A 144,179-nucleotide genomic window follows, 5' to 3' on the forward strand; every position below is an offset into this window, starting at 1 on the left:
TAGTTATCAGATGTGTCAGCATAAATGAGGTAGACAGTAACACATATAATTTGGCAATATACTGTACTGAAAGTCTAGAAATACTTCCCAAACATAGTTATCAGAAAGACAACACGGTGTTTTTGATGATCTTTGGTCCTACTCTGCGTTAGTGTGTACCGTGTTAACCTGTACCAAATGGACGCGGGTCCTGGATGCAGAGTCCTGAGCATTTAGTTAAAATTAGATTTTGTTTAATGCCGCTCTTTGTGAGGCTTTCAAGCAGGGAGTTCTGGACAGAAGCCACTATTTCATAATACAGACACTTCTAGTTGTGAAATATTCCTTCAAGTCAGTGCTAGACCATCTTTGTGCTGAATTAATGGCTCATTTCAGCAAAGTCTTCCTCTACTTAACTCAAGCACATTGTCTCCATATCACATTTGACAGGGTTGTTTGTTTTCCCTCCTCCTCTTGTTAATACCAATATGACTTTTATCCATGGTGCTCTGGACACATGCAGGATGTAAGGCCACTGTCATTTCCTGAGGACAGAGCCGTACTGATAAACAGCAGTGATTTGCTCAGCGTTTGACAGTTTGCTTATTTCGTTTTTCCTCCTAGGACTCCTCATCAGTTAATTTCAACATGGCAGCCTCAGAAGCCCGAGTCTTTGGGGAAATGTCATTTTTAATTAATTCCCAGGTCTTTTAAGATAAGCAGCTAGTCGTTAATTTCACCCAGGGCGTAACGTTGTCAGGGGCCCAGAAGCATGACGTATGTCTGTCAAGATTAATTACTATGCAAAAACAGCTCTCTTTTTTCTTCTTGCCTTTCCCCTTGTATACAGGAGTGCCTAACTGACCAGCTAACAAAAAGTGCTGTCTGAATGGGCAAAGTAACAGTCCCTGGATGATACTGTGTGTGATTCATGTGGCATGTTGAAAATATTTTTATAATGTCAGTCAGATATTTTCAGGGAACTCTGAATATCCAGTGGAAAATCTCAAAAATGATTACCACGTTTGAAAATTGTACAACATTAAATTATCGCTATGATCTGTTTAAATATGTATAATTTATTTATTTGATTTGATTATTTTTGCCATTACTGGATAGAGACAGCAAAAACACACAGGAAGACTGGGAGAGAGAGAGGGGGACGACACGGGCTGCAGGTTGTACTCGAACGCTGCTTTCCGACCATGTGCATGTGGCCCGAACTTGCTGCTGAACTAAACTAGCACCGCTTCTTTATATTTTTAATAATAATAGTAAAAACTTTAGTTTTAGCATTAGCAGTAATTTATATATTGCCTTTTCAGAAACCCAAGAGCATAAAAAAACCAAAGTATATAAACAAACAAAAAGTCTAGAGGTTCAAGATTTTGTTAATGGTGAGATTATATTGTAATATTAAATATACTATATACATAATATTGTTTTACAAAACATTATACAGAAATGTGCAGTGTGATTGGAATGCGAGCACCTAATAGCTTAGCTATGTATGAGCACTAACACAGGTTTGGAACAGCCGCTGAGCAGGAAAATGCTACGAATAAATTGAAAGAGCCACAACCCAGGTTTGAGTTGTCTTTCTCATTATAACCATGGCAATATCAAACCTCCTCTTTATTAAATCACACATCTTTTTTGTTATTATTGAAGTCTAAGGCGATCATAAAAAATGATTCAAAGCATGTGTGATAACAACATGGCCAACTGTCCATGCCTAGCTGGTGAACATTAGTAACTACCTAACTTGCTTCTGTGCTGACTTACTTCAAGATTGAAGATTCTTTATTTGTCACATGTCATACTAGTACAACACACCGTGAAGTGTGTCCTGAACTGCTCCTCGACTGTGTGAAACTTTATAAACGATAAGTAAATTGAGCAACGTTAATCACAGGGGAGCAAAGGTCATTCCTGGGGATGTCAGGGAAACAATCCTCCAGTTACACTGAAGGCAGAAAATCCACTTAGATGGTGTTGGGATTAAATATAACCATATAGAATAGAATAGAATAGAATAGAATAGAATTCAACTTTATTGTCATTGCACATGCACAGGTACAGGGCAACGAAATGCAGTTTGCATCCATCCAGAAGTGCTTTAGTGATATAGATATATTACAATATATATTAGCAATAATATAGATATGTGAGTATATTACAGAAATGGGTCTATTATGGTATGTTATAATGTACACGGTATGAAGTATGTTGTGAATATTCTATAACTATAAGTATGTACAGGCTGTAGTGAGTACAAGCTATGTACAGGATATGAACAGGATATAAATATGAAAAACTATACAGAATATGAAATAAATAACTTTACAGAATCTGGGATATACAGCTATACAGAAATGGGAACTATGCAAGTTGTAAACAGTTGTAGGATTAAAGATTATCGAATGTACAGAATGATTATTTACACAGAGCTATACAGTAGTGCAGTTAAGATAAGTGAGGGTGTAGATAGTTTCTACAGAGGCTATATAAAGTGCTAGTGGTTGTGAGTGGTGGTTCAGTCCATGTTATTATTGTGTGTTTGAGGGTACAGTTGTCCATTGTGTGTATGTTCAGTCCATGAGTTTAACGTGGGTCAGATGTCAGGAGGCAGAGTTCAGGAGTCTGACAGCTGTGGGGAAGAAGCTGTTCCGGTACCTGGTGGTCTTAGTCCGGAGGCTCCTGTGGCGCCTCCCAGAGGGCAGGAGGGTGAAGAGTCCATGCGATGGGTGACTGGGGTCTTTGATGATTTTCCCAGCCCTTTTCAGACACCGCTTCCTGTAGATGTCTTTTATGGCAGGAAGTGGTGCTCCGGCGATGCGCTGGGCAGTTTTCACGACCCTCTGCAACGCCTTCCGGTCGGAGGCAGAGCAGTTCCCGTACCAGACTGTTATACAGTTGGTCAGGATGCTCTCGATGGTGCAGCGATAGAAGTTCACCAGGATGTCTGAGGACAGGTGGTTCTTCCTCAGAGTCCTCAAGAAGAAGAGGCGCTGGTGAGCCTTCTTGACCAGCTTGGAGCAGTTGGTCGTCCAGGTGAGATCCTCGGAGATGTGGACTCCCAGGAACTTGAAGCTGCTCACACGCTCCACAGCCGTCCCCTTAATGTGGATGGGTGGATGTGGGTCAGCATTCCTCCTGTAGTCCACGATGAGCTCCTTGGTCTTCTCGGTGTTAAGCAGCAGGTTGTTTCTGTCGCACCACTCAGCCAGACGATCCACCTCCTCCCTATAGGCGGCCTCATCGTTGTCACTGATGAGGCCAATCACCGTGGTGTCATCTGCAAACTTAATGATGGTGTTGGAACCATCAGCAGGTCTGCAGTCGTGGGTGAAGAGGGAGTAGAGGAAAGGGCTCATCACACAACCTTGTGGTACACCGGTGTTCATTGTGATGGTAGATGAGCAGCGGTTATCCAGCCGGACATGTTGGGGGCGGTTGGTCAGGAAGTCCAGTAACCATTTGCAGATGAGGGAACTGATGCCCAGGTCTGTCAGTTTCCTGATGAGTTGTGAGGGGTGGATTGTATTGAATGCTGAACTGAAGTCTATAAACAGCATTCTGGTGTAGGTGTTGTTGTTGTCCAGGTGTGAGAGGACAGAGTGCATTGCGATGGAGACTGCATCCTCTGTGCTCCTGTTCTGGCGGTATGCGAATTGGTGGGGGGCCAGGGTGGGGGGGAGACAGGATTTGAAGTGTGCTAGGACCAGTCGCTCTAAGCACTTAGTGATGATGGGGGTGAGTGCTACTGGGCGGTAATCATTGAGGCAAGATGGGTTGGAGTTTTTGGGTATCGGGACGATGGAGGTGGATTTGAAGCAGGCCGGTACCACAGCGTGGGCCAAGGACAGATTGAATATGTCTGTGAGCACTCCTGCAAGCTCCCCAGAACACGCTCTGAGAACACGCCCGGGGATGCCATCAGGGCCTGCAGCCTTGTGGACATTGATCCTGCTCAGCACCGCTCCTACATCGGTGGGGGAGAGAGTCAGAGGTTGGTGGTCTGGCGTCATGTCTGCTTTGGTTGTGGTTGTGGGGTTCCCTCGCTCAAAACGAGCATAAAAGTTGTTGAGCTCGTTGAGGAAGGAGACATCAGAGGATGCGGGGGAGGGTTTGGTGGTCCTGTAGTCTGTGATGGTCTGGAGTCCTTGCCACATGCGTCGGGGGTTGGAGTTGGAGAAGTGTTCTTCTACCTTCTTTTTGTAATGGTGTTTGGCTTTTTTGATGCCCTTCTTTAGATTAGCCCTGGCTGTGCTGTAGGCGTGTGCATCTCCTGACCTAAAGGCGGTGTTGCGGGCCTTCAGGAGGAGACGAACATCCCGGTTCATCCAAGGCTTCTGGTTGGGGTACATGGTGATCCGTTTCTGGGTGGTGACACTGTCTGTGGTTTTGGAGATGTAATCCAGTACAGATGAGGCGTACTGGTCCAGGTCTGTGTGGGTGAACATATTCCAGTCTGTGTTTTTAAATCTGTCCTGGAGCACTGCGTCTGTCCCCTCTGGCCACACTTTAATTGTCCTCACAGCAGGTTTCACACGTTGGATGAGTGGTGAATACCGAGGTGTGAGGAACAGGGAGAGATGGTCCGATTGTCCAATGTGGGGGAGGGGTGTGGCTTTGTAGGCTCCAGCCAGGTTGGAATACACATGGTCTAAAGTCTTGTCTCCTCTGGTGTGGCAGGAGACATGTTGGTGGAATCTGGGGAGGACTGTCTTTAAGTTGGTGTGGTTGAACTCGCCAGCAACAATAAAAGCAGCCTCGGGGTGTTTATTCTGGTGTTTGTTAATGGCTGCAGAAAGTTCTTTCATGGCCAACCTAGCATTAGCGTCGGGGGGGTATATACACGGCAGTGAGTATGATAGAAGTGAGTTCTCTGGGGAGATAATAAGGTCTGCATTTGACCATTAAAAACTCCGCATTAGGTGAGCAGTGACTCTCAGTAGTAGTGGAGTTCATGCACCAAGCATTGTTAATATAAATGCACTAAATGGATTAAGTGGACATGGCCCTGAAAATAGAGGCATTAGACTACGTGTGCTTGGGGAGTAGAAAGCTGCAGACTCTCACTCACGCTTGCCTGGGGAAAAGTAGATAAGAGGGGAACATCTCTAGTGGAAAGTTACTGAGACACTGTCGTTTAGACTAGAGTGAGAGAGCTTCTGTAGTAAAACTGTCAGGGGAACATCAGCATTTTGAGATCCGCGGCCACGTGTCATGCAGGACCCATCTCCCTCCTAGAAGTAATAGAGTGTGAAATGGTCTACTGAGCAGTGTTTTGTCTTCCATCGGATGCCTCGGAGGAATCAAAAGAACTTGGTGAAGTGTTGATATTTAACAAGGAAGAGAAGAGTGAGATCCCTCACAGTGAATGTTGAAGATTTCCTTTGATTTCCAGGGATGTTCTCCCTGCGGTGGAGGATGAACAGGTAGGTGGAGGTGAGTGGTCCAGGTGAAATGGGAGGGAAACCAGCTGGATTATCTTGGCAGGGCTGCAGTGAGTTAAACAGGTCAACACGATTTGGCCTGTTGCCGCTTGAGAGAGGCAGACTATCTGGCAAAACCTCGATAGATCAGCTGGGCCTCACATACTGGCATTAATGATGATGATCAGCAGCAGATGTGTCAGGCTGAGGATCCGGAACAGAGAGCTCTGCCCAATAGGGAGGATTCTGCAGGAAGCTTGCTCAGGAGAAGGAGAAACTGGACCAACCTGCTCCCTCACGACAGTTATTTGTTTTTCTAAAACTAATGGTGTAATGGATTAGTAGAGCTAATCAAGTGATAGATGCAAATTTAACAATTTCTTTTCTTTATTTATTGAGTAAGCCCAAATATACTTAAATCTAAATTGAGACTGAAGAAAGCAACCTCCACCCATAAGCCTATTGTATGGATTTTGTAATTTAGATTTTCACACCTGGATTTGAAATTGGATTATTATAGATATGCATTAATTTAAATATTTGGGTCATCAAAGAGTATTGGAGAATATGTAGATGTCAATGAATGTTAGTGGTTTTCCAATTATCTCCTTCGATGATGCGGAGGGAGGGAGATGATCATGGAGGGAGAGTGCTTTCAACATTAAATTCAATTCAAATCAATTTGATTTTTAAGCTACCAATTGACAACAACAGACATTAAATTTGGGCCTTTTATTTGATGCATCACAAATTTACAGAGGGGTGTATATGAAGGTAAATATGTTGCAAAATGAAAGGGCTTGTAGAATAAAAAGTGAGAATACACCTGGGACAGGACAGATGTGAGACCTTGGATCGTCCTTACTGAATTGTGCATAAACTTTATTAAAATGTTCCATGGTGATAAAACTGAAACTGTTCGATATTATAAACACTTAGGATGCTGGCTGGATGTTATTTTCACACACTCACAACTTGTAAGATCATTGTACAGTCCACAATTTTATCTGCACCTGTTTAGTCATAGTTGTTGTGATGTTTATATGAATCTATATCCAAGCCAGTTCATTCTGTGCATCACAGTGCACGATTGTGTCTTATATGAAAACCCTGCAAAAGTGCACAAAACACAACGGAAATAGGAAAAAGAACAACAAATAGGAAAAAACACAACGGAAGTGTTTCTGGGGAGACAATAACCCGACGGACCAGTTGCGGTCCGTCGGGTTTGAGGAGTTTGAGAAACTAATCTTAAGCATAAAATAAAATTTACTATCAGTAACTTCATAGCACCCGCCCAGCAGTATATAAACTCCGTCATGCTAGCTAGTACGCAGTACCAGTTATTCTAAGCGACTGTAAAAAGTCAGCACAATGAAAACAAACTACAACTAAACTTGGTTTATATCTGACACAGACAGCAGGTCATAACTTCTTACCTGAAGTTCAGTTCCTCTGCCACTATGACCGGCGGCCGCCTCGGTCTCTCCTCCTCTTGCCTCCCCTTTCCCTTATCCACCTGCTGGCCTCCACCACTTGCTGATGTTGCTAAATCTGTGGAAGCTATGCCATAGCTACCGCCAAACAATTCAGTTATTTTTACACATTTGGCAGCGTCTGCCTGAAGGGCTTGTTTCTTTTTGGCCCTAATCTTTTCTGCACCTCCTTTCCTTTTTTTGTTCTCCATTTTCTTTAGTTCGTCTATAAGATTGCTAAACAAGGGGGAGGGTGCATCCGACCTCCTCGGCTGTAATTGGTCCAGCCCAGAGTCGATCATGACCAAATGGCCAATCCAACACCTTTCATTATTTATACCCTTCCAAAAAAAAAAAAAAAAAAAAAAATCGATCGGCCCATAAAAACAAAAAATCGCTAGCGGCCCACCGGGCAAATGCCCGGTATGCCCGATGGCCAGTCCAGCTATGAGCACCACTGTAAGTGGCAATGCAGAAACTTTTAAGCCGTCGGAGTATTCATCTCTCTTTAATTCGCATGACATCGAGCTGTATATATAAAAAAAAGGTTAAATATTACCGACCCCTATAATGTTGTTCTTTTTCCTATTTCCGTTGTGTTTTCTAGTGATGGGTCGTTCGCGAACGAAATGGCTCTTAGAGCCGGGTCTTGGACGTGAACGACGCGAGCCGGCTCCTTATCGCGAGCCGTCACGTGGGTTTTTTTTTTTTCTTTCTCTCCCCCTCTCTCTCTCTCTCTCGCACTTTTTTTCCGCTTCACTTCGCACCTGAGCCTTGTGCTTTATGCTGGGCAGAGGGGGGAGGGGCGGTAGTTACACTCAGTAGCACAGGAACAGAGCCAGAGGGAGAGAGAGAGAAAGAGAGCCAGGGACAACAACGTCACATTAGAAAGGTATAGTAAGTAATTATCCACAACTATTTTCGGTTGCAGATGATAAAGGATTCAGAAAGTTTATTCATGCAGGCCCATATGACAGAGAATATGCATGTTCTTTTTGTTTTCATATTATAATTTATATTTGATTGTGTTGTGGTTTGCAGTGTTTTGTGTTGTTTTCACTTTAAATTTGTAAAAGGAAAAAGCTGAAAATTTAAATAGTTAAAAGTTGAAATGTGAATAGTTGATTTTTGTATTATATGATTTATTTATTACATTTTATGTTGAGTGAAAAAATAAAAGTATATTTACAGTGGCCCCTACAGACAAAGCACATACAAACTTCAAATCACGTACAAACTCTGAAGCACATACAAACTCCAAAACACGTAAAAACTCCAAAACACGTACAAAAAACTCAGAAGCACATAAAAACTCAAAACACGTACAAAAGATAACAGAAGTGCTCCAGGATGCTGGGCGCAGTGTTGAGCTTTTGTTACCTAGTGGCTACACAAGCCAGCAAGTACCAACGACCAGATTTGGTGTGTGGTAGTAACAGGTAAATGAACTTTTTTTTTTTAATTATTTGAATATATATGACTGCCTGTGTATAAATACACAAACAATACACACATGCTTTCAATTGTGTAATTTAAGTGATCTAGTAGCTCTGATTTGGAAGTTCAGTTCATGCTAGAAATGTGTTTTGGAGTTTGTACGTGTTTTGTCTCTAGGGGCCACCGCATATATTTATATATAAACATATACAAATAAAACCACTTTTTTTTACGTTAGTAATTCCTTTTGTGCATAATTTTATATTATTGTTAATAATAAATTAATTAAAGCAACAAAACAACTTGAAGAGCCGGTTCGGAGCCGAAAGAGCTGGCTCTTTTTAGTGAGCCGAACCGAAAGAGCCGGATCTCTAAAAAGAGCCGGAAATCCCATCACTAGTGTTTTCTGTGCTTTTGCAGCGTTTTTCTTATTGCTGGTGTTTTCTGAAGTTGCAGTCCGTTTGGCCTCTCAGGGCCACCGTAGTTGACCCTCCCTAGCAAATCTAAAAGAGCAGTGCTGTATGATTTTTATTGACAAGGATCAGCTGCAAAGACTGTGTCAGGGTGCTGCTTGGCAAGCAGGACTCAATCGCAGGACTCTGTTCAGTGAATTTATTAACAAGGTGATGTGTACGGGCAGAACGTTGTGCCATCAGAAACTGAATTTGAATAAGGTAAATTCAAATTTGAATTGCTCAGATTGAATCTGAATTGTAACTTGAATAAATGCTTTTAAAAACTGAATTTGAATTAGCCTAATTTGAAATTCAATAAATAGTTTTGAAAATGATCATCACTAAATTGAAATTGAATTTTATATTTTGAAAATGAAATCATTTCCTTTGAAACTGTATTGGATCCTTTAAAAATGTAGCTCTCAAGTTGGGATGCTGTGTAAGAGATAAATCTAAATTACAATGGTTTGGATATTCATTTGCATGTTTCCCTACTGTAGTGATCTCTCCAAGCATACAGGGCTCTGAGAGTGTACAAGATGAGAACCCGAATTCTACAGTCGATCATATTTGTCAAAGCTGAACCCAGGGCTAACTATGCTAATTAGTGTTTTTTGCTACAATAAGCATAAAAGTTACTGTACGGCTATCATTTGTTAACATGACTACTAACTTACTACATAACTACTACGCCTTCCTGGAAAGCATCATGACCTTCTCCATCACCTGCTGGTTCCACTCCCTCAGCCTTCAGAACAGGAACAGACTGCAGCACACTGCATCAGTGTGCTCTAAAATCATTGGACTGCCTGTCAGAACTCTGGCACAGGTTTTTCAGCCAACAGGCCCTTAGACAAGCAGCCAAAATCATCAACGACCCCTCTCACATTCTTCACCCAGCATTTCACCCCTCTGGGCGACGCCTCCACTGCATTTCCTGCAGGACTGACAGGAGGAGAGCCACCTTTGTCCCCAAAGCCACCCTGCTTTTTAACTCCAGCCGATAAGAACATTTCCCATTCCCATGAACATAAACTACACTCTTCTTACACCACTGACACTTTATTCACCTTCAGTCACTTTAATTTTTAAAACTGTGTAATAAAACTGTATATACTGTATATACTGTATATTCTGTGCATTTATTATTTCACTCCTATTGCTTGTTCTTACTGTACTTATCTTCAACGTATGCTGCTCGGTTGTTTGTTAATTGCCCCTTGGGGATAAATAAAGTCTTCTGAATCTGGATCTGAATCTGAATGACACTTGTTCTTATACATGTAATACATTTATTACCAACCTGAGAGTTTATCCACTGGTCACTTCTGAGGTCTTAATCCAGCTCAAGACGCTGTAGATTCCCGTCAGTAACACTTTTGGTTCGCTGGTAAAACGTAGTTCTATTAATCTGCGCTCGATTACTCTGGAACCGGAACCAGATGTAGTCCCAAAAAACTGAATTTTGGAACTGAAATTGAATTGTAGAACTGAAACTGAATGGTGAGAAGGAAAATTCTCTTCATTCAATCCAGAATGAAATTTAAAAATCTTCTAATCACGTACCAGGTCTTGAATAAAAGGGCCTCATCTTATAGCTTACTGCTACATCCGTAAACTCATTGATGTCGACTGCGCATGCTCTGAACATGTCCCAGTTGACGTCGTTGAGCGCATCCTGTAGCGTAGCTTCTGATTGGGCCGACCAGCGTTTCACCTCTCTCGTAGTTACTTCATCCCTTTGAATGTGTTGTTTATACTCCGGGATGAGGAAAATGGCGTTGTGGTCAGATTTCCCAAAGGCCGGGTGTGAAACAGCCTTGTAGCCCTGCTTGTATGGCGTGTAGCAATGGTCCAGTATCCTATCTCCCATCGTCGGATACGTCCAAGGTTCGCTTTATTAAAGTCTCCCACTATAATGAGGGCTGAGCCTGGATCTCTATTTTGAAAGGCACTAAGCACATCATGTAATTCGGAAAGAGCCACACCTGTGTCCGCTTGGGGTGCGATGTAGACCCCTGTAGCGATTACCGAGGTGAACTCACGGGGCAGGTAGAAAGGGCGACACTTAAAGCTCAGGTATTCCAGATGTGGCGAGCAGCCGGTGGAGAGAGTAGAAATGCTCCTGGGGTCACACCACTTTCTGTTTACCATGAAACACACTCCTCCACCTTTTGTTTTGTTCGACTCTGCCGTTCTGTCCGCACGGAGCATAAAGAATGAATCCGACAGAGTTACGGCATGGTGGGGGTCAGCCATGTCTCCGTGAAGCACAGAATGTTGCAGTCCCTCATGTCACGTTGGAAGGTGACTCTTGCCCTCAGATTGTCTAGTTTGTTCTCCAACAATTGTACATTAGCCAGCAGGATACTGGGCAGTGGTACGCGGTGCGCCTGCTGTCTCAGTATGTTCCAAACGCCAGTGTGTTTCCCCTGGCATTTCTTTGTTCTGTGCCTTGGGTGAGCATCTGTCCATTGTTGTTGGTCGCGCTGCGTAGTATCTCGGTTGGCCAGGATGGGTCGGGTTTAAAAGTGTCCAAGATTACATGTGCAAACTTGTTATGTTGAGAAGTGATCTGCTGTCATAAACTATAAAACTAGAAGTTTCTGGAATTTATAACAAGGTAATAAACAAGTAAATAGCTAAAACGGTGCATAGTCTGTGCGGAGCAGTCAGGAAGGCGTCTTCATGCAGGTTCTGTGGAACCAGCTTCTAGTTTGGATTCAGGAGACAGACACTATCTCTACTTTCAAGATTAGGCTTCAAACTTTCCTTTTTGTTATACCATATAGTTAGGACTAGTGACCCTGAATCCTCCATTAGTTAAACTGCAATACATCTATGCTGCTGGGGGAGTGTTTTTTCTTCAGATATTTTTATTTCCATGTATAAAAACAAAGCTGAGACTTGTAAGACTTCATCAGAGGTGTAAGCATTTGCCCTTGTGTCAAAATAACTGGGGATAAAACACAGAAAATCATGAAGGAGATTTTCCTGGCCTTGCATTTTATAGCAGATAACGCAGTAGATCAAAAACTGAAGAAAACCATGAATCAACATACAAACATTACCTGATGCTGCTGTAGTGAAGCAGAGCAAAGTTACAGAGATTTGAGATGGGAAACAGTTCTTGAAGTAAACTGAGAGCAGACTCAAGGGACAGGAAGATGATGATTTTAATAAAGCTTTATCAAAAACAGTGATATGAGACTGGAGACGTGAGGAACATAGCAAGAATCTCTGGCATGGAGGCAATGAAACAGACGTTTATGAGAGGTTGACTGAAAGTGAATATAATAATTCAATAATTCAATAGTTAAGGGCGTATTTGGAAGTGGAAGATGGAGGAAGAGGTGGAAGAGGCTTCGGGAATGTAGCCAAGTGAGTGTCTGGTAGAATAGCTGAGTGCATGGAGGAGGGGTTCCGATCATATATTTCTAGTGATCAGGAGGTGACGGTGAGTAGGAGGGCAGACAGCTGCGAGCGGTGAGTGGTTGTGTTTCCAAGGAAGGCAGAGCAGGTGAATAGATTCAAGTGAAAGGGAACTGAAGGCACAAAGACATGATGGTAAATATGAGGAAAAACCATGAACAAGAGACATGAAGCTCTAGTTATCACCATGAGGTAGCTGATGAACTGGCAGAGAGCAAAAGGCTGAGCTAGTCTCAAATGTTGCTCTGCTAATTGCCATTGATGGATCACAGGTTGAAGAGCAGGTAAGGAACCAGTGAGATCACTAACAAAACTCATACAGATACTGAGAACAGAATGGAGCAATCATCAGCCACCTCCCCTACATGTATGACTCAAGGTGTATGTCAGGATTGACATCGATTCACTGTTCCACACCACTAGGATCTACAGCAATGACATTGGAATGTCATTTGGACGGGAAAAGTCTAGTCAGATGGTAACAAAGAGTGGGACAGTAGTCAGAACTGAGGAGACTGTACTACCAGAAAACAATATTGCAGACTTTGAGGAAAGCCAAAAGTACCTTGAAATTCCACAGGCAAATGGGAACCATGAAGAGGCTGGTAGGAAAGCTGCAACCACCAAATACCTGCAGAGAATAAGGTATGTCCCGAAGAGTCGGCTGAATGGGAAGAACAAGATGCGGGCAATCTATACCCACACCCTGCCGGTCGTCTGATACTCTACTGCGATAATAAGCTATCCAAAGGAGGAGATAGAAGCCATTGACATCAAGACAAATAAGCTCCTTACCACATATGGAGGGTTTCACCCCAAATCCAGCACCCTGAGACTGTATGCTAAGCGGAAAGAAGGAGGCTGTCACGGCGAGGCAGATGCTGATGAGGATGCTGGAGCCGGACCAGGCGATGCTGATGAGGATGCTGGAGCAGAAGCCGGACCAGGCGATGCCGAAGCTGGAGCCGGGCCAGGCGAAGCAGCTGATGAGGAGGCTGAAGCGGAGGCCGGACCAGGCGATGCCGAAGCTGGAGCCGGGCCAGGCGAAGCAGCTGATGAGGAGGCTGAAGCAGAGGCCGGACCAGGCGATGCTGAAGCTGGAGCCGGGCCAGGCGAAGCAGCTGATGAGGAGGCTGAAGCAGAGGCCGGACCAGGCGATGCCGAAGCAGAGGCCGGACCAGGCGATGCCGAGGCAGAGGCCGGACCAGGCGATGCCGAGGCAGAGGCCGGACCAGGCGAAGCAGCTGATGAGGAAGCTGGAGCCGGGCCAGGCGAAGCAGCTGATGAGGAAGCTGGAGCCGGGCCAGGCGAAACAGCTGATGAGGAAGCTGGAGCCGGGCCAGACGAGGATGCAGCAGTGGCTGCAGCTGGTGATGAGACTGCAGCTGGTGATGAGACTGCAGCTGGTGGCTGGACGGGCTCCTCGGGCCCCCCAGCAAAAACAGTCTCAGAACCAGTGGGCACTGGAGCCCCTGGCACACACAGAACAGAACCAGCAGGTGTGGAGACCTCTGGCAGGAACGCAACAGGACCAGCAGGCACACGGGCCTCTGGCAGGGACAGAACAGGACCAGCAGGCACACGGGCCTCTGGCAAACACATAGCGGCCTGCAGCTGCGCAGAGCATTGACCCTGCTCAGGCAGCGACAGCCGGGTGCAGTCCTCAGCTGGCTTCTTAAACTCCAGGGGTCCAGAGTCTGATGGGGGCTGAAACCCAGCCTCTGGGGAGGCCCTGGAGTGCATCTCAGTCTCAGAACTGGCCAGCCTTTGAGGAATGTTGACATTATCATTAGGTTTGACGCTCTGCTTAGAACAAACGGATGAAACACAGTTCCTTTTAGATTGATTTGACTGGGCTTGTTGTACCGGAGTAGTAAGTGACACAGGGTGCAGGGTTAGTGGCTGCTGAACAGGAGGCTGAACTGAGGGTGACTGAAACAATGGTTGGGATGACGGCGGTGGTGGAATTGGAGACTGAGCTTGAGGCCGGGCGCCTAACTGAGCTTGAGGCCGGGCGGCTAACTGAGCTTGAGGCCGGGCGGCTAACGGAGCTTGAGGCCGGGCGGCTAACGGAGCTTGAGGCCGGGCGGCTAACTGAGCATCCAGTTGCAGTTCAAAAGAATAAACAGTCCTGGTATTATCAGAGCTGGTGTTGATTGTCTCTGGGATATATGACACGGTTTTAGCAGACCCTGGGTTAGCTGACATGGGTTTAACAGGTTCAGAAGAACAACAGCCCTTTGCTTTCGCTGAAGTCTTAAAAATGCCAACCTGGGAGAGATCGGTTATCACGAAGGTAGGTAAGCTTTGTGAATTAGCTCCCACTGACACACCCCGAACAACCCCAGAAGAAAAAGTCTTACAGTTCAGATTGGAGCCATTATCCTTTTTACTCACCACAGTCGGCCGCTCTGATATCCTGGGGTCCGACTGTGGCGAGGGGCGTCGACGGCGTGAGTGCCGTTTCCCATTTGAAGGCTGGACCGACGGGCCGGGCAGGACACTCTCCGTCGGGTCAGGGAGTGAAGCATGAGTTGCAGAGTGGGTGGTAGCAGGGGGGAGAAGATGAAGCTCGTTCAGAACGAAATTCTGTGTGAGCGGGTGAAGTGAGCTGAGCAACCAGGGGAGACCAGAAACTAAGCGCTGTAGCCGAACAGCTATGCCTTGGCGGAATTCTCTCCCCTCATGCTCGAGCCATAGGTTAATTAATCTGTCCACCGAGTAGATAATGTCCTCCCGGAGCTCCTCGGGCGGGTTGACTGCTGCTGGGTCCATAGTGGCCGGTTCGTACTGTCACGGCTGCCGAGGCGAGCCGTGTGAAATAAATGAGGATCCAAGCGCAGGCAGTCGTAGAGGAGTGAAGGTGATTTATTGAACACAAAAGAATGTGAACAAACAGCAAACGGGGCTCGAACTAAACTAAACTGGGAAACGACTAAACTACAGAGCACAAACCTGAATGGAAAAACGAGCAGAGGGGGATGACGAGGAACAGCAGGGAGAAGACACGGTGGATACACAGACTGACACTGAGTAACACAGACGAACCGGCAACAGGCAGGAGAACACACAGGGCTTAAATACACACACCAGTAATCAGGGGATGAGAGACAGGAGGGCAACACAGCTGGGAGGAATCTGAGCTGACGGGACAGGGGAAACGTAAACTGAGCACACTCACATATGACACAGACCTTCACAATAAAACAGGAAACTCAGACACATGGAACCAGACAAGACATTGAACTAAACAGACAGATTCACAAACAGATGGGGAGACACCATAGACAGACAGATACAGATGCGGACTCAGAGGCAGACTGAATATAACACATAGAACTTAAACAATCATCATCAAGAAAATGATAAGAACTAAAAGCGCTGGGTCACCGACCCAGGACCATGACAGAGGCCAAGGACTAGTGAGCATCAAAACCACTATCTAGGATGATGGTTTATTCTCCTGCTTTCTATTTTTCTGGTATACCTCTTTAAGAAACTGGCCAAGGCTGAGTCTTTGCTGGGCAGTTTCCAAGGCCTCAGATATGGACAGCTGGGACAGGAGAGGAAAGCCTGTTTAGAAGGATGGAGTGAGAGATCATGACGAAGGATGATCTCAAATCCAAAAGGATGAGATTACCAGAGTCAGCTCCGAGTAAAATATCATTAGTGACTTTAAGTAAAGCCATTTCTGTACTGTGACATGAGCAAAAGTTGGAAATCTCTAGTAGATGTGAATGAAGTTTAGGTGTGACTATTTTTTCAAGTATTTTAAAATAGAAGGGTAGATTAGAAATTGGATGGAGGTTGTTAAAGTTGTTAGGATCCAAGGAAGGGTTTTTTCAGTATAGGAGTGACTGAAGCGATCTCGAATAAGGAAGGAACGACACTGGTGGTGAGTCAATACTGAATGATAACAGAGATGAGTGGGAGTAAGGAAGAGATGCAAGTCCTGTGGGGATATGATCAATATGACATGTATTGGGCTTTGATTTACATATGAACTCAGAAATATCTTATATATGAGGCAGGAAAGGTGGAGGCTCAAAATGGATAAAAGTTTCTGAGGAGGGGGTGGACACAACATTCAAACTTAGTTGCTGTTGAATGTTATTAATCTTCAACGTGAAGAAGAGCATCAAGGAGTTACAGGTTTCAGAAGAATAGAAGTGTGGTGGCAATGCACTGGGGGACTGAAGAATTTTGTTGAGAAGCGAAAACAAAGTCCTGGAGTTACCCTCAGAACTGATAATACGGAGTAGAAGCTTTGTTTGGCCTGGATGATGGAGTCTTTATACTGGAGTACATGATATTTATAGATTTCTGCACCAACAGTTAAACCAGATTTCTTATATCTACGCTCTAGTTGCCAGTTTTGGCCTTCAGTGCTCAGAGGTCAGAGGTAAACCATGGAGGAAAACGAGCAAAGGAAACAGAGTGAGTTTTTACAGGAGCCAGAGACTCAAGGACATTGAGTAAATAATTATTGTAATATAACAACAAATCATCAGGAGTAGAAGGCACTCTAGGGAGCTAAAGGTATCAGTATTCACTAGGAGGACTTTCAAGTGCTGGCAAAAAATGATCGCGAGACCACCCCCGTGACCTGAGCAGCGAGGTCTCTAAAAGTAAATAAACCCCGGAGGGGTAGTTGGGAAAAGTCATCAGGTTGTTGCCAGGTTTCGGTTAAACAGAAAAAGTCAAACTTACAGTCAGATAGGACATCTTGAATGAGAGGTCCCTTATTTGTCAGTGAACGGATACTTAGAAGACTTAGAAGTTGAGTGCAGTATTTTCTTTTTTGTTAATCACGATAGACGCCCTGGTCAGGTGGACAAGAGACTGGTGGTTGTCAATACGATAAGGGTGTCTGTGAGGGTGATGAGTAGCAGACCAAAAAGATTTAATACCATTGGAGTTGTGGAAAATCCTGTGGGACCCACGATGGATGTATCTCCGGTGAGGCTGGAAAGTGATGTCCGGGTGGTAGTGACAGCTGGCCGCGAAGGCGCAGGAGCTCAGCAGCTGTATAGCAGAGCAGTCAAGCTGTAGGATGGTGTGCCCATCTCTGGTAACAAGTGCCCCGTTTAGGGCAGCTATTGTTAACTGGTGGGACTGACAGAATTTGACCTATAAGGTGACTCAGATTTTTAATGTCAGGATTAGCAGGCAAGACACCTGGACGATTTCGAGGTAGTAAGTACTGGGCGAGAAACTCACCCACATTGGCTCCAGAACCTTGCATTATGCACTGGGTAAGACTCATAGGATCAGGGATTAGAACATTTTGATCAGCTGAAATCAACTTCCTGTATAGGGTTTTATGTGGGTCTTGCTGGAGATCAACAATATAGGTCAAAATGCTCCTTAGGGTGGTCCAGAATGACCAAACCTAGATCCTGTGGGACTTCCAGATACAGACAAACAAACTGGTGAAAGATAACCAAGTGGACAAAGTAGCAGTGGACAAGCAGAGAAAGGCAGTCATAGTGATAGATGTAGCTATTCCAAGTGATAACAACATCAGGCAGAAGGAACTTAAGAAGTTGGAGAAGTACCAAGGGCTGAGAGAAGAACTCAAGAAGATGTGGAGGGTGAAGGTACCAGTCGCCCCAGTGTCAATCGGAGCACTCGGTGCAGTGACACCCAAGCTAGGCGAGTGGCCTAAATCCCATGAACAACATTTGAGATCTCTGTCCAGAAGAGCGCAATCTTAGGAACAGCTAAGATACTGTGCAGGACCCTCAGACTCCCAGGCTTCTGGTAGAGGACCTGAGGATAAAAGACAGGCTGCGGGGGTGAGAGGGGATTTTTTTTCATACAAAGGTAGGTTTAGAACAAATATAAGAACACATTATTAGTGTGTACAAATAAGACCAAGCACAAATAAGTGCTCGGTCTGCCACCATCAGCTGGCCTACTGTGCCAAGCATGTAGGCTTGCTGTCCCCTCTGGCAGTAGACTGACAATGAACCTTAGCAGTCATGGTATTCTCATCAACTATCACTCCTTCATTCATTCATGACTCACATCACTTGCAAGACACTGAAGCACATTTTGTTATGCTAACATTACAATATTTTCTTGTTTTGAAAGGACCATGAACACGATCGATGGTGGAGAGCATCAGGAGAATCCAGAATAGTGCTGACCAGACTTTCTTACTTAGACTTAGATCATCCCGCGCCGATCGGTGCATTGGGCGACAAGAGAATGCCATCGAACTTGGTCCATCGCAGCGGTTGCTGCTTCATCCCATGACAGTTCGACTGAGCATAAATCTTCAAGGAACGTAATCCCCCACATTATTTTGGGTCTTTCTCACCGTCTCTTTCCATTTCTCGGGTTCCACAGGACCATGACGCAGGTGGGTCTCGGGTTCAGTAGCAGAAGGATGTGACCGGCAAATCTAAACCGATGCTTGGTGACTTGGACATGGAGCGGCTCTACTCCTCTACATGGTGATATACTTCCTCGTTGGTAAGGCAATCCTGATATGTAATCTTGAGCATATTGGGCTGTTGGAAGACATTGAGATGGCGGTTGATCTTTGCAGTCGATTTCCAAGTCTCCGCTGTGTACAGTGCCGTCGGTATAACAATGGTCTTCAGGAGCCGCAACTTGGTTGGTAAGGGCAGTGCGGTGGTCGTCCATATAGGTCATAGTCGTTGAAAGGCAAATTGATTGAATTGAACTGAAAAGCTGCCCATGCTTTCCCAATTCATTACTTGACGTCATGCTCCATGTCCCCGTCACTGCTAAGAGTGCAACCCAGGTACACAAACCTGTCCATCTCTTCCAGCTGCTGCTGCTGATTCACAGTGACCGCTATGTTTGATGGTGCAGCGTAACCAACTCGCATAATCTTCAACTTCTCACTGCTAGTGGCACTAGTGGCGCTAGTGCCGACCAGCACAAGAATATATTGACCCACATCTTAGACGATGTGGAGGAGAAAGAGCCAAGCTGGCTGGAGTGACAAGCAGGCAGGCTGTTAGACTAATGTTAGCTCAACAGTTAAGCTAGTACAGCTCACTGGGAAGTAGATCTCAGAGTGTATTTAGCTGGATTAGCAGATGTTAAGGTCAAACCTTATACAAATCAGCAGTTCTGAAGATTGGATCACAGTTGAAAATTCCAGCAGAGATGCTAGAGGGGGGAGGACTGCAGTCCAACCTGTTGAATTGAATTGAATTGAATTGAATTGAATTGAATGAATGCTTTATTGGCCATATGCAGGTTGCCCCGCAGAGGAATAGGACCCCCCCCCCCCCCGACTTACACACACAACAAAGACATCACATGGGAATACAGTCGGAGATTGGCAGCGTTACAGAGAAAACACTGAAAAATTACACAACAATGGGAAAAGTACAAGAGGAAAAAAAGAGACCTCTTCTCACGCTGGGCACCTATGGGAGGACAGCATGAGAACAGGAAACAAAGAAAACTCCTCTGCACAGAGAGCACATTAATGTCCACATCACAACATTAGAGCACATGACAAGCCACAGGGGTTGGATAGGGGGGTGGGGGGTAATCCGAAGGAACACAGCAGTCGTCCTACACAGCGCTACCATTTCAGCGCGGCACGCAGACCCGCCGTCTTCCCCCACAGGAAACAAGCATCGAAGGCGTTTGGAAAGGGAGGGGGATGAATGCGTGCTTATCAATGTAAGTGTATGTGTGTGCGTGTCCAGAGTCCAGCTGAGACAGTGTCCTTCGCCCTATCAGGCTAAGTAAACAGTCTGCCAGCCAACCCAGGTGGCCTTGCATGGGATGGGAAGAATAGTCATCACACAGTCGTTATCAGGGAGTTGTTTTGGTGGGCTCCAGCCTTGGGCCTGAGCAGCTGGCACCGTGGTGTCCATATGTTGAATATTGTTGATTTCTCCTTTATGCGAGCAGCTCTGAATTTAGCACTCTGACGCTGGTCTCTCAATCTCCCGTTGGAGAGCCGCGAGCCTCCCCATGATGGTATCAAACTTCTGGTCCGTGGTGTTGTCATTCTTTTGATTCTGAGACCTCACAACTGCAGTGAGCCGTTCTGCGATGTGATCCAACTTTCGCTCAAGGGTCTCATTTTGAGCAGGCCCCTCTCTGATGTATCCCATCATACGCTCAATGGTGTTATTTTGAGTCTTCACGGCAGCTGTAAGCGTCTCCAAGGTGTTAACCATGCTGCGTTCGGTGTGAGAGGTCGCGCCTTGTCCCATCGCTTCAATTCCAGCGGGGAGCCTTGGGGGGGTTTGAACAGCTGGTTCCGCTCTCTTATTTCTCCGATAAACCAGGGCCAAGCCAGCTCCGATCAGCAAGAACCCTGTTATCATGGTTCCGAATAGGTAGATATCTTCAGCGTCCTCGATCGACAGTCCCGCCAGGCACAAGATCCTCCAGGTCTGCCACCCGTCCATCGTGTATCCGGCAGGGAAAGTCCCTCCAGGGCACTCGGGCTCTCCCGAGCCCAGACTTCTCATTGAGAAAAGGGTGTCAATAGCATTCAGAGACCAGTTGATCAAATCCATAATTCTCTTCTAGATTTTAGAGAACGACAGTGAGAGAGTGTTCCAGGGAAAGTAATGCACACGAGACAAGACAAGGACACAAGAGGCTAAGCAGGGAAGATAAGGGGAAGGAGGAGAGGAGAAAAAGTGCGACCGCCTTCGCCAAGAGAAGAGAAATTAACCTGTGAATTTCTGGCTTTTCATCTGCTCATTTTTGCCATGTTAGGTAGTTAATTAAGAAGGATTTTGGTTTGCATCATATTTCCACTGAATCCCCAACTGATTTCCTGTTGGGTGATTATCATTAACTCAGAACAAGGGAATAAGTGCATCTTTGAATTCAGTTGTGGTCATCCATTCTCCAACCTTTCCTCACAACAGATAAGATCAAAATCAGCTTTTGCTCAGAGTGGGTTAGTTATAATTATAAGTATTGTTTAATTGATTTGATTATTGTTTTAATATTTGATCTTGCTTTTGCTCTTGCTAAATTGGTTTAATAAAATTTCCTGCAATTGAAGTACAAATTGTGGACATTCACTGTGTAACCTTTTGTGAAACAATAAAGGCAGAAGTCTGAATATTATTTTTTTATTAGTGCAAATAGCTCTTACATGTGTCCCTAGCAATAATATTAAAAATGATCTTTCCTTGGAGCCTGCTGTCCAGACTTCTAAAATCATCCTGGAAATAACAAGCAGTGTTGGTCAAGTTACTTGAAAAAAGTAATCAGTAACTAATTACTGATTACTTCCCCAAAAACGTAATCCCTTTACTTTAGTGATTACTTATTTTCAAAAGTAATTAGTTACTTAGTTACTTTTAAAAACACGATTTACAACCTGAATAGGTGATAAAGCGATAGATCTTTCAGCCCAGTTCTACTTTCTGCCTAATCCATCATATAAAATGTAATCAAATGAAAAAGTCTCTTTTTAAAACTTGTTTTATTAGTTTTAATCTTTTAACTTTATGCATCAAGCAAAAATTTAATTATATGCAACATTCTCTGACTGGAAGAAATTTGTTTAACATTTAAACCTATTTTCTGCACATTCCAGCACATAAAATAAAATATTTTTTTGTGTTTACACTCACTCTTTCAAATAGATGCAAGTGAAACACAGCAGAAAATAAATAAAGTCAAAGACTCAGCGGTCCTGTTGCTCTATTTTCACCTGTATAGCAGGTGGAGGTTTGCCCTGGTGCAGGTGTGCCGCAGCGGTCAGTGGAAGAATCCGTGAGTTTGTCTGTGAGTTTCCCATTACGTGATAGCATATTTGGTGCTTGCTCGGAAGTTTAGGGTTTTTTCGCTGTAAAAAGAAGTTTTCTTCCCACACAGTGAACAGCGGACGCTAATGTTTTTGTCACTTTTTATGGAATCAAACTCAAAGTAAGGTCAGTACTTCCACGCTTTAAACGCTGCACGCTCATACTCTCTCCCACAATCGATATATGATCCATTGTTGATCTGCACACAGCTGTTGCCACGAACGTCGCACTCGCTTATGTCATTGTCGTGAGACACTCACAAAAAAATCATGGTTTTAGTAACGCAGTAATGCAGCGTTCCTACGGGAAAGTAACAGGTAATCTAATTACCTTTTTTGCAATAGTAATCCCTTACTTTACTTGTTACTGAAAAAAGTAACCGGATTACAGTAACGCGTTACTGCCCATCTCTGGTGATGACACAGCCACTCCATCTCAAGTCACTGCTGTGCAGACTCTAGCTCCAGAAGTGCAACAACAGCACCACCTGGAGGAAGCTGGATATAAGTCCAGAATCAGCTGCAAGCAGAAGATCATTGGTGATTTTTACTAGGGCTGTTTCTGTACTGTGACATGAACGAAAGCCGGACTGAAACTGTTCGTACAAGTTATTTCCAGTAAGATGATGATGAACCTGTGCAGCCACTATCTTTTCAAGAATTTTTGCTAGGAAAGGGAGATTTGAAATTGGCCTGAAATTATTTAGATTGGAGGGATCTGAACCATTCTTTTTCAGTATTGGGTTTATTATTGCAGTTCTAAGAGAAGAAGGAACAGAACCAGATATAAGAGAGGAGTGTACGATATTAGCAATCAGTGGGGCAAGAGACGGGAATGAGAGTTTAACAAGATTTGTCGGCAGTGGATCAAGTTTGCACGATGATGACTTTAAGTTAGTAATTATGGAAGATGGCTGAGTTATTGTGGGAAGTTCAAAATTGGATAGAGAGAATGACAGCTGAGAAGGACAAAAAATGCAGGCAAGTGTTGGTAAAGATTCTCAATCTTGGTGTAAAAAAAGTCCATGATTTGTTGCAAACTGCAGCAGAGTGTGTATGTATGGCAAAGGTATCTGGGCGTTTAACAATATTATGCAATGTATAAAACAAAGTGCGAGTGTTTCCTTCAGCAGATTCAATAACAGAGGTGTAGTAAGCAGATTTAGCATGATGAATAGCTTCTTTATAATGTTGTATATGACTGAGATACATATCCTTGTGAATAGTAATAATAATAATAATGGATTGCATTTATATAGCACTTTTCTAGGCACCCAAAGCGCTTTACAATTCCACTATTTATTCACTCTCACATTCACACACTGGTAGAGGCTACAGTTGTAGCCACAGCTGCCCTGGGGCAGACTGACAGAAGCAAGGCTGCCATATCGCGCCATCAGCCCCTCTGGCCAACACCAGTAGGCGGTAGGGTACAGTGTCTTGCCCAAAGACACAATGACCAGGACAGAGAGAGCTGGGGGATCGAACCGGCAACCTTCCGGTTACTGAGCCATGGTCGCCCCAAAGTAAGTCCTGTTTTCCTGGAGAGATGTTCCAGGCGGCATCCAGTAGCTTTAAGGTGGCGAAGTTCAGATGAGTACCATGGCGCAGAGCGAGATAAAGAAACAGTTTGAGTTTTTTGGGGAGCTAAGGTATCTAAGAGGTTGATAAGTTCATTGTTATAGTGAGATACCAAGTCGTCTATGGAAGCTGAGGCATCAATGGAAGGTAAGTTATTAATGCCATGGGAAAGAGCTGATAGATCAATGCCCCTAATATTTCTAAAAGTAATTGAGCGGTTTTGTTTATTTTTGTATACTGGGAGACTAGCATTGAATAAAACTAATTTATGGTCTGAAAAAGGCATGTCCAATACAGCACAATTTTTAGGGGTGACACCAATACAGCAAAAAAGATCCAAAATGTGTCCTTTGGAGTGTGTGGGAACGTCCATATATTGGTGTAAGCCAAAATTGTCCAGACAGGATTTAAAATCTCTTGTGGCTGAATTTGATGTGTTGTCCATGTGGATGTTAAAATCGCCCAGCAGTAGTATATTTGGAGATAAGAGTAGGATTTCAGCGAGAAAGTTAGAAAAATCAGTTAAAAAGTCAGAGTTGATTTTAGGTCATCGCCGGTTCGATATGAGGGGAAGGAGAGGGGGTAGACAGGCTTTGACAAGGATAGTGGGGATAGGATCAAGCTGGCAGGTAGAAGGCTTTGATTTGCTGATGAGATCAACAATATCAGTTAGAGACGGAAGTTGAAAAACAGAAAGGAAATGAGAAGGGGGGGAATTAAGACGGAGGAACTACATTGAGCATTAGGGAGCAAGTCTGGGTGTATTTTATGAATTTTTTCAGTGAAGAATAGCATTAAAGAGTTGCAGAAGTTAGATGAACAGAGATGAGCGGGCAGAAAATCAGGTGGCCTGTAAAAGGGGTTGAATAATGAGAACAGGGTCTTGGTGGAGTCCTCACTTGAACAGATAATGGTAGAGTAATAGGCAGATTTGGTTTGATTGATACATTCCTGATAAAACAAAACATGATTATTACATTTCCTTATGAATAGTAAGGCTGGTTTTGTCATGGCCTGGGTCTAGGGACCCAGGGCTCAGGCATTTTCAGTGTATGTTTATGTTTTCCGTGTGTTGTATTGGTTTGCTCTCCGTCTCTCCATGTGTCTCTGTGTGAGCTTCCGGAGGTGTGGGTTCGCTGAGGAGACTGCGAACCCGGAAGTGGTCTACTCGAGAGACGGCCGCACCTGCCGCTCGTCGTCCTCTGCCAGCTGCAGCAGATTACGCACGTCTAGGAACGGCATTTAGGACTGCAGCTGAGCTGAGGCCGACGCTGGATCCTTGAGTCAGAACTCGTCAGTACTGCCGTGAGCTTTTACGTAACCTCCGAGGAAACAGATCCCCTGCTAACCCTCTGCCTTTTGTGTTACCAGGAATCGGGAGCGGAGTACGCCTCTAAAGTCACGGTGTGGGAATTGGAGTTTTTTGGAGTCGCCACCTTTCACTTCTCACGGACATCTGCACTGTGTGGGATTCAGGGAGAATCACCACGGGACCACAGTGCTGGGATTTTGTATATAGTTGTGTGTTTTTCACCTCCTGTAAATAAATCCACTGTCCTTCATTTAGAGTCTCGCGTTTGGGCCCTGCTTTCACTGTCACTCCACGGTCTGCCATCGCAGCCCGTGACAGGTTTTCTATTTTGTAGAGCAAGAGAATTCAAAATACTACTGAGACTATGCCTACGGTTAGGGCGACCGCACCTCAGGGGGTTGGGAAGCGCATCTGTAACCGGAAGGTTGCCGGTTCGATCCCCGGGCTCTCTGTCCTGGTTGTTGTGTCCTTGGGCAAGACACTTTACCCTACCGCCTACTGGTGATGGCCAGAGGGGCCGATGGCGCGATATGGCAGCCTCGCTTCTGTCAGTCTGCCCTAGGGCATCTGTGGTTACAACCGTAGCTGCCTCCACCAGTGTGTGAATGCGAGAGTAGCATTGTAAAGCACTTTGGGTGCCTTGAAGAGCGCTATATAAATCCAATCCATTATTATAATATAATACTAGATCATCTTGAATAGATTGTTTAGAGACAAGCAGCTAGAGAGAGTAGAAGACAGGATATCAAGATTTATATTCTTGATCTTCCGGAAATAAATAATACGAGGATTGTTAATTATGGAGAAAGTCATGAGAACATTAAAGGAGAGAAATAGATGATCCGAGATTGGCAGCTCGTCAGCTGTGCAGTTGGAGGGGGTAAGTCCAGAACAACGGTCTGTTATGAGATCCTGGATGAGATGTCCTTTGTTCGTAACTGTAATCTGATTACTTTTTTCAAGTAACGAGTAAAGTAAGGGATTACTATTGCAAAAACGGCAATTAGATTACCTGTTACTTTCCCGTAGGAATGCTGCATTACTGCGTTACTAAAACCGTGATTTTTTGCGAGAATGTCTCACGACAGTGACGTAAGCGAGTGCGCCGTTAGTGACAACAGCTGTGTGCAGATCAACAATGGAGCACATATTGATTGTGGGAGAGAGTATGAGCGTGCAGCGTTTAAAGCGTGGAAGTACTGACCTTACTTTGAGTTTGATTCCATAAAAAGTGACAAAAACATTAGCGTCCATCGTGCGTGGGAAGAAAACTTCTTTTTACAGCGAAAAAAAACCCTAAACTTCCAAGCAAGCACCGAGTGTGCAACAACGTAATGGGAAACTCACAGAGAAACTTGCGGATTCTTCCACTGACCGCGGCACACCTGCACCAGGGTAAACCTCCGCCTACCCCACTCCTGCTTTACAGGTGAAAATAGAGCAACAGGACCGCTGAGTCTTTGACTTTATTTATTTTCTGCTGTGTTTCACTTGCATCTATTTGAAAGAGTGAGTGTAAACACAAAAAATATTTTATTTTATGTGCTGGAATGTGTAGAAAATAGGTTTAAATGTTAAACTAATTTATTCAAGTCAGAGAATGTTGCAGATAATTACATTTTTGCTTGATGCATAAAGTTAAAAGATTAAAACTAATAAAACAAGTTTTAAAAAGAGACTTTTCCATTTGATTACATTTTGTATGATGGATTATGTAGAAAAAGTAGAATTGGGCTGAAAGATCTATCACTTTATCACCTCTTCAGGTTGTAAATCGTGTTTTTAAAAAGTAACTAAGTAACTAAGTAATTAATTACTTTTGAAAATAAGTAATCAGAAAAGTAACGGGATTACTTTTTTGGGGAAGTAATCAGTAATTAGTTACTGATTACTTTTTTCAAGTAACTTGACCAGCACTGTTCGTAAGCGAACGGATTCTAAGCAGGCCAAAGTTGACGAAAGTACTGTCAGACTGGATGAGAGTGTTAGCCGACCTAGGCAGGTTAGCCAAAATATTGTGGTCAACAGACCTGCCGGGGTTCCGTTGACAGCAACCATAGGTGGACTACTGGCTTGGAATTATGCTGATGGAAATACCGACAGGAGCCCCGATGTATGTACTTTCAGCGATGGAGGAAGGCAATGTCCGTGTGGAGATGAAGAACAGCCAGCGGTGGAGCAGCCAGGGAGAAGCGGAGCAGGAGGAGCTCATCAGCTGTATACTGATGGGGCCCAGTGCCGAGTCGGTAGATCGATGACATAAAGATCCAGACCCACACAGACTGTGCATAAATCCTGAGAGGCCACATCACGGACTAGAACAACTTGACAGAAACAGAGACACCGGTGGGCCGCAGAGACAGGAACAGGACAGGAATCCGGTAGCGACAGAGTTAGCGACAGAGTTAGCGACAGAGTTAGCGGTGAGTAGCGGCAGCAAGTTGCGCCAGCGTTCGCTCAACCGGAAGTATGTATTTATACTGAGATTCAGTATAAATATGTTATCTGTACATTGTTGTATGTATATGCATTTTTTTTATCTGTTAAATTTACCAACATCAAGAAGTCACAAGGACAGGGAGACCATGCCGTGGCACATGTTTAAACAAGGAAAGTTTATTGATATTCATCCATCCAGTCTCTTCCACTTATCATTATCAGCACTGTGAGGAATTAAACAAATAGACACAACATTTTTTAGCCAAAAAAAAAAAAACATATTCAAAGCACCACAATGGTAGCCCAATATCAGAAAGAATTGTGAACTCTTTAAAGTGGGGAGTCAAGCGTCTCTTCATATTTTTGGCCACCAGATGCCACCAAAGAGGACTGTGTTGAAAAGCTTCTGTCATGGACTGGGTCTTTTGACCCAGCATTTTGAGTTTGCTGCCTTTTAAAGGCATGAAACTAATTATGTTCTTGTTTAAAATACAAACAAGAACACAATAAGACAAAAAAGGTCATCTGTTGTATTTAACACCATGTTTCCATGTTACTTGTGTCCAGATTTTTTAATGTCTAATTCTAGACATTATGATTATGCTCAGGATTTTCTATGAGTCTGCTGTGGTCAGTGCTATCCTTTGTGCTGTTGCATGCTGGGGCAGCAGGTTGAGGGTTGCAGATGCCAACAGACTCAATAAACTGATCCGCAAGGCCAGGAATGTTGTGGGGATGGAACTGGACTCCCTTAGGGTGGTGTCTGAGAGGCGGATGTTGTCCAAGATTGTCATAACCTGACGGTTTGCCCAGGGAAAGGACTCAAAAGCAAACTCACTGGTGAACAGCTCAGAAAAACTTTATTTAACCCGAGGAGCCACAACAAGAGCGGAAGGCTGGGATAGAAAATTGTGAGGGGCAAGATGTCAACAGGTGCGGGAAATAAAGAGGGGAACCAACAGGGACGGAGGAACCGTGGAGGGTCTGCAAGGAGACGGAGGAACAATAATTAACACGAGGGCAGGAATTATTGACTGGAGGGAATAGCTGAAGAGAGCAACTGTCCTTAATAGGCCCGATACAGAGAGCTCTAAGGAGGGGCGGTCAGGGGGAGTTGAGGCAGGCCGGGGGCAGGCAACCAGGCTGGAGAAGCAGCCGAGGATCACCAGAACAGGTAGGTGAAAACACTCCAAGCGGTACAAGCCACGCCAACCTCTGTTTATAATTAATTGATTTGTATATATTAATGCTTATTTCTTAAATTTTGTAAACATCGTACATTAATATTATTTAATTAGTCTGTCACTGTTACTGTCTGGGAGAAGCTGTAGCCCCAATTCCTTAGGGATTAATAAAGTATTCTGATTGTGGTAGTTTACCCAGTTTAGGTTAGTCTTTAGTTTCATATAGGTTCGCTTTGCCCTTTGTTTTGTGCTTTTCCCACCAGCTATATTAAACTGCTCACTTTTTGTTAAAATCAAGTTACGTTCCATGCTTTGTTTTCTCAACGTTTGGCTCCTCTGTGATCTGCCAGGGTAGATCATAACAGTAATGAATGCTTTTTTGATACAAGTTTCAGTGCTTTAGAAAGCTTCATTTGGCCGTGACTACCAAATATGATCTAAAATATGCATTTATGCTGAAAATGCTGTCATATGAAAAATTCTTGGCTAGGATTAATGATGATATGGAGGGTTTTGACAAATCTTGGGGATGTGTTTTTGGCTGAGATTGATTGATTTTATTTTGGCAGTGCAGTTATGTTATGTTTGTTGTGTTGTATGTTTGTTTAGGCACTCAATAACGGAATTTGATTTGATTTCATTGTCCCTTTTTTGTGCGTGTTCGTATTTATATTTAGTAACTATGCAAATGTGAATTAACCATGGGATTGGAAGCTATCGTTTTTGTTTTGTTAAATCTTAAAAACAAATAAAGACTTCAATTAAAAAAAAAATGCATTTAAACATAGCTAGAAAGTCAGTGGTTAACCTGAAACAATTAGAGGCGATTTGGACATTTCATAGGTTTTGTGTTAAAATAGTGAGCTAAAACATCACTTTAATGTTGAGAGAAAACACTGGCTTCTGGGTAACAAAAAGTAGCTATTATTAATGATAAATGATGTTGCAGTTCTGCTAAAGTTGGCAAGCAAGTAGCAATAGCAATTAGTTCTAATGAAAAACACATAACCCATAGCTAACAAACAACAAGCACGTTCTCATCTATTATGTCAAGCCAGCAGGTCAGGTTAAAGTTAACTGTTGGTATTTACATCTTGGACTTAATTGCCAGCTCAAGATGTCTCTCCAGAGCCAGGGCAATTATAAAGGACCACCTCCATCCTAACCGCCATCTCTTCAACATCCTGCCCAAAGGCTCAGAATCAGAATCAGAATTAGAAAGGGTTTTATTGCCAAATGTTGAGCAGGTTTACAACATTAGGAAATTGCTGTGGTGCTTCAGTGCAAACATGCTGTCATAAATTGCGCTTAAATAGACATGAAAAAAATAAAAGTAAGAATAAGAATTAAAAGTGCTACGTAGAAAGATATATGCATGAGATATACATGAGATATATACATGAGAATAAGAATTAAAAGTGCTACGTAGAAAGATATATACATGAGTGCAGGTGGTGATCAGTGCCAACACATGGAATCATGCCGTGAACACAGCGTAGGGTCATGAGTTAGTGGTGGGGACAGTCGTACGTTTATTGTTCATGTGTCCAACAGCAGAGGGGAAGAAACTGTTCTTATGGCGAGAGGTTCTGGTGCGAATGGACCGGAGCCTCCTGCCTGAGGGGAGCAGGTCAAACAGACTGTGTCCAGGGTGAGAAGGGTCAGCTGAGATCCGAGCTGCACGCCGCAGTGTCCTGGAGGTGTACAGGTCCTGCAGAGATGGGAGTCTACAGCCAATCACCTTCTCAGCAGAGCGCACAACACGCTGCAATCTCTGTTTGTCCCTGATAGTGGCTCCAGCGTACCACACGGTGATGGAGGAGGTGAGGATGGACTCGATGATTGCGGTGTAGAATTGCATCATCGTCCGTGTTGGCAGGTTGAATTTCTTCAGCTGCCTCAGGAAGTACATCCTCTGCTGGGCTTTCTTGATGACGGAGGTGATGGTGGGCTCCCACTTCAGGTCCTGAGTGATGGTGGTACCCAGGAAGCGGAATGAGTCCACAGAGGTGATGGGGGTGTCAGTCAGGATGATGGGGGGGAGTGGGGCTGTGTGCTTCCTGAAGTCCACAATAATCTCCACTGTCTTCTGGGCATTCAGCACCAGGTTGTTGTGGCTGCACCAAGACACCAGACGTTCAACCTCCCTCCTGTAGGCAGACTCATCCCCGTCCGAGATGAGCCCAATAACGGTGGTGTCATCTGCAAACTTGATTAGCTTGACAGACTGGTGGGTGGAGGTGCAGCAGTTGGTATACAGGGAGAAGAGCAGAGGAGAAAGAACACAGCCCTGAGGGGAGCCGGTGCTGATGGTCCGAGAGTCCGAGACATTCTTTCCCAGCCTCACATGCTGCTTCCTGTCCGTCAGGAAGTCAGTGATCCACCGGCAGATGGGATCAGGCACATTCATCTGGGAAAGCATGCCTCGGAGATGGTCTGGAAGGATAGTGTTGAAGGCAGAGCTGAAGTCCACAAACAGGATCCTGGCGTAGGTTCCTGGGGAGTCCAGATGCTGCAGGATCCATCAGGTGCAAAACCAACAGACTAAAGAACAGCTTCTTCCCGTGGGCTGTCAGAACTTTTAATGCAAACTAAGAGTGTGTAAAGACTTCCCCAACACATCCACCCTGACACTGCTGTTGATCATCTATGTGCAATATCTCAGTCTTTCCATGTTCCATGTTCTGTGCAATATTTTTGGCTCATGTGCAATTATTTTGGTCCCAGTCTGTTTCAATGTTTCCTACACATACACCATGTACTGTATATAGTTCCACTCACATATGTATACATATACACTGCTTTTTATTTTATTCTATTCATTTATTTATTTTTTTCCGCCTTCGTTGTATATTGGTTTCTCTTCTTCTTACTTTAGCAGCTTTGTGGTCCAGCTACCCAATTTCGCTGTGCAAGAAACTGCACAATGACAATAAAAAGCTCTAAGTCTCTAAGTCTCTAAATATGCTCAAACACAACTTTGACGTAAGAAACTGTCCAGTTTATTCAGAATGATTCAATAAACTATACACACTTTTATCCTGTACACTTTTTCCATGTCCAGTTTTCTGTATTTTCATTTTGAGCACCACTCCTAGTATTCTTTAAGAGGCATTTACCGTATTTTCACGACCATAAGGCGCACTTAAAAGTCTTAGATTTTCTTCAAAAAGTACGGCGCGCCCTATAGCGCGGTGCGCCCTATGTGTTGTAAGGAGGACGTAGTAGAAAACACCATGAGAACGTTAAAGGGTGAAGTGTGGGCATTGATCGTATATACCGGGACAATCGCACATACCTGTATAAAAGAACAGGTATGTGCATTATGTGGAACATCGTTGTTTTAACAACCCTGAAAATGGCAAAGAGACACGCTTACGAAGCACAGTTTAAACTGAAGGCCATCAGCTACGCGGAGGAACATGGAAATCGAGCAGCGGCGAGAGAATTTAAGATTAATGAATCGATGGTTCGCAAATGGAGGAAGCTGGAAAACAAGCTCCGGCAGGTCAAGAAAACGCAGCTGAGTTTCCGCGGACATAAGGCGAGGTGGCCCGAGTTGGAGGAAAGACTCGAGCGGTGGATCATCGAGCAAAGAGCGAGCGGGAGAACCGTTTCGACGGTCACCATTCGGCTAAAAGCAGTTTCACTAGCTGAAGAGATGAACATTGAACATTTCCAAGGAGGTCCGTCTTGGTGCTTTCGTTTTATGAAACGGTGCCATTTTCCCATCCGGACCAGGACTACGGTAGCGCAGCAACTTCCAGCGGATTATAAGGAAAAGCTGGCCATCTTCCGCTCCTACTGCAGCAAACACATCAGCGACAAAAACATCCAGCCCAGCCACATCACAAACATGGACGAGGTCCCGCTCACTTTTGACATCCCGGTGAGTCACACTGTGGAGAAGAAGGGGACCAGCACGGTAGCGATACGCACAACGGGGTATGAAAAGTCTTCTTTTACTGTTGTGCTTGGCTGTCATGCTAATGGACAGAAACTGCCGCCTATGGTGATTTTTAAGCGAAAGACTTTGCCTAAAGAGAAGTTTCCAGCTGAAATCATCATTAAGGCAAATGAAAAGGGCTGGATGGATGAGGAAATGATGAAAGACTGGCTGAGGGAGGTGTATGTAAGGAGACCAGGTGGTTTTTTCCACGCATCACCATCGCTGTTGATCTGTGACTCTATGCGTGCCCATCCCACAGCCGATGTGAAAAAACTTGTGAAGCAAATGAACTGTGAGCTTGCTGTCATTCCGGGAGGCCTGACAAAGGAACTCCAACCGCTGGACATCGGTGTGAACCGCCCGTTCAAAGTAAGGCTGCGAGCGGCCTGGGAGCGATGGATGACCGGTGGAGACCACAGTTTCACTAAGAGTGGAAGGCAGCGTCGGGCGAGTTACGCCACAATTTGCCAATGGATTGTAGATGCTTGGGCTAACATGTCTGCTGGTACTGTTGTTCGAGCTTTCGCAAAAGCCGGCATCGTTTCTGAGGAGCCGCACGGCACGGAAAGTGACTCTGACGGTGAAGACAGTGAACCTGGCATGTTTGATGGAGATTTAGCGCAGCTGTTCAATTCAGACACAGAGGATGAGGACTTCGATGGGTTTGATGATAAAAATGTGAGTACCAAACTTTGTCTTGCTCCTGCTTTATTTTTAAATACGCACACTTGTATGCTTGTGTGTTGTTGATGATGACGATTACCGGCAATAGAAATGTGAGTAAGGTACCGAATTCAGGTTTGCTCCCGCTTTATTTTTAAATACGCATACGGTACTTGTATGCGCCCTATGGTCCAGTGCGCCTTATGTGTGTGTTAAATACAGTAAGGGCACACATAACTGAGACTGCGCCTTTTAGCACAGTGCGCCTTATGGTCGTGAAAATACGGTATGCAACTTTAGGGTAATCAAAACATTGAGATGTTATGATGGCACTGTTTCAATCTTGCCCAACCTCTATGTAGATTAACCAGAGGTTAGTTTTCCAACCCTCAGAAGTACTGCAAAGTCTGCAGATTCTTAGGATTTCAAATCTTCTCATGTGAAGAGGTTTATCTGACAAGGGCTTAAATGTAACAGATTTTAATTTATATGTTCAAGTACTAAAACCACAGTGTGTTGAACACAGAAAGTCATGTTCCTGCTCCCCCCTCCCCCTGTGGTTGTGGCCCTTAGAAACTACACAGACTGGCCTGCAACCCAACAAAACGTCCAATTTTGCAGCCTTTTTAAATGTCACAATGTTGCATGAACAAGCAGTTTATAATTCATTAGTTATTTGTGGTTGATATTATGTATCTTCCGGATCTAACATCTCTGGATAATCCAGTAATATAATGCACAAGGTAATTTAGAAGTGCGAATAATATCCTGCCTTTTAAAGGTTAATCCCAAACCCCTGTGTTTGTCAACGTAAAAATAATAATAATGATAATAATAATAATAATAATAATAATAATAATAATAATATGTCATTAGAACGTATGTTGCTAACTAAAAACGGTCCATTGGAGTGAACGGAGCGAGTCAGTATTGAGGACCCCTGCAGCGAAGCGGCGCGTTCACAGTTTCGGCACTTCTCGGGTGTTTGCGTCACCGACTCAGGCCACAGCGCCTCCATTTTGATTTCACTTGCATGGTAGCTTGTGTGCAGTGTCGGCAAAAACGGGAAAAAAACAGGAGCAAACACGGAGGCGCCGAGATTATTACAGAAATGGACGGGTAATATTAAATCAGTGAAGCTAACTACACGGCATTTCACACATATTACGGCAGCAGAGGTGTAACTATGTGAAAACGTCATTTTATGAGAGAGCTATGGGGGAAATGGGAATGTTGTGTTAGCGGGTTTCCATAGCGCCGCATTTTTCTTTGCTATTTAGGAACGGCTTAATGTTAGCATGCTTTTCTAACTTAGCACCGAGTCGCTGTTTTTCATGAACTGTTCTAGTTGTTATTTATAAGCCTCTCATATAAAGCGACGCTTTCAGGGAAAAATGCTTCTTTTTTTCCCAAGTTGTACTTGACAGTAGCTTGCTACCGGCTCGGCTAATAAAGTTTAGCAAACCGTTATGCTAACTACATGCTACACTACCACTGCTCCTTTGTGTAGCACCTGACTGCTTTTAAATAACCAGTGTATGTAAAAGGTAAAGAGAGTGAAACGTGCCCTTACTTTAAATCAGTATTCCTAACTTCCGGTTAAAAACATCCTATTTTGTGGAGTTTTACGGTTAAAGCATAGAAACAGTTAAGCTATACCTCCTGTTGATATCAAAGTTAAACTTGACGTATCACGTTGAGTTACTAGTATTACAAGTGTACTACAGTGTGTCATTTATAGTATCTGTTCATTGGGGTCGAAGCGAGAATAACGTGAACGTTAATTAAAGATGTTATGAATCATAAGTGAGCTCGTGGGGAGGCGGGTGGATGGAAAGGCAGTAGGTCATGTAGGCGTAGAATACACGTTTGGCAAAGCTATTTACATATCAGCACAGAAAAGGAAATAGACTGCATGTATAAGCGGCTGTAATAACATTCATAAAGGGTCCATGTATTCAGTCAGTGCACAGTGTGGAGTTAAGAAGCAGCTCTGGTTCTGTGTGTTATGGACTGGAGTGTCATGAGAATACGCTGATATCTACTCATATCTAATGCTGTTTTGTATGTTTCTGTTTTATGTTGTTCTGCTGTTTTAAATCCCTTAATTGTGAACACAAAATTATTTCTTTCAGCATCAGTGATGTTGCAGTTGGTGTGAAGGTGAGGTTCTTTACATGTGTACATACTTAAACATGCAGAACGCTTTTCCCTTCCCGCTGTCACCAAAGCGCTTGCTCATAGGGGGTCATATGATTGTTGGGTTTCTCTCTGTGTGTATCACTGTAGGGTCTATCTTACAATATAAAGCACTTTGAGGCGACTGCTGTTGTGATTTGGTGCTGTGTAAATAAACTGAACTGAAAACAAGTAACGCAGTACTTTACTTAATCCTCCTGGGAGTAATTAACAGGTAGAAACAGAGACTCCTGTTCTCTACAAGAACCGGCTCTCGGTTCCAATCCCTAGATGGGGGTATATAGAACTTGGAGACCACCAAAAATAAAGCAGGTGGTCTTTTGTTTGTTTTTGTCTGTGTGTGTGCTGCATTAGCGTAGCTCCAAGGTGTAGTGGTTAATAAGTTTGCTTGACAAGTGAAAGGTTGTTGGTTCAAACTCAGGCAGGGCATCTGGTGTTAAACTGCCAAATCAAACAGGTGACGCTACTTGCTGTGGCGACCCCTTATGGCAAGGAAGAAGCTGCATTAGTAATGACTGTTGTATGTATACTGTTTCCTAAGAGCATGCTGTTTGAGCTTAATAATACATTTTCTTAGGAATAGAACTTTTATCCTGCAGTATTGAACTAACCACTAATCATCCACCACCTGTAGATGATGTTTAATTCAGGGAACGATGGAGTCCATTCATAAACATCAATAAGTGTTAATGTTCTTTTCTATTTAAATTCTGAATAATCATGTCTGAAGCTCTAATGTGTTGCAAGAAAGCAAAATATGTGTGTGACTTATTTGTTATCGGTTAACAGATGGATTTATGTGCTTTGACTATTAAACAAGTTCCACTTGAAAACATCCGTGTTTTAATCTGACATGTGCCTCCCAGTTATTGTGTCAGTGTGTTTATTCAGACTGAGGATAAGAATGGGTGAACCTGAAACCTTATATTCCTTATATTGCTCCAGTAAATATGCATGTGGAAAAGTTACTCCACATTTCACACTTGTTTGCTCGTGAATGCGTTTAGCTGCTCCGGGCAGCTAATCTTATTTGTTGAGTGCCAGGTACATTAAGGTGTGTAAAGGCTGAACTGCCAGATTGTTCTGATAGTGTGCTCCTGGGAAATGGGTTTATCTCATCAGTATTTCAGTGTTTGAGGCAAAGACCAGAGGGCTTCCAGCTGTTAGAAGACCCATTACTCCTACCCTGTTGGCTGTGACACATTGTGTGCTCACCATTTTGGCCTTACTCGGGCTACTTTTCCCCTTTGAATTTATCTGTACCATGTTTCTGTAGCTGAGCCTGCAAGTGACAGAAGAACAAACAGTTCAAATTCGGCGACACCTCCACAAAGAGGTGGGATATGAAACTATTAGAAAGTTGTGTGTGAGATGGGTCCCTAGCCATGTTGGTTGCCATCCCATCAGTCAGGGTTTAAGAGCAGAGGGTGCCTGGCAGTGCCAGCAGGCCTTCAGAGACCTTGTATAGCTCAGGGTGAGATGACACATCCCTACATCTTACTTTTAGCAATTTAAACTGACACAGGCAGAGGAGCGAAACCATTAGTGTGATGTTTTGTCTTCAAGGGCCTGTCAGGAAAGTCTTTTTCTCAGCAGTGCCTGATGCTGTGTTTTTTTCCTTCCACAGAGAGGATCGGATGAGCTGAGTATGTACAACAATTCCAACTCTGGCATGAGCAGTAACAGTGGTGAGTTCGTTCCAACCGCCCATGAACTCTGAGGGGATTGATGGAGTTTGCATGCAGCCAGTCGATACAGCAGATCTAAGGATTAGGTGAAGTAGGCTGCATGAGTTTAGGTGGAGAGAGCTGTTTGGTGGGTAACATCACGCTCCTTAGTAGGAGGGCACCTACACACCATAGCCAGTGGCTGGAACAGACATGGAGGATATCCCTCCTCTCTGTTTAAATGTTATCATTCCATGCATGAAGGTTTTTCTGATGTTCTTCCACTTCCCACACTGCCCCTGTTGAGTTCGTGACACGGCCTAAGCATATCTGCTAGCTTCCTTGTGCAGTTGAACTTCCCGGTATGCCAGCTTTCGATACTCTGATGGAGTTTCCTTGTTTCACAAGGATCTATCTGGACACAAGCTCAACTGTTCTTTTCCTCGCTGTACACAGCCACACTTTCAGTCTCTGGAACAGCTCCAGTCCTGTCTTGGAACATTTGAACTGGGAAAAGTTATTGAACAGGCTTACTGAAATGTATTTAATGCTATTTAATACTCAAGATGGCTCCTGTATGGAGAAACTAGTTACACGAGTGATTTTGGCCCAGTCTTCCACACGGACAGTCTTAAACTGAAGGATCTGTTGGCCCCTTCTAGGAACTCTGAGCTTTAGCTTCCACAGATTTTCAGTTGGGTCTCCTTTGAAACAGTTGTACCTGCTGATTCCTGTCGCTCTCCACACTTCCTCCTTGGTTCTTGAACAACTCGTCGGATAATCCTTTTCACTCACTGCACAAAAAATTAGCGCATTGTAATCGTCACAGTGCCGTGTGGATCCTAGCATACTTGCTGATGCAGGAAATGTTCTGTTTGTTTGTTTTTTTAAGTTTGCCTCATTGTGTCTAATTCTCGACATTTGTTGACGGTAGCAGAAAATCACGAGCTTTACCTTTAAGATCCCAGTGTGTCATTGTAGTGCACCTTTCAGTTAATCAGCATTTCTCCTGAAATCTTAGATGGGGCTCCCAATGGCAGTGATAGTAAGAAGCTAAGGGTGGAGGAGGCCCTGCCGTCTCGTGTGATCCACATTAGGAAGCTGCCAAACGAGGCCTCAGAGACTGAGGTCATTGCCCTCGGCCTCCCCTTTGGCAAAGTAACCAATATTCTCACACTGAAGGGAAAGAATCAGGTAAGTGAATCAGGCTGTTTAGCATTTGTATAATTTCATCCAAAACAGTTGTTAGGCTCAATTTGAAAGCACAGATAAATTCACGCAGGACAAGCAATTCTTAGACAACAGCATGTAAATGCATCTGACAATTGTTCCAGACGCAGTCGAACTGCAACATGTTGAATTTCATTATTAAAATAACCAAGTAAGAGTGAGTCAACAAATTCAGCTTTTTCTTCCTTTCTTCTTTTGCCTTCTCTTCTAACGTTCAGGCGTTCTTGGAGATGGGGACAGAGGAGGCAGCTGTCACTATGGTTAACTACTACTCCAAAGTAACTCCCCTTATCCGTAACATCCAAGTGTTTATTCAGTACTCCAATCACAAAGAACTGAAAACTGATGCTGCTAATCAGGTTAGTGGAAACTAACAGACTGATGTGTTAGTTGTTGCACAGCTTCATGTTTTTAAAACATGCTTTCAACTCGTGTGCCTCATCACTGCTTGATTGCAAATGCATGCTGTTATTTGGCTGCATTAAATGCTTGGAAATATCTGGAATCATTACAAAAGAAACAGCCGTAGAAGGTGCCTGTTTGATATTTGCCATCTACATTAATAGCTGTGTGGTGTGCTTGTGTTTGGGTGTAGCGGACCCAGGCCGTGCTGCAAGCAGTGTCAGCAGCCCAGTCACCAGGGTCCGAGGTACAGGAGGTCCTGGCTGCAGTTTCCAGTCCTGTGCTGCGCATCATTATTGATAACATGTTCTACCCTGTAACACTGGACGTACTGCAACAGGTAGGCAGCAGTTAACAAAGAGTATTTGCTGCTTGTGGCTGAACAAGAAACCTCCAGTTTCTTTGTCTTGACAGATTTTCTCCAAGTTTGGCACAGTCATGAAGATAATCACGTTCACCAAGAACAATCAGTTCCAGGCTCTTCTGCAGTTCAGCGATCCTGTCAGTGCACAGCAGGCCAAACTGGTATGGTCATGTTTTCATGTCTAATAGGATTGTCCCAGTATTAGATTTTCAAATTCGATATGAGTCTTCGGAAAATACTCTATCATTTTTGACACCCCCCCAATCCTGCAACTATATAAGTAAAGGTGATGAAGTCTTATCTTGAAAAACTTCCAGTTAATTTTCATCCAATTTTCCCATTTATAATTTCTATTTAACAAAATAAGTGTTTAAGTTTCAGATTGTTTTATTTTATCATATAAAAACCTGAGCGCTTACTGTCAAAAAGATTGTAAGTTACTGTAAAAGTAGAAAAGTTACTTTTTACTGTGTTGTCCACATCTGCTTTCAGCTTCCCTCAGTCTGCAGTTTTTCAGGCCGTCACCTCTGGTCCTCAAGCCTGAAAGCTCAGGCTGCCCTGCCTGCATTAGTTACCGTATTTTCACGACCATAAGGCGCACTGTGCTAAAAGGCGCAGTCTCAGTTATGTGTGCCCTTACTGTATTTAACACACACATAAGGCGCACTGGACCATAGGGCGCATACAAGTACCGTATGCGTATTTAAAAATAAAGCGGGAGCAAACCTGAATTCGGTACCTTACTCACATTTCTATTGCCGATAATCGTCATCATCAACAACACACAAGCATACAAGTGTGCGTATTTAAAAATAAAGCAGGAGCAAAACTGAGTTTGGTACTCACATTTTTATTACCAATAATCGTCATCATCAACAACACACAAGCATACAAGTGTGCGTATTTAAAAATAAAGCAGGAGCAAAACTGAGTTTGGTACTCACATTTTTATCATCAAACCCATCGAAGTCCTCATCCTCTGTGTCTGAATTGAACAGCTGCGCTAAATCTCCATCAAACATGCCAGGTTCACTGTCTTCACCGTCAGAGTCACTTTCCGTGCCGTGCGGCTCCTCGGAAACGATGCCGGCTTTTGCGAAAGCTCGAACAACAGTGCCAGCAGACATGTTAGCCCAAGCATCTACAATCCATTGGCAAATTGTGGCGTAACTCGCCCGGCGCTGCCTTCCACTCTTAGTGAAACTGTGGTCTCCACCGGTCATCCATCGCTCCCAGGCCGCTCGCAGCCTTACTTTGAACGGGCGGTTCACACCGATGTCCAGCGGTTGGAGTTCCTTTGTCAGGCCTCCCGGAATGACAGCAAGCTCACAGTTCATTTGCTTCACAAGTTTTTTCACATCGGCTGTGGGATGGGCACGCATAGAGTCACAGATCAACAGCGATGGTGATGCGTGGAAAAAACCACCTGGTCTCCTTACATACACCTCCCTCAGCCAGTCTTTCATCATTTCCTCATCCATCCAGCCCTTTTCATTTGCCTTAATGATGATTCCTGCTGGAAACTTCTCTTTAGGCAAAGTCTTTCGCTTAAAAATCACCATAGGCAGCAGTTTCTGTCCATTAGCATGGCAGCCAAGCACAACAGTGAAAGAAGACTTTTCATACCCCGTTGTGCGTATCGCTACCGTGCTGGTCCCCTTCTTCTCCACAGTGTGACTCACCGGGATGTCGAAAGTGAGCGGGACCTCGTCCATGTTAGTGATGTGGCTGGGCTGGATGTGTTTGTCGGCGATGTGTTTGCTGCAGTAGGAGCGGAAGATGGCCAGCTTTTCCTTATAATCCGCTGGAAGTTGCTGCGCTACCGTAGTCCCGGTCCTGATGGAAAAATGGCACCGTTTCATAAAAAGTGAAAGTGAAACTGCTTTTAGCCGAATGGTGACCGTCGAAACGCTTCTCCCGCTCGCTCTTTGCTCGATGATCCACCGCTCGAGTCTTTCCTCCAACTCGAGCCACCTCGCCTTATGTCCGCGGAAACTCAGCTGCGTTTTCTTGACCTGCCGGAGCTTGTTTTCCAGCTTCCTCCATTTGCGAACCATCGATTCGTTAATCTTAAATTCTCTCGCCGCTGCTCGATTTCCATGTTCCTCCGCGTAGCTGATGGCCTTCAGTTTAAACTGTGCTTCGTAAGCGTGTCTCTTTGCCATTTTCAGGGTTGTTAAAAGAACGATGTCCTGCATAATGCACATACCTGTTCTTTTATACAGGTATGTGCGATTGTCCCGGTATATACGATCAACGCCCACACTTCACCCTTTAACGTTCTCATGGTGTTCTCTACTACGTCCTCCTTACAACACATAGGGCGCGCCGCACTTTTTGAAGAAAATCTAAGACTTTTAAGTGCGCCTTATGGTCGTGAAAATACGGTATCCATGCTCTGGACTCTGCAGAGTTCATCTAATAATCAGGCCCCATCTTATCTTAATGTCCCTTTTCCACAGCATGTCTTTATCCATCTTTATCTTCCTTCTCTCACCCCAACCAATCACAGCAGATGGCCCCGCCCCTCCCTGAGCCTGGTTCTGCTGGAGGTTTCTTCCTGTTAAAAGGGAGTTTTTCCTTCCCACTGTCGCCAAAGTGCTTGCTCACAGGGGGTCATATGATTGTTGGGTTTTTCTCTGTATCTATTATTGTAGGGTCTACTGTACAATATAAAGCGCCTTGAGGCGACTGTTGTTGTGATTATATAAATAAAATTGAATTGAATCTACAGTTCCCCCACAGCCAGCACGATCATGGATTTGTAATCTGTTCTGTCATGGCTCAGTATTCAGTCTGCTGTTCATCTTTTATCTAACCCCAGTCCAGTAGCAGCTACGTTAATCATAAAATGTGGCTAATAGTTAAATGGTCAATGTGCCAGACTCGGCGAAGCGGCGTCGTGCTGCTACCGTCAATAATAACAAATGGTGTAACGACCTTTTCACTTCTTGAGCACAGATGTCATTTTTCTCCTCCTAGGCACTGGATGGCCAGAACATCTACAATTCCTGTTGCACACTCCGTATTGACTTCTCCAAGCTGGTCAACCTGAATGTGAAGTACAACAATGATAAGAGTCGCGACTACACCCGACCTGAGCTGCCAGCTGGTGATGGCCAGCCCAGTTTTGACCCCACAGTTGCCGTTGCTTTCAGCAAAGACTCCAGTTCTCTCCTCGGTAAGATCCCAGGTAGATCCCACTTTTATCTTTCCTCTTTTGAACTTGACGTTGTTTGTTCTCACTCTGCATTCTACATTAGGTTGGTGTGACGGGAATTCACACGTGCATCTTCAAAGGAGATGTTTTCATCAAACTTACATTTGTAAATATTACTTTTTCCCCTCCTTTTTTTAAAAAAATGGTAAATTATCAGATCAAATAAGTTCAGATTGATAACCACATGAACTAATTAAACTAACAACTAAAAAAACAACTTTCTCTTTTACACATAATTAACATAATCTGGTCCTTAGCAGCAGGCTAATGAGCTAAATACAGTCTAGATAAGGACCGGCTCTTATTCAGTGCTTTTCTGCTAGAAATGCTTTATAGACTGATGAACGACAGTACGTGACATTTATTTAACATAAAATATACGTAGAAGCTGGCCTGTCAAAAACTAAGCACACCCTTACTGCTTCCGTAGGAATTAAGTGGTTAAGTAGCAGCTAGGTACTGTAATACACTTGGATGCACTTGATCGCAATTGATCATAAGATCACCTCTTTAAGAGTAAGCTGTTTCTTTGTTTGTTTTTCCTTTGCTGGTCAGTAGGATTCAGGTTTTTTGAATACAGTGGCAAGAAGAAAAGATATAAGGAAGGATCTTAAAGTGCCCGTTGTTCCTGCTGCAGATATCTCTACATCCTTTCAAAAGTGGATTCAAGCACCAGAAATATTTGTGTCTCTGGAACCATTAATTTGATAAATCCTATTAGCCACTTACATTTTTAAATTGCTCACTCACTTCCCAGTCATACTTTGGAATTAGTCCCAGTATGTTTCACAAAATTAAATGAACATGGTTGACACTGAGGTGTCCCTCTTCTCATACTGACTTTGTCATTTTCTCTGTGGAGGTTGAGCAGAGCAAGGGTGTGTCTAATACACAAAATAAAAAGCTCCTCTGTTTAATTTAAACCCCCAAATCTGTGTAATTGCAGAAATGTGTCTGGTCTCAAATATTGCACATGCACATTTCTGTGCAGGTAAGACCACAGATTCAGGTTTGCATCCACACGGTGTCTGCTTCTGACAGTTTCTGCAGTAGGTAAAAGCTTGGTTTTGCACCAGTCACATTTCTTGGACCGTCACCACCACAACATGAGACTTGGTACCACTGACTGACTGGGTTCCCTTATTTAGCCTTAAACCAATTGATGAAGTTTCTTCGTGTGTACGTGAGTTAGTGCCCTTTCTTAAATCTTGCCGTATAGTCTAATGTACATAGCTTATCATACCATCTACATATTGTCTCTACAGCTGGAGCTAGCAGCAGCAGCCTCCTGTGACTCTGAGGCCTGGTTACTAGTTGTTGCTGGTATTACTGTTCATGGTGCGGCAGCCCTGACAGCCAACATGTCAGTTAATTTGACACATTTTGCTGAATCCATTCTTAGTTTCTTTTTATTGTTTTCTCTCACCATTTTAGCTCCACCTCAATTTTTCCATAATAAACTTCTTGTACCAGCTGTGTGAGGTCACAATGAAGGTAAGGGAGGGGCTGATTGCATTAAGAGATTTGATTGGGTAAATGGTAAATGGCCTTTATTTATATAGCGCCTTTCTAGTCCCTAAGGACCCCAAAGCGCTTTACACAACCAGTCATCCACCCATTCACACACACATTCACACACTGGTGATGGCAGCTACATTGTAGCCACAGCCACCCTGGGGCGCACTGACAGAGGCGAGGCTGCCGGACACTGGCGCCACCGGGCCCTCTGACCACCACCAGTAGGCAACGTGTGAAGTGTCTTGCCCAAGGACACAAAGGGTAGTACAGTGTCAGTAATGAAAATGAAAGAATGGGCTGCTGTCAGTGTTCGTACAGCTGGTGCGACAGCTCTTCAGGCTGGTCCATTGGCCCGTTATGCCAGATTACCAGTCCAATTCTAAATTGCCCACAGTGTGAATGGTTGTTTGGTTCTCTGTGTTAGCTGTGTGACAGACTGGTGACCTGTGTAAGGTGTACCCTTCCTTTCGCCCTATGGTAACTGGGATAGACTCCTCCTCCTCTGCGGTCATGATGAGGATAAGCAAAAGAGAATAAATGGCGTAGTGGAGTTTTCACCTAGGAGGTAATCCTGAGAGTTGTTGACCCACCCTGTCATCATGGGAGTCATTAAGGTGTCATGGGTCAAGTTGTGAGTGTGTGTTGAATTACCGTAAAGGAAACTCAAAATAGAACGTTAACCACCGTAGGTAATGTTTATAAGTTGTTCCATCTATTCAATATAACCTCTGTCTTGTGTCAGGGTCTAATGTAGAACAACAGTCTGTGTTCTGCCCTCAGTTTGATTGGCTCCAAAGCTGAACTGTGTCCCTGGTTATTGAAATCACAGCTTCTAAACACCACTGGTAAGAGCTGGTTGGGTGAAACAAAAACTACTATTCCTACAACTACATGTCCACATTCTTATTTTGAGATTATTTTAAGAGGGTAACACCATTCACCTCGCATGTGATAGATACCCAGGAGGAAGAGAAACACAACCCTGTGTGTCTGGGCTGCATTACTGCGGTTGTTACAGTTACTGTGATCATTTTTGGAAAACAATGATAAAGTGCATCCAGTGTATCAAACAGCAGAAAACGTCTTTGTGTATGGTACAAAAAAACTGTTTTGTGTGGTCAGACATGCAGGGTTTGATGCTAAGTGCCAATTTTGATACTTGTATCCACTGAGAGGGTTGTACTGTGTTCTTGCCATGATGTATTGTCACCATCATCAACATCGTTAATGATTTTCTGCTTCCCGTCAGGAGCCCTGAACCCTCTGAGTGCGGCTGCAGCTGCTGCTGCTGCAGCGGGGAGGGTGGCCCTCGCTGGGCAGACAGGCTCCAGTGGGGTCCTGCTGGTTAGCAACCTCAATGAAGAGGTTAGTAATACTGACACCAGTAACACCAGTAAAATGGAAAGTCTACAATTAAAACTCCACCGCTCCTACACACCACCTCCATTCATCTGTTCCTGTTTTTTCTGTTGCTCGCTGTGGGTCAGTTTTTCTATTTCCAGATTTGTTTTCTTGTGCTTGTCATTAAAGATGTGTATAAAAAAACTCATGTTTGACACTTGAATCTGTTAATCTTGATAATTTAGTTTGCTTTTGTGTGAGACACACACAGACTGAACACAGTTTGGTTTTCATGAACTTTGTAGTCTTAGAACTCCAGGAAAAACAAGGCTTCCTTTATGTAAGCTGTAGTTTCCCAAAGGTTCATTTGATTGTATAATATTTGTTCGCATTCAGATAGCCTGTTGCCTGTATGTGTTACCTCCTAACCAGTGTGTGTAGACACCATTTTCATTGTAATCACTGAGCTGTGTGGAGCAGTTGATGTTCTACATCTGGGCTCCTGTTGTAGGTCTAGTTTTATAAAATACTTTTCCTATGAACATTTCTTTACTGTAATTTTGTGTTGTTCTTAAAAGCAAGAACTTATTCTCCCCCCCTGTTTTTCCTTTTTTGGTGCACTTGGTGACTGCGGGATTTGACGTTTATTTCATAGGCACCCGAACCCTCTCCCCTCTTTCCTGTTCTGATAATCAAGCCTTCCCTTCTCTTGTCAAACTGCATCTAACTCTGCTAACTGTCTGTCTTCTCTTTTTCTCTCTAAGCTCTCCTCACCTCTCCTCAGCTCATATTAAAGCTCATATGAAATCATTCTGTGGTCTCCTAACTGTGTCTAAGCCCTGGGAACAAACACCTGCTGCTTGCTCTTTTATCCCTTTTCTTCTGTTTTTGGTTTGTGTGTTTAAACTGATTTGGCATCTGACTTGTCTGCTCTGCTCATCTCTGTGAACGGTTGTGTTATTCTGCCTTTGGACAGTATCTACACCACTTAAAGCCCTGATGTTAAGATACTGTGCTCATGCTTTCTTTTAGCTTTGTGGATTTGTGTGAATGCCATGTTATACTGAAGTGGCCTTCACATCAACTCTTGCATGCAAGATTTTGTTGCCTTTTATACTGCATGCTATCTAATCTCCTTGTGAACTCGTGTCACACCATTGCTGAAAGACATTCAGTTTTCTCACAGCTGCTGCATGTTCTATTTGTCCCATTGTTGTGAATGAGTTTGAATATTAATAAGTTATTATGATTTGAGATGAATGTACCTTTATCCCACGCTTGTCTAGGATGAAAGCCAGTTTTGTTTTTTTTAAACTTTGCTCTATTTTCTCCAAAGACAACATTGATCCAAGCCATTATCTCTGACCAAACTACTTGCATTATTCCAGTGTACTGACCTGTATTTTATTTTTTTGTCCCTCCCCCATTCCTCATTTTTTAAATTTCCTTACCCAAATTTGCATTTGCCTCCCTGATTTCTCTCTCTCTCGCTCTCTCCCTCTCTCTCTCTCTCGCTCTCTCCCCCTCTCTCTCTCTCTCCACCCTGCTCCACCTTCACTCCGTGTGCTGGTGGGGATTTTATAAATTTATAACCTTCAATCACCCTTTCTTCCTCCCATATTAACCAACCCTTCTTCCCCTCCATGACCCCTCATCCACCGCTTGCTCCCCTCCTCCATGACCCACCACCTCCATCACTCTCCGGGGAAAAACAAAAACCACCATTCCTCCTACCTACCTCCGTTCTGGATCGATCTGTCCATCTCTACCTCCGCTCCGCTCCGACTCTTCTACCTCTCTACCTGTCTCACGCTGCTTGTTGCTCTTCTCTCCCTCTAAAGATGGTTACGCCCCAAAGTCTGTTTACCCTCTTCGGTATGTTATCGTTAGCTCTCTCTCTCTTCTTTCTTTAGCTCTACTTTTCTTTCTTGTATCTACTCTTTCTATTCTACTTTCATTCTGACTTTTTGTTGTTGTTGTTACTATTATTATTATTGTTATTATTACTATTATTATTATCATAGTTATTATTAATATTGTCATTGTTAGCATTACAAGCTTCTCTATATTTGTTTGCTGATTGTAGATTTGGTCATTTTGAATCCTCATTGACCGCCTGTTAATTGGTTTGGGTGATGTCATGTCATTACTTTGCCCTAAAATTTACTACTTAGTAAGAAGTTAATGCATGTCTAAGCCATTGGTTTTTGCATGCTGTTTTTATTTTTAGCTATCTCACATAGCTTGATAACGTTTCTGCTTAGAGGGTGCTTCTTCTTTATCCTTTATCTGTTTTTTCACACACTTTCATACACCTCACACTCTACAGTCTAAAATAAACCTGTTTCTCTATGCTGTCGTCTCTGCTGTACCTTGTTTTTGTCTCCTGTGAAACCTTGAGATTTTTCTAACTGCCTGCTTTTTTTCATCCCAACCTCTTCTCCTATTGCCGGCTTCTGGGTCTGTCACAGGAGTGTATGGTGATGTCCAGAGGGTGAAAATTCTTTACAACAAGAAGGACAGTGCTCTCATACAGATGTCTGAGTCCAATCAGGCCCAGCTAGGTAAGTGGATATCTCTGTTATATGGATGTCTGACTGGTCTGTAGTGCAAGTCCCGTAGTATGCTGTGTAATAAATATTTTGGTCCTGTGTTGATCATTACACTTTTCTTAAATATAATGCAGCACAGTCATTACTTGCCAGAGAAAGTAATTCTGTACACAACTTGTTCTGTTACTTTTTTACTCAGTAAAATGAGCTGAAACGCAGGCTTGTATAATTGGCAGCTAACAATATAAACATTAGAATACAGTCCCACACACCAGCACAAATGCATATCGTGAGGACACACAGTGTGTGTGTGTCCTCACGATATGCATTTGTGCTTTTAGTTTTTACATAAGAACACAAAGCAAAGATGGCAACCAGTGATTTCACTGTAGAAACACACATACAGGTAGAAATAGACTGTTCATCGCTGCCTTTGTTACACATGGTTCGGGGTCAGCATGCACTCAGCTTTTTCATTGGCTACCTCTGTGTCTGCATGTTTTCTGCAGATACTTTAAAAGAGATGAAGTTAGCAGTGTAACATTATTTGTCCTAGATGCAGTTTGCAATTTACCAGCAAACTGTTATCCATTTATGCAAAAATAAAATAAAAAAAATAAAGAGTCCTTCTGTTTGTCATCATACAGGACACTTAAGCCCCTTTTCAATTAGTACCTATTCAGGTTGGCTTGTCACAGTTTTCAGGGTTTGCCATTAGGTCATAGTACCAGGTAACAGGTCCTTTTTTTTAGCACCTACTTGGCCATGGTTCCAAATGATCCCAAAATGTGACGTCAACAGACTGCATGCCACCAGTTGGCTAGTCAGTGGCGTCACGAGAGTGTCTCATTCATGAAAATCAAAACCGCCGTTTTTAAAACCTGGCAACAAGGGAAATGGTTAGAAAAAACAACGCCATGGTCCACAGACCGAGCAGCAGGCATATCGTCGCCTCGATGTCCACTTTGTAGCGTTCGCGTCACATACTAATTACGTCATGGGACGCTCAGCTGTGTTGCTATGACGATGAACACGCGCAGTTCTTCCATTTCTAAGGCTTCCTGTTGCCAACAAATCTGTGAGAAGGCGAGGTAAGGAAGACAGAGGCCCTGCAGGACTACAGCCGGGGACATGCTCTGTGATCCACATGGGGTTGACATCAACTGCATCACTGACTACATACATTTCTGTGAAGATACCTAAAGCGCCTTGAGGCGACTGTTGTTGGGATTTGGCGCTGTATAAATAAAATTGAATTGAATTGAATCCCAGCCAGGACTGTATGCTGTTTCTCCAACAATAAGCCCTGGATCAACATTGACAAGAAGGCCCTACTGAATGAGTTTAATGTGGGGCTAATAAGGTGTAGATGCATATAGACCAAACTCCATCTGAATAACACCAAAGAGGTGTGGAGAGAGATGCAGCCAATGCCCTTAATCAGATAAATTGGCAGTAGCCTGGACACAGCATGAACAATGAACTGACTCTCTATCTTAACAGGGTCAGTACTGGGCCCCCTGCTGCCCCTCCACACTCAGCACCAATCGTAATACCTCCTCAGCCATTAACCCTTTAGAGCCGATCGGAGCGGACACGCTCTGTTTTGCGTAACTATTTTTAAATCCGGGTAGCACTGCAACCAAGTAAGCTAGCGCAATAATTTTTTTTGCATATGAAACCGGAGGAGTTGTACTTACATCTTATTCCATCAGCTTGTCCTAGGTCACGGTTTCCTTCCACATAAAGCTTTGCAAAAACTGCATAAAAAGCGCTTGCAGGAACAAAAACATAATATTCCAGAAACACGCTTTCCCGATCCAATCAGCTGTTCATAACACTGCCTATGTTGGAATAGATGTCAGCGCGAACTTTTGCATTTCCGCCATTACCTGCCCGAAACCGGAAGTGACGTCATTTTCGCGGAAATGTAGTCTTTTTTTTACCATCAGGGCCTCAGGGCCTATACTGGCGTTTTTAAAAGTTATCTTTGACTTTATGACTTTCTGTGTTGTTTCTGGGATGCTTAGGACTCATATTGCACTGCTGGAAATAGTTTATTTTGATGCATATGCTGCTTTTTTGCAAATTTGCAGTATAATATTTATTTTCGTTTTTCCTGCAGTGTATAAAAATTGGTGTATTTCAAAAATAAAACTATGAAGACACTCAAAATAAATTTCCTGTGGTGGGAAACTATTTTGTGCAACTTTTTTGTATTTACAGTTTTGAGGGATGAGCCTCTTAAATTTCTCTAACTACAAATATATGTTAAAAAAGCAAAAACGATTTTCAATTATTTTGTAGTTTATTGCACTTTTTTGCAATTTATGTAATTACTATGCACTTAATGAATACATATTATTAAAATCTGGGCTATAATGGTTGTATTGATGTATAGCAACTTGAAATGCTCCCAAAAATGGCTCCACAGCATGTAAAAATATAATATAAGCTCTGGCGGACTTGGTTCTATGGTAGGTCTTAAAGGGTTAAACAATCCTCCATTACACATCCCCTCCTCCATGCAAAGATTGGGTGTTCGGAACCAACCCCACTCCCACTGTCATCTAAAATTCCCTCTTCATATCGGACTGTGATGGTAGGGATGGGTATCGTTTAGGTTTTATCCGATACCGGTGCCAAACTGGTACTTTTGAAATGGTGCCGGTGCTTAAACGGTGCTTGAACCGGTGCTTGAACCGGTGCTTAAAGAATGGAGAACACAAACTTTGTCCATAAACCTCTTATGTTTTTATTTTTAGCAGTCTTTTTTTCTGCAAAATGATAACCAAGTTAGCCTTTTCTGTTGATACAACATACCTCCTTTGGTTGGAACCGGTGCTCAAACAATGGAAAACACAAACTTTGTCCTAAAACCTCTCATGTTTAGCTGTTTTTTTTTTTTTTTTGTTTTTTTTTTTGTAAAAGGATAACAATGTTAGCCTTTTCTGCAGCTATCACCTTAAAGCACTTGTTGCAGGCTGCTGAGTTTGCATCTCTTGCTGTGTACAGCCAGACTTTTGACCGCTTTGACCATTTTTAATCTGTAGCTCTGCTCTAAAAGAACATACGTACCGCCTACTATCCTTGGAAAGGTAAAATGATTGGCTAGAATCCAAAGTGTATGACATCTCAAGAAAAAAAGCTCCGAAATGTGTGCTGCTTTTTGGTCTGGTTACTACCGGTTATGTCAGAACCGGTGCCATGATGGCACCGGATACCGTTACCCATCCCTAGTGATTGGTGTCCAGCTAAGAGCGTAAGTGTAGGGACTACACCAAAGCAAAGCTACAGACCCTGGTCGCATCAGGTCTGAATGACTTCAGATCAGTTACCTTGACGTTAACATGTCATCAAGGTGCTGGAGAGACTGGTTCTTGCCCGACTTAGCTTCCAGGTGAAACATGCTCTCAACGCTCTTTGGTTCACTTACCAGCCTCTTGTGGGGGTGGATGATGCTGTTATCTGCCTGTTGCAATATGCTCGCTTTCACATGCGTGGAACTGGTAGCATTGTGAGAATCATATTACTTGTCTTTCCAAGGAAAAACGATTCAAGTGAGAAGCTGCTCGGGGTGGGTATCACCACTTCTCCTGTCTCCTGGATTGCCGACTACGTCTTTAAGGTTGGGCAGGAGTGGTGAGGAACTATGTGGAGAAGTCTGGAAGAAGAGCAAGAATCTTTTATTGTCATTATATGTTCACACATAACGAAGATTTGTTTTGGTACCTCGGCACATATCAGACACAAGTTTTGTTTGTTTGTTTGTTTGTTTTGGTGATTTTTTTTGTGTGTGTTTGTTTTTAAAAAATACGTGTTTACAGAAACATATTCCAATTATAGTTATATAACCGATATGGACAATGTGTAGACTCTCAGCTTCCGTTTGAGGGTATCCACATTCAAATTGGGTGAAGGGTTTAAGAGTTTTTGCTCCTTAACACGTGCCAAAAGTAATTAGCTAATTGACTCAAAGTCGATTCCATGGCCAGGTGTGGGCAATTCCTTCATTATGTCATTGTCAGTTTAGCAAATAAAAGGCATGGACTTGATTTGAGGTGCACTATAAAACAGTTGAATGGACACTATCTGTATGTGCATGTGTGCAGGAAGTCACAAATAGAATTTAGATGTATTTCACAGATCTGGGGAAAAAGCTCTCTCTCAGTCTGGTGGTGCGTGTTTCTATGTTTCTATACTGCTTACCAGATGGAAGCATTTTAAACAGTCAATTGCCAGGGTGGGTGGGGTCTGCAGTGATACGTCATTGCCGGAGATGGCAGTAGGATCAATAAAGTAATCCGCAAAGCTGAAAGCATCATAAATCAGAACTTGGAGGCATTTGAGTCATTGAGAGACGGGACTGTGCTCCACCATGGATAACCCATCGCTAGGGCTGCTCGATTATGGCAAAAATGACGATTATTTTCACTGAAATTGAGATCTCGATTATTTGACGATATTTATTTAACCCTTTAAGACCTACCATAGAACCAAGTCTGCCAGAGCTTATATTATTATTATTTTTACATGCTGTAGTGCCATTTGTGGGAGCATTTCAAGTTGGTATACAACTGTTATAGCCCATATTTTAATAATATGTATGCATTAAGTCCATAGTAACTACATTAATTGCCAAAAAAGTGCAATAAACTACAAAAAAATTGAAAATCGTTTTGTTGTTTTTACATATATTTCTACTTGGAGAAATTTAAGAGGTTTATCCCTCAAAACTTTAAATACAAAAAAGTTGCACAAAATAGTTTACAACAACAGGAAATTTATTTTGAGTTTCTTCATAGTTTTATTTTGGAGATACAGCAATTTTTATATACTGCAGGAAAAACAAAAAAAACAATCCTATGATGCAAATTTGCAAAGAAAACAGCACGTGCATCAAAATAAACTATTTCCAGCAGTGCAATTCGAGTTCTAGGCATCCCAGAAACTATTCAGAAAAGTCAAACATGACTTATAAAAACACCAGTATGGGCTTTTAAGGCCTACAAGTAAAAAAACTACATTTTCCGAGTCACTTCCGGTTTCGGGCAGGAAATGGCGGACATGTGATAGTTCACGCTGACGTCTGGTTCAATGTGGGAAGTGTTATGAACACCTGATCGGATTGGCAAAGCGTATTTCTGGAATATTATGTTTTTGTTCCTGCAAGCGCTTTTTATGCAATTTTTGCAAAACTTTATGTGGAAGGAAACCGTGACCGAGGACAAGCTGATGGCATAAGATGCAAGTACAACTCCTCCGGTTTCATATGCAAAAAACAAATTATTGCGCTAGCTTACACGGTTCAGGTTCTACAGGGATTTAAAAATAGTTACACAAAACAGAGCGTGCTGCTCTGACCGGCTTTAAAGGGGTTAACAATAACAATACAATGTATTGAATAATGACTTTAAAAAATAATATAAAATAGTGTGGAAATACTGATAATAGTGCAAATGTTTGCAGTATAAGAAATAAATGAAAAATGTAAACATCTATGTTTAGTGAACTTTGCAGTGTTGCTCTGTGGTGCAGCTACGACACCGTAGCAAAGTTTACACACTGTCTACTTGATCCACGTCTGACTGAACCCATAATGTTTCCACACCACTGAAGTTTTTTTTTCCTCTCTTTTCAACCAACGGCAGTCACTCTCCTCTCCAAGTAACTTCTGCTTAGCTTTCCGAGCTTCCCTCGGGTCCTCTTAATCAGCGGTCCTCAACCCCCGGGCCTCGGACCGGTACCGGTCCGTGAGTCGTTTGGTACCGGGCCGCCAGAGTTGAGGCTCAGGTGTATGGTTTTCAGGGTTTTTATCGGTTTTCAGCGTTATTTTGTTATCATTTTTATCGTTAACTCGGTTTTCCTGGGTCTTTTCATGTGTGTTATGAATAAATCTTCTTTTTTTCGGTACCGGTACTAGTTTTATTTTGTTGTATTTATCTGCGACACCTTAAAGGCCGGTCCATGAAAATATTGTCGGGCATGAACCGGTCCGTGGCGCAAAAAAGGTTGGAGACCGCTGCTCTTAATTGTTGTGACACGTGTTCGAAATTCAGAGAGGTGCGCTGGATTTGCCACACGGAGCAGCGCGAGAGTAAAGCATGAGGGAGGTGCTACTAATCGGCTCAGTCATTTTTAATGATCGTTGAAAGCCCAGATCGTAATCGAGATTAAAATTCGATTAATAGAGCAGCCCTACCCATCGCACCTGCTCCACTCCACACTTCTAAGGCAGATTTATAGTCTACATTTTATTTATTAAATGCAACTTACACTTCTCTCTTACACAACGCCAGTCTTACGTTTACTGTTTTTAACCAACTTTTACTTTACTTTTTAAACCATTTTTACTTTTCATTGTTTTTTGTCACTGTTGTATAGTGCAGGAATTATATCTCATAATATAAGGCCCTTATTGGACACCTGTGACACTTATTTTAACTGTGTTGTTTATTGTTGTGTATTGTAGACTCTACTATTTTTACTTTATCATGCTGTTGTAACACAAAAAATTCCCTTATGGGCTCAATAAAGTATCCATCTATTTATTTAACATAACAAAATCCTTTTAGTGCTTTGTTCGAGATCGAATGCATTCCCCTCTCGCCCCTTTAGGCGGTCTTTATCCTCCAAGCTCTGGTCCTCTACCAGAGGCCTGGGAGCTTGAAGGTCCTGTGCAGTATCTTACCTGTTCCTAGGACTGCACTCTTCTGGACAGAGATCTCTGATGTTGTTCCTGGGATCTGCTGGAGACACTCGCCTAGCTTGGAAGTCACTGCAATAAGTGCTTCGATTACCACTGGGGCCACTGCTACCTTCACCCTCCACATCTTCTCGAGCTCTTCTCTGAGCACTTGGTAATTTTCCAGCTTGGTTAGCCACCACCATTTTGTCCGTCTGTATCTGGAAGTCCCACAGGATCTTAGCTCGGTCATTCTCCACCACCCTTGGTGGCGTCTCCCATTTTGACCTTGGGACTTCCAGGCCATACATGGCACAGATGTTCCTGTATACTACGCCGGCCACTTGGTTATGGCGTTAAATGTATGCCCTGCCTGCTAGCATCTTGCACCCTGCGCTTCTGTGCTGGATTGTCTCTGGGGCATCTTTGCACAGCCTGCACCTGGGGTCTTGCCTGGTGTGATAGACCCCAGCCTCTATGGATCTTGTGCTCAGAGCTTGTTCCTGTGCTGCTATGATTAGTGCCTCTGTGCTGTTTATTCATAAGGTTAGTTAGTAGAGTTGCCAACCGTCCTGTAAAAAACGGAATAGTCCCGTATTCAGAGAAAATATTACGTTTTGTATTGAGCTAAAAAGGAACACAGTTTGTCCCGTACTTCAGCTAGAATAGAAAAAGACACAAAGCTGGAGTTATTCTTTGTTTACGCTGCATAACTGCCTCTTCTTCTCTCATTCTCCCCCCTCTCTCTCCTGTTGTTACTTCAATCATGAAACTGATCAATGATCAGCTGATCGGCTTTTCTCTCTTGTTTATTTATCACCCACTTTGCGCCAGAAAGAGGAAACCGGCGGATGTCGCGTTAAACAACAGCAGCATGTTTAAGCTTGATCAGCTGTTGTTAGAATTTAATATTACTTTCTAGTATCAGCTGATGTTTGCTGGAGCCACAGCTGTAAAGCTGCTGGTCATGATGTCGGTTTGGATATGTGGTGAGAGGGAAACATGAAGATGAAACCAGGAGATGTCCTTACTGAATCATCAGAGCTGAACAGGTGATGGAGAAACAGGTTTACCTTTTAGGTGACATGAATGAGTTGAAGTTATGAACTGTTTCTGAGAGACAAATAACACCAGGATCCTTTTCTAAGTAGCTGACAGCTGGTAACTGTGCAGGGGCGGGTCTAGCAAAGTTTTGCCAGGGGGCCAGGTAGGGCATTAACAGGGAAAGGGGGGCACAAAGAAATACTTTTTGTTCTTATTCTCATTTAAAATGTCTAGCTTTTATTAAATAATTATCTGAATCTTTACAACCAAAGTTTTTATCAGATGTAAAATGTATAAAAATCATACATATACCAACAAGACTGTACATCACTGTCACAACAGCGTTTGTTTTCATTCAAAGGCTTTATGGCTTTAATACCTGGTGGGTCGGTCTCTAGTCAAAATGCCCAGGCTGATTTTTTTTTTGTCCCAGTCCAGCCCTGGGCACGACACGCAGTGAGTTAATCTGAGCAGGTGCATTAAAAAATGAATGGCTGGGCCAGCGGTGCACATCGCAAATTTCAAGCGATGTTGAAATTTCCACATTCCAACACTTCAGAAGCTTCAGCAGTTGTCCGCTCAGCGCTGCATCGGCACCATGGAAATATACGGATACATCCGTAGACTCGAGACAGAATTCACAGGTGTATGGACCAATGTTTTCTTTTCTGATCAAACCAGAAAGCTTTAATGAACAGCTGGATTTGTCTTCCCTTAACTGCCTGGACACAGAGGACATCGAAATGCAGCTGATTGAACTGAAAAGCTCGACTCTATGGGGGTCTTTGCAGAACTACGAACGCAGCTGGAATCCATAGCTGTGCGTTATCATGGAGCTTGCATTTTCAATTCAATTCAATTCACTTTTATTTATATAGCGCCAAATCACAACAAAAGTCGCCTCAAGGCGCTTCATAGATAAAGAGAAAAACCCAACAATCATATGACCCCCTATGAGCAAGCACTTTGGCGACAGTGAGAAGGAAAAACTCCCTTTTAACAGGAAGAAAACTCCGGCAGGCTCAGGGAGGGGCGGGGCCATCTGCTGCGACCGGTTTGGGTGAGAGAAGGAAAACAGGATGAAAGACATGCTGTGGAAGAGAGACAGTGGTTAATATCAGATATGATTCAATGCAGAGAGGTCTGTTAATACATAGTGAGTAAGAGAGGTGACTGGAAAGGAAAAACTCAATGCATCATGGGAATCCCCGGCAGCCTACGTCTATTGCAGCATGACTAAGGGAGGATTCAGGGTTACCTGATCCAGCCCTAACTATATGCTTTAGCAAAAAGGAAAGTTTTAAGCCTAATCTTAAAAGTAGAGATAGTGTCTGTCTCCTGAATCCAAACTGGAAGCTGGTTCCACAGAAGAGGGGCCTGAAAACTGAAGGCTCTGCCTCCCATTCTACTTTTAAATACTCTAGGAACAACAAGTAGGCCTGCAGTGTGAGAGCGAAGTTCTCTAATAGGGTGATATGGTACTACAAGGTCATTAAGATAAGATGGGGCCTGATTATTTAAGACCTTGTATGTGAGGAGCTAACATAGCTGTGTCGCTAGCGATCACGTAGCACATCATTATATACCAGCTAGCCCAACTTCAGTAACCCTACAAACGTCACTGCTGTTTATTTTCCTGTCTTTATTTATGTTGGAAGCGATAGCAGAGCTGTACGTTTGAATTTTTTCAGAAATCTCTCAGTCAGAACATGCTATATCATGTTTAGGTAACTAGCGAAACTAGCGAGCTAACTTCCGCTAGCTTCCTGCTAACTTCTAACTCTGTTAAATGTAATACATTTTGTTTTCATGGATGCCTGGAAGTTAAATTTCATAGTTACACCTGGTAAAGCAGCAATGCTGATCGTTTTATTAAAGATGAAAGAATTTAGACAGTTTTAAACTCTCAGTGATGCTGCAGTGTTCGTTTGACCTGAAGAATACGGAGTTTAGGACCCAGATTACTTCCAGATTTAAGAGCATCTTAGTCCAACAAATACGACAATCCGGTTGTTCAGTGATGACGTGACGAATCCTACTTCCGGGCCTAAAGTAGTCTGCGTTTAATATGGCTTTTGTGTTGTTAACATGTTTAATGTTTTGTATTTTCTTATATTTGATCTCAAAAAGCTCCTAAAACAGCCAGTGATCACTGTTGACCTCCCTCGGCTTTTATTACCGCTAATCATTTATTTAAGCTCAGTTTTTAAAATCTTAGGATGTAACTACAGCCCAGCCCATGCAGCAGTATATGAATGACTAACCTCGTATTGTGGATGGATTATCTCAGTTGTTCTCCTGGCTGAAGTTTGGTCCTTTTACAGCATCCTGCCATGCGATTACATTTGTTCCTGACCACCGAGAACACTCACGTTAACTTTTATCGAGTGGAAAAAAAGTTAGCTTGTTTATATTATGCTAACATAGCTGTGTCGCTAGCGGTCACGTAGCACATCATTATATACCAGCTAGCTCAACTTCAGTAACCCTACAAACGTCACTGCTGTTTAGTTTTCTGTCTTCATTTACGCTGGAAGTGATAGCAGAGCTGTACGTTTTAATTTGTTTCCAAAACCCCGCAGTCAGGACATGCTATATTGTATTTAGATAAAAGCTAGCGAGCTAACTCCCTGCTAACTTCTAACTCCGTTAAATGTCATAAATTCCGTTTTCATGGATGCCTGGATGTTAAACTCAATTGTTACACCTGGTAGAGCAGAACGCTGATCATTTTATTAAAGATGAAAGAATTTAGACAGTTTTTCAACTCTCAGTAATGCCATAGTGATCGTTTGATATATGGACCTGCAGCGAAGTTTAGGTCCAGACACGGCTAGTGACGTCAGACTGAACAATCGGATAACGACGGCCGCTTGCTTGTTCTGCAAAAAAATGTGCTTTGTCGTGTATCTGACGGACAAACACCAAACCAGTTCCACATCACTGAAGTTGTACCATTTTTACAAACCAATTCTGGTTCATCTGTTTCACTCAACGATCGGCCATGTGCGTATGAAAACAAAGGCACTGCGCATGCGCGTTTTACTCATATTCTATCGCGATATTTCATTTTCCTATCGTTGCCTAACATTATACCGGTATTACCGTGAATGGTATAATATGGCCCAGCCCTAATTGGAACACTGAGGTACTAGTTGATTTGCCATCAATGTGGATGCTGGGTATCGACGATTCCATAGTTCCGCCATCCTGTTCCTATAACCCCTTCCGCTGGGGTTACTTACGTAGTAGCATTCCAACAGTGCCCTATTTTTTTCTTTTTTTTCTCTTGCCCACTGATGCCGTTCCAGTAGCCCACTTCCAATCATGGTGCCCTGGTTCCTCAACACCTGACCGTGTGGTCCTTGTCCGGGCGACATCCGAGCTGGTATGATGGCTTCATATTTATCTCTCTCGCTCATCCCCCACATTCAGACACTCGTACATCATACATGCCAGACGTGTTGCTATAAAATAGTCACTTGAATAAACTAAAATACAAAATGAAATACAAAATATTGATAAAAATAATAACAATAACTGTGTGAGAATGATAGATAATTAAAACCTTAAACTAAAACACTACCATGACTGTTGATCGAGATATGTGCATTACATATCTCGATGATCATCTCTTTCGTTTTGGCTACGTTTAGCACCAGATTGTTCTCTCTACACCAGCCCACAAGGTGTTCAACTTCTCTCCTGTACACTTATTCATCGTTTCCGGAAATCAGTCCTACCACTGTGGTGTCATCTGCAAACATAATAAGTAGGTTCCCCTCATATCTGGATACACAGTCGTGTGTTATCAGTGCAAACAACAGTAGTTTGAGAACACAGTGGGGTTTGGAGATGGTTTTTCCCAACACGGACAGACTCAGGTCTGTAAGTCAGAAAGTCCAGGATCCACAGTTTGTGTTCAGGACAAGTAAGAGGAGTTTCTCAGTTAGTTTCTGTGAAGTAATGATGTTAAATGCTGAGCTAAAATCAATGCATAGGTGTCTTTGCGGTCCAGATGGATGATAACGGAATGTAATATTGCATACTTTGTGGAGCAGTTGGAATGATAAGCAAACTAGAGCGAATGTCGCAGGAAGGCTAGCTATGATGTAAATGGACTGGTTCTTATATAGCGCTTTTCTACTCTTCTGAGCACTCAAAGCGCTTTATCCACCCATGGATATTTGGCATGCAGACTAGGGGAAGCAAGGAATTGAACCACCAACCTTCCGATCGGTAGATGACCTGCTCTACCGCCTAAGCTACAGCCACCCCGATGTGTAGCTTGATAAACTGTTCAAAACACTTCATCACAATTGGCGTCAATGCAATGGGATGGTAGTCATTTAGACAGCATATGGTTTTTTTTCCTGGATGTTTCATCTGTAGCTCATTGATGGCGTCGTGTACCCCTCCAAGTGACTCATTAGCAGTGGCCTCGGTATTAGCGCTGGGCGTTATGTAAACAGCAGCTGTGATAACAATGGTAAATTCTCTCAGCAGGTAGAATGGCTGGCATTTCACAATGAGAAACTCTGCCACATTAGTCACACAACACTGCACTCAGCTGCCATTAACACATGAATTTTAATATAAATTAATATAGATGCACAGACCTCCACCTCGACTCTTACCGGAGCTAGGTGCGTCTCTTATATTATATTACATTATATAGGGAGTGCAGAATTATTAGGCAAGTTGTATTTTTGAGGAATAATTTTATTATTGAACAACAACCATGTTCTCAATGAACCCAAAAAACTCATTAATATCAAAGCTGAATGTTTTTGGAAGTAGTTTTTAGTTTGTTTTTAGTTTTAGGTATTTTAGGGGGATATCTGTGTGTGCAGGTGACTATTACTGTGCATAATTATTAGGCAACTTAACAAAAAACAAATATATACCCATTTCAATTATTTATTTTTACCAGTTAAACCAATATAACATCTCCACATTCACAAATATACATTTCTGACATTCAAAAACAAATCAGCGACCAATATAGCCACCTTTCTTTGCAAGGACACTCAAAAGCCTGCCATCCATGGATTCTGTCAGTGTTTTGATCTGTTCACCATCAACATTGCATGCAGCAGCAACCACAGCCTCCCAGACACTGTTCAGAGAGGTGTACTGTTTTCCCTCCTTGTAAATCTCACATTTGATGATGGACCACAGGTTCTCAATGGGGTTCAGATCAGGTGAACAAGGAGGCCATGTCATTAGTTTTTCTTCTTTTATACCCTTTCTTGCCAGCCACGCTGTGGAGTACTTGGACGCGTGTGATGGAGCATTGTTCTGCATGAAAATCATGTTTTTCTTGAAGGATGCAGACTTCTTCCTGTACCACTGCTTGAAGAAGGTGTCTTCCAGAAACTGGCAGTAGGACTGGGAGTTGAGCTTGACTCCATCCTCAACCCGAAAAGGCCCCACAAGCTCATCTTTGATGATACCAGCCCAAACCAGTACTCCACCTCCACCTTGCTGGCGTCTGAGTCGGACTGGAGCTCTCTGCCCTTTACCAATCCAGCCATGGGCCCATCCATCTGGCCCATCAAGACTCACTCTCATTTCATCAGTCCATAAAACCTTAGAAAAACCAGTCTTGAGATATTTCTTGGCCCAGTCTTGACGTTTCAGCTTGCGTGTCTTGTTCAGTGGTGGTCGTCTTTCAGCCTTTCTTACCTTGGCCATGTCTCTGAGTATTGCACACCTTGTGCTTTTGGGCACTCCAGTGATGTTGCAGCTCTGAAATATGGCCAAACTGGTGGCAAGTGGCATCTTGGCAGCTGCATGCTTGACTTTTCTCAGTTCATGGGCAGTTATTTTGCGCCTTGGTTTTTCCACACGCTTCTTGCGACCCTGTTGACTATTTTGAATGAAACGCTTGATTGTTCGATGATCACGCTTCAGAAGCTTTGCAATTTTGAGACTGCTGCATCCCTCTGCAAGATATCTCACTATTTTTGACTTTTCTGAGCCTGTCAAGTCCTTCTTTTGACCCATTTTGCCAAAGGAAAGGACGTTGCCTAATAATTATGCACACCTGATATAGGGTGTTGATGTCATTAGACCACACCCCTTCTCATTACAGAGATGCACATCACCTAATATGCTTAATTGGTAGTAGGCTTTCGAGCCTATACAGCTTGGAGTAAGACAACATGCATGAAGAGGATGATGTGGACAAAATACTCATTTGCCTAATAATTCTGCACTCCCTGTATATATGTAATATATACATTAGGTGAATGTACAGTAGTAGCAGAAAGCAGGCGAATTCTGTACATTAATAAGAATAGACAATCTATTTTACAGAATAGACAATATAAACATATTTAAATTAAAGGAATTTGAAATGTACATTGTGCCTGGGTTTAGAGTGTCTGGAAGAGTCCTGTCTAAGTCAATTATAGATGATGTGAGAGGGCGGGTGTGTGTGTTTAGGGCACGGATGGCTTGGGGATAGAAGCTCCTCTTGAGTCTCTCTGTCCTTGCCCGGAAGATGCGGAACCTTCTACCAGATTGCAGAAGTTGGAACAGTTTGTTGCCAGGAAGGGACGGGTCCTTCAGTATCTGCGCTGCTCTAGTCCGGCATCTCCTGGTGTAGGTGTCCTGGAGCGGGGGGAGAGCAATCCTGCAGCAGCGTTCTGCTGTACGGATCACTCTCTGGAGAGCTTTTTGATCTTTCACACAGCTGTTCCCAAACCACGATGTGATGTTCTGTGTGAGGATGCTCTCCACAGCGCCTGTATAGAAAATCCTGAGGATCTTTGGAGAGACTCTGAACTTTCTGAAAAAATTCAAACATACAGCTCTGCTATCACTTCCAACATAAATGAAGACAGAAAACTAAACAGCAGTGCCGTTTGTAGGGTTACTGAAGTTGGGCTAGCTTGTATATCATGTGCTACGTGATCGCTAGCGACACAGCTATGTTAGCGTAACATAAACAGTGAAGCTGGAGGATTAACGCTAACTTTTCCACTCAATAAAAGTTAGTTGATTAAGAGGTTAGTCATTAATATACTGCAACAACATGGGAATAGAGCAGCTGTGATAGAATATAGCATTAATGAATCAATGGTACAGAAGTGGAGGAAGCAGGAAGAATGAGTTGAATAAAGTTTGATTTATCTGACTGTTTTGTTTCGCTTAATGTGCCTTATAATCCCGTGCACCTTATAGTCCGAAAAATACGTATTTGACGTTTTTATTTGGCACACTGCAGTTTAATGTTGCAAAGCACCTCTTTTTAACTTCAGTGGATATTATACATGGTTATGCTGAGGATGTGTCAGCCCATTTCTACTGGAAATGCCCTTTGGTTAAACTTTCAGCAAGGAATTTGCATTTGCACTGTTACATTTTTATATAGCTTTAATGCACATAAAAAACAGCTGCTTGTTTAAGTGAAAATGAATGAATGGTTTTTTTGCGCTAGTAAAGTTGTGGAGTTGTATTTTGTATTTTGTCTCGCATCAATTATATCGTCAGTTATATCGTTATCGCAAATTTTCAAATACATATCGTGATAAATATTTTTGGCCATATCACCCTGCTCTTGTTGCAAGCAAGCATTGTAGTTCAAACAACGTACTTTGCCCTGATTTTTAGTAAGGTCTCTTGGCTGCAAGTTTTACAGCCTGAATGTTGGATTTGCAAAACAAACAAAGCGTCCACTCTCACCTGTCCCTAGACGAGCCGCTGCGTCCATGCGCACCGCCATCTTACATTACATCTGAGTGGATGTGTTGAAAGATTTCACTGTGTTAAAATGGCATAGGAATGTAAAAACTTTGGGATCTGTTGATACATAGCATTCATCCTACTGATATTTCTTTTACCCCCACTAAAGCTATGAGCCACCTGAATGGACAAAAGATGTACGGGAAGATCATCCGGGTGACACTGTCCAAGCACCAGACGGTGGCATTGCCTCGGGACGGCCTGGATGATCAAGGTCTGACCAAGGATTTTGCCAACTCCCCACTTCATCGTTTCAAGAAACCAGGTTCCAAGAACTTCCAGAACATCTTTCCACCCTCTGCCACTCTTCACCTTTCCAATATCCCGTAAGTACTGGTATGGTCAGTTGGCATCACACAGAGGACATGCCACCGAAGGATTTCTGAAATACTCCTACTAACTAGCACAGCTGTTAATGCAAGAGATTAACTGTGTTCTTGGTGTGGTGGCTAATGAACAGATCTCATTGTTAACCGTTTATATTAAAACTGCTAAATGATTAGACTTGGAGAAAAGAGCTGATGCTAAAATCATGTATGATTAGAGTCTGTGTCTTTCACTTTGGCAGACAAGATGTGACAGAAGATGACCTGCGGCTGCTCTTCTCCAACACTGGAGGCACTGTGAAAGCATTCAAATTTTTCCAGTATGTACAGCTGTCCTACCTACTGGACAAGTCCAGGCTAACATTTGTTAAAGATTCCCGTAAAGCTCCATCCTGCCACTTCCATCCATCTAGTTAATCTGTGGTATTTGTCTCTGCTTCGTGTTTTCAAGAGATCGCAAGATGGCTCTGATCCAGATGTCAACAGTGGAGGAAGCCATCCAGGCACTGATCGACCTTCACAACTATAACATGGGAGGCAACCAGCACCTGAGAGTCTCGTTCTCCAAGTCCACCATTTAAGAATGTGACCCACAGGCTCCGGACACTACGACTGTGATGGTTGAACTATTTCAAGCTCCTAGATTGTCTGAACACCAGGGGGACCACATAGATTGAATCAGTTATCTTGATTGTATCGTTCCTTGATATCCTTTTATTTTCTTTAAAAAGAACAACATTGGATCTCCCCAGCTCTTTCTGAAGTGTCTCCATATTTTTTTGTCAAGCAGAACCTTGAAATGGTTGGTTGTCCCCCTGTACGTTAGTTGGATGTAAATCGGTGAATCATTTTTAAATGAAAGGATACAGTACTCGTGTGCCTTACTCAACTATCTTTTCCTACAGTTGGATATGTTAATTTATCAAACTCCTACCGAGGCACATTAGTATCAATGAGTTGATGAGAATGCAAGATGTTTTCTATTCATCTAGACAGAACAGTCTAGAAGCTGTGCCTCTGACTAGGCATAGCCGTGTTTCTTCTCCAATTTTAGATGACATTTTCCTTTTTAGTTTAGCAGCAGGAGAGCTGAATATTCCTGAGGTAAAATGTTTTTGGTAGCCTATGACAGGCAGTTTAACTGGAACGCCTTTATTCCAAAGGGATGTTCAGTGGAAGATTGTTCTAGCACAATCCATGCATAAGAAACTATGACAATGTAGTAAAGTATTTTGTTATGTGATTTTGAAGCCTTCCTTGCTTTTCTTTTCTATAGCAGTGAGGTTTAATAGTTGGTGACAGTGTTCTTTAAAGCATGCATGATGATAGGATCTCACATAAGTGTTGCATGCTGTGGAAGCAGTAAAAAGATGAGTCCACTGTGATTGCATTGTCATGTGACACTGTACTTGAGAGGGCTACTCAGTTGGACCAAAGTTTCTGTGCCTTTAGTGTTAAATCATATAAACAAAAAAGAGCATTTTAATTGTTGTGTATATGGGGAAGATGTCCACGATTCAAAGTGTTCACTGAATTCTTTTATTTTTAAATCACAAACCTGATTTCATAGGCATTTGTTCTGAACTAATCCTGGTGTATATACATTTTTTTTTTTTTTTTTTATCGTCAAAGCTATGTTTTTGTTTTTTTAATGTAGTTCAGAATGTAAGGATTTGGACTCAAGCTGGTGCAATTAAAGGATAAATTGTTTTCTAACAACGGAGGTTCAACTTGGTTTTCTGTTTTTTGAGTTTCCCCTCTCACGGTGTCTCTTATGTGTTCCGCATTACCTCTGTAGCATGTCTAATAAAACTCTTCTGTAGCTCTGCATTCACTTCCTCTGTCTCACTCCTCTATTTTATGTCTGCTCACTTCGGAAACCACCTTCAGTCCTAGGTGGGAGAAGACCAAAATCAAGTTGGAGACACTTGAAAGCAAGCTCTAATAAACCAGATTGAACCCTGTGAAGTTTCTAGATTATAGGACACTTTCTCGATATGTTTCCCACTCTGCCAGCTTACTCAATCTGTTCCTTTAATATCTTGCTCTTCTCTCCTCTGGTATTTCCCCATTTTCTGATTAGCCTAAGGACCACTGCTGTCCTGACCATCTGTTTGGGAGAGCTTGACACAACCACAGGCATCAGTAACAGGCACTTTTTAGTCTTTGCACACAGCTTTAGCCTGTAGAAATGTGAGGGGTTTTGATTTAGCCAGCACTTGGGTCTACAATAGAAATAAAACTCAGCTGACAGGGAACATATAAACCACACAGAAGGCCTGCAGCTAAACTGGGGAACTTATCTGTGCACTGACAGATCCCATTACATTGTATAGAATGGCATGAAATGTAATGGACACAGCATTTAAATGTGCAGAAAGTGAATTTCAATCTGTAAATAAAGCACTATTAATCTACTTTCTATTAACCGGAAGGTTTCGTTCGTGGTTCGTTCCCCGGCTGCTCTAGTCTACATGCCAAATATTCTATGGCTTCAAGTTGCTCTCCGATGCAGCTGGATGGATAGAAAGCACTAATCTAGAAAAGACAAAACACTTGGCTTTGCTCATGCAGTCCATTTACTATTTACTCCCTGAGCTAGAAATGACTGAAACACTGGAAGAAGTGCTAGTACTCACACTACACCACAGTTTTCTTATTAATTTAAAGAAATCAGTGCATCTAGTGGCATAGTTCTAGTGATTAACAAAAGTGGAAAAATGTGATTGTAAGTCTGTGATTGTGAGGGACACTAAGTTTGAACAGTGTGGTATCTTAGACTGGAATAGAATAGCCCTTTATTATCATCGTACATGTACAACAAAGTTGTGGGTGCTTCACACAAACTCTGTCAGATTAAAATCTGAACAGGATAAATATATAAAATTTAGGGATATATACAAAATGAGAAAGGCATGTATTAGAGAATAAAATTGTTGCAAAGTGCTTGGAAGTAGTGTAAAGAAAAGACTACTGTGGAAACTACATGAATGATATAGAGCTAGTTTCTTTCAAAGGTTGGGTGTAAGGCATGGTGCTTGTACCTGTGGATGTGTTTTACAGTCCAGCCTTCTGGAGTGCCGAGTGGGTAAAGAGAGGAAGGCATTCAATGTCCTGACAGTCTGGTGGAGCCTGAAACGATGTGTGGGGGGTGGGGGTGGATCCCGCTCTAATAAATGGAACCACTAATAGTGGAAACTACTGGAAAATTACTGTCATCACTACCAGCACCAACTAAACTCACAGTTTGAACAAGAGCATCTTCCACCACTGAAGACGGCACTTAAAGGAATACAGGATGATGAACAGGTAACGTTTCTGCTGGACTGGAAAGAACAAAGCTTATGATGCTAATGTTCTACATGTGGTAAGTGTCCATGTGCTCATTGATCCTGGTCCCTCCTGTTTAGGTCTAGAGGTAACTTAAAAAGGAGCCAAAATCAGGCAGTGCTCCTGAAAACAAACACAAATGGCCTCCCACTGGTGCTTTTTGTGTCCTGTCTCCTCCTCCGTGCTAGAGTCAACCCACTACTTCCATTTACTGATCACAATCATTTTCATAAGGTGACAGTGCTACCTGTAATATTAATATTCCCTTTTTTCCCTTTAAAAGCTAACTTGCTTCTGTCATATTCATCAGACTCTACTGATGAAAAAGTGAAAAGTAAAATAAGCCCACATACACCCACGGTGTTGTCTTTTACTTGTGTTTTTTGTATTTATTTCTGATTTTTTATTATTTATTAAATAAAGGAAAAGTAAGAAAAATGTATTTATAAAGGGCAATAAGCAGCTGCAAAACGGTAAGATAAAAAAGGAATATTAGTGAAAGTGAAGTAATTGTGTAGTTTAAAAGCCTAGTTAAACAAAACTGCTGCTTTCTACGAGTCCAGATGGTCTGCTAACCAAAGCTGTACTGGGAGACTGTGCGGAAGTCTTGGTGCCACAGACTTAACTAGTACACACCATACAACACCTCACCTAGTGTTGGGTCTCTCTGCAGTAGACTATCACTTCCTGTTCCTGTTACAAGTGACAGTGGTTTTATCTGCGTAACCCATGTAATTAAAAAGCCTTTAGATAATAATTAATTAGTGAAGGTTACAAATAATCTTCTTATGGCCTCTGACGGTGGACCCATCTCCCTGCTTGTCCTGCCAGTGCAGTTCTCCACAATATTGACTGTAATATTATCTTACCGCTATTACAGCATGTTGTAGGTAGTAAACATACTGCATTGTATCAATAGACTGCAGTTTGTTCCTGTAAATGGGGACTCCATTACAAAGAATGACTCCTAGCATGTATAACCTGACAATAATGAACTTGTGTATGTAAAGAACAGTGGAACGTTTAAAAGGATGAAAATAATAAAGTTGCTGTCGCTGTGTTGATGTAAACAGGCTTCGTTCCATCAGGGACCGGGTACATGCACATGACTTTGTGATGATGGACGCCCCTGTCAGGCATTGTTTGAAGAAGATTGCACTCCACAGTCCAGTCCTGGGACTGTGCAGATGGCCTGATCCATCATCATGCAGACATTTGCAGCTCACTATTAGTGCCATGGGTTTTTATTTTGTGAGCGTTCAGTGGAAGTGCCTGTGTCCTGGATTGGGCTCTGAAAACAAAGATGACATGATGTATCAATGCAAACCAGAGGAGCTAATCAATATCTAGTCTATGCAATGCATCACTAGGGCTGGACACTGTGATCCTGCTCTCTGTCACCCAGATTATAGATGACAGGACAAAGTCTCATGGCTGCTGTTAGCTCATGGGTTTCTGCACTCCTGACTATACAGGGAGTGCAGAATTATTAGGCAAATGAGTATTTTGTCCACATCATCCTCTTCATGCATGTTGTCTTACTCCAAGCTGTATAGGCTCGAAAGCCTACTACCAATTAAGCATATTAGGTGATGTGCATCGCTGTAATGAGAAGGGGTGTGGTCTAATGACATCAACACCCTATTTCAGGTGTGCATAATTATTAGGCAACGTCCTTTCCTTTGGCAAAACGGGTCAAAAGAAGGACTTGACAGGCTCAGAAAAGTCAAAAATAGTGAGATATCTTGCAGAGGGATGCAGCAGTCTCAAAATTGCAAAGCTTCTGAAGCGTGATCATCGAACAATCAAGCGTTTCATTCAAAATAGTCAACAGGGTCGCAAGAAGCGTGTGGAAAAACCAAGGCGCAAAATAACTGCCCATGAACTGAGAAAAGTCAAGCGTGCAGCTGCCAAGATGCCACTTGCCACCAGTTTGGCCATATTTCAGAGCTGCAACATCACTGGAGTGCCCAAAAGCACAAGGTGTGCAATACTCAGAGACATGGCCAAGGTAAGAAAGGCTGAAAGACGACCACCACTGAACAAGACACACAAGCTGAAACGTCAAGACTGGGCCAAGAAATATCTCAAGACTGGTTTTTCTAAGGTTTTATGGACTGATGAAATGAGAGTGAGTCTTGATGGGCCAGATGGATGGGCCCGTGGCTGGATTGGTAAAGGGCAGAGAGCTCCAGTCCGACTCAGACGCCAGCAAGGTGGAGGTGGAGTACTGGTTTGGGCTGGTATCATCAAAGATGAGCTTGTGGGGCCTTTTCGGGTTGAGGATGGAGTCAAGCTCAACTCCCAGTCCTACTGCCAGTTTCTGGAAGACACCTTCTTCAAGCAGTGGTACAGGAAGAAGTCTGCATCCTTCAAGAAAAACATGATTTTCATGCAAGACAATGCTCCATCACACGCGTCCAAGTACTCCACAGCGTGGCTGGCAAGAAAGGGTATAAAAGAAGAAAAACTAATGACATGGCCTCCTTGTTCACCTGATCTGAACCCCATTGAGAACCTGTGGTCCATCATCAAATGTGAGATTTACAAGGAGGGAAAACAGTACACCTCTCTGAACAGTGTCTGGGAGGCTGTGGTTGCTGCTGCATGCAATGTTGATGGTGAACAGATCAAAACACTGACAGAATCCATGGATGGCAGGCTTTTGAGTGTCCTTGCAAAGAAAGGTGGCTATATTGGTCGCTGATTTGTTTTTGTTTTGTTTTTGAATGTCAGAAATGTATATTTGTGAATGTGGAGATGTTATATTGGTATCACTGGTAAAAATAAATAATTGAAATGGGTATATATTTGTTTTTTGTTAAGTTGCCTAATAATTATGCACAGTAATAGTCACCTGCACACACAGATATCCCCCTAAAATAGCTAAAACTAAAAACAAACTAAAAACTACTTCCAAAAACATTCAGCTTTGATATTAATGAGTTTTTTGGGTTCATTGAGAACATGGTTGTTGTTCAATAATAAAATTATTCCTCAAAAATGCAACTTGCCTAATAATTCTGCACTCCCTGTAAAAACACATTGGAACTACGATTTTGAAAGTAGGAAATTCATTTTCTGTCTGAAATAATAATAATAACCTTGTTTGTATAGCACAACACAGGGTTACAAAGTGCTTCACAGTTTGAATAAAACCCACACACTGAAGTATACAAGTTAAAACATGCAGACACAATCAACCACACAGTCAGACATTCATTTCAACAGACTCACATATACACAACCAGTTCCAAACTATGGCCAAAAATAAAGGCGCAAAGATTAAGGGAAAGCTAACCTGTAAAAATTTGTTTACAGTAGTCGTTTAAAACAGTAGAGTCAGCCAACCTAATTGACTCAGGAAGGCTGTTCCGAAGTTTGGGTGCAACAACCTCCAAAGCACGATTACCTCTAGTTTTGAAATCAGAGCAAGCGACAGGTAGGAAACCTTGGTTAGAGGATCGGAGAGGCTGATTGCTCTGTAGCTCTGCTACAGATACAGCCACTTAAAATGACCTAACTAGTATAATTGCAATAGTATAATTAATTGCAAGCGAGCATTTAATGCAATACAAATAGCCAGACATAAAGCACTCCAATTGCACAACAATATATATGTGCATGGGTACTTCTGTTGGAAATATGTGGTGCTTTGGTCTAAACATTTCCTGTGATTAATAAGGTCAGTGAAAAGCTGCTGCACTAGAGGGACCCAAAGCTTTGGCACTGTGCTTAAAAACTATTGGTAATCCTTGCCATTTACCCATTCCAAACAAATTAACAGATATAGCTGTAACGATCACAGTCACGCCTAGGGATGGGTACCGGTATCCGGTGCCATGATGGTTCTGACAGAAACGGTAGTAACCAGACCGAAAAGCAGCGCACATTTCGGTGCTTTATTTCGGTGCTTTATTTCGGTGCTTTTATTTCCTGAGCTGTGATACACTTTAGATTCTAGCCAATCATTTTACGTTTCGAGGATAGTAGGCGGGTCCAGGTACGTACGTTCTTTTAGAGCAGAGCTACAGATTAAAAATGCCCAAGGCGAAGTGGTCAAAAGTCTGGCTGTACTTCACAGCAAAAGATGCAAACTCAGCAGCCTGCAACAAGTGATTTAAGCTGATACTGTGATACTGTCAAAGGAGGTAACACCTCAAATCCGATGAAACACCTGCCGACGCATAGCGTTTTTGTTAAAAGCCGAGAAATGCGCTGTATTTGATAGCTTGCTGCGAGACCTCACATCGAGCACATCTACTGCGGGTGGGTTGCCTGTTATCGGACCCGGAGTTTGCAACATCCCCCAAGAACCCGAAGAGGAGAGTCCTGGCCCCTAGCCCTGCCAGTGTAGCAGAAATGATGACGGATAATGATGCAGCAGCAGCCGTTCTTCTCTGCGTGAGGAGCTTAATGTTGTTCGTGTGTAACTTACGTTGAGTAGGCTAACCACATTAGTAAATTAATGCATGTAAGGTGAACTAGCAAACATCATCATACAGGGAGTGCAGAATTATTAGGCAAATGAGTATTTTGTCCACATCATCCTCTTCATGCATGTTGTCTTACTCCAAGCTGTATAGGCTCGAAAGCCTACTACCAATTAAGCATATTAGGTGATGTGCATCTCTGTAATGAGAAGGGGTGTGGTCTAATGACATCAACACCCTATATCAGGTGTGCATAATTATTAGGCAACGTCCTTTCCTTTGGCAAAATGGGTCAAAAGAAGGACTTGACAGGCTCAGAAAAGTCAAAAATAGTGAGATATCTTGCAGAGGGATGCAGCAGTCTCAAAATTGCAAAGCTTCTGAAGCGTGATCATCGAACAATCAAGCGTTTCATTCAAAATAGTCAACAGGGTCGCAAGAAGCGTGTGGAAAAACCAAGGCGCAAAATAACTGCCCATGAACTGAGAAAAGTCAAGCGTGCAGCTGCCAAGATGCCACTTGCCACCAGTTTGGCCATATTTCAGAGCTGCAACATCACTGGAGTGCCCAAAAGCACAAGGTGTGCAATACTCAGAGACATGGCCAAGGTAAGAAAGGCTGAAAGACGACCACCACTGAACAAGACACACAAGCTGAAACGTCAAGACTGGGCCAAGAAATATCTCAAGACTGATTTTTCTAAGGTTTTATGGACTGATGAAATGAGAGTGAGTCTTGATGGGCCAGATGGATGGGCCCGTGGCTGGATTGGTAAAGGGCAGAGAGCTCCAGTCCGACTCAGACGCCAGCAAGGTGGAGGTGGAGTACTGGTTTGGGCTGGTATCATCAAAGATGAGCTTGTGGGGCCTTTTCGGGTTGAGGATGGAGTCAAGCTCAACTCCCAGTCCTACTGCCAGTTTCTGGAAGACACCTTCTTCAAGCAGTGGTACAGGAAGAAGTCTGCATCCTTCAAGAAAAACATGATTTTCATGCAGGACAATGCTCCATCACACGCGTCCAAGTACTCCACAGCGTGGCTGGCAAGAAAGGGTATAAAAGAAGAAAAACTAATGACATGGCCTCCTTGTTCACCTGATCTGAACCCCATTGAGAACCTGTGGTCCATCATCAAATGTGAGATTTACAAGGAGGGAAAACAGTACACCTCTCTGAACAGTGTCTGGGAGGCTGTGGTTGCTGCTGCACGCAATGTTGATGGTGAACAGATCAAAACACTGACAGAATCCATGGATGGCAGGCTTTTGAGTGTCCTTGCAAAGAAATGTGGCTATATTGGTCGCTGATTTGTTTTTGTTTTGTTTTTGAATGTCAGAAGGTGTCAAGTTACCTAAAATCCAGTAAACTGAGCAAAGTTTATGCTTTTTCCGTGATGTCCCCAATGGATTGGAAATTTCGAAATCATCAACATAAAGACAAATAGAGATTCTTAGTTCACCGCCTGAGAAAAACTCATTATTTTGAAAATGTAGACCATCGTTATATGATGTATACTTTTCCTTATTTACAAAAGGATTCTGATTGTGGCTAGTGACAAATTTGTTCAGTATGTTTTCTTGTTTAAATATCTGCTGTAATGATTTTAGAATAGGAATATACTGAAAGGTCCTCTTGCTTTGGGAGTCGAGAATGTATTCAATTGGATCAATTACTTCAAAATGTTTTCTGTAATACTGTCTGCGTTTGAAGGCAGTGGCAAGTGTGTCGTCCTTTTCTATGGCTTTTAACAAAGGGTTAAAAGAAACTGCCTTTGTCAGTTCTTCAATAACAGGCTGGTCTAGACAAAGGTTATGATTCTTGAGTATGTCTACAATTACTTGATTTGTCAAAGGCACTGATGCACAGCTTATCAGGTAGTGCAATTCTGAAAGCAACTCGTCAATTGCTATGCTGGGAATATGAAAATAGTTTTCCAACTTAAGTAAAAGAGATGCAAAATTAAGTTCTATTACATTTGCCAAATCTTCAGTCTCACTTGTAGTTGTATCGTGATCAATATTTGCACTTATGTCCTCTTCTACAGTAGTGTCTGTACTGTCATCAGCTGATGTTTGGCCTACAATAGTGTTAGCAATACCGATTTTAAAGTCTTTTAAGGTATAAGGATTGTGTTTCCTATTTCGATGAGACTTGAATGTACCATAGATATTTGTTTTGAAAGAACAACCCTCAAACATGCAATGCACAGTCTCGTTACATTTTAGATGGTTGTTAATGTGAGAAAAATACTCCTGCTCTGAAGCTATGTTGCAGCAGGAACACAAATGGCAGTTAAATGTTGCCAAACTCACAGACTTGTCTAGAGTTCTTTGGGTATGTGATCTGCTTAAGTGGCTATGTAGAGCATTCCATGTTTTGAAAACACAGACACAATCAGAATAGGCACATGGATACTGCTGTCTACTATGAACTAACCTGTAGTGTTTTAATAACAGAGCTCGTGATGACACCACTTTTTTGCACAATTTGCACTGCCACATCAACGTATCTGGGGGAGAAGCACAAAAGACATTTTCATTACACTGTCCCTGAAAAAACTAAATAATTTGCACATTGTTAATGTTTCATATCAATCAGTTTTATTTTTAATATTGTATGCTACAACAATGAATTTATTGATCTACATCATCACCACTGCATATTGTGTAAATGTGTGTGTAATCTGACATTAAAAGTCAAGTGAGAAATCCCATGGACATTGTACAACATTAATGCAGTTCATCTTACACCAGCTTACTAAATGCTTTCTGCAAGCTACATCAAAACGTAAGCTGAAATATTAGACAGAAAATACACCCTAACCTGTCTGCTAGCGAGGAGTGCTTCTCCACTGTTGTTGGCTAAAGTGCAACGCAGTCAGGCGTCCGAGTATAAACTCGGCGCGAAAGTGCGTGCCGGACCGAATGCGCTGCCTGTACCGACGCATACCGACGCTAGCGCTACACTACATTTGGGCTGAAAACAGAGCTTTGCTATTGCAATGGAGTCCCCTCCAAAATCATTTGGAAACTCACGTGCAGCAAGTCCACGTTAGCAAACCTTTACCGGGCAAAACCCGGCCTGTACTCTTTTCTTAGTAGCACTTGCGACATTAACTGACGTGTGAACATATATATGTAGACGGGCTTTACAAGAAAAATGACTTCTTACCTGATTTTTGGACAAAAATGCAGCTGAACCAGTCCACATGGCGAAGAAAAAGCAAGCTTGAGAAAGAGGGTGGTGCGCATGCGCATTGGCCCTTACTTAGGCGGGCCCTGCACGCAGCAGCATGTGCAGAGGGACAAACCTGTGAATTTACTCAACAATGTTACGTTGACACAGTTCAATGACTTTGTGTAACAACAAAAAGTAACAACATTTCATTAAATTTGCACAAACACTTTAAGAATTTTTGCAAAATCGAGTTTATTAAGAACAAACAACAAAATCTACTTTAGTAAAAGCAGAGATAGGCTGAGTTCATTTTTTTGAGTGTACTTTCATTAGTGATACTGCCTTCTTAACCTCTTTAACTTTATAGGGCTATCTAAATAACTTTGCTGGTCTTCAGTAAGCTTGGGCAAATTAAGCTTAGAGAAAAAAATCATCACATTTATTCATATCATCCTCTACCTCTGACTCATAGCGTTTGTTGTAAAAATGTAAAAAAAAACGTTATTAATATCTCCAGTACTTGTCGTGAGTTCCCCGTCCTCATCCTTAATAGCAGGTATTATCTAATTAGCCACTTTCTGATTTAGTTGTCTTGCCAAAAGCTGTTGTGCTCTCAGAAAAGCTACTCCTCATTTTAAACATAGCATATTCTACTTTTTTGTTATATAGCTCATTCATTTGAAACTTTTAAAATACATTTGTGATAGAAAGAGCCTCAGTATAGCCTTCTAAAAGTTTTTTCTCCAATATCTTAACTCTTTGTAATTGTTTTTTCTCTTCCTCTTACTGGCATAGGCAATAATTTTCCCTCTAATGTAAGCCTTGGATCCCTCCTACACTGTACCAATCCTCTCAGTAGAGCCCATATTAAGATAAAAAAAAAAAGTCATTAAGCTCCTCTTCCAAATGTCTAATAAACTCTGGCCTTTAAAACAAAGATATGTTCAACCTCCATCTAGTCTGTTTTTCCAGTTCTGGCTCTAGGACTAACACCAAATGTACAGTAGCATGATCCGTTAACACAGTTCCTACTGTGTAGTCTGAAACATTCTCTATAAATGTTTTACTAACCAAAAAATAATCAATTTTGGAGTGTGATTTGTGATTATGAGAAAAAATGCATGCTCCTTTTCTCTAGGGTTCACTAGCCTCCAAACATCTATCAGACCTAGATCTTTCGTCATTATTTTAATAGCAAGTCTGTCCTTGGGCATGTTTTTGGAAATTGTGGTTGTATCTAACACTCCACTGAGAACCTGATTAAAGTCCCCTGCCATAATTGTATGACCATCTATAATCCCCCCTATTATTTTGTTTCTGTTATGGGAGAAACCAGCACCCTCTATGTCAGGAGCATAAATACTGCATAGCCCCAATTCCATTAATTTTTGCTTCTAGACACATTAGTCTACCTTCTGTGAAGACTTGCTCCTTCACAATAAGAAAATTAAGCTTTTTGTGTACCAAAATGGCTATGCCATGTTTCTTACTCGTGCCCCACCCAATCTCTTTGCAATTTAAGCCCTTCTGAGTCTGTCAGGTGTGTCTCCTGTATAAAGGCTAACTGTATCTGTTGGGATTTTAAATATGTGAAGCTTTCTTCATTTGAATAATATTCTGAAGCCCATTTACTTTCCCGGAATGAGTCACATAAATATATGTGTCTGATTAAGTTCAACTGCCATACATAATAAGGTTTATCAAAATAAACTGTGCCTGTGTGAAGATAAGAACGCCTCCTGATAAAACACTGGAACGCTAGGAAAAACATCTAACACCGGGCATCCCCCCCCCCCCCCCCCCCCCCCCTCGGTCCGCCCCACTGGTGTATAATCCCCCCACAATTACTGCCCATGTGGCCCACAAGTGGTCGCCTCCAGAATCCCCCCCAACCCCTCTTGTTTAAACTACAGCTTCTGTGATTACTGAATGAACAGATTTACCCGTTTAGATCCCAAAATTACCATGAAAATAAGAAACCATGCATATTTCACAACAAAAAGAATGGTACCCTTTAAGCACTGCTTCTTAGGCAAAATACAAAGGTCTATATGGCACTATGTTACCTTAATTTCTCTACACTTCAAATGCGATTGTCAAACCTATCACCTTTCATCCCCACTTCACATTATTGACCATATCATAAGGTTCACTTTCATAAACTTCAGTTTTGTCTGTAACCGGTTAAGTGAAGGTGAACAGATAGTGATGTAAATCTACTAAATGTACTGTTTACCGTAGTATCCTGCATTTTCAGGAGATCCATTGCTTTGCGGTGATCTGTGAAGTTAATTCATTTCCCCTTCCATGTAAAGCACAGCTTTACTGGGTATGCCAGTGTAAAATCCAGCTCATGTAGCCTCCATCTAACTTCTGTGAAATTCTTTCTTTTCTCTGCAGTTTCTCTAGTTGCGTCGGGGGAAAATGACCAATTACAACCCTTGTAAATGATGCTTCAAAAAAGTTTTTTTTATCTTTTGCTTGTCCTGTCTGGCACTATAGCGATCAGAATTATTGTCTGAAGGCCAAGATAAATCTCCAACAGATTTTTTTTTTCAAACCAACATAAGCATAAGTAACAGTAAATAATCAATATTGAATGTTACTGAGCAGCATACAGGACTAATAGTACATGATATGTTCAGAGGCAGCAGCCACAGTGTGTGTCTGTGTGTGTGAAAACTTGTATGAACACCTGTGTGTGTACGCACACGCTTATATTCATAAGGTTTCTGTCAAGAACCGGGATTATGACGAGGGCTGGACCCCAAAGCAGACTCAATTCCCTCACTGAGAACTATTTACAAGATTTTATTTACAGAATAAATGAGATCACCTCCTCCTAAGGGAAGAGGTGAGCAGGCTGAATATAACAGAGGTGCTGTTGGCTTACATGCAGGTCCAGACTGAAGAGCTTCAGGGAGGAATTCAATGGGCAAATCCAGAGAGAGGTAATCTGCAGTGCGAGCGGAAGGAATTGTTGTCTTAGTTACCAAGAGCGTCGGGGCAGGCACAAGGACAGGCAGGCAAAGCGACAGGATGATGGTTTTTCTAGCAAGAGCAGACAACAGGGGACGAAGGAGCCAGCGCTGGAGAGAAAGTTTGCAACAGGCGATGTATCCAATACAGGATGGTGTGGAGATGACAGTAGGGGGCAGAAAGTAGTCACGTAGTCCTCCTGTAATTAACAGCAGATGGGGCTTAGGTGCGACGCAGCAGACTTCACCCGGGCGAGTAGCCAAGGAACCATCCTGATGACAAATAAAAATGCCTCAGCTGATTCCACGGATCATGACAGTTTCTCCATGTAACTGTCTAATTGTAGTCCCAAAAGGTTGATTCTATTCATGTGGACATAGCCATTTCAATGGGAGAAATGTTACATCACTCATCCAAGTGACTTCTTCAGTCTCAGCTGACTGCAGGCTTCCCCAACCTTGTAAACAGTACATTTGTACAATAACTGAAACTAGCGTCACTGAATGAACAATGAGCTGGGAGGTCAGTTCCTTGATCACAGTCCATTGTTCATTCAGTGAACCAGTACATAACTAAGCACCCAGCCCTGGACACCGAGAACCACCAACGCACCGACAGATGGGGGGCATCAGCCACTAGCAGGGAGTGTGGTGGGGGCCTGAGATATTGAAAGAGAGATGGACACATAAAAATGAACACTGTACACACACTCCCCAAACATACTCCCAGGTCCAGGCACTAGCACCCCCAGAGGGGCAATCCACCCCCAGACCCAGGAGATGTTTGCCTTTACTCAGAGGTGGAGACAAGCAGACCGCCCCGGGTCCTGCAGCAGCAGGGAAGCCCGCCAGCCCAAACGCCGACCAGACAGCCAGCTCTTCCTCTTTCCCCACAGCCTTAGATGAAAACAGAGAATGGGGGCATTCCCCCTCCCTGGAGCCAGATCCCCTGCTGACTCCCCCATTTACCTGAATCCTCCAAGGGCAGGGGGCCCGGACCCATCCAGACTAATATGTTCTATCAGACGGTCTCTATATTGGTTAGAATTAAGATTATTTTTATTTTTCCAGTTCATGAGGACAGTCTTCTTGGCAATGCAAAGGGCGGTGAGAACCATGTGGACTGTATTCATCTCTGTAGTGATGTCATCTATGTCGCCCAACAAGCAAACTGAAGGGGAGGTTGGAATCTTACATTTCAGACACTTTGATAAGTCTTCACATATCCCGCACCAAAACTTCTGAACTGGTGGACAGAACCAAAGAGCATGGATGTAATTGTCAGGGGTATTGCCTTGACAGTGTGAGCAGTTGTTAGCAGATGTAAAGCCCTGACCTGTATAGGGCACTCTATGTAGTATTTTGTATTGTATTAATTGCAGACTGGGATTTCTAATCAATTTAAAGGTTTTTAAGCAAATATGAGATTAGAAGTTTTGGTCTAAGCTGACTGATAGGTCCGCTTCCCATTTTGCAATAGGAAGGGATATTGATTAATCCATTTTGGAGTGTGTCCTGTATATTCTAGACATAATTTTTGGGTTTTGAGATTAAGGAATTGTACCACACTTGGTGGTGTTGTAATTAAACTTGATCTTTTCTTGTTAATCCCATAATGTGTAACTAATCTGTCAAATGGAATATATATTCCAAGTATTCAATTCCTTTACAACTTCAATCTGTGAAGTTAATGATATTATTGTTCTGTAGTACATCAGGGTTGTTCCACATAGTTGTATGTTTGCATGGGATTAATGAAGACTCAGTTTTAGAAACTCCCATGCTGTCAGAGAGGAGCTGATGTTGATGCTTTCTATCTTGTGATGGTTTACTCGGGATCATTTTTATTGAAGCGACCCTTCCCATGAGTGATATGGGTAGAGATTTCCAACTAGCCAGATTGCCTTCTACTTTCTTTAGAAGTGAAATGTGGTTTAATTTAGTGAAATCTGCAAGCTTAGGAGAGACATTAATTCCTGAATATTTAATATTTCCAGATTGCAGTGGGGTAGAATATGAATTATGGAAGGGGCAATTAATTGGAGGAACTGTAGATTTTTACCAGTTTATAGAATAAGCTGAAACTCTTGAGAAAGAGTTCATTAATGTACTTACCTCAGAGAGAGTGGTTTGAGTTGGAGAAAAATCAACACATCATCTGCATAAAGACTGATTTTATGTTCTACAGTCTTGCATTTTAATCACTATAGCCTGTCTAATTGCTGCTGCTAGCGATTCAATATAAACTGCCAACAGTGAAGGGGCGAGTGGGCATCCCTGCCCGGTGCCCTTCTGGAAACAGAAGCTGGAGGATATTTGGTCATTTGTTCTGACACAGCCTATTGGGGAATTATATAACATTTTTAGCCAGTTTATGCAAGTGCTTCTTCTTCTTCATTCTGGCGTTGTTCCCGCTGGTGCAGGGTCTGCTCTTCGGCAAAGGTTTCTCCATTTGGTTCTGTCCAAGGTGTCCTCAGGTGATACGTTGACGGTCTTAATGTCTTCCTTTATTTTGTCCATCCACCGTTTCTTCAGTCTGCCTTGAAGCCGGCGTCCTTCTGGGTCGGTCCTCATAGCCGTCTTTGCTACAGAGTTCTCATCGCTTCGAATCACGTGTCCACACCACCTAAGGCGGGACTCGAGCATCTTTTCCTTGATTGGAGCTACACCTAGTCACTTCTGTATGTCCTCGTTCATAACACAGTCCCATCTCGTATTTCCCAGGCTCCATCGGAGTATGCGCATCTCCATGGTGTTTAGGGCCTGCTCATGTATGGTCGATGCAGGCCAACATGCGGAGCCAGGGGTACTGGGCGGACCACCGTTTTGTAGATTTTATTCCTTGAGTCGATCTGGCATTCTTTTTTCACAAAGGACACCAGTGACCTGTTGCCATTTTAACCAGGCTGCATTTATTCATGCTCAGACATCAGAGGTGATATTTCCATCATAGCGGATGACTGAGCCCAGGTAGCGGAACTCTTCTGTCTTCTTCAACTCCTCGTTGTCAATTATGATGATGCCATCAGTTTGGGGGCCTGCTTTCCAGGTATTCAGTCTTTTTCGTATTAAGCCTCATACCATATTCATCAAGCCGGGTCTTCCAGAGTTGAGTCATCGTTTGGGTCTCTTCCCTGTCTTCACTGGCAAGGACTGGAGGTTTTCCGTGATGGTATCCATACAGAGGATGAAGAGGAGGGGTGACAGAGCTGATCTTTGGTGAAATCCGGCGAAACTGGGAAGGGAGATGATAATCCAGCGGCGCGTTGGACTGAACCGGTGACATTGCAGAGGAGCTGTATCCATTTGACATATGCCTCGGGGACTCCATGCAATTGTAGGGAGTGCCATATGAAGTCGTGGGGCAGCATGTAGAAAGCCTTTTCAAGGTCTAGGAAGGCCATATGTACCATCTTGTTCTTTTCCCTATGCTTCTCCAACAGGAGGCGGGCGGCGTGTATGAGGTCAGTTGTTCCGCATCCCTTTACGAAACCGCACTGATTGGGGGTGGCGTTGACAGTTTTCCGAAGACATGCATGGATGACTCTTTAGAATATTTTCATCGTGTTAGTAGGTGGATAGAACGATAATTTGAGCGTTCGGCTACATCCCCTTTGTTCTTCCATATGGGTATGGTGATGCTGGTCATCCAGGCCTTCAGGACTTCCCCTGTGCTGACAATGTTGTTGAATAATTCTGTCAGGATGGCCGTTCCCGGTTGTCTGAGAAGCTTCCAGACTTTGGTTGGGATATCGTCTGGTCCAGTTGCTTTTCTATTTTTCATCTTCTTGACGGCCTTTCCACTTCGGAGGCTGTAACAGGTGGGACTGGCACCTACAATTTGAGGGTGGGGGAATTCTTGGTTACTGATCTCAGAGAAGTAATTGCTCCAACGCCTTAGTATAGCAGGCGGATCTTGGAGGACCTGATGGTTATCGTCCTTGATGCATTTGACTTGACCGATCAAGCAGTGGCGCGCCTTCACGAGGTGGTAGATCTTGTTCACTCCTTCCAGCATATTCAGATCAGCGTGTAGTTGGTTGTAGTGGGCTGATCTCGCTTTTGCTACTGTTCTCTTCGCCCCCCGATTTGCTAATTTTATACTGCTGGTAATCGGAGTTTGCCAGTGTCTGACGCCATTTCTTAAGTGGCCTTCTTCTGCTTGACATTCTTCTGCATTTCCTCATCCCACCAACAGATCAATTTGTCGATAAAACGTGTCCCTGGTTTGGTCTCTCCCAGCATGTCGTTGGCAGTCATTCGGATCCGTTCGGTGACACTGTCCCACAGTGCACTCGCTGATTGACTGGGGTCGGTGGTCAGTTGGCTGAGTCCCATCTTGAATTGGTCTTTGCTCTTGGCCAGCTTCCACCATTTGATTCGGGCTGGTCCGGTTGTTGGGGGGCGCTGGTGAGTCCAATATCTAGGTGCATATCTAGCACTAGCAGCTAGTGTTGCGGGGCAATGTTGTCGGATGGAATGACCTTTGCGTTGGAGGTAAGGTTCATACTGCTTCAGCCGTCCTCCACTGGCGTAAGTTATTAGGTGAGACGGGCGCTTTTTGAAGTACGTGTTCACTACAATGAGGTTGTGGGCCTCTGCAAAATCCAGGATTCTGCAGCCTTCTTTGTTACGCGTACCATGTCCTTGTCCACCATGATGTTGTTCGTAGCCATCTCTGGCCCCACATGACCATTCAGGTCGCCACATATGACCAAGCATTCTTCTGGCCGGACTGAGCATAGATGATCTTCAAGTTGTACCTAAAATTCATTTTTGGACTAATCCGAGCACCCCACTTGTGGGGCGTAGCAGCAGACCATTCGCAGAGCTGTCTTTCCGGAGTCAATTTCAATTGACATAAGAAGATCACATAGCCGGTTGACGGCCACAACGCTGTCTTTGAGTTTTGCAGCCAGCGCAATACCCACACCATTTTGGATTTTTGCTTCTCCAGTGTAAGAAAGTTTGTACCTTTTGCCGGTTTACTTGGCTTTTGCTCCGCTCCATTTTGTCTCTTGGACACAGGTGATGTTGATGTGGCGGGTCTTCAGGGTAGAGGCCAATTCACGGCTTCTTCCAGTCATGGTTCCGATATTGTTTGTACCAAGATGGACTTGCTTGTTTAGCCCACTCTGTCCATGAATGGGTAGCCCTTGCTGACTTCCGACGTCATTCGGGTGAGGACGGGACATGTCACCTGTGTTTACCACCTCCGCTCCTGCTGAATCCTGCACTTCCTGTAAATAAAGCTTGTTCTCATCACAACATCTGCCTGCACTTGAGGTCTTACCTCACCTCCACACAGCCTGCCTTGCCAGCCGTGACATTTCCATTGCCATTTGATGCGATAATTTGAAGCTTTGATAAATATGTTGCACCGCCTGACATGGAATACCATCACCGTTGGTTGGTTATCCAGGAGGCACAGCGAGGAGGTGGTGATTGGATTTTGCCTCCCCAAACTTATGAAAGAGTTTACAAAATCAAATTCGTGTAAAGTTGCAAATAAAAATTTAAAAAGTTAACTCTGTCAAACGCTTTTTCTGCATCTAGAGATAATATTGTGGTTTCAGTGTTTTTACTGCATGAATATTCTATCAGTTTTAGTAATCTACGTGTATTTGTTGATGAGTGCCTACCTTTTATGAAAACATAAAAGGTTTGGCCAGGATTTATTATGAGGGAAGTTATCTTCTCTAATCTCTGTGACAGAGCTTTGCAGATTAAGGTCACAATTAAGGTCCCTGTATTTCCCACCAGCTATCATTCAATATCCCTGGTTTTAGCAGGACACTAATAATGGCAGAATTCATATTTGGTGGTAGTCTGCCATTTTCCTTGATTTCCTGCAACATTCTGTGGAATACTGGTGGAAATCCATCTGGACCTGGAGCCTTATTATTGGGGATACTTTTCAGGGCTTCCTGGAGTTCACCTGATGTCAGCGGTGAATCCAGTGCTATTGCTTGACTGTCTGGTAATTTTGGAAGGGTTACGTTGTAAAGAAACTTATCAATTTTGTTTTTAGATGGGTTTATCTGTGGTGAATGTAACGTTTCATAAAAGTCCCTAAAAGTGTTGTTTATTCTTTTTAACTGGTTGCTTTCCTTCTTCGTATGCTTTTACTGGGGGCTGCCGTAACTCACTCCTGCTCCAGAAAGCTTATGAACCTCATGATAACTGGCCTGGGTGCCTGGCCGTCCTCTGGCAAAGGCACGGCGGCTCGACGTATGTGCTGCAGCTGGGTCAGGTCAAGCTCAACTCCCAGTGCCTCAGGAATAATGTTCTCAAGCATTCCTCCATCTTTCCATCTTCCAGTTTTTCCTTCAGTCCAACCAGCCGCAGGTTTTAACGTCTATCTCTGTTAGCCGCATCCTGTATTGCTTGATGTAACTCCTCCGTGCTCAGCCTCGTCTGGTCTTTGCAGGATACCATCCACAGCCGTCCGCTGGCATGAGTTGACCTCTTTTATTCCATTTATATCAGCTTGCAAACTAGATAGAAGTTGTCCGACTCTCTACATTTCTGCAGTAGCCTTATACATATGGCGTTATATTAGTGCCTCTATTCTGAATGCACGTAAAAGAAATTTGTAAGCGCAAATGTTGCATGTTGAGGAGAAAATTATTTTTTGCGAACAAAAGTTTAATTTGAGCGAACAAAATTCATTTCTGCGTGCAAGAAATTTATTTCAGTGTTTGCAATTATACATATACACACACAATAACAGCTCCTCTCGCTCAGTTGTTGGCATTTGCTCTTGCTCAGATCTCTGCTCTGTGCTCACAGACATCTGCAGTGTGTCGTTCGCGCTTACAACATCTCTGCTTCGTGCGCACTCAACTCTCTGTACACCGTTATAAGTGTGCCACAAAACCAACCAATCACAGACTGGATGCAAAACATTCTGATTGGCTGTTTTGGTCTCCAACCAGCTCTTTAGCTACTGTAGCCAAACCCAGGCAAATATTCCAGAATGCATTTCGTCCAAAACTCAAACAAGGCAGGCGGAGTTTAAAATATTACTCTTTCTGGATCACAAAATAAACTTTTAAGATATTTTCAGGCAAGAATGTTGCTGTGTAAACTTTAAATATCTGCTCTATTTCTCAAGACATCACATATTTGCAAAAGTGCTCTAATGTTTTCAGAGATGCCTGTTACCCACCAGCTGACCGCACAGTTGGACTGGCCTTTGGGCATAGCGGGCATTTGCCCGGTGGGCTGATGGTGATTTTTCGTTTTTATATTTGTTTGTTTTTGTAACGGTATAAACAATGAAAGGTGGTGGATTTGCCAATTGGTCATGATGTACTGTGGGCTGGACCAATTACAATACATCCATATTGAGGTGAAAAGTAATGCGATTTGTCCCGTACTTCAGCTAGAATGAAAAAAGAGACACAAAGCTGGAGTTATTATGTCTTTATGCTGCACAACTGCCTCTTCTTCTCTCATTCTCTCCCCCTCCCTCTCCCATTGCTACTTCAATCATGAAACTGATCAATGATCAGCTGATCGGCTTTTTTCTTTTGTTCGTTTATTGCCCACTTTGCACCAGAAAGAGGAAACCAGCAGAATTCACGCTAAACAACAGCAGCAAGTTTAAGCTTGAGCGAAGCTTAAGCTTGTTGTTGGAATTAATTTAATATTACTTTCTGCCATGTTACTTTGTGCTTTGTGCCATGAACAGTGTTTGCGTTCTGCTATGCCTAATAAAATGCCCGTTTGCCCTACTGAACCTGACTTTTCCCCAGATTTGTCTGCAGTTCCAGAGGACTATCATGATTTGGCTCCAGTTTTTTGCAAAGACAAGGCTTGATCCCCTACCCCCTCACCGTCCTTATGTGGGATCGATTTAATCACCGGCGCCCCCTTGCCCACCAGTTGTCTGTATAGCATCTCCAAACCTGAGCCAGACTCCCTGGCTGCTGGCATCATCTGGCCATCCACATCTCCCTTGGGCGCTGGATTTTTCTTTGTAGATAAGAGGGATAAGTCTCTTCGTCCCTGCATCGACTTTCGTGGCCTGAATAAGATGACAATAAAGAACAAGTATCCCCTTCCACTGCTTGCTTCTGCGTTTGAACTCCTTCAGGGAGCGACCATCTTCTCTAAACTTGATCCCAGCAGTGCTTACCATCTGATGTGGATACGTGAAGGGGATGAGTGGAAGATGATGTTTAATACTCACCTGGGATATTTCGAGTATTTAGTGATGCCCTTTGGGCTCACTAACGCAGTGTTTAAGATAAGATAAGATAAGATAGAACTTTATTAATCCCTCGGGTGGGTTCCTCTGGGAAATTCGATTTCCAAAAAAAAGCACAGCACCGACAGAAGTTACAGAGTTACAGAATATTATATATATATATATATATATATATATATATATAAGCTGGACTGAAAGACAGCACAGAGGCACTAATCATGGCAGCACAAGAACAAGCTCTGAGTACAAGATCCATAGAGGCTGGGGTCTATCACACCAGGCAAGACCCCAGGTGCAGGCTGTGTAAAGATGCCCCAGAGACAATCCAGCACATAACAGCAGGGTGCAAGATGCTAGCAGGCAAGGCATACATGGAACGCCATAACCAAGTGGCCGGCATAGTGTACAGGAACATCTGTGCCGAGTATAACCTGGAAGTCCCGAGGTCAAAATGGGAGATGCCCCCAAGGGTGGTGGAGAATGACCGAGCTAAGATCCTGTGGGACTTCCAGATACAGACGGACAAAATGGTGGTGGCTAACCAACCGGACATAGTGGTGGTAGACAAACAGAAGAAGACGGCCGTAGTGATCGATGTAGCGGTTCCGAATGACAGCAATATCAGGAAGAAGGAACACGAGAAGCTGGAGAAATACCAAGGGCTCAGAGAAGAGCTCGAGAGGATGTGGAGGGTGAAGGTAATGGTGGTCCCCGTGGTAATCGGAGCACTAGGTGCGGTGACTCCCAAGCTAGGCGAGTGGCTCCAGCAGATCCCGGGAATAACATCGGAGATCTCTGTCCAGAAGAGCGCAGTCCTGGGAACAGCTAAGATACTGCGCAGGACCCTCAAGCTCCCAGGCCTCTGGTAGAGGACCCGAGCTTGAAGGATAAACCGCCCGCAGGGGCGTGCTGGGTGTTTTTTTTTTTATATATATATATATATACACACACACACACATATATAAATACAGAGACAAATATAAATAAAATATACGAAGGGGATAAATAGAATAAATAGGAATAAAAATAAAAATACAAGTGAATTGCACATTTCAAGTATTGAGGTCTATTGCACTGTTGACTATTTACAAAAAGTATTGCACAAGGTATTGTACAGTGAGGTGAAGAGGCACTACAGCTTAGTTGTTCCCCCCTCCTCCTTTGTCCTCCTGTTTCCCCTCCCTCTCCCCTCCAGAGAGGAGTTAAACAGTTTGATGGCGTGTGGGACAAAGGAGTTTTTAAGTCTGTTAGTTCTTGTCTTGGGGAGAAGCAACCTGTCACTGAACAGACTCTTCTGGTTGTTAATGGCCGTGTGCAGAGGATTTAAGACACTGATTAACGATGTGTTACGAGACTTTATAAATATTCAGTTTTTGTCTATCTAGATGACATCCTCATCTTCTCCCGGAACCAGGCAGAGCACGTCAAGCATGTGAGGCTCATGCTGCAGCGCTTGCTGGAGAACCGGCTGTTCGTCAAGGCGGAAAAACGTGAGTTTCACATCCAAACTGTTTCCTTCCTGGGGTTCATCATTGAGCAGGGGCGATTGAAAGCAGACCCTGCTAAGGTAAAAGCGGCTGTAGAATGGCCGGAGCCCAAGACCCGTAAGGAGTTGCAAAAGTTCCTTGGATTTGCTAATTTCTACAGGCGTTTTAGCAAGGACTTCAGTAAAATTGCTCTGCCTCTGACAAAACTCACCTCACCTAAACTGTCATTACAGTGGTCCTCGAGCACCCAGCAGGCGTTCACTCTACTAAAGTCTCTGTTTTCCTCAGCTCCGGTGTTGGTGCAGGCTGACATAAAACATCCTTTTTTTGTTGTGGACGCTTCGGACTCTGGGGTCGGCGCCATCCTCTCCCAACAGGTTAGTGGCAAGTTACATCCCTGTCCTTTCTTTTCCCGACACCTGTCCCCTGCTGAACGGAATTACGATGTTGGGGACCGGGAACTCCTCGCCATCAAGTCGGCCCTGGAGGAATTGCGGCACTGGCTGGAGGGCAGCGAGCACCCGGTGGTGGTCTGGACCGATCATAAGAACCTGGCGTATCTCCAAGCGGCTACACGTCTCAACGCTTGGCAGGCAAGGTGGGCTCTGTTCTTTGCACACGTCACCCTTACTATTACTTACAGACCCGGCTCGCGGAACACCAAGGCCGACGTGCTCTCTCGCCATTTCGCACTGGACCTGGACTCAGAGGAGAAAGACAATTCCATCTTGCTCCCATCCTGCATTGTTGGAGTGTTGACCGGGGAGATTGAGCGAGTGATAAGAAGATGGATGCCAGGTGCCACGGTAGGGGCTTTCAATTTTTGGTGGATTGGGAGGGGTACGGTTCGGAAGAGCGTTCTTGGGTGCCTTGGTAGGTGATTCTGGATGATGGTATGGTGAGGGAATTCTGCTGCAGGCACCCTGGCTCCCATTGGGGGGGGGGTACTGTCATGGTTGGACGGTCCCCGCCAGCCTACCTACCTATGTGTGTTTTTCCCTGTGTTGTTTCCCTGCATTTTCTCCCTCTCCTTTTCCCGGGGTTTTGTTTACGGAAGTCGTCTCAAGACGCTGGGTGGCCTGCGACCCAGAAGTACCTCTGTGCGGGAGCTGGCGCGCCAATGCAGCGCACAGCTGTTTCTAATTAATTATCCACCATCTTGTGAGGACTATTTAACCACGGAGCTGGGTGACAGTCGGCGTGGGAATATTCTCCAAGCCTGGTAGTAGCACTGAGAGTCAAGTCAGGAAAGCCTTTATCTGTCACATGCAAGTTGCCCTGCAGCGAAATGGGACTCCCCTGACCTTACCTACACAACACAGACATCACATGGGGAGACAGGTCGGAGACCGGTAGTATTATGGAAAAACACTGAAATGTACAATACAATGGACAAGACGAGGAGGGGAAAAAAGAGACCTCTACTCATGCTGGGCTCCTATGGGGGGACAGCATGAGAACAAAACAAAAAAATCTCCTCTGCACAAAGAGCACATAAATTTCCACATCACAACATCGTGACGCACGTGACAAGCAACAGGGGTGGGTAAGGGGTGAGAAGTAAGCTGATCCAGACACAGCCATCCTGCCCGGCAGCTATTCATCCAGACCTGGGCCCAGACCCGCAGTCCGACTCGACCTTGGAGATACACGTACAAGGGCGTTTGGAACGAAGAGTCTAAACACAGTTTGTTATCGGAGGAGAAATTGTTTGTTATATTCAGCTCCAGCATGAGTGTTCACGACAGCTGTGAGCCTCTCCAAGATGTTGTCAGATGTTGTCAAAGTCTCAGCACTCACAGCAGCCGCAAGCTTTTCCAAGATGTCATCCGTGCTGCGTCTAATGAGTCCATTCTGAGAAGCCATGGCTCGCTCCATCGTTCCAATCAGCATAGCAGGCAGCCTTGTGGGGATTTGAACAGCTTTTTCCGCTTTCTTTATTCTTCGATAAGCCAGGGCCAAGCCAGGGCCAAGCCAGGGCCAAGCCAGCGCCGATCAGCAAGAATCCTGTTATCATGGTTCCAAAAAGATCGATGTCTTCAATGGGCCTCTTGTCGAGAAGAGGGTGTCAATTGCATTCAGGGACCAGTTGATCAGATCCATAATTCCTCTTTTAGGTTTTAGAGAACAGACTGTGAGACTCTTCCAGGGTAGAGGGAGAGAAGCAGGCAAGACTAGACAGAGACATGAGAAAGCCAAGCAGGAAAGATAAGGGAAGGGAGAGGGAGAAAGTGTGACTGCCTTCATCAAGATTCAGTCAGAACGAACCTTAGCTATACTTATTTCCTTAGGATAAAGGACGGAGAGGAGATCACTGGAGAGGGAAGTCACGTGCACAGATTCACTTTGAAGGAGGACACGGACGCACTATCATGCACAGGAGAAACATGGGGGAGAAACACATGAAGGACAACTTGCACATTGAACTGTTGTTTGAACCCTTTCTCACTGTAAATAAACGCACTGCCTATTCATTCCACAAGCTCCGCTTTTGGGTCCATCATTCTACTCACCGTGACAGTATCAAAAACATTCAAGTTTCATTTATATAATTTTTTAAGGGATCTTATATCTGTTTTCACTCTTGTATAGGGATGGGTATCGTTTAGATTTTATCCGATACCGGTGCCAAACCAGTACTTTTGAAACGGTGCCGGTGCTTAAACGGTACTTGAACCAGTGCTTAAAGAAGACAGGAGAGGAGAACACAAACTTTGTCCAAAAACCTCTTATGTTTTTATTTTTTAGCAGTCTCTTTTGTTCTGCAAAATGATAACCAAGTTAGCCTTTTCTGTTGATACAACATACCTCCTTTGGTTGGAACCAGTGCTTAAACAATGGAAAACACAAACTTTGAATTGAATTGAATGAATGCTTTATTGGCCATATGCAGGTTGCCCCGCAGAGGAATAGGACCCCCCCCCCCCCCCGACTTACACACACAACAAAGACATCACATGGGAATACAGTCGGAGATCGGCAGCGTTGCAGAGAAAACACTGAAAAATTACACAACAATGGGAAAAAGTACAAGAGGAAAAAAAGAGACCTCTTCTCACGCTGGGCACCTATGGGAGGACAGCATGAGAACAGGAAACAAAAAAAACTCCTCTGCACAGAGAGCACATTAATGTCCACAACACAACATTAGAGCACGTGACTAGCCACAGGGGTGGATAGGGGGGTGGGGGGTAATCCGAAAGTCCTAAAATCTCTCATGTTTAGCTGTTTTGTTGTAAAAAGATAACAATGTTAGCCTTTTCTGCAGCTATAGGGCATATATGGTATCACTCTATCAAACAAGAAGACAGCCACATGTAACCACGACGGTGTTTTTTTCTAGATCACCTTACGTGCATTAATTTAATAATGTGGTTAGCCTACTCAACATAAATTACACACGAACAACATTAAGCTACTCACCCAGAGAAGAACGACTGCTGCTGCCATCATCATCCATCATAATTTCTGCTACACTGGCAGGGCTAGGGGCCAGGACTCTACTTTTCAGGTTCTTGGGCATGTTGCTAACTCCGGCTCCAATAACAGGCACCACACCCGCAGTAGATGTGCTCGGTGTGAGTTCTTGCAGCAAGCTATGAAATACGATGCATTTCTCGGCCTTTAAAAAAATGCTATGCGTCGCCAGGTTCATCAGATTCGAGGTGTTACCTCCTTTGCACAGTATCACCTTAAAGCACTTGTTGCAGGCTGCCAAGTTTGCATCTTTTGCTGTGAAGTACAGCCAGACTTTTGTCCGCTTCGCCTTGGGAATTTTTAACCTGTAGCTCTGCTCTAAAAGAACGTACATACCTGGGCCCGCCTACTGTCCTTGGAAAGGCAAAATGATTGGCTAGAATCCAAAGTGTATGACATCTCGAGGAAAAAGAAAAAGCACCGAAATAAAGCACCGAAATAAAGCACCGAAATGTGTGCTGCTTTTTGGTTTGGTTACTACCGTTTATGCCAGAACCAGTGCCATAATGGCACCGGATACCTGTACCAATCCATACTCTTGTATGCTTTTCATACAAGTTTCATACAAAACAGATACAAACTTAATTAAGATTTATATATATTATTTCCATATGGGGTAGATTTCACAAATTAATTATTATGGGATCGGCTTGAGCTTTGCAGACTCTTTTCACTGTTGCTTTTTCGGATGCAAATGTGGTAACTTTCTTCTCTTCCTTTTGTAGAAGAGCTCGTCTGACTTTGGCCTTCCATGCTGTATGGTCAAAAGCAATTTGCTCCCAGTGCTCAGTGGATGTGCCGGTGCTTTTCATGTCTCTTTTACACACATCTTTAAAGGGCAGTTTGGGATGTCCAGTTGTTTGTGTTTTTTCAGTTCTCTGTAAAAAAAAGTCTTTTCAGATTCAAGGATCATCCATGTTTTATGACATGGCCAAGCCAGTAGAGTCATCTTTTTTTGAGTAGTGTATGTGGTTGGTATTCCTGTTCTGGCACATATCTCTGTGTTGGTGACCTTGTCTTTCCATGTTATGTAGAAGGGCATTGTAATTTCCTCATGTGGAAAGTGTTTAACTTCTGTTCTAGCATAGATTCCATGCCAAAGGTCAGTGTGCTGATGGCAAACGCACAGTATACTGTGATCTTGATCTTCAAGGTGAGCTTTTTGTTGTCCCTCACACTCTGGGAGAGTCTGGACATGGTAGTGCCAGCCAAGCCAATCCTTTTGCCTTTCTTTTTCCAGGAAGATGTTCTTGGTGATTGTGGAGCAAAGGTTAGTAAGGTGTAGAACCCCAACCTGTGCAGAGTTGTTGATTACAACCCTGGGACTGTAGACATTTCTTGGCATGTGATTTGGGTTTTCTTTAAGTCGATGGTAAGCTTGAAGTTGTCACAAGCAGCTGTAAACTTTTCTAGAAGGATCTGTAGGTCTTCCTCTGAGTGGGCATGAGTGCTGCATCATGGAAATAGCAGAGCTCATCTCAGGATTCCTCAAACTTTGGTCTTTGGCTTCAAAGACCAAATTTCAAGCACAAGTGTCTTGTATTAAGTGAAAAAAATCTACCAATGGAACAAGTGAAATCCAAGATGTCCATATCCAAGATGCACTGTCTAAAAACAAGTTCCTGTATCTCACTGAAATGTAGTTGATTGTGTCTTTATTTTTTTTTTTAAGTGTGATGAGATATTTTGACTAGAAATTAGACAAATATACTTTAAATTTTGAGTTTTTGCAGTGTACTAGGTCAATAGACTTGGTGGTATCAATATATGTGATAAGAATGGCCTGTTGTTGTTCTCTGCATTTGTCTTGAAGATGTCGCAATGAGAAAATTGCATCAACAGTTGATCCAGCAAGGAGAAGAACCATCATGGAAGGACAGGCGTGATGCATGGTATGTATCACCGAAAAGATAGAGGAGGTGGCTGACATCCAGAAATCCTACCAGTGGCTGGACAAAGCTGGACTGAAAGACAGCACAGAGGCACTAATCATGGTAGCACAGGAACAAGCTCTGAGCACAAGATCCATAGAGGCTGGGGTCTATTACACCAGGCAAGACCCCAGGTGCAGGGTGCGTAAAGATGCCCCTGAGACAATTCACTATGTAACAGAAGGGTTCTAGATCCTGGCAGACATGGAACACCATAACCAAGTGGCTAGCATCGTATATGGGGACATCTGTACTGAGTATAGTCTAGAAGTCCCATGATCAACATGGGACACTATTGATAATGACTGAGCTAAGATCCTGTGGGACTTCCAGATATAGACAGACAAACTAGTAATGGCTAACCAACAAAACATAATAGTGGTGGACAAGAAGAGGAAGGTGGCCGTAGTGACAGATGTAATTATAGCAAGAGATAGCAACGTTGGAAAAAAAGGAACACAATAAGTTCAAAAAATACCAAGGACTTAAGAAGATGTGTCAAGAATTTGTATATAGAGATATATAAAATTCCCTATTTTCCATGCTGGGTGATCTTTATCCTTCAAGCTCGGACCCTCTACCAGAGGTCTGGGAGCTTCAGATTCCTGCATAGTATCTTTGCTGTTCCTTGTTCTGGACAGAGATCTCGGATGTTGTTCCTGAGATCTGCTGGAGTCACTCACCCAGTTTGCAGTGGTAGTCTGCAGTGGCTCCAGCAGATCCCAGTGTTCCAACACTCTATGAACTCCTTGCATATATCTAACCAACTATCTGATCACAAATGAATAATTTCTGACAGTCTTTCCAGAGAAAGACTCTTGAATCTTGCATCTTTAAGAGAATTCAGCAACTAGGTTTTCTGCTCTCTTTTTTAGCCTTACTGCATCAACAATATTTTTCAAGTATTAATGAGTTAGTTATTTGGCTTAATAATAAATGTTCATGGATTCTAGAAAGTGTAGTACTATTAAAATTCAGATTAGCCACATTCATTAATTCCTCCCCCTGGATTAGCAATTACATCTGTCATAATAGAAAAGAGTGCAGAATAGCTGACTGTAGATGGAAAAACACAAATCTCTGTTCACTATCTCTATATGAAGGAGCTGTTAACCACACACTATTTAGTTTTTACCTATTGTTACGTGTATATGACAAATAAAACTTAAAATACAGTTGTACTTTTCTGTCAAGCCCAGCAACCTCAATTCTCTTCTGTCTCAATAAATGCTTCTTTGACACTACTAATTGGATGCTATGTATTATTATAGGGTCAACCTTACAATATAAAGCGCCTTGAGGCAACTATTGTTGTGATTTGGTGCTAGATAAATAAAATTGAAATTGAAAATTGAAGTATTATAATTTCCCTCTTCTCAATTACAGAAAATGTCATGACCCTGTGCCTTCTCCGCTGACTCTGTATGGCTACAAGTGTTTCTGTTGTGTTGCGTCTCTCTCTCTCTCTCTCCTCCCGCGCACTGCACTCTACAGGGGCGGAGTCATGACGACTCCAGCCCCTGGCTCAGACACCTGCAAGCAATCGTCTCATCACCACGCTCACTTCTTAAGGCGGCTGCCGAGAACGCTTCTTCGCTGGATTCCAAGATGGCGCAGCCACGTCCAGACGCCTTCCTGACCACTCCGCTCCGACTATCTACTTTTCTTGTTTTTTACCTATTTTTTGCTCTGGTTTTCATCCCAAAATCCTCTAGTCTTATAGTTTACGACAGCGGATCACTTATAAACATCGGTGCCAAGGTTGCACATCTAATCTTGGACACTTTTAAACCCGACCCTTCCTGGCCGCCAGAGATTCTACGCGGCGCGGAGAACAACAAAGGACGGGCCGCTCATCCGAGGCGCAGAACAAAGAAGCGCCGGGGGAAACTGCGCTGGTATTAGGAACAGACTGAGACAGCAGGCGCATCGCGCACCACTGCCCAGTATCCTACTGGCCAATGTACAATCCATGGAGAACAAGCTCGACGACCTAAGAGCAAGGGTCACCTTCCAACGTGACATGAGGGACTGCAACATTCTGTGCTTCACGGAGACATGGCTGACCCCCACCGTGCCGGACCAGGCCGTAACTCCGTCGGATTCATTCTTTGTGCTCCGCGCGGACAGAACGGCAGAGTCAAACAAAACCAAAGGTGGGGGAGTGTGTTTCATGGTAAACAGAAAGTGGTGTGATGCCAGGAGCATTTCTACTCTCTCCAGCGGCTGCTCGCCACATCTGGAGTTCCTGAGCATTAAGTGCCGCCCTTTCTATCTGCCCCGTGAGTTCACCTCGGTCATCGCCACGGCGGTCTACATCCCACCCCAAGCGGACACAGGTATGGCTTTGTCCGAATTACATGATGTGCTGAGCTCGCTTCAAAACAAGGACCCGGGCGCAGCCCTCATTGTAGCAGGAGACTTTAACAAAGCGAACCTCAGACAAGTCATGCCAAACTTTTACCAGCATGTCTCGTGTCCAACGAGAGGGGATCGAATTTTGGATCACTGCTACATGCCATACAAGCAGGGCTACAAAGCTGTCTCACACCCGGCTTTTGGGAAGTCTGACCACAACGCCATCTTCCTCATCCCCCAGTATAAACAAAGCATACGGAGGGAAGAAGTAACCACGAGGGAGGTAAAACGGTGGACTGCCCAATCAGAAGCTACGCTACAGGATGCACTCAACGACGTCAACTGGGACATGTTCAGAGCATGCGCAGTCGACATCAACGAGTTTACGGAAGTAGCAGTATGCTTCGTCAATATGCTAGCGGAGGAGATTATCCCCACTGCGAGAGTCACCACATTCCCAAACCAGAAACCGTGGATGGACAGATCGATCCGCACTGCAGTAAACGCCAGGACCGCCTCCTACAACGCGGGTCTCGCCACTGGCGATATGAGCGCCTACAAAGCGGCCTCATACGGTGTGCGGCGCGCGGTGAGAGATGCCAAACGCCGGTACCGGGAACGTGTGGAGTCCCACTTCCACCAGGGCGACACACGGAGTATGTGGCATGGACTACGCACCATTACGGACTACAAAGCCAGGGACACTGCGCTGATCAACCCTGACTCTGCATTCACCAACGAGCTGAATCAGTTCTACGCCCGTTTCGAGGTTAGCCAGGCGGCTAATACTATCTACCGCCTGACTACCGAGGACAGTGACGTCATCAGCGAGAGACCGGTGACCAGCATCGCGGAGCATGACGTCCGAGCGGCACTGAGGAGAGTGAACACAAGGAAAGCGACGGGGCCAGACGGCATCACCGGCCGTCTGCTGCGCTGCTGTGCTGACCAGCTAGCAGGTGTGTTCACTTACATCTTCAACGAGTCCCTGGCGAAGTCTGTGGTCCCCACATGCTTCAAAAGATCCACCATCATCCCTGTGCCCAAGAACAGCAAACCCTCATCCCTGAACGATTACCGGCCAGTTGCACTGACCTCGGTAGTAATGAAGGTGTTTGAGAGGCTGCTGAAGAACATCATCTCCTCCTCCATCCCAGACACCACAGATCCGCTGCAGTTCGCCTACAGATCCAACAGATCCACAGAGGATGCCATCGCCCACGTCCTACACACCACTCTCAGCCATGTGGACAAGAAACAGGGTAACTATGTGCGAATGCTGTTTGTTGATTACAGTTCAGCGTTTAACACAATAGTGCCCTGCAGACTGTTCACAAAGCTGAGGGATCTGGGACTTAACAGCCGTCTGTGTGCATGGGTGTTGGACTTCCTCACTGGCAGAACTCAGGTGGTGAGGGTGGGCAGGTGCTTCTCCAACAGCATCACCATCAACACAGGAGCACCTCAGGGATGTGTCCTCTCGCCACTGCTCTACTCCCTCTACACTTCAGACTGTGTGGCCACCCATGGCTCCAACACCATTGTGAAGTTTGCTGACGACACAGTGGTGTTGGGTGCCATCTCCAACAACGATGAGGCGGCCTACATGGATGAAGTGAAGAATCTGGCATCGTGGTGCCAGGACAACCACCTCCAGCTGAACGTCAGCAAGACCAAGGAGCTGGTGGTGGACTTCAGAAGGGGTCAGCACAGAGACTACAAGCCCATTATCATCAATGGAGCTCCAGTGGAGAGGGTGCAGTCCTTCAAGTATCTTGGTGTCCACATCTCCTCAGACCTGACATGGGCTGCCCACATTCAGGTCCAGACCAAAAAGGCTAGGCAGCGCCTGTATCACCTACGACAACTGAGGAAGTTCAGGGTCTCTCCAAAGATCCTCAGGATTTTCTATACAGGCGCTGTGGAGAGCATCCTCACACAGAACATGACATCGTGGTTTGGGAACAGCTGTGTGAAGGACCAAAAAGCTCTCCAGAGAGTGATCCGTACAGCAGAACGCTGCTGCAGGATTGCTCTCCCCCCGCTTCAGGACACCTACACCAGGAGATGCCGGACTAGAGCAGCGCAGATACTGAAGGACCCGTCCCATCCTGGCAACAAACTGTTCCAACTTCTGCAATCTGGTAGAAGGTTCCGCATCTTCCGGGCAAGGACAGAGAGACTCAAGAGGAGCTTCTATCCCCAAGCCATCCGTGCCCTAAACACACACACCCGCCCTCTCACATCATCTATAATTGACTGAGACAGGACTCTCTTCCAAACACTCTAAACCAAGGCACAATGTACATTTCAATTCCTTTAATTTAAAATATGTTTATATTGTCTATCCTGTAAAATAGTCAGATGTCTACTCATATTAATGTACAGAATTCACCTGCTTGCTGCTACTACTGCACATTCACCCAATGTATATACTACATACATATATATATATATATATATATATATATATATATATATATATATATAATGTTTTTCCTCTACACCCCCCCCATTTTTTTGCACATGTCGAGGAGCGTGTCAGGCTACATTTCACTGTGTGTTATACTTGTATAACTATGCATGTGACAAATAAAGAACCTTGAACCTTTAACCTTGATTATTGTGTAACACTCGTCCGTGTCATTGCAAGTCTGACCTTTTCCACGATTTTCTGTGCCAGATTTCTTGTCAGCCTGAGGACCGCTGTTTGGTGAGCTAAAGCCGGAGTCTGAGCTAACCTGAGCATCAGCGAAGGATTGTGTACATAGCCCGTGTGTCCCCTTCCCGTGACTGTGTTCCCCGGAGACCCTCTTCCCGTACCCCCTCACCTGCACCTGGTGTCTGTGTGTAAATAAATTGTGAAACTTTAGAGACAGTCTGCCTCAGAGTCTCTCCTGAGCCTGACAGAATAATCCAGCCATCGTTATGGACTCGGCAGACCCAGCCTCAGCAGCGTCAGCCCCCATGTCTCTGGAGGAGCTTTTGCACCGACATGAACAAATGCTAATAAGGCTCAGCGGAGAAGTGGCATCACTAACTCAGGCTTTCACCCAACAGATTCCGCTGACCGACAACCCGCTTCCTGCGGCCCCTCCCCAGGTAACACATGCTCCTGCTGTCAGTACAGTAGCCACAGCAACTCCGGCTGCTAGCACGGAGGCCTCGGTAGCTTCTGCGGTGTCGCTGGATAAGCTTTTACCTTCACCTGAGGCTTTTTCTAGGGAGATGGGAAAGTGTGCGGGATTTTTGTTGCAGTATTCCATGCAGTTTCAATTATTACCGCATGTGTTTGCTACTGATGGGGTTAAGATCGCTTATGTCACCCAGCTACTACGAGATCGAGCCCTGGCCTGGGCCCAGGCCCAGCTGCAGGCTTGTCCCGGAATGTCTTACGATGACTTCCTGTCGCGCTTCAAGTCGGTGTTTGACAAAGGCTCTAGTGCTGAGTGTTATGGCCCTGTCCATAATCTGTTTTGGTGGCTGTTGTTGTCTGTGCCTTTAAGTCTTTGCAGGTCCCGGAGTGGATGAGCTGATGGCTGCTGATTGGTCCCCTGGCCATGTGATCTTCTTCAAATCCCTCACCAGCAGTTGTCCCGGGGCAGCCACTGACAGCAGCAGCAGACCTGACCCTGGCCTCCAAAACCTGAGACTTTTGTGCTTGTGATTTTTGCGGCTTTTCTGAGTTTTGTATATAGTGTGTATATTAGCTTTCATTGTAAATAGCACATTGTAAATAGCACTGCAACAGAAGGGGTGAGCTGCCGTATTGTTTTTCCTTGCACTGTTTTCTCCTGTTTATTTCAGTTAGGGAGTTAGGTGTAGCGCTTGTCTTTTGTTTGATGTTTGATTTCACATAGGGTTTTAGATAGCACTTCCTCCTGACTTAGCTTGTTTTGTTTGTTATTTTGGCCTTTGTTCACCCTGGAGCTTCATTTCTGCAGTATAGATAATAAAACACGATTCACTAAGGAATTGGTTTCCCTCTGTGTATGGTTTTGGGGACCAGGGCGGGGCAGTCTTTTTAAACTTATGTTGCGTTCCTGTACCCCTAGACTGGGGCATAACACGGAGGCTGCCGGCTATCGGTTGATTAATCTGAAGCAGGGTAGGCGAAGCATGGCTGACTTTTCTGTTGATTTCTGGAGCCTAGCTGCACAGACCAAGTGGGGACCTGAAGCTCTGAAGACCACCCTGTTAAATAATATCTGTGAAGAGCTCAAGGATGAGATGATGATGCGTGAGCTTCCTGCCTCTCTAAATGCCTTAATGTCCCTTTGTATTTAGGTGGATGATCGCCTGCGGGCACGCCAGAGCTCACGAAGACAGCCGTTTCGAGAGCCTCCGGCTTCTCGGGACCTCCAGCCCGACGCACGGGAGGCTAGAGGGGCGTTCGCGACTCACTCCGAGCGTCAACGCCGGTTCTCTGCGGGTGAGTGCTTGTATTGTGGCCGCAGAGGGCATTTCATCTCTGCCTGCCCGGCACTGGCAAAAGGGGGCGTCCGCCAGTAATCGAGAGGGTACTGGTGGGCGATCTGTCTGGCAAAAACCCTCTTCCTCGTCTCTTGCTGTCCACAAAACTCACCCTCCGGTCGACGTCACATTCCCTCTCTGTGTTAAATGACTCTGGTGCAGAACAGAATTTCATTGATGTGTCTCTAGTCTCCAAGTTTAGCATTAGCACCTGGCCACTGCCTCATCTCCTCTGCGTGTCCGCCCTGTCCGGTCACCGTTTGCCAGACATAACGCACATCACCTTGCCTGTCACACTCACCATCTCCGGTAACCACGTTGAGAACATTCGTCTCTGTGTGTTCAAGGCACCAGTGTCCCCGCTCGTACTAGGTTATCCATGGCTTTCACAACTGTTATGATCCAGTGATGTGTTTGTTTTGTGTTACTCCTCCCACCAGAGGATGGCTGTGGGTATCTTTCCCCTTTTCTCTCCTAGGAGGTGGACACCTGGGCGTGGCTGCTAGGTATCTGGGTGGAATCTCTGCCTATCCTCGGATTGGATAATTGATGGATCACCTCCAGTACTTAACTACCGGATGACAGCCACCTGGCCCCTCTCCCCGAACCTCCACCACTTAACCAAGAACCTGTGTGTTGATTTATTGCAGTGTAGAGTTTTCGTGTGTATGTCTGGCGTTATTATGTCCAGTTTGTAAATAGCTGTAAATAGATTTGTCAAGTAGCGATCGTACGCTTTGTTCACTTTGTATATATCCTTCACTGCAGCAGCGTAGTAGGCGTGAGAAGCCATTTTTGTTGAATAAGTTTTCTCCTGTTTTTTCATTAGAAAGCTAGGTAAGTGAATTGTCTTTTGTTTGTTTTTTTTTCATTTTTGTGTAGGGAAGCGTAGGGACCACGAGGGAGTTTTGTTTGTTATTTTTGGCATTGCTCACTGCCGAAGTAAATAAATGGCTGCTTAGCACTTTAAAAGGTATCGTTGTTGGTGTTCTTGCTTGGGTGGGGTGTGAATGGGCAAACTTCTTGTTGCATTTAATTACTTGCCTAGACTAAAAACGTAACATAATTGGGGGCTCGTCTTTTCTGTGGTTCTTTTGGTGTGTTCTTTTGGTTTGTTCTTTTTGTTTGTTCTTTGTTCGTGGCTGTGTTACGAGTTCAAATTGGGGATGGACACAAGAGAAAAACCACAATAACAACACTGGTCCGGCCGGGTTGAGTCAAACGATGATTTTAATGCACACACGCGTGGGAGATGGACACTGTATGCAGACAGCCTCAGATCTCAAAATGGTGGAGCATTACTCAAACTCTTATAGCCTCTGGTGCCTCCACCTTATCATAAAAAGCCTAAACATTCACATGTTTTCTCTCACACAGCGCCTAAGCTACAACCTTGGCTCCCTGTTTATCTGCTCCTGCTGAGATGGGGCAGAAAACTCCAGTATACTCTGTTCTCTTCTAATCAGACAAATAAGGCGATGACTTTCTGCAAACAGTATTTCTTATAACTCAGCAGTATAATGCATCATAAAGCAATATCATTCATCCACAATAAATCAGCAGTCTAATGTAATGCAAATCAGTTTAACTAATGCAATAGTTATCAGCTTCTTCTACTTCAGGAGAATAATGCAAACTAAAACTACATAATAATTCACAATCTTTAATTAGGGATATAACATGGCATAAAATAATATTATAATCTAACAGCTGTTGTCGCGGGTCGGCTGTCTGTGTTCTTGGTTGACTCTACTTTTCTGGTTAGCAGTTTTTTCTTGTGTGGGTGGGTGTGTGTTAAAATGGAATTTAAGTTGGAGGATTTCACTTTAGGCCCAACTGAAGAAAAGTTGGACAGATGTAAAAAGGCTGACCTCATTCTTATTGCCAATTTCTTTGATGTGACTGTGCCATTGAATGCAAAGAAAAAAGAGCTTAAAGAGCTCCTGTGCCTTAAACTGAATGAAAGGGGGTTGTTTGGTGAGCCGGGTCCTGCAGAGGGCGTCGAGCTGGGGGCTGTTGCTGGTATTCCTGCCCCACTGAAAAATCTCCCTTCTCAACCTAGCCTTTCTGCGGAAGAGCTGCAGTTAACGCTGCGCATAAAGGAAGTGGAGTTAAAAAAGCAGCAGGTGGAGGTGGAAGCTATGCACTTAAGGGTGAGGGCTCTGGAGATAGAGAGGGGAGCCTCTGTATCTGCCAGTCCTCCTACACCTCGGTCAGCTCCGCAGTCACCATCCCCGCAGTCACCGTCCCCTAAGCCGGAAGACAGCTTTGATGTAAGTAGACACATCAAATTAGTGCCAGCATTTAGAGAAACTGAGGTAGACTCTTATTTCACAGTGTTTGAGCGCATTGCAGGTGCACTACACTGGCCAAAGAATGTATGGTCTCTTTTACTTCAATGCAAATTGGTGGGGAAAGCTCAAGAGGTATGCACCGCTCTTTCACCGGAGGACAGTTTGGACTATGACATTGTGAAAGCTGCTGTCCTGCGTGCATACGAGCTTGTGCCAGAGGCTTACAGGCAAAGATTTAGGAATGGAAAAAAATCTGCCAACCAGACTTATGTGGAATTTGCCAGAGAAAAGAAAACTCTATTTGATAAGTGGTGTCATGCTACAAAAGTAAAAACATTAGATGACTTGCGTGAGTTGGTGATGTTAGAAGAGTTTAAAAGTCAACTCCCAGACAAAGTGGTAACCTACTTAAACGAACAGAAGGTTACGACTCTCGCCGCTGCTGCTGTACAGGCTGATGAGTTTGTGTTGACACACAAAGCGGTGTTTTCATTCCCTGTTCACAGCCCACAGACCTCCGTTAGCCCACATATCTGGTCTCCAAAGAGCACCCGCCGTACCACCACCTCATTCATTGACAATAGAGAGTGTTATTTTTGCCATAAGCAGGGACACCTCATTGCTGCTTGTCCCGTTCTGAAAAGAAAAGAACAGATCAGGAAGGGTACATCTCCTTCCCCAATAAACCTCCTACAGACCAAACCTCATGCATTAGAAGATGTGACTGTAATTCAGAAGGATAAAGTAGATGAAGAGTTCAAGCCTTTTGTGTCAAACGGTTTTGTTTCATTGATGGGAGAAGAAAAGAGGGTTCCTGTTAGTATTTTGCGGGACACTGGTGCAAAACAGTCGCTCATTCGTGAGGGGGTCTTACCGTTCTCAGCTCAATCCTATTGTGGTGCTGATGTGTTAGCCTGGGGAGTTAGGATGTGTGTAATACGTGTGCCTTTACACTTTGTGCAGCTTTCGTCTCAGTTTGTGTCGGGTGAGGTTAAACTTGGGGTGCGACCCCAGTTACCGGTTGCAGGCATTGACATCATCCTTGGAAACGATCTAGCCGGCTGCAAAGTTTTTCCGTTGCCTGAGGTAGTTGAAGCACCACTTACAGACAATGGGGGTTTTGATCTCGCCACCCCAAACGCTGCTCCGTTGTTTCCTGTGTGTGCTGTGACACGTGCGCAGGCACGCAAACATGGAGACTTGGTGGATCTTAGCGACTCCTTCTTAAGTGATTCAGATGCAACAAGCTTGCGACCCGACTGTGAAAGTGCCTCCGTTTCTGTAGAGCTTCAGGCTGATGAGGAAGCTATGACACTGTCAGTAGATAAAGAAACGCTCATAGAAGCCCAGAAAAATGATGAGAGCTTGTCATCTTGTTGGGCTTATGTGACAGAGCCTAAGAGTGGGAAATCTGTGTCTTACCTCATTGAGGATGGGGTGCTGATGCGCTACTGGACTCCCAGTTCTGGCTGCACACATGAGGGAGTGCAGCAGATCGTTGTTCCGCAGTCATTCCGTCCCCAGGTCCTAAGCTTAGCACATGACCACATCATGTCCGGTCACTTGGGAATCACAAAAACATACAACCGTGTCCTCCGTTACTTCTTCTGGCCTGGTCTCAAATCTGATGTTGTAAGATTCTGCCGCTTGTGCCACACATGTCAGCTTGCCGGTAAACCAAATCAGGTGATTCCAGCTGCGCCGTTAAAACCCATCCCAGTCGTTGGGGAACCTTTTGAACATGTTATCGTTGATTGCGTTGGTCCTCTTCCAAAAACAAAGTCCGGAAACCAATACCTACTCACCATGATGTGTACTGCCACCCGTTATCCTGAGGCCATCCCGTTGCGCTCGTTAAAAACCCGTGGGATTGTGAAAGCACTAGTTAAGTTCTTCTCTACCTTTGGACTGCCTAAACGTATCCAAACGGATCAGGGCACAAACTTTATGTCTAAAATCTTTGCCCAGGTCATGACAGAGCTCGGTGTCACCCATCACACTTCCAGCGCGTATCACCCGGAGAGTCAGGGTGCATTAGAAAGGTTCCACCAAACTCTGAAAAACATGCTTCGCAAATTTTGCACTGAGTCTGGCCGTGAGTGGGATGAGGGGTTGCCACTGCTATTGTTCGCCGTCAGGGAGACATGCCAGGAGTCTTTGGGGTTCAGTCCAGCTGATTTAGTTTTTGGCCACACGGTGTGCGGTCCGCTACGTCTTTTGAAAGAGAGATTTCTCTCAGATAGACATCGTCCGAAAGAAAACATTCTGGACTATGTTAGTTTGTTTAAAGAGAGGCTGCATAATGCCTGTGACTTTGCTCGTGGCGCGCTAGCAAAGGCTCAGGTCAGAATGAAAACCCACTTTGATAGAAAGTCTGTAGCACGGATGTTTCAGTCAGGTGATCGCGTGTTGGTTTTCTTGCCTGTCGTTGGTTCACCCCTGCAGGCAAAGTTTTCCGGTCCGTATGTCATTGAGCGCAAACTAAGTGAAACTGACTATGTTGTGTTAACCCCTGATCGTAAGAAGAAAAGTCGCGTCTGTCACATCAACATGTTGAAGGAATACATTGATCGCGAACGCTCTAGTCTGTCACCTGCTGTGTTACCTATTGTGTCGGTGTCCGTCTCTCAACCCTTATATAGTCCCTGCGATGATGAGTTGGAGGATAGGCACAGCTCTGTCTCTGGTGTGCGTCTTAGGAACTCTGAAATCTTGGCTGACTTGGATGCCTATTTAGCACATCTGTCTGATCCCAAAAAATCCGATGTCCGTGAGCTCATTAAAAATTACTCAACTCTTTTCGGTGATATCCCCACTCAAACGCATGTGCTAAGTCACGATATTGATGTGGGTGATCACAAGCCCATCAAGCAACATGCCTACAGAGTAAATCCCACTAAGCGCGCCATAATGCAGCAGGAAGTCCAGTATCTTCTCGACCATGGTTTTGCTCTTCCCAGTAATAGCTCTTGGAGCTCACCATCACTTCTCGTCCCAAAACCCGATCAAACCTCCCGTTTCTGTAATGACTTCCGAAAAGCAAATGCTGTTACAAAACCAGACTCTTTCCCACTCCCACGCATGGATGACTTGGTCGACCGTGTTGGATCAGCAACCTTCGTGACCAAGCTTGACCTCCTAAAGGGATACTGGCAGGTTCCGTTAACGGACCGTGCATCCGAAATCAGTGCCTTTGTTATGCCTGACCATTTTTTGCAGTATACCGTCATGCCGTTCGGGCTACGGAATGCCCCAGCCACCTTCCAGCGGCTGATGAACACTGTGCTACATGGAGTCAGAAATTGTGAAGTATATCTGGATGATATAGTTGCCTATTCATCCACTTGGACTAAACACCTCAAAACCCTTAGTGAAATATTTGACCGTCTGCGTGATGCCTCTCTGACACTAAACCTGGCTAAATGTGAGTTTGGAAAGGCTGTTGTAACCTACCTGGGGAAACAAGTCGGACAGGGTCAGGTCCTCCCTGTTGCTGTGAAAGTGCAGGCAATATTAGATTTCCCAGCTCCACAGACCCGTCGGGAGCTGCGGCGTTTTCTAGGCATGACAGGTTATTATCGGGGATTCTGCAAGAACTTCTCTGAGGTAGTAGCCCCGTTAACCAGTCTTGCCAGTCCAAAAGCACCATTTATATGGTCTGAGACATGTCAGTTTGCTTTCGAAGCTGTCAAAGCTCTCCTTTGTAGTGCTCCTGTGCTGGCCGCCCCTGATTTCGCACGTCCATTCAAGCTTGAGGTGGACGCCAGTGCCTTGGGGGCTGGGGCAGTGCTTTTGCAGGAGGATGAAAATGGCATTGACCATCCAGTCTGTTTCTTTTCCAAAAAATTCCTAAAACACCAATTGCATTACAGCACGATCGAAAAGGAAGCCTTAGCCTTATTGCTGGCCTTGCAGCACTTTGAAGTGTACCTTGGATCCAGTCCTGTTCCAACCGTCGTGTTCTCTGACCACAACCCTCTCCACTTCCTAACTCGGATGCAGAACAGCAACCAGCGCCTTATGCGCTGGTCCTTACTCCTCCAGGACTTCAACATTGAAGTCCGATACAAAAAGGGCTTAGAGAATGTCATGGCTGATGCCCTCTCTAGGTTTTGAATCAAACATTTTTGTGTGGGGTTAAATGTTTGATTTTTTTTGGGTGGGGGGAAATGTTATGATCCAGTGATGTGTTTGTTTTGTGTTACTCCTCCCACCAGAGGATGGCTGTGGGTATCTTTCCCCTTTTCTCTCCTAGGAGGTGGACACCTGGGCGTGGCTGCTAGGTATCTGGGTGGAATCTCTGCCTATCCTCGGATTGGATAATTGATGGATCACCTCCAGTACTTAACTACCGGATGACAGCCACCTGGCCCCTCTCCCCGAACCTCCACCACTTAACCAAGAACCTGTGTGTTGATTTATTGCAGTGTAGAGTTTTCGTGCGTATGTCTGGCGTTATTATGTCCATTTTGTAAATAGCTGTAAATAGATTTGTCAAGTAGCGATCGTACGCTTTGTTCACTTTGTATATATCCTTCACTGCAGCAGCGTAGTAGGCGTGAGAAGCCATTTTTGTTGAATAAGTTTTCTCCTGTTTTTTCATTAGAAAGCTAGGTAAGTGAATTGTCTTTTGTTTGTTTTTTTTCATTTTTGTGTAGGGAAGCGTAGGGACCACGAGGGAGTTTTGTTTGTTATTTTTGGCATTGCTCACTGCCGAAGTAAATAAATGGCTGCTTAGCACTTTAAAAGGTATCGTTGTTGGTGTTCTTGCTTGGGTGGGGTGTGAATGGGCAAACTTCTTGTTGCGTTTAATTACTTGCCTAGACTAAAAACGTAACACAACACAACCCACACATTGACTGGAAGAAAGAGCAAATAATGGGGTGGAGTACGGACTGCCACATGAACTGCCTTCAGGCTGCCACTCCATCTGTCCCTTCACCCCTCCCTGGGAAGCCTTCAAAAGCGCCAGAGTTATCTTCAGTTCCTCCTGTCTATCATGACCTCGCGGCAGTTCTTAGTAAGGATGAGGCGAGCTCTCTCCCACCACATCGGCCCTATGACTGTGTCATCGATCTTCTCCCTGGGGCGCCTCTGCCCTCTGGCCGCCTCTACAGCCTTACCCAGCCCGAAAGGGAAACCATGGAGAAATACATCAATGACTCTCTGGCAGCTGGAATAATTTGTCCGTCATCTTCCCCAGTGGGGGCAGGTTTCGTCTTTGTTGACAAAAAAGACAAAACACTCCGGCCGTGTATAGATTACCGCGGCCTCAACAAGATCACTGTAAAGAACAAGTACCCTCTTCCCCTCGTGAATTCCGCTTTCGAACTACTCCAGGGGGCCACAGTGTTCAGCAAACTAGACCTGCGAAACGCTTACCACCTGGTGAGAATTCGAGAAGGAGATGAGTGGAAGACCGCCTTCAACACACATATTGGACACTTCGAGTATCTCGTCATGCCCTTTGGATTAACCAACGCGCCCGCGGTCTTCCAGGCTCTGGTTAACGATGTTTTGAGGGATTTTATTAATTGATGTGCTTTTGTGTACCTTGATGACATTCTCATTTTCTCTAAGTCCCAGGCTGAGCACGAGAGACACGTGAGGCAGGTCCTGCAGCGCCTCCTGGAGAACAGGCTATTCATGAAAGGGGAAAAGTGTGAACTTCACATTGACACAGTGGCCTTCCTAGGCTACGTTATCTCTCGTGGAGATCTCAAACCTGACCCAGAGAAGGTCCAGGCCATGGTGGACTGGCCCCAACCACCGAACCGCCAGCAAGTCCAACGGTTCCTAGGATTCGCCAACTTCTACCGACATTTCATAAAGAACTACAGTAAGATTGCTTCACCACTTACCAGACTAACCTCCCCCAGAGTTCCTTTTCAGTGGGACCTCTCCGCTCAGGAGGCCATTTCCATGCTAAAGGAGAAGTTTGCTACTGCCCCCATTCTCCATCAGCCCAATCTTAGGCAACCGTTCGTGGTGGAGGTGGACGCTTCAGACACCGGAGTGGGAGCTGTTCTGTCACAGTGATTCGAAGGTACACTCCATCCCTGTGCGTTCTTTTCTCATCGTCTCTCCCCCGCAGAACAAAACTACGGCATCGGCGATCGGGAGTTGTTAGCGGTCAAACTGGCCCTGGAGGAGTGGAGGCACTGGCTTGAAGGCTCGGAACACCCTTTCATTGTGTGGACCAATCATAAAAACCTGGAGTACATCCGGTCCGCCAAATGCCTTAATTCCCGGCAAGCCAGGTGGGCCCTCTTCTTCACAAGATTCAATTTCTCTATCACTTAAAAACCTGGGTCCCGCAACATGAAGCCCGATGCGCTCCCCCATCAGTTCACCAGTACGGAGGGAGACTCTGATCCTGAACCAATTCTACCAGCTGCCTGTGTTATTGGAGCTGTCACTTGGGAGGTTGAAGCTCTCGTACGAGAGGCCCAGGATACTGACCCCGACCTGGGCACGGGCCCCCCTGGTCGGTTGTTTGTCCCTGCTGCCCTCCTGAAGCTCCCTCCAGCCTTGGAGACCGCCCAGCTGCTCACTGCCCATGTCTTCAGGCTTCATGGCATTCCGGAAGACATCGTCTCCGACCGAGGACCCCAATTCACCTCTTGGGCTTGGAAGGAATTCTGCATGCAGATCAGCGCCAAGGTTAGTCTCTCTTCTGGCTTCCACCCTCAGAGCAATGGACAGACTGAGCGGACTAACCAGGAGCTCAAAGCAGCACTCCGCTGCGTCGTCTCTCACAACCAGACCACTTGGAGCGAGCAGCTTCCCTGGATTGAGTACGCCCACAACTGCCTGACCTCATCGGCCACTGGACTGTCGCCATTCGAAGCCTCCCTGGGCTACCAACCGTCCCTGTTCCCAGCCGTAGAGGGTGAGCATACCGTCCCTTCTGTACAACATCATTTCCGCAGGTGCTGCCGGGCCTGGCCGGCCACCCAAGCCACTCTGCTACGGACAGCAGAGTGCAACAAGGCGCTCGCCGACCGCCACCGGATCCCTGCCCCTGACTATACAGTTGGGCAAAAGATATGGCTCTCCTCACACTCCATTCCTATTCGTGCTAAGTCAAAGAAACTGTCCCCGGTGTTCATCGGCCCGTTTGAGATTGAGGCCCTGATTAACCCGGTGTCTGTCCGTCTGAAGCTGCCTCGCAGCATACATATCTATAATATCTTCCATGTCTCCCAGGTCAAGCCCGTGCTCTCCAGCCCGTTGTGCCCTCCTTCCAGGCCCCCTCCGCCCACCCGGCTCGTGGATGGGCAGGAAGTGTTTGACATCACCCGCATTATGGACTTTCGGTGGCGGGGGAGGGGTGTTCAGTACCTGGTGGACTGGGAGGGCTACGGGCCAGAGGAATGTTCCTGGGTGCCCCAGTCGGCGGTTCTGGCTCCTGGTCTGCTCCGTGAGTTTCGCCGGCGGCACCCGGGTAAGCCTGGTGGGTCGCCGAGAGGCTCCCATTGAGGGGGGGTACTGTCATGACCCTGTGCCTTCTCGGCTGACTCTGTATGGCTACAAGTGTTTCTGTTGTGTTGCGTCTCTCTCTCTCTCTCCTCCCGCGCACTGCACTCTACAGGGGCGGAGTCATGACGACTCCAGCCCCTGGCTCAGACACCTGCAAGCAATCGTCTCATCACCACGCTCACTTCTTAAGGCGGCTGCCGAGAACGCTTCTTCGCTGGATTATTGTGTAACACTCGTCCGTGTCATTGCAAGTCTGAGCTTTTCCACGATTTTCTTTCGTGCTGCAACTTACCTGTTCTTCCTCCCTGTGCCAGATTTCTCGTCAGCCTGAGGACCGCTGTTTGGTGAGCTAAAGCCGGAGTCTGAGCTAACCTGAGCATCAGCGAAGGATTGTGTACATAGCCCGTGTGTCCCCTTCCCGTGCCTGTGTTCCCCGGAGACCCTCTTCCCGTACCCCTTCACCTACACCTGGTGTCTGTGTGTAAATAAATTGTGAAACTTTAGAGACAGTCTGCCTCAGAGTCTCTCCTGAGCCTGACAGAAAAACTGAGGTTCTAGTGCTTTGGCCAGACAGTTTCTCCAAGGAAGTAAGTCAGGATATCGGAACCTAAATTTTGAAACTCGGATCTCAAAAGTCACCCAATCTTGTTTCCTTCACCTCAAATTTCTTGCAAAATTTAAACCTTGACTCTCATTCAGTCAACTAGAACTTCTAACTCACACCTTAATGCTCTCCTACCGCATTACTGCAATTCGCTTTTCATGTGCAACTCTCATTCCACCATAGTTCATTTCCAAGTAACGTAGGATGCAGTGGCAAGGCTGCAAACCAAAATTAGCTGCCAGTCAAATGTCACAGCTAGTCTTGCAACCCTTCCATGGGTTCCAGCGAAATTCAGAATCAACTTTGAAATTCTGTTACTAACATATAAAGCATGGACAGGCTCCTGATTGTATACAGATATAACCACTCTCAGCATGCTGACATACTAGCCTTTAATCAGGAGATTGTTGTCTACTCTTAGAACTTTGCCTGGAAAATGATAAATTCTTGAATTCCCTGAGGAGCTCTGGCTGTGTTGGAATAGCTGTGATTTATAGGGATTATCTAAACTGTGTGCTATTTAATCCTGTTTTTTTTTTTTTATATTGTTTCCAATTTCATATTTCTGCTCTTCAAAATTCAGTGTCAATATCCAGTTTGCACAATGCACATGCATCTTTACATAATAAAGTTGACATTCTTCAGGTAAATGTCAGTTGTTATTGTTATTGTATATTGATATTGTTATTATAAAAAGCACTGGGATTTAGCTGGAAATCAGTGGTATTGGAGAACCACTGATGTTTGATAAAGTCCCATCTGTAACTGGCAAAGCTATGGATGGGGTTGGTGTTATAAATAGGGGTGGGTTTAAAAACTTGATTTCCCGATTCAAATCTTTTTTTTTTTTTTGACTGATTCATTAAATCCTGTTCTCACACCTTGGCTCGTGTGATTAGGTAGAGCATCAATAGGGGGTCCACGACCCTCTTGGGGGCACTCCCAGAGGCTTAAAATCATCTGGGACTCTCCTCAATTGCTCTTAGAAATGAAGAAGCTTCTCGGATGAAACGTCTTCAAGAAACTTAAAGAAATCCAGACGCTTTTCTTTCTGAGCTCCTTAGACCACAGTAGACTAACTTAATCACTTAACTGGCCTGGTTTGTGCTTTTAAAAATACAACAATCATTACAAAAAATAATAAAAATTGGCTTATTTTATTCTTATTGTTCAGTTGCTTTAATAAAACAGAAGGTGTGTTCATAGACAGACTTCCTACATATAGTTAACGTCTACAGACAAAAAAACGCTTTTGGAATATTGAACACAGAGCAGAAAATCCTGTCTGCTCTGTGGCATTTTAAGCACCACTGATGTCACTGAGCATTAATGCACTAATAAAAGCTGGCTCTGTAAACAGCAGGATTGAGATTCAATCACTGTGGAGGGAGACACAGCTAGGAAGGATTCACACATATTCAGACAATAATATGCACACCTGTTGTAGAGAGACTTCAGTAGTCTTAAAATTGCATTGAAAAGCTATCTTTAAATGGCTCAGTGATCAACAGAACAACTTCTTTATGTATGTATGTATTCTGTTGTTTGAGTAACCTTTGGGTGGCAGCACGGTGGCATGATGCTTAGCACTGTTGCCGCACAGCAAGAAGGTCCTGAGTTCAATTCCACCAGCAGGCCGGGGTCTTTCTGTGTGGAGTTTGTATGTTCTCCCCATTTTTGCGTGGGTTCCCTCTGGATACTCTGGCTTCCTCCCAAAGACATGCAGTTAGTGGGGATAGGTTAATTGGTTAATCCAAATTGCCCATAGGTGTGAATGTGAGCGCAAATGGTTGTCTGTCCCTGTGTGTTGGCCCTGCGACAGACTGGCGACCTGTCCAGGGTGTACCCTGCCTCTCGCCCTATGACAGCTGGGATAGGCTCCAGCGACTCTGAAAAAGAGAAGCGAATGGATGGATGGATGGAGTATTCTTTGGAGGCTCAGGTCCAGTTAATGGACCAGGAAGACAGATTTACTTCAGTAACCAACCACTTTCTACTTTTATTATGAGTTCACAGCAGATGGGAGGTTGTCCTTTCCACAGTCGCCAAGCGCTTCACGTTTCTTGAAGACATAGCTTCTTCAATTTTAAGAGCAACTGGTGGAGAGTCCCAGATTTTAAGCCCTATGGGAGTGTCCCCCCAAGAGGGTTGTGGACCTCCTATTGATCCTCTATCTAATGACATGAGCCAAGATTTGAAAACAGGTGTAGGTCACAATCAACCCAGGTATTGGGTGAACCCACTGTGATTCCTAGCCCCACCCTATCATGTGATTTCCTGAGGTCAGATGGCCCAGGATGTGAGTGGGCGTTAATGGGTCTGGGAAGGGTCTCAAAACTGGATTATAAATGGCAGACAGTTGGTGTGGTAAACCACCGCCTCGGTTCAAAGATGGTCGCTCACAGTGGACATAGATGGCTTCTGTTACTCCTCTTTCAAACCATCCGTCTTCTCTGTCCAAATTGTGACCCTGTCCATTGGTACTGTCCATTTAAAAGAGCCTTTCTTTCCACTTCCTCCATGTAAAGGTTGGCTACAGTAGGTGACACTGGGGAGCCTATGGGACATCCATGTTTGTGTCTGTAAAAACCCTCATTGTATTTAAAATATGTGGTGGTAAGGCAGAGGTCTAACAGTGTGAAAATCTGATTGGGGCGAAGCCGGTTCCATTTTCCAAGGCGCTGTCTTCTTATAGTCGTTTTCTGACAGCCTCCACTGTCTCAGTTCTAGGAATACAAGTGAAGAGAGAGACAGCATCAAAGGACACCATGGTTCATCTGGATTAAGTGTAAGTTTCTGGACCATCGGTAGAGTTTTTAATGTAATGGGGGGTGTTCCAAAAAGGGGCGCTAGGATGGTGGCAAGGTGTTTGGAAATGTTGTAGGTGGCTGAGTTTATGCTGCTAATAATGGGTCTGAGTGGGACCCCTTCTTTGTGAAGGTATGGCCTCCCTTGCCTATAGACAATGACATGTAGGGCAGTCAATGACTTTGTACTTTTCAAGTTCTTGTAGGTAACTGATAACTTTCTTTTTGTAGTTGCTTGTGGGGTCTCGTCTTAAAGCTTAAGACTAGGTGTTGTTGTCACTGAGGAGTGTAGTCATATTTGTGTGATAATCCACTGTGTTTAGAACAACAGTGCACCTTCCCTTGTTGTCTGGTAATATGGTGATACCATAACATCACCAGGAAACTCCTCAGCTCTTTTCTAGGTTGGTGGCACGATTGCTCCTGCGGTGGTCCCCCACCCAGGTCCGGATCTGGGTGGGGGGGCAGGGCTATGGCTGCCAAACATAAATACAAACATCTTGTGTGCTTGTGTTAGCTGGTGCCTCCAAACATATCATGCATTATTAGTACAGTCTGCTGCTCAGTAACATTCAATGTTTATTATTTACTGGTTTTTTTTGTTTTTTTGTTTTTTTTTTGCCTGTCCCGTTTGGCTCTTTTGCCATCAGAATTGTTGTCTAAAGGCAAAGAAAGATGCCCAACGGATTTACTTTACCAAACTGACCATCCCAGCCTTGCCGTAATAGTCCATTTGATTCACCTTTTATTGTTTATTTTATTTTCACTTGCTGAATACGGGACAGACTTGACTGGGGGAAAGAAGGGGAGAAAGAAAGAGGGAAAGAGAAACAGCTGAGAAGAGGGACGGGGGAGAAGGGCAAAAGACAAAAACCAACAGAATGAGCAGAAAAAAAAATAAGAAAAAAAAATGCATATATCGATCACCTGGATCACCTGCTGAGAAAGAAAAAAGAAAACAAGCAGAAGAGAACAAGAGCAATAGAATAAACAACATCACAATGATATATGGGAATATGACAGTAAATACTAAATATTAAACATTATTGTGCAGCATCTTGGTGTGCTTGTGTTAGCTGGTGCCTCCAAACATATAAGATAAGATAACCTAAGATAAGATAACCTTTATTAGTCCCACACGTGGGAAATTTGTTCATATCATGCATTATTAGTACAGTCTGCTGCTCAGTAACATTCAATGTTTATTATTTACTGTTACTTATGCTTATGTTGGTTGTTTCTGTGGTTTCCCTACTGTGTTGTTCTCCTTTTGCTAGTTTTATTTTTCAGCAGGTGATCTAGCAGATTTTCAGTGTCTTTTCTCTCTGTCCTTCTTCTCCTCTATTTTTCTTTCCCTCTTCTTCTCATCTTCTCTTTTCTTTATCTTTATCTTTCCCGCCCCTGGTCCTGTCCATTCTGATTGTAATAACTTAAAACTAAAATATACATATATAATAAAGATCAAATAAACTATGACAATCAAGTGGACCAGTTTAGCAAAAGCTGTAATGAGACTTGAGAAAATAAATCTTTTGGGCATTTTTCTTGGCCTTCAGACGATAATACTGATTGCTACAGTGCTGTTGCCGTATGAAAATCTACAAGCCTAAACATATTTCAATTCCTAACAAACTCAAAGCGACATCAACAGTAAGTGTGTGTGCGACAGTGTGGGAAGTCACACATGCAGAGGTTGTGTAAAACATTGACAGTGTCTATTTATTCTATTATAAAGTTATCACAGATAACTTTTTTGCTTCAAACACTTATAATAGTCATGTAATAAGGACTAAAGCATCAGTTTTCCTATTCTGTTTTACAACAAGGAAACATTTTGAGATGAAACCTTGTAAAAGGCACTTTTCTTTAGCCACGTCACAGCACACTACAGTGCTGATGTTAGCTGAGCTAAAGCAAGTGAAAAGGGTTAATTTTACATTAGTGAGCGTACCTCTGTCACTTCGCTGAAGAATTGTGAATATCATAATTATTATTTATATGTCCCACTGGACTCGTCTCTTACACCTCCCATGTCCAATTTTGTCTTTCTAAGATGAATCTCTGCAGTTCATCACTTCACTCAGTGCTTCAGTTCACATGACACCTGCTATAAAGATCATGTTTATTTATTTAAAAAAGACATGGTTTGTTCATCTCAGATGTCGCAGCAGGATGTACAAATAAAAAGAGGAATCTTCATTCTTCATCTTCCAAAGCCACAATGATCCATTTGTTATAATCTGTATTTTATTAGCATTTTTCACCCTTGAGGTGCGGAGCCATGAAAACCCCAGCCTCCTGGTTTTATGTGTTTTGCTTCACTGGTGATCTAGGAAATTTAGCTCTTCTTTTATGTCACTGTGGCTTTTATGACTTACATTGATCATCAATGTGTACAACCACTATTGCACAAAGTATGTTATGGGCAGGACTCTTCTCTGTTCCCCTCATTGTCACAGAAGATGGATAACATCTGTGCTTCACTCTGCTGCCTTGAGCTTAAAATCTGTGATAAAGGAGGACGTCATACAGAAGTCCTGTAGAGAGAAAAGAAAGAGACAAAACAGACCCATTGTAAGCGCCATTTATAGTTACTTAATTTTTCAATTTGAGGTAACTTGTTTGATGCATATTCTGAAATTTGATGTGTGACAATAATGTATATTGTCATCATTTCAGTTTATTTTCAAAACTCTCAAGGGATCTTGAGCTTTATTGGAAAAGTTTATGTGGAAAATAAACAGGCGGATGGCAGAGCCACACGATGAACCGACGTGCAAAAACAGTCGCCTGTCTGTCCATAGTGTGGTTATTTTAAATATAAGAGAAAGAGAGAAATCTAAGAAATTAATATAGCCACTCCTCCCATATAACGTCCACAAGTTATTTTTCTTAAAAATGACACATGCTTTCTGGAATTCTTTATCAGTTTTATTTAATTACTGAGTAAGTAAGTCAGTTAAATAATTTTGTGCACATGTGTCATGGTCCCCGTGCCTCGCCGGTGTTAAAACCTCCCAATTCTTACGACCTTTGGGCTGAAGGAAGGACAATACTCGGTGTATAAATGCTCAGTCAACAATCCTTTATTCCATACAATTCAACACTTTAAGAGCACAAACCATCCGGATGGGAAGACATGCATGAAGAGGGTCACAGCAAAATCTCAAACTGGTGGAGGTTTACTCAAACTCTTATAGCCTCTAGTGGCCCCCACCTAGTCGTAAAAACCTAAACATACATACCCTCTAACTCTCAGTGAGCCTGTGTTATGACCTTGGCTCCCTGTTTTGTCTGCCTTCAACAACGGTGGGGGTGAAGTTCCCGTGGGATGTGCTCTCTGTCTCCTCCACTATCAGAAAAAGCAAGGTCCTGACTCTCTGAAAACAGTGCTTCTTATAACTCAGCAGTATAATGCATCATAAACAATATCCTTCATTCACACTGAATCAGCAGTCTAATGTAATACAAATCAGTTCAATAACTGTAATAGTTATCACCTTCTTCTAATTCAGGAGAATACTACAAACTAAAACTACATGATAATTTCACAATCTTTAATTAGGGGTATAACATGGCATAAGATAACACATGTTGCCGTGTTAGGCAACATGTGTTGTTTTGTTTACTGCGCTCTCTCTCTTTCCTCTTCTGGGGCGGTGCTCATTATGGGCTCCCGCCCCTGGCCCACACACCTGTGTTCAATCTCCACACCTGCTGCTGATCTTTACTAATCCTGAGCCCTACTTAAGACAGGAGCGCTTCACTACTCATCGCTGGATTGTTGAGCAATCTGCGTCTTTCCTGGACAGCTGTCCTTTTATATGAAATGTAAAACTGATACAGTGACAAGAACTTTTCTCCCTTTCTTATTTGAAATGATACATGGATACATATAATAAACTCACCTGAGCCTATAATAAAGGAGACAAGTTGAGTTTTTTCGTTGACCTTTAATTAACAACAAAATGATGAAACGATTCCATAATCTTTAAAAATGACTTTTATTTTGTGAGCAAGAGTCCAAAAACTTCCTCAGCGTACTTTCTCAGCAGGGTCATACCAACAAGTAAAATAGCACACCAAAGCACAGCAAAACACCTGTACAGACAACAACTGAAGATTAAAGTTTTAAGCAGTTTTTAATACACTTTTCCCCTTTCGCATGCAAATCATCTTTCCTATAACAGTTGGCATACAATCAACCCTGGCACAAGCATAAATTAGATAAGGAGTGGCACCTGATTATTTAAGAGCTTGTATGTGAGGAGCAGGATTTTGAATTCTGGATTTAACAGGGAGCCAATGAAGGGAAGCCAAAACAGGATAAATCTGCTCTCTCTTTCTAGTCCCTGTCAGGAGTCTTGCTGCAGCATTTTGGATTAACTGAAGGCTTTTCAGGGAGTTTTTATGACATCCTGATAATAATGAATTACAGTCATCCAGCCTGGAAGTAATAAATGCATGAACTAGTTTTTCAGCATCACTCTGAGACAGGATATTTCTAACTTTAGAGATGTTGCACATATTTGTTTAATATGTGCATTGAAGGCAAGGCAAGTTTATTTGTATAGCACAATTCAACAACAAGGTGATTCAAAGTGCTTTACAGAGACATTAGAAACAAAAACAAATAAAAAGCATGATTTAAAATTGATTAAAACAAGCAAACAAACAAACTAATTAACAAACAAACAAAACAGTATATAAAATCAAAACAGATAAAATCAGAACAGTAGATAAAATCAGTAGTTAAATGTAAGTTTTGAAATTTAAGCTTAAAAGTGTGGATTTGGTGCTTTATTCAAATGCAGCTGAGAATAGGTGAGTCTTCAACCTGGATTTAAATAAACTGAGTGTTTCAGCTGATCTGAGGCTTTCTGGGAGTTTGTTCCAGATATAAGGAGCATAAAAGCTGAATGCAGCTTCTCCGTGTCTGGTTCTGACTCTGGGAACTGATAAAAGACCAGATCCAGATGACCTGAGGGATCTGGAAGGTTCATACTGGGTCAGGAGGTCACTGATGTATTTTGGTCCTAAACCATTCAGAGCTTTATAGGCCAGCATCAGAACTTTAAAGTCTATCCTCTGACGGACAGACAGCCAGTGTAAAGACCTCAGAGCTGGACTGATGTGGTCCACTTTTTTGGTCTTAGTGAGGACTCGAGCAGCAGAGTTCTGAATGAGCTGTAGTTGTCTGACTGATTTTTTAGGTAGACCTGTAAAGATGCTGTTACAGTAATCAAGCCTACTAAAGATGAATGCATGGACTAGTTTTTCCAGGTCCTGTTGAGACATCAGATCTTTTATCCTTGAAATATTCTTGAGGTGATAGTAAGCTGACTTTGTTATTGTCTTAATGTGTTTTTCTAAGTTTAGGTCTGCATCCATCACTACACCCAAATTTCTCGCCTGGTTTGTGGTTTTTAGATGTATAGATTGAAGTTCTCTGGTGACCTGTAATCGTTTTTCTTTGGCACCAAAGACTATTACCTCAGTTTTGTTTTTGTTTAGCTGGAGAAAATTGTGGCACAGCCAGTCATTAATTTCCTCAATGCATTTACCAAGAGCCTGTACAGGGCCTCGGTCTCCTGGTGACATTGTGATATATATTTGTGTGTCATATGCATAGCTGTGGTAGTTTATTTTGTTGTTGTTTATAATCTGTGCCAGTGGGAGCATGTAAATGTTAAACAAAAGGGGTCCCAAGATGGAACCTTGGGGAACTCCACATATGATACTTGTCTGCTCAGATGTGAAGTTACCTATTGATACAAAGTATTTCCTGTTTTCTAAGTATGTTTTGAACCAGTTTAGTACAGTTCCTGAAAGACCTGCCCAGTTCTCCAGTCGTTTGAGTAATATGTTGTGGTCGACTGTATCAAATGCTGCACTGAGATCCAGTAAAACTAAGACTGACATTTTTCCACTGTCTGTATTCAGACATATGTCATTAAACACTTTGGTCAGAGCGGTTTCAGTGCTGTGGTTCTGTCTAAAACCTGAGTGGAAGGCATCATAGCAGTTATTCTGTGTTAAGAAGTAATTGAGCTGTTGAGAAACTGCTTTTTCAATGATCTTACTTAAAAATGGGAGATTTGAGATCGGCCTGTAGTTGTTCATTTGTGTCTTGTCAAGATTATCCTTTTTCAGTATAGGTTTGATTACAGCAGTTTTTAGTGGTTCTGGAAACACAGCTGACATTAAAGAAAAGTTGACGATCTGTAACAGGTCTGACTCCAAAGTCTTTGAGACCTTTTTGAAAAAACTTGTTGGCAGGACATCTAAACAGCAAGAGGAGGAGTTCAGTTGACCTAAGATGTCCTCCAGGTCTTTGCTGTTAATAGGGTGAAACTGTTTCATGGTGTTTAAACAGTTTTTCGGTGGACACAGTACATATTCTGAATCTGCTGTTGATGTACCAATTGCTTGTCTAATTTTTTGGATTTTTTCAGTGAAGAATTTGGCAAAGTCATTGCAGGCCATGGTCGAATGAAGTTCAGCTGCCACTGACACAGGAGGGTTTGTTAGCCTGTCAACTGTAGAAAATAAGACCCGAGCATTATGGCTGTTTTTAGTGATGATGTCAGAGAAGTAGGACCTCCTTGCACTCCTCAGTTGTAAATTATAATTGTGAAGTTTCTCTTTATAGATGTCATAGTGAACCTGGAGGTTTGTTTTTCTCCATCTGCGCTCAGCTTTCCTACACTCTCTTTTTTCATTTTTCACCAGTGTGGAGTTTCTCCATGGAGACTTTTTCCTTCCAGAGATAACCTTCACCTTAATGGGAGCAATAGTGTCCACTACATTTAACATTTTAGCATTGAAGCTATTGACGAGCTCATTGACTGACCCTCTGGACAGGTCAGGTGTTAATGGGAAGACCTGGTTAAAAATTGCACTACTGTGTTCAGTTATACACCGTTTTGTGATCACTGCTGTTGATATATTTATGTGGGCTGAGATTTTACTTTCAAAGAAAACACAGTAATGATCAGACACGCCCACATCAGACACAGTAACCTTTGAAATGCTCAGGCCCTTGGAGATCAGTAGGTCAAGAGTGTGTCCTCTATTATGTGTGGCCTCTGTTACATGCTGAGTCAGCCCAAAGTTGCCCAGAGTGTTACTCAGGTCTTTAGTCCCTTTGTCCTGAGGGTTGTCCACATGGATGTTAAAATCCCCAACAATAATTACACAGTCGAAATCAACACAGATCACAGACAGCAGTTCACTGAGGTCATTAAAAAAGTCTGTGCAGTATTTGGGAGGCCTATAAACATTAAGAAACACAACTTTGGATGGGGCCTTCAGCTGTAAAGCCACATATTCAAAAGACTGAAAACTTCCAGGAGATAGCTGCTTACATTGAAATGATTCATTAAATAAGACAGCAACCCCTCCTCCTCTCCTGCTCACCCTGGCCTCACTGATAAAACTGTAGTTAGGAGGGGTCGTCTCAATGAGAACAGCTCCACTGTTACTTTGGTCCAACCAAGTTTCAGTTAAAAACATAAAATCAAGGCTGTGCTCAGTGATTAAATCATTAATTAAAAATGTTTTCCCAGCTAAAGATCTAACGTTTAATAAAGCCAACTTAAGTGATTTAGAGGTATTACTTGTCCCCTCGTGTTTGGGAGCAGTCTGTGGCACACAAGGTATGTTTACTATATTTAAAGATCTTTTAGAGTGCAGCTCTCTGTGTTTTGACCAGGCCGCATGTCTCCTTCTGTCACCTAAAAGTACAGAGATTTTAAAACCTTCTAGGTTTTGAAGGACATATCCTGGTCAAAAATGACTCCAAGGTTCCTCACAGTGTTACTGGAGGCCAAGGTAATGCCATGTAAGGCTATGTAAGGTCGCTGGTGAATAAGATTTTTGTCTTAAATGACTTTTTCCTCGCCTCGGGCTGGACGTTTTGTTCCTGACGGAGACTTCGCCATGGTGGGTTGTTCTCCTTCTCGGAGCTTCTCCCCACAGACTGCGCCTTCTTCAGCTAACCTAGGCTTACGGGCAGAGGTGGTGACTTAGCCTCAGTTTTTAAAAATAAACATAAAATTCAGCAGCTCCCCTCCCCTACCTACCTACCCTAGCTTTGAAGTGCAATTATTGGAGCTGGCCGATTCTTCTAAAACTCTTTGTGTTGTGGTCTACCGACCACCGAAATACAACAAGGCTTTTATTCATGACTTTGCGGATCTATTAGGATCTGTTCTTTTTAAATATGACTGTGTTCTTATCACTGGTGATTTTAATATTCATATCTTGTCACGGTCCTTAGTCTGTGTACTCAGTGTTTTCCTGTTTGTATTAGTTATCCTTGATTTCATGATGTGTTTTTGCTAGTCTCTTGTTTTTGATTTCTGTCTCTAGTATTCCTAGCTCCTTAGTTCCTTAGCATTTCTTGTGTTCTAGTTCTTAGGTCGTGGTTCTGTGCTACTTCTGTTTAGTGTACAGTCATTTCTGCCAGTGTGTTCCCTGTCATGTTTTGCGGGGCAAGCCATGTGTGAATTATTGAAGGGCTTAAGATGCAGGCAGCTTCTGAAGCGAGCGAGCTTTATTAATATGAAGGGTGAAACAAACAGGAAACTCATGGGCAGAGAAACAAAACAGGAGCACCAGAAGGTCCCGGATGTCCAGAGGCCAGCCGCGGGGAAGGCAGTGGCGGCGACTGAACAGGTGTGGAGGTCGCCCATGATGAAGCGGTCCCTCAGACCCTCCAGCGGAGACAAACGAAGGCTGGCCGGGTCCCTCGGACCCTCCAGCAGAGGCAGAAGGCTGAAGTGGCCCCTCGGCCCTTCCAGCGGAGGCAGAAGGCTGAAGTGGCCCCTCGGCCCTTCCAGCGGAGACAAACAGAAAGCCAGCAGGCACCAGGTCCTGTGGCCGACATGAAGGTGACTGAAGTTGCTCAGGGCGCTGACTCTGCCCAGGCAGCGCTAACACGGTGCAGTTCTCAGAGGGCTTCTTAGCCTCCAGGGGTCCAGAATCAGCTACGGCCCTAAACCCAGCCTCTGGGGAGGCCCTGGAGTGAGTAACAGTATCTAAAGCAGCTAGGTCATGAGAAACACCCAGGGTGGGAATGAGACTTTCTCCCTGCATAGAAATAATGAGTGGCTGAGTGGCTGACAAAACTGAAGACTGAGCTACAGGTAGCGGGGACACTGGAGACTGAGCCAGTGGCAGCTGAGCAGGTGACACTTGAGACTGAGCCAGTGGCTGCTGAGCAGGTGACACTTGAGACTGAGCCAGTGGCTGCTGAGCAGGTGACACTTGAGACTGAGCCAGTGGCTGCTGAGCAGGTGACACTTGAGACTGAGCCAGTGGCTGCTGAGCAGGTGACACTGGAGACTGAGCCAGTGGCGAATGAGCAGGCAAGTGAACTAAAGGTAGTTGAGCTGGAGACTGAACTGAGGGAAACACTGGGGACTGAGCTGAAGGCTGCTGGGCAGCTAACTGGGCAGCTAACTGAGCTGAAGGCTGCTGGGCAGCTAACTGGGCAGCTAACTGAGCTGAAGGCTGCTGGGCAGCTAACTGGGCAGCTAACTGAGCTGAAGGCTGCTGGGCAGCTAACTGGGCAGCTAACTGAGCTGAAGGCTGCTGGGCAGCTAACTGGGCAGCTAACTGAGCTGAAGGCTGCTGGGCAGCTAACTGGGCAGCTAACTGAGCTGAAGGATGCTGGGCAGCTGGCTGGGCAGCTAACTGAGCTTGTGGCTGGCCAGCTACGTGGGCAGCTAACTGAGCTGAAGACTGCTTGGCAGCTAACTGAGCAGCTAACCGAGCTGAGGGCAGCAGAGCAGTTGACTGAAGTTGACTGACAGCTGAGCAGGAGACTCAGCAGGAAATAAGCAGTTGTTATTGTCATTTGCTGCACAAAACACAGCCCCACAGTCAAAACCAGTAAAATTGTCCTTCCTACTCACCACAGCCGGCCGCTCTGAACCCCGTTGTCCGACTGTGGCAAGGGACGTTGACGGCATAAGTGCCGCTTCCCGTTCGAATGCTGGACCGACGGTCCAGGCAGAACCTCCTCAGTCGTGCCAAGCAGCAAAACAGTAGTTGCTGGGTGAGTGGTAGTGGCCGGGGGGAGAAGGTGAAGCTCATCCAGAATGAAAGCCTGTGCAAAGTTGGAGAAGATTCTCCACATTGTACATAATGTCATCTTTAAGCTCCTCAGATGGATTGAAAGCTGCTAGGTCCATGTTGGCTGGTTCGTACTGTCACGGTTTGCGGGGCAAGCAGTGTATGAATTATTAAAAGACCCAAGATGCACACAGCTTCTGAAGTGAGCGAGCTTTATTAATATGAAGGGCGAAACAAACAGGAACGTGGTGGACACAAAACTAAAACCTAAGAATAACCTAAACTGGGAAAAGCTAAGCAAAAACAAACCTGAAACCTTGAGACAGGAAAGAGAGATGCGGGGTGACGTAGAAAGATACAAGGAAAGCACACAGGACGATGGAGGGAGATAAGCAGATGAACCAGCAACTAACAGTGGCAAACACAAGGCTTAAATACACAGAGGGATAATGAGGGAATGAGACACAGAAGGAGAACACAGCTGGGAGTAATTGACAAGGCGAGACAGGGGAAGCAAAACTCAATGCATTTACATAGGACACAGAGTTTCAAAGTAAAACAAAAAACATAACAGATGCGGACTTGACTAGGAGGGAACAGCAACCATCGAACAAAAACAGAAACCAAAAGACTAGAAAAGATAAACAATGACAAAATCAAAGTTCAATAATGATACAAAAACTCAAAACACTGACCCAGGACCATGACATTTCCTGTGTTCTCTGTCAGCTGTATCCCCCAGTCAAGTCCACGTCTGTTATGTTTCCTGTTTTACTTTGAAAGCCTGTATACTGTGTCAATGTGTTGTAAGGATGATCTGTTGTAAGGATGATCCATTAGCAAAGATTTTCTTGCTGTAACTGACTCTCTTAACCTTGTTCAGTGGGTAAATGAACCAACCCACTCTGGGCTTGTTCAAAATCACGACCCTTTCAGCTTGTTCATAACCAAAAGTGGCCACCAACAGATTAGGTCTGTAATTTTTATTATTTTTATGGGTGTTTTTTTGCCATTTTTTCTGCATAAAGCTATTAACTAACTTCAGTTCTTTTCATAAATGTAAAATAGTTATTACTTTTTAAATTTTTAACCCTTTAAACACCCGTTTGTTTGTCCACTGCACTAGCTGGAAGACAACCTCAAATCTCACAATTTTATATAATTGCATTGCTACTGAAATTTCTTGTATTATTAATATTAGAGTCTGGGGCATGTAATTGATTCACATCAACACTGATTATAATGCATTGTTATTTTTGTGCAGGGAGAGCAAAAACATAAAAACTCCCTCTCAGCTTGTTCGTGGCCAAAAATGGACACCCCCTGTTTATGTTTACAAAATGCTATAAAATTCATATATATTAAGAAAAATTTCAACTTTTTTTGACTTGATTTTTTAGATTAGCATCAGTGCTGTTCATGAAAATCAAAATTCCATTCAAATCCAGAATTTTAACCCTTTAAATACCAGTTAGATCACATAATCCTAGGAACTCATAAATGGAAAAAAATCATAAAACCCAGATTTTTTTCCAAATAAAACATGCCATCTGATTTATTTTCTAACCATGGTGGAGGTTAGATATATAGCAATAATTAACAGTATCAATAAGTTTTTTGCATCTTTGTTCTTTTGTGCAGTGAGAGAAAAACATAAAAACTCCCTCTCAGCTTGTTTGTGGCCAAAAATGGGCACCCCTTGTTTACGTTTACAAAATGCTATAAAATTCATATATATTAAGAAAAATTTCCACCTTTTTTGACTTGATTTTTTCGATTAGTATCAGTGCCGTTCATCAAGACCAAAATTTCAATCAAATCCAGAATTTTAACCCTTTAAATACCAGTTAAATCACATAATTTTAATGATTTAAATAGGGATAAAAGCATAAAATCACCATTTTTTTTCCTAAATAATACATGCAAACTGATTTATTTTGTAACTATGGTGGAGGTTAGATGCGTAGCAATAATTAAAAGTATCAATGAGTTTTATGCATCTTTGTTTTTTTGTGCAGTGACAGAAAAACAAAAAAACTTCCTGTCAACTTGTTCGTGGCCAAAAATGGCCACCCACTGTTTATGTTTACAAAATACTATAAAATTAATATACATTAAAACATTTTTCTACTTTCATTGACTTGATTTTTTAAATTAGCACCAGTCCTAGTCATGAAAACCAAAATATAATTCAAATTCAGATATTATAACCTTTGAATACCAGTCAGATTATGTATTATTATAGTACAAATAGTAATAAAGTATAGTGATAGTAATAAAGTTTACATTTTTTAGCATATGAATGATGAATCCTAATATTTCTTTTTATCATCAGTGCAGGTCAGTAACAGTAAAAGTAACAATGATTTATTTTTAGTTTTTTTAGGGGGGGGGGGTTGAATGGCCAAAAAGAAAATCACAAATGGTGTGTTACTGGCCAGAAAGGCAGTTTAATGACCAAATTACGGTGGCCCTGAGAGGCCAAACGGACTGCAACTTCAGAAAACACTTGCAAAAAGAAAAATGCTGCAAAAAGAAAAACGCTGTAAAAAGAAAAATGCTGCAAAAAGAAAAACGCTGCAAAAGCACACACAACACAACGGAAATAGGAAAAAAGACAACGGAAATGTTTCTAGGGAGACAATAACCGGACGGACCAGTTGCATGAACCAAAACATGCTAACAAGTGCACTGGGACTGGGAGACACTTCAAAGAAGGGAGCGGCCAAAGAGTAAACTTTGAAAAGTAAGTTCTGAATATTATGTCACTTATTTATGTGCAAATGTTTCATAATGAGGAACATTAAAACATTACTGTTGGCCACATGCCGGCAAAGTTATGTGACATTAGCGATGTTTGTACTTTCAGCATTTACTTTGTTTTAAAGCCTGTACTTTATACGCCGTTAGATAGTCGACCTTAATCGTACAGAGAATGTGATGATTTTGTGGATAATTAAAGTCAGTCATATATCCACAAACACAACAGGCTGAAAGTCAGTGATGCTGCTCGGTTTGCAGTCCTGAACATCACGGCACAAGCAGGATTCACTGCACTGTTAATGTTAGCTATGTTATATTGCTGCCTCTGTTCGGTGGTGTCGAGCCAAACGGACTTTAACGTGTGTTTGAACGAGCTGACGGTTCACTCGTTAAGCTGAAAGAAAGATGCTTTAATCACAGCAGTCACACATGTGTCCACTGCACCATCTGGAACTCTTCTTGTTTAGCACTCGTAATAACACAAACACTAAATCCTGCTTCTCTGGTGCTGTTGTGTAGCAGTGTGTACACCTGAGACTGTCACCTGTCTGTCCTGCACTCTCTCTCTGTTTCTTTCTCTCTGATTGTGGAATAAAAGTATGAACATGTGTTTATAAGTTACACTTGTGTTTGAATCCTGCAGCTTATCACACATTTGATTTCCATGTGTGACGACTGCAAGTGTCCAGAGTGAGGACAGACTGAGGGAGCCACTGCTGCACATCATCTGTGAGGCTTTGCACCCCTGATGATCCACCAGGACAAACTCAGCAGTGTGTGAGGAAGAAGAGGAGGAAGAGCCAGCAGCAGCTGACAGATGGAGAGAATAGACAGACTGTTCCCTGTTTGTGAAGGACTGCTAGGAAAGTTTAACATAACTAACTGTCTGTCCTGAATCAGTCTTATTAGGTAATGTTCAAATAATGTTATCATCCCAGTGTTTTCAGTGTGGGAGAAAGTACTCAGGGCCTTCAAGTTACACACTATGAAAGGCAGCAACAAGTTTAATGTTCAGAAACCTAAAGTATGTATCAGCAGCAGAATGGAGCTAAAATAAATGTTGGTTTCAGTTCTATGAAGCTTTGAGTATTTTGGATCAGTAGCTGCTGTGTTTGTTGCATCATATTGCTGTAATTGTTTATATGCTTTATATATTCTGAGGTAAGTTGATCTATAGTGTTACATCATATTCTATAAGGATGTTATGTGTTTGTAGACTTTCTGCCCAGTTTGACCCATTTAGCAGAAGTCAGCCTGTTTAAGGCTCTGATATCTATTCTGTGTGACTTAAAGCAGTTATGACATGGTCTGATTTTCTCACCCAATAAAGGAATATTTCATATATCAGTCTACTCTTCATTCTATCAGAAACAGTTATCACAGTTTGTACATTTGCTTTTTCCACACATATTGAGCCAAATTTAGTAATGGCAACATATTAAAAGAACAATATTTGTCTTTTATATATAATACATCTATATATACACTGTCACAGATACTTGTCTTTAAGTGAAGATTTAAGGTAAAAGGAAATATAAATAAATGCAACTTGAATCTTTACTGAAGCACAGTGTTTGGCACAGAGTTCATGTTCACTGCTGTAATAACTAATAATGATTAATATAATATTGGCCATATTATATTTACATTACCACAGTGAGATGACTTTAGTCTCATGAACAACATCAGCTAATTGTTATTTACTAGCTAATCTTAAATGACTGTTCAGTACAGAAATGAATCCCAAAAATCATGTTTTACAGTCCTGTGGTCTCAGCCTGAGATACTTATCAAATCACACAAAGCTCATTTAGAAACAAATGTACAAAATATGTTCTCCTTCATTTCTGTCAAACAAAGCTGTATGAAACGTTTCTAGCCTTTAGTATCATGGTTGCTAGGCAACCTGGGCAGCGCGACGGAGGCTAGACCGTCCCATCTCACAAGCCTACAAGCCTCACACTTCCGGCCTCAGCGGTCTTTGAGTGCGGCCCTTGAGGACCGTTAAGGCTGCGTACTTTAAGGCTGCAGACCCTGAATTGGGAAACAGTCCCTGAGTTGGGATACAGCCATACATACATGTTTTGGTTCGTGCAACTGGTCCGTCCGGTTATTGTCTCCCCAGAAACATTTCCGTTGTCTTTTTTCCTATTTCCGTTGTGTTGTGTGCGCTTTTGCAGCGTTTTTTTCTTTTTGCAGCATTTTTCTTTTTGCAGCGTTTTTTTCTTTTTGCAGCATTTTTCTTTTTGCAGCATTTTTCTTTTTGCAGCGTTTTTTTCTTTTTGCAGCATTTTTCTTTTTGCAAGTGTTTTCTGAAGTTGCAGTCCGTTTGGCCTCTCAGGGCCACCGTACCAAATAACCACTAAAATGACCAATAAAATGATCAAAATTTATATTCCAGTGTGTGCTTCTGTATGCATCCTCATTAGCAGCAAGATGTACTAACCACAGTAGAGTGGTTTTTGCAGGCACATTTTCTACAGCTGGTGCAAGGGGCTGCTGTTCCAATCCTGGAGGTGGGCCTTTTGCACCTTCTTCTCATTTCGTTGGTGGGGTGTGGGTCACACTCTGGTTCAGACTACTGTATCTTGAGATCAATGGCAGAAGTGGCTGAGAATTAAGGAGAAGGGTGTCTTGCAGTTGTTGAGGTCACCAGCATGTGTCCCAGCTCTCCCAGGATCACTCTTCATTTGTAGGTTTGTAGAGGACTCCCCCACTTCAGTGAAGTTGTTTCCGGCGGGACAAAGGCATCGTATCCCAAGACATCCAGGAGATTGGAGAAAAGAGCCATCAGTTAGTTTTCCTTCTACAACTCGAGGTGCCAACATCCTCTAAGTTATCCAAGCAATATTTGTGCCTATTGTAGTCCAGGATTGCTTCTTGCTTTCACGCATCCTTTATTCCCCATCACTGACTGCTGGTTCCTTGTGTGTTGCTGTCCAAAGAAGCACATTCCTCCGTTGCTTTGGCATGTGGGATATCGCCGTGGTAGCTTTGGTGAAGCCAAAGACAAGCAACAAAATCTTCCTCTGTTGCAACTGGAGGAGCTGGGGAGGAAGCTCTGGGTTGTTTCCCCTGTGCCAGTTTTCATCTGAGGAGTTCCGCTGCCAAGGTGCCCGAAGGAAAGACGTTGTCCTCGGAGCTCCTCCGTCAGTTGGAGTCTGAACCCCATGCCTTTTTTTACTTCCTGAGAACTTCCAGTGTTGTCATCCAACATGCTATGTATTGGTTTATTCTGGTTTAGGCTTTATCTCCACTTCATCTATAATCCTCCAATCCTCACAACTTCGCCTCCTGTGCAGCTTTGTAAGGGTGCACAGCAGCTAAAAGATCTCCTTTGTTATAAAAAAGTCAAAAGTAGATCTCAGGCTGCTAATGCAGGAAACTGCATACAGGGTGAGCCCTGGTTTGATACCAGTGGGTACTGGATTGTAGAGCAGTCTCTCTGCAGTGGTGGGACCCACATGGTTTTCCTTTCATGAGGGATCTGCTCAGTCACCGGCTCCTCGGTCTCAGAAAATGCTCCTATGTTCTTTTCCATCAGTTGCTCGGCCTCCACCTCCATGCCCCCCAACCCCAATCCTACCCCAAAGAAGAGGATTCAGGCACTGGCCAGCAGTGTTGGGACTAACGCGTTATTAAGTAACGCGTTACAGTAACTACGTTATTATTGTGGTAACGAGCACGGTAACTAGTTATTATGCCAAAATCAGGAACGCGTTACTCGTTACTAGGATTTAGATAGGCTCGTTACTCGTTATTTCGTGTGGTGGCTATCACGCAGCTTCCACAGATTCAGTAACATTAGCAAGTGGTGGAAGCCAGCAGGTGGATGACAGAAAGGGGAGGCAAGAGGAGAGACCCGAAGCGTCAGGTGAACTGAACTTCAGGTAAGACGTTATGACCTGCAGTCCATCTGGGTCAGATATGAACCGAGTTTAGTTGGAGTTTATTTTCGTTGTGTTGACTTTTTCGTACTGCGTGCTAGCTAGCATGACGGAGTTTCTATACAGCTGGGTGGTGCTATGATGTTACTGATGTTGAACTTTATTTTGTTCATACGGTTAATTATTAGAGTTGCCAACCATCCTGTAAAAAATGGAATCGTCTCGTATTCAGAGAAATTATTATGCGTTTCGTATTTAGGTGAAAAGGAACAGTTTGTCCCGCTTCAGCTACAATGAAAAAGACACAAAGCTGGAGTTATTCTGTGTTTACGCTGCACAGCTGCATCTTCTCCTTTCATTCTCTCCCCCTCCCTCTCCTGTTGCTACTTTAATCATGAAACTGATCAATGATCAGCTGATCGGCTTTTTCCCTCTTGTTTATTTATCGTCCGCTTTGCGCCAGAAAGAGGAAACCAGCTGATGTCACGTTAAACAATGGCAGCACGTTTGATCAGCTGTTGTTAGAATTTATTTAATATTACTTTCTAGTATCAGCTGATGTTTGCTGGAGCCACAGCTGTAAAGCTGGATATGTGGTGGTTTTGTCCCAGTCCAGCCCTGTATGCAACTCATCTGCAGTCTGGTGTTACCTACATCTTCTTATTCAGAAGGCAGAATTTCCAAGTTCTGAGTACAATCAAAGCACCACGACTGCGGTTTTTGTGTTGGATGTAAAAAGCGCACATGACGCTGTAACGTAGGCTAGAATCATGGCGGTGGTCAACAACGGTCCAGGCGTGGGATTTCTCTCGTGGAAATATGCACATTATTTTTTCCTTTGGTAGGTGGCACAGTGCACTTGTGGCAAGTAAGCAAGCTAGAAGACTGGCACTCTTGCTGGGTATCCAGTTAGCAACACATTAACAAGAGAAGTCTGAGTAAAACCAAAGTTACTTTCCCTAGTAACTAGTTACTTTGAAAGTAACGAGTAACTTGAAGTAACTGAGTTACTTTTGATGGAAGTAACTAGTAATATAACTAAGTTACTAATTTAAAGTAACTTACCCAACACTGCTGGCCAGTACTCATCATCAGTGGTGATGCAGTCAGCCTCTTTGGAGATTGTCCCCTCATCTTCTGGGGAGGAAGTTTCTTCATCTTGGGCAGATGACTTTTCTTCAAGGACAGAGGACTGCTGCTGTCCTTGCTCTCTGACCAGATCATACAGACAGTGCTTGAACTAGTGATGACCTTCTTGCCATATTGCCAGAATAAATGATCGGGAAGCTGTTAGGCTTACTTACAGCAGTAGCTCTGTCTGCACCTGCATAAACTCCAGGACACGTTTACAAACAGTGTTTGTTGTTGTTTGTGCTGCAGCTGCAGTTTTGAACTCTGCAAAATGTCCTCTGATTGGGTCTTTTTGTTTTTGTTTCTAGAGTTAATATTTTGGGTATGGTATCTTTTTATGAAAAATACAAGAGTAAAAGTTCTTTTAACATGTGCTTCAAAGCTAAGTTTGACTGGGAACCTCAAAGCCAATAACCTGCATCCACAGAAATTCACTGCAACCTATGTAATGTTTGATGCGTTATTTATTCCAGTCTATCTTGCAAATACATGTTTGTGCTGCAATGTCATGCACAAACACAAACTATTAGATCCTTAAGATCAAACCTATGTCAAAATTGTTTCAGTATTTTGGTCCATTGGAGTGTGGTAAGCCATTGAAGGCCGCTACTAGAAACAAGGAATGTTACATGAAATTGTTTGTTTGGCCAAAAATCGGTAAATGATGTAATTTGGTAAAAAACATTAAAAACTACAATTTTCATGTGTTGAGTTTAGAATGAAAGCAATTTTACCTAAATCGCATGATATAGTACTGTCAATAACAAGGAATCAATAAAGGTGGTTACAATGGGTTTCAACTGGCCAAAAATGGCCACGATAGAGTCAAGAGGAACAATTTGGTGTATAGTGAATATTATTGATATTATTAAGGAGCTGATGTTGAAAATTAAAAAATCAGAAAAAAATACACACCTTTGGAAAGTTTCATTTCATTTTGCATTAACAGAACAAAAATGGTTGAAAAAAGAAAAGTGAAGTGGCCACAAATGGCCAGGATAGAGACTAGAGGGTTGGCCATACCCTTGATCTGTTTTTTTCATATGACCATATGACCTGGACATTTGTATTAAGGACACTGACAATGTTGGGTTCTCTGATGACTTCCCAGTTATTTTTTGATGCTGATTTATGCACCCTGAGGGCCTCCGACACCCTATGCACATAATTAATCCTGAAACTGTGGCTAATTTTTCTGTGGCCTTCCTTAATTCTCCACCCACTATTCTTGATTGTCCTATACCTCATACAGTTGATGACTTTGCTAATTCTTTGCTATCCACATGCTCCTCTATCTATGACGTTGTAGCACCTATTAAAATGAAATGTCCTAGAACCCATTCCCAGCATTGGTTAAAGGACTCTACCCGTGCCCTATGACGTGTGTGTCGCCGAGCTGAGAGGAGGTGGAAAAAAGACAAGCTCCAGGTATGCTTTGAAACTTCATACGTAAGATATCAAAATGCTGTTAAAATGACTAAAGCGGCTTTTTGTTTTCTGAAATGATTGAGACTAATGGCCATAATCCTCGAACGCTGTTTAAAATCTTTAATTCAGTGGTCAATCCCTGTCATGAAATGCCGACGGTGTCTTCTCCGGCCCTCTGTGTACAATTTTTTAATTATTTCACAGATAAAATTTTATCTCTCAAGTCTTCATACCCATTAGTTGTGAGCCCTGCTTTCACCCTTGGATGTTTATCAACTTTTCGTCAGTTTGAGCCGGTGTCGCTCCCTGTCCTTAAGCAAATAGTTGGAAAACTGAAATATACAAATTCTATACATGATATTCTCCCATCACGCATTATCAAGGATGGTTTTGATGCAATTGGGCCCAGTATTTTATCTCTAATGAATTCATCATTGTTTCCTGGCCATGTTCCGGAGCCTCAAAATGACTTTGTGAACTACAGGCCGATTTCCAAACTCCCGTTCCTGTCCAAAATCTTAAACTCCAGGCCTATTTGGATGAGACCAACATCAGTGATAAATTTCAGTCTGGCTTTAAACCATGTCATAGCACTGAAACAGCTCTCCTGAGAGTCCTTCATGATCTTCTCCTAATTGCCAATTCAGGCCGTTCTGCAGTCTTAGTCTTACTGGACTTGTCCTCAGCGTTATATGTGGTGGACCATAATATTCTACTAACGAGGTTAGAACTTACAGTGGGCATTAGAGGTGACGCCCTTAACTGGTTTAAATCATATCTTTCTAACAGGTCCTCCTCTGTCACTCTGGGTACCTATTCTTCCTCTGCTGCATCCTTCTGATGTGGCGTGCCTCAAGGCTCTGTGTTGGGCCCAATGTTATTCTCACTGTATATGGTACCTCTAGGCTTAATCTTTGAAATATACAACATGTCATTTCATTGTTATGCTGATGATATACAAATTTACTTTCAGCTAACTGATGATGTTGCTCTGTCACTGCACTGCTTCCTAGAGTGCATGAGAGAAGTCAAAGAATGGCTTTTTGGCAACTCTCTTATCTTAAATGAGAAGAAAACCAAAATTTGTGGTGTTTGACAGTAATTTCCCCCAGGGCCAACTACAGTAATTGATACCTTTGGATGCCTCGCCACTTTTCTCTCTGACACTGTTAGTAATCTAGGTGTGCTGCTGGATAGCTCTTTCAAATTTGACAAACAAGTGTCCTCTGTTGTCAAATCTAGCTTCTACTAACTATGTCTTATTTCGAAGGCTAAGCATTATGTACCACATAAGGATCTTGAAAAGCTTATTCATGCCTTTGTGACCTCTAGATTGGATTACTGTAATTCCCTTTACTTTGGTCTCCATGGTGCACTTCTCCATAGAATGCAGCTTGTCCAAAATGCCGCGGCACGCCTTTTGACTGGTACCAGAAGGTTTGCCTCTGTCACCCCTGTCCTTGCTGATTTGCACTGGCTTCCCATCAAATACCGCATCGAATGTAAAACATTGCTGCTCACATTCAAAATTTTAAATAATACAGCGTCTAGCTACTTGTCGAACATCTTAGACCATCAGTGTTGGTCAAGTTACTTGAAAAAAGTAATCAGTAACTAATTACCCATTACTCCCCCAAAAAAGTAATCCCGTTACTTTACTGATTACTTATTTTCAAAGGTAATTAATTACTTAGTTACTTAGTTACTTAGTTACTTTTTAAAAACACGATTTACAACCTGAAGAGATGATAAAGTGATAGATCTTTCAGCCCAATTCTACTTTTTCTGCATAATCCATCATACAAAATGTAATCAAATGGAAAAGTCTCTTTTTAAAACTTGTTTTATTAGTTTTAACCTTTTAACTTTATGCATCAAGCAAAAATTAAATTATATGCAACATTCTCTGACTTGAATAAATTAGTTTAACATTTACACCTATTTTCTGCACATTCCAGCACATAAAATATATATTTTTTGTGTGTTTACACTCACTCTTTCAAATAGATGCAAGTAAAACACAGCAGAAAATAAATAACATCAAAGACTAGTGGTCCTGTTGCTCTATTTTCACCTGTAAAGCAGGAGTGGGGTAGGCGGAGGTTTACCCTGGTGTAGGTGTGACGCGGTCAGTGGAAGAATCCGCGAGTTTCTCTGTGAGTTTCCCATTACGTCGTAGCTACTCGGTGCTTGCTTGGAAGTTTAGGGGGTTTTTTTTCGCTTTAAAAAGAAGTTTTCTTCCCACGCACAACGGACACTAATGTTTTTGTCACTTTTTATGGAATCAAACTCAAAGTAAGGTCAGTACTTCCACACTTTAAACGCTGCACGCTGATACTCTTTCCCGCACTCGATATATGATGCACTGTTGATCTGCACACAGCTGTTGTCACGAACGTCGCACTTGCTTGCGTCACTGTCATGAGACATTCTTGCAAAAAAAATCACGGTTTTAGTAACGCAGTAACGCAGCGTTCCTACGGGAAAGTAACGGTAATCTAATTACCGTTTTTGCAATAGTAATCCCTTACTTTACTCGTTACCTGAAAAAAGTAATCAGATTACAGTAACACGTTACGCGTTACTGCCCATCTCTGTAGACCATACACCCCTGGGACAGCTCTCAGATCATCAGCCCAACTACTCTTGGTTCAGCCTGGATCCCGGCTTAAGACCAGAGGTGACCGTGCATTTGCCCTGGTTGCACCTAACCTGTGGAACAACCTTCCTATTGCTATTCGCACGTCTGACTCCATCGAATCATTTAAATCCCAATTAAAAACTCACTTATTTAACCTTGCTTTCCCAGTTAGTTAATGCCTTTATTATATACTTAATTCCAATTTTATCTTCCTATATATCTTTGTCTACTTAATACCTGTGTGTTTTTAGCAAGTTTGATTTGATATTCAATTTAATTGTTGTGTTATTAATGCCATCGACCTGTTAGCATATTCAGTACTTTGTTAATGGTTAATGGTCACAATAAAACCTGCTGTTTTATTGTGAAGCACTTTGGTATACCGTTAGTTTTTAAATGTGCTATATAAATGAAGTTGTATTGTATTGTATCCAGAGTAAGTATCTGGTTAGACACCATATTTCTAAGATTTTCAGGGCCGAGTACAATAACCTCAGTTTGATCTGAATTTAGAAGCAGGAAATCCATCTGTGCAATAACACCTGCAACACAGTTGCCAGATTTGGAACCAAAAGATCGAGCTCCATTCTACTGAGCAACATATATGCACCAGTGCACATCTGTGCCAAGGTATGAACTGGGATATAGAGTTTTGTCATTCACTAGAGACATTACTTTGAAATCCCACTCTCGTAAACTAGCCCCATGTTTCACTGGCCCCTACGAGACAGTTAGTCATTGACTGTCAGTTAAGGCTCCCTTTTTCAGGAATCATCCCATGTTTGCCTCTTAAATCAAGCCAGCCCATTCTTTCAGTTCCACTTTTTTTTTTAACTAACTTTAGTCTTTTTAGATAATTTAAGTTTTGGTTTCAGGGTTAGGGAGAACATTTTCCTTCTCTTTATATGTGGACTAGACTACTCAAAAATAAATCAGTTCAACATAGTTGCATTAGGTTGTTGAAAGTGTTGTAGTGATTAGAGACACTAACTCCCATTTTCTGTCTGGTTAATTCCACTAAGAAAGTAATTGTCACCACCTCCAAGTGTTGGAGAAGAAGTTATCCAGATACAGGCAGCTGTATCGGGTATAAATCTACTTATTTAAAACACATTGTCTGCTTCAGTACTTCAGTACTCCTGGATGCTGCGAATTTCCTGGTCCTCCAGAATCCATCTCTATTTACCTCTGACTCCTGGGGGGTGTTACTGTGGCTTCCCACCCTCATGTAGAAATTAAGAAATTAAAGAAACACCGGAACAAGAGGAGCCTATAGAGAATTTATAGAAGTATTCTTGGAAAAGGAAAATGTGTTTGGCACAACAGTGAATTCAGATCATAATTCTGATTGCAAACACTGCCAGACAGGACAGGATATATAAAAAAAGAAAAAGAAGGCAGGTTTTAATCATGCGAAATGGAAATGAGGGTACCTTAAATCTTGCTTTTGGACTGGTAAGTTTAACATCACCATTCATGTTACATCTGACAATATGAAATGTTTGACTTGTGGGATAAAAGAGCATTCTTTCATTTTCTTTACAGCCAGCTGACCACTGCTAAGGCCATGCTCCCTGGCCTTGTCAAAGCCGCCACATGTGAGAGGTCAGCCACCCTTCAGAAAAAGCCCATGATCTCATGATGTAGATCGACAGGTAAATTGAGAGCACACTTTCGCACTCATCTCTTTCTTTGAGTGAGCACTGGAGACACGAGTGAGTTACACTCCCCATAATGAGGCTGCAGCAAACTCTTAGAGGTTAGCTGAGGTGCTATCCTGACACCAGTAGTTAATTGATGATTATGAACAGTCCATTTTCTTGGCAAAATCATTCATTTCAATGGCGTGACTATTGGCAGGAAAGACATGTGGGTAAGAGGTCCCTATGGTGGCCTCTAAGGGACACTTTGGTAAAAGAGGTTTACATCAGTGAGTGATGCAAGCTCACCATGGTAATCTAATCTTCTGGCAGGAAGTATCAGTGGAACAAAAACAAGTTTCATTTTCTGTCTTAGAGGCAGGATATGTAGCTTGCTGCAGTGAGGTGTTACTGAGCCAACAGGAAAAAACTATGCAGCAGGCAGATAAGCAGACATTGCTGGTATTTTACATTTTAATATTTCTCTCCACCTAACTGCAGTGGTCCTCTAATTGAATCTATACAATGCTGATCTTTTATTTGCTATCCTCAAATGAGCTGTTTGTTTATGAACAATGAAATATATGACTTCCATGTCATTTTAACAGTATAAAACACTACCAGTAAGGAAGAAAATACCTACACTGATCACCAGTCACAACTTTGCAGGTTATGTCCTTATTAAAGCTCTGTGATTGATTTTATATTTCTATTAAAATAGGTCAAATGACAGGGTTACTTCACGTCGAAGTCTGGACTTCTAGAATAGAATAGAATAGAATAGAATTCAACTTTATTGTCATTGCACATGCACAGATACAGGGCAACGAAATGCAGTTTGCATCCATCCAGAAGTGCTTTAGCCATAATATAGATATGTAAGTATATTACAGAAATGGGTCTATTATGGTATGTTATAATGTACACGGTATGAAGTATGTTATGAATATTCTATAACTATGTACAAGCTGTAGTGAGTACAAGCTATGTACAGGATATGAACAGGATATAAATATGAAATAAAAAACTATACAGAAATCTGAGATATACCGTTATACAGAGATGTGAACTATGCAGGTTATAAACAGTTGTAGAATTAAAAATTATCGTACAGGGAGTGCAGAATTATTAGGCAAATGAGTATTTTGTCCACATCATCCTCTTCACGCATGTTGTCTTACTCCAAGCTGTATAGGCTCGAAAGCCTACTACCAATTAAGCATATTAGGTGATGTGCATCTCTGTAATGAGAAGGGGTGTGGTCTAATGACATCAACACCCTATATCAGGTGTGCATAATTATTAGGCAACGTCCTTTCCTTTGGCAAAATGGGTCAAAAGAAGGACTTGACAGGCTCAGAAAAGTCAAAAATAGTGAGATATCTTGCAGAGGGATGCAGCAGTCTCAAAATTGCAAAGCTTCTGAAGCGTGATCATCGAACAATCAAGCGTTTCATTCAAAATAGTCAACAGGGTCGCAAGAAGCGTGTGGAAAAACCAAGGCGCAAAATAACTGCCCATGAACTAAGAAAAGTCAAGCGTGCAGCTGCCAAGATGCCACTTGCCACCAGTTTGGCCATATTTCAGAGCTGCAACATCACTGGAGTGCCCAAAAGCACAAGGTGTGCAATACTCAGAGACATGGCCAAGGTAAGAAAGGCTGAAAGACGACCACCACTGAACAAGACACACAAGCTGAAACGTCAAGACTGGGCCAAGAAATATCTCAAGACTGATTTTTCTAAGGTTTTATGGACTGATGAAATGAGAGTGAGTCTTGATGGGCCAGATGGATGGGCCCGTGGCTGGATTGGTAAAGGGCAGAGAGCTCCAGTCCGACTCAGACGCCAGCAAGGTGGAGGTGGAGTACTGGTTTGGGCTGGTATCATCAAAGATGAGCTTGTGGGGCCTTTTCGGGTTGAGGATGGAGTCAAGCTCAACTCCCAGTCCTACTGCCAGTTTCTGGAAGACACCTTCTTCAAGCAGTGGTACAGGAAGAAGTCTGCATCCTTCAAGAAAAACATGATTTTCATGCAGGACAATGCTCCATCACACGCGTCCAAGTACTCCACAGCGTGGCTGGCAAGAAAGGGTATAAAAGAAGAAAAACTAATGACATGGCCTCCTTGTTCACCTGATCTGAACCCCATTGAGAACCTGTGGTCCATCATCAAATGTGAGATTTACAAGGAGGGAAAACAGTACACCTCTCTGAACAGTGTCTGGGAGGCTGTGGTTGCTGCTGCATACAATGTTGATGGTGAACAGATCAAAACACTGACAGAATCCATGGATGGCAGGCTTTTGAGTGTCCTTGCAAAGAAAGGTGGCTATATTGGTCGCTGATTTGTTTTGTTTTTGTTTTTGAATGTCAGAAATGTATATTTGTGAATGTGGAGATGTTATATTGGTTTCACTGGTAAAAATAAATAATTGAAATGGGTATATATTTGTTTTTTGTTAAGTTGCCTAATAATTATGCACAGTAATAGTCACCTGCACACACAGATATCCCCCTAAAATAGCTCAAACTAAAAACAAACTAAAAACTACTTCCAAAAACATTCAGCTTTGATATTAATGAGCTTTTTGGGTTCATTGAGAACATGGTTGTTGTTCAATAATAAAATTATTCCTGAAAAATACAACTTGCCTAATAATTCTGCACTCCCTGTATGTACAGAATGATTATTTACACAGAACTATACAGTAGTGCAGTTAAGATAAGTGAGGGTGTAGATAGTTTCTACAGAGGCTATATAAAGTGCTGGTGGTTGTGAGCGGTGGTTCAGTCCATGTTATTATTGTGTGTTTGAGGGTACAGTTGTCCATTGTGTGTGTGTGTGTGTAGGTGGTTGTGGTGTGTGTATGTTCAGTCCATGAGTTTAGTGTGGGTCAGATGTCAGGAGGCAGAGTTCAGGAGTCTGACAGCTGTGGGGAAGAAGCTGTTCCGGTACCTGGTGGTCTTAGTCCGGAGGCTCCTGTAGCGCCTCCCAGAGGGCAGGAGGGTGAAGAGTCCATGTGATGGGTGACTGGGGTCTTTGATGATTTTCCCAGCCCTTTTCAGACACCGCTTCCTGTAGATGTCCTTTATGGCAGGAAGTGGTGCTCCGGCGATGCGCCGGGCAGTTTTCACGACCCTCTGCAACCCCTTCCGGTCCGAGGCAGAGCAGTTCCCGTACCAGACTGTTATACAGTTGGTCAGGATGCTCTCGATGGTGCAGCGATAGAAGTTCACCAGGATGTCTGAGGACAGGTGGTTCTTCCTCAGAGCCCTCAAGAATAAGAGGCGCTGGTGAGCCTTCTTGACCAGCTTGGAGCAGTTGGTCGTCCAGGTGAGATCCTCGGAGATGTGGACTCCCAGGAACTTGAAGCTGCTCACACGCTTCACAGCCGTCCCCTTAATGTAGATGGGTGGATGTGGGTCAGCATTCCTCCTGTAGTCCACGATGAGCTCCTTAGTCTTCTCGGTGTTAAGCAGCAGGTTGTTTGTGTCGCACCACTCAGCCACCTCCTCCCTGTAGGCGGCCTCATCGTTGTCACTGATGAGGCCAATCACCGTGGTGTCATCTGCAAACTTAATGATGGTGTTGGAACCATCACCAGGTCTGCAGTCGTGGGTGAAGAGGGAGTAGAGGAAAGGGCTCATCACACAGCCTTGTGGTACACCGGTGTTCATTGTGATTGTAGATGAGCAGCGGTTATCCAGCCGGACATGTTGGGGGCGGTTGGTCAGGAAGTCCAGTAACCATTTGCAGATGAGGGAACTGATGCCCAGGTCTGTCAGTTTCCTGATGAGTTGTGAGGGGTGGATTGTATTGAATGCTGAACTGAAGTCTATAAACAGCATTCTGGCGTAGGTGTTGTTGTTGTCCAGGTGTGAGAGGACAGAGTGCAGTGCAATGGAGACTGCATCCTCTGTGCTCCTGTTCTGGCGGTATGCGAATTGGTGGGGGTCCAGGGTGGGGGGGAGACAGGATTTGAAGTGTGCTAGGACCAGCTGCTCTAAGCACTTAGTGATGATGGGGGTGAGTGCTACTGGGCAGTAGTCATTGAGGCTAGATGGGTTGGAGTTTTTGGGTATCGGGACGATGGAGGTGGATTTGAAGCAGGCCGGTACCACAGCGTGGGCCAAGGACAGATTGAATATGTCTGTGAGCACTCCTGCAAGCTCCCCAGAACACGCTCTGAGAACACGCCCGGGGATGCCATCAGGGCCTGCAGCCTTGTGGACTTTGATCCTGCTCAGCATCGCTCCTACATCGGTGGGGGAGAGAGTCAGAGGTTGGTGGTCTGGCGTCATGTCTGCTTTTTAGTTGTTGGGTTCCCTCGCTCAAAATGAGCATAAAAGTTGTTGAGCTCGTTGAGGAAGGAGACATCAGAGGATGCGGGGGAGGGTTTGGTGGTCCTGTAGTCTGTAATGGTCTGGAGTCCTTGCCACATGTGTCTGGGGTTGGAGTTGGAGAAGTGTTCTTCTACCTTCTTTTTGTAATGGTGTTTGGCTTTTTTGATGCCCTTCTTTAGATTAGCCCTGGCTGTACTGTAGGCGTGTGCATCTCCTGACCTAAAGGCAGTGTTGCGGGCCTTCAGGAGGAGACGAACATCCCGGTTCATCCAAGGCTTCTGGTTGGGGTACATGGTGATCCGTTTCTGGGTGGTGAGACTGTCTGTGGTTTTGGAGATGTAATCCAGTACAGATGAGGCGTACTGGTCCAGGTCTGTGTGGGTGAACATATTCCAGTCTGTGTTTTTAAATCTGTCCTGGAGCACTGTGTCTGTCCCCTCTGGCCACACTTTAATTGTCCTCACAGCAGGTTTCACACATTGGATGAGTGGTGAATACCGAGGTGTGAGGAACAGGGAGAGATGGTCCGATTGTCCAATGTGGGGGAGGGGTGTGGCTTTGTAGGCTCCAGCCAGGTTGGAATACACAGACTGACAGATTCCATTTTAAGCGATATCAGTCTTCTAAAAGTCCAAAGTAACCACATAGTTAGACATGGTTCAGTCAAATTTGGCTACAGATTTCGAATTTGATTGATAGTATTGAAAGAATTACTACAAAATAAATAAAATAGAAGCCCCAATCTATTTTAGTATGATAGATAATATATACAGTTACTATGCCATACCATTAATGATGTTATGTTTAACCTGTAATAAAACTAACATTCTTGGTAATACAAGTGACCGCTACTACCCTGTCACCTAGAAACTACAATAGTTAATACTAGATTGTCATGTGGCGCTGTGTGGTAGGCGGGGTAGGACCCAAATGCAAGGCTCCTAACATAAAGGGAAGAACAAAAGAAGGCAGCTTTATTGCTGTTAAAAAACTCGAACATTAGATACAGTACAAGAAAAACTAAACCAAAAACTAGAAACAAGGAAGTATGTCTTTGAAGGTTCTCAGTCATCTGGTCCATAGTAGTCTAAGGAGCTTGGAAAGCATCTGGACTTCTTTAAGTTTCTTGACGACATTTCATCTCATCAGAGAAGCTTCTTCAGTTCTTAAAGCAGCTGGTGGAGAGTCCCAGTTATTTAAGCCCTATTGGGAGTTCTTTCCAAGCTTCTTAGACTAGAAACAAGGAACTGAAACTAGAAAAACTGGGAAAACTTAGACTGGAAACTGAAAGCACAGAAAACCTGGACCACAGAGAAACACACAACACTGAGGGATGACACGACAATAGGCAGAGGAAGACAGAGGACTAAATACACAGAGCATAGCAAGGGGAAGGGAAACACAGCTGGGACTAATCGAACATAAAGAGACAGGGAGGGAGCAAAAGTGAATACACTGAACACGAGACAAGGGACTACCAAAATAAAACAAGGAACATGAGACACAATAAGATACAGACTTGACACTGGGACCAGGGAGAAACAGACATGAAAACAAAACTGACAGGGTAGGCAGAAAGGAAACACAGGATGAAAACTGAACAGTGTCCACACCAACCCCCCCTCCGAAAAAACAAAACAAAAAACAAGGAGCTAGAGTCCAATTGGCAGGTGAATGCAGTTCTGGAGGCTGATTGCAAAGCCAGCAACAGAGCAGGTTCTGGGGACCCAAGTCAAGTCAAGGCTTTTATTGTCATTTCAACCATGTACAGTGATACAGTGTAGAGTGAAACAAGACAACGATCCTCCAAGACCCTGCTGCTACATATGACATACAACAAGCAATCAACACAGGACTATGTAAAGTGCAATGTGCAAAAATTGCCCCCACAAAAAAAACAACAACCAATAAAACAAAACCAAAAAAACCCAAAACAAGACAAGACAGTGCCACACTAGACAGAGGAGGACAATGCAGGAACAAGACAGTATTTTGCACATTTCCATTGCACTGAGTATCGTGCAAAAAGCAACTTGGTGTCTAAAGGTAAGTAAGTAAGTGAAATGTATTTATATAGCACTTTTGATAGATAAAAATCACAAAGTGCTTCACAATAAAACCAGAAATATAAATAATAATATAAAACACTGAGAAAATTAAAAGCTCGTTTGTATAGAAATGTCTTAGCTGCTTTTTAAAAGAGTCGATGGAGTCTACACAGCATAAAGACAACGGAGGAGAGTTCCACAGCCCTGCTGCCTGAGAAGCCCAATCCCCACGTGTTTTGAACCAAGTACGTGGGACCAACAGTGACCTCTGACCTGAAGACCTAAGTGCTCAGCAGGTCAGAGATAAACTGGAGCTTCACCATGAAGACCTCTAAAAGGTACGACTAAAATTTTAAAATGAAACCTAAAATTTACTGACAACCAATGAAGAGAAGCCAAAACTGGAGTAGTATGTGACCTCCTGTTGGTGCCATAGCATTCTGTACAGTCTGAAAGTGATCCACAGCCGATTTGTTGAAACCAGTAGAAAGACCATTACAATACTCCTGTCTCAGAGTGATGCTGAAAAACTAGTTCATGCATTTATTACTTCCAGGCTGGACGACTGTAATTCATTATTATCAGGATGTCCTAAAAACTCCCCAAAAAGCCTTCAGTTAATCCAAAATGCTGCAGCAAGAGTCCTGACAAGGACTAGAAAGAGAGAGCAGATTTCTCCTGTTTTGGCTTCCCTTCATTGGCTCCCTGTTAAATCCAGAATTTGAAATCCTGCTCCTCACATACAAGGTCTTAAATAATCAGGCCCCATCATATCTTAATGACCTTGTGGTGCCATATCACCCTATTAGAGCACTTCGCTCTCACACTGCAGGCCTACTTGTTGTTCCTAGAGTATTTAAAAGTAGAATGGGAGGCAGAGCCTTCAGTTTTCAGGCCCCTCTTCTGTGGAACCAGCTTCCAGTTTGGATTCAGGAGACAGACACTATCTCTACTTTCAAGATTAGGCTTCAAACTTTCCTTTTTGCTAAAGCATATAGTTAGGGCTGGACCAGGTGACCCTGAATCCTCCCTTAGTTATGCTGCAATAGACGTAGGCTGCTGGGGGATTCCCATGATGCATTGAGTTTTTCCTTTCCAGTCACCTTTCTCACTCACTATGTGTTAACAGACCTCTCTGCATTGAATCATATCTGTTATTAACCTCTGTCTCTCTTCCACAGCATGTCTTCATCCTGTCTTCCTTCTCTCACCCCAACCAATCACAGCAGATGGCCCCGCCCCTCCCTGAGCCTGGTTCTGCCGGAGGTTTCTTCCTGTTAAAAGGGAGTTTTTCCTTCCCACTGTCGCCAAAGTGCTTGCTCATAGAGGGTCATATGATTGTTGGGCTTTTCTCTGTATGTATTATTGTAGGATCTACTGTACAATATAAAGCACCTTGAGCCTAAAGACCTGAGACTGTTTTTTTTGATTTGGCGCTGTATAAATAAAATTGAATTGAATAATCCAAACGAGAAGAGATAAAAGCCAGAAGAATCATCTCCAGTTCTGCCTTTGACACCAGTTGTCCGAGTTTAGAACGGTTTCTTCAATGATAAAAACATTTCTGAACCAGTTGTTTGTGTGTTTCTCAAGACACATTGAACTGTCAAATATAACACCTAAGTTGTCATCCCCTATGTAGCCGGTGTAACATCCCGGTGCATTTCAGACCCAGCAACACGCTCAGACAAAAACTGGTTCACCCGAAAGACAAAACTCCAAAACACAGACTTAACAATGTGGTGTATGCT

The 144,179-nt window shown here is 43.5% G+C and overlaps 1 protein-coding gene, 1 long non-coding RNA gene and 1 pseudogene across 5 annotated transcripts; 2 read left to right on the top strand and 1 right to left on the bottom strand.

Moving 5' to 3' along the window:
* Positions 1–12,180: 12,180 nt before the first annotated feature.
* LOC120745996 lies at positions 12,181–30,747 on the top strand. Its single transcript, XR_005698745.1, has 3 exons — positions 12,181–13,082; positions 19,745–19,748; positions 30,737–30,747. It is a non-coding gene; the product is annotated as an uncharacterized LOC120745996 (long non-coding RNA).
* A 3,355-nt stretch (positions 30,748–34,102) lies between these two features.
* Positions 34,103–65,252, top strand: LOC120745969 (polypyrimidine tract-binding protein 2-like). 4 transcript variants are annotated; one of them, XM_040051202.1, is made up of 14 exons: positions 34,103–34,241; positions 35,258–35,285; positions 36,949–37,009; positions 38,010–38,182; positions 38,437–38,577; positions 38,814–38,960; positions 39,035–39,145; positions 41,967–42,177; positions 44,972–45,087; positions 46,905–46,938; positions 47,535–47,627; positions 63,206–63,422; positions 63,665–63,742; positions 63,874–65,252. In XM_040051202.1, the coding sequence occupies exons 1-14, from the start codon at positions 34,156–34,158 to the stop codon at positions 64,001–64,003; spliced, it is 1,626 nt and encodes a 541-aa protein (XP_039907136.1). In that variant the 5' UTR covers positions 34,103–34,155; the 3' UTR covers positions 64,004–65,252. The 4 variants fall into 4 exon arrangements, with proteins under 4 accessions (XP_039907136.1, XP_039907137.1, XP_039907138.1 ...); XM_040051203.1 differs by having other exon boundaries at positions 41,967–42,165; XM_040051204.1 differs by having other exon boundaries at positions 36,949–36,967.
* Positions 65,253–79,596: 14,344 nt separating this feature from the next.
* On the bottom strand, positions 79,597–80,977 carry LOC120745992 (annotated as a pseudogene).
* Positions 80,978–144,179: the final 63,202 nt, after the last annotated feature.

This window comes from Simochromis diagramma, unplaced genomic scaffold, assembly GCF_900408965.1.
Source record: "Simochromis diagramma unplaced genomic scaffold, fSimDia1.1 OVJJ01000644.1, whole genome shotgun sequence".
In the NCBI taxonomy this organism is placed as follows: Eukaryota; Metazoa; Chordata; class Actinopteri; order Cichliformes; family Cichlidae; genus Simochromis; species Simochromis diagramma.

Coding starts and splice junctions, on each gene's coding strand:
- LOC120745969 (XM_040051202.1), top strand. CDS start 34,156: ATGGTAGCTTGTGTGCAGTGTCGGCAAAAACGGGAAAAAAACAGGAGC. Junction 39,146..41,966: donor GTGCACAGCAGGCCAAACTG/GTATGGTCATGT, acceptor TTCTCCTCCTAG/GCACTGGATGGCCAGAACAT. Junction 45,088..46,904: donor TTAGCAACCTCAATGAAGAG/GTTAGTAATACT, acceptor CTCCCTCTAAAG/ATGGTTACGCCCCAAAGTCT.